General features: G+C 48.7%; 5 protein-coding genes and 1 long non-coding RNA gene across 11 annotated transcripts; 3 read left to right on the top strand and 3 right to left on the bottom strand.

Annotated features, from left to right (window-relative positions):
- Positions 1-5,848: 5,848 nt before the first annotated feature.
- Positions 5,849-11,027, bottom strand: NRIP2 (nuclear receptor interacting protein 2). The gene is made up of 6 exons (XM_063930627.1): positions 10,622-11,027; positions 8,829-9,077; positions 8,186-8,268; positions 7,439-7,527; positions 6,468-6,520; positions 5,849-6,242 (listed from the first exon to the last, which is right to left on the bottom strand). Exons 1-6 carry the CDS (start codon positions 10,820-10,822, stop codon positions 6,117-6,119), a joined length of 801 nt encoding a protein of 266 aa, XP_063786697.1. The 5' UTR covers positions 10,823-11,027; the 3' UTR covers positions 5,849-6,116.
- Positions 11,028-32,295: 21,268 nt separating this feature from the next.
- TEX52 (testis expressed 52) lies at positions 32,296-43,085 on the bottom strand. Of its 2 annotated transcripts, none has more exons than XM_063929188.1 (3): positions 42,997-43,085; positions 33,296-33,807; positions 32,296-32,580 (listed from the first exon to the last, which is right to left on the bottom strand). In XM_063929188.1, exons 1-3 carry the CDS (start codon positions 43,060-43,062, stop codon positions 32,331-32,333), a joined length of 828 nt encoding a protein of 275 aa, XP_063785258.1. In that variant the 5' UTR covers positions 43,063-43,085; the 3' UTR covers positions 32,296-32,330. The 2 variants fall into 2 exon arrangements, with proteins under 2 accessions (XP_063785258.1, XP_063785259.1); XM_063929189.1 differs by lacking the exon at positions 42,997-43,085 and adding an exon at positions 40,088-40,224.
- Positions 43,066-90,098, top strand: LOC134933761 (uncharacterized). The gene is made up of 3 exons (XR_010179761.1): positions 43,066-43,165; positions 82,146-82,233; positions 90,018-90,098. It is a non-coding gene; the product is annotated as an uncharacterized LOC134933761 (long non-coding RNA).
- Positions 82,333-109,329, bottom strand: FOXM1 (forkhead box M1). 2 transcript variants are annotated; one of them, XM_063929186.1, is made up of 9 exons: positions 109,230-109,329; positions 106,537-107,253; positions 104,493-104,641; positions 103,771-103,965; positions 103,488-103,616; positions 102,785-102,820; positions 90,334-90,397; positions 90,059-90,225; positions 82,333-83,621 (listed from the first exon to the last, which is right to left on the bottom strand). In XM_063929186.1, the coding sequence occupies exons 2-9, from the start codon at positions 107,186-107,188 to the stop codon at positions 82,815-82,817; spliced, it is 2,199 nt and encodes a 732-aa protein (XP_063785256.1). In that variant the 5' UTR covers positions 107,189-107,253; positions 109,230-109,329; the 3' UTR covers positions 82,333-82,814. The 2 variants fall into 2 exon arrangements, with proteins under 2 accessions (XP_063785256.1, XP_063785257.1); XM_063929187.1 differs by having other exon boundaries at positions 90,334-90,394.
- Positions 109,330-109,440: 111 nt separating this feature from the next.
- RHNO1 (RAD9-HUS1-RAD1 interacting nuclear orphan 1) lies at positions 109,441-112,942 on the top strand. Of its 4 annotated transcripts, none has more exons than XM_063929193.1 (3): positions 109,441-109,557; positions 111,549-111,871; positions 112,233-112,942. In XM_063929193.1, the coding sequence occupies exons 2-3, from the start codon at positions 111,707-111,709 to the stop codon at positions 112,809-112,811; spliced, it is 744 nt and encodes a 247-aa protein (XP_063785263.1). In that variant the 5' UTR covers positions 109,441-109,557; positions 111,549-111,706; the 3' UTR covers positions 112,812-112,942. The 4 variants fall into 4 exon arrangements, with proteins under 4 accessions (XP_063785263.1, XP_063785260.1, XP_063785261.1 ...); XM_063929190.1 differs by having other exon boundaries at positions 109,441-109,579; XM_063929191.1 differs by having other exon boundaries at positions 109,441-109,619.
- Positions 112,943-135,880: 22,938 nt separating this feature from the next.
- Positions 135,881-137,693, top strand: LOC134933756 (E3 ubiquitin/ISG15 ligase TRIM25-like). The gene has a single exon (XM_063929185.1). It carries the CDS (start codon positions 135,898-135,900, stop codon positions 137,674-137,676), a length of 1,779 nt encoding a protein of 592 aa, XP_063785255.1. The 5' UTR covers positions 135,881-135,897; the 3' UTR covers positions 137,677-137,693.
- Positions 137,694-143,627: the final 5,934 nt, after the last annotated feature.

Raw genomic sequence — 143,627 nt, 5'->3', positions numbered from 1 at the left:
AGAGCATCGGGCCTCTAACACACTAGCAGAGCATTGGGCCTCTACTCTAACAACTAGCAGAGCATCGGGCCTCTACTCTAATAACTAGCAGAGCAACGGGCCTCTACTCTAACACACTAGCAGAGCATCGGGCCTCTACTCTAACACACTAGCAGACAATTGAACCCTAGCGGCACATTAACCAGGATACTTAGGGGGAATAGAAGTTACCGTGCTGTAGGTAAAGTTAAGTCACACAGTTTAGTATTTATTCCAGTCATATTCTCGGAATGAATCTATCCCATCACTGCGAGTATAAAATCCAGGGAATCGGTGTCAGCAATACTCAGCTGCCTCTCTGAGACAATAGCCTCCAGCCTCTTCTCTGTGGGATTACGGTTACGCTTCTGTGGGCAGACACCCCAGTGCAGCACATTGGGTTTATATATAGCCTGCCACCTACAGTAGGTAAACCCATACCCTTTACTCATTACAGCAGCACCAACTAGATAGAAACCACACCCTAGGTTCCCGGTAAAGGAGGACATGGGGTTTTCTATATTACTGGGTTTCACTTAGTGTTTAATGACCCCTATGTGTATTACTGTAGCGGTTCCAATGCTCTGGGATATGAAGCTTTAGAAATCACGGCTCCGCCCACTGTTTCCACTTCAAGTTTTTGAATAAGGTTTTTGGGGTAACTGTTGGTCGCTGTAACCTTCTCCCAAATGACCCATGGGGGTAATTCCAAGTTGATCGCAGCAGGATTTTTGATAGCGATTAGGCAAAACCATGTGCACTGCAGGGGGGGCAGATGTAACATGTGCAGAGAGAGTTAGATTTGGGTGGGTTATTTTGTTTCTGTGCAGGGTAAATACTGGCTGCTTTATTTTTACACTGCAAATTAGATTGCAGATTGAACACACCCCACCCAAATCTAACTCTCTCTGCACATGTTACATCAGCCCCCCCATGCAGTGCACATGGTTTTGCCTAATTGCTAACAAAAATCCTGCTGCGATCAACTTGGAATTACCCCCCATCTCCGCCCACACGGCCCAGCTCCCGGATATCTCTCCGTTATGTTAATAAAAGAAAAACGAAATAAAGATTTTAAGAACCGATATTTCCCTCCTGAAACCTACGGAGAAAATGCAGCTGTAACATTATCATATTGGCGATGGTTTCCCACTTATATTCATGGCGCTGCCGCTTTCTTAGTAATAGAGTCATTGGTAGGTTTGTATCACAGCGCTGTGGTGAGGCGCGGCCCCTGTAGCGCAGGACGGATTATTGGAACATTCATTAGACTTTTCATAACGCTCCAAACAATGAGACTCTTATTATACATCACAGACTTCAGAGCGTGATTTCCCGTTAGTCTCATTTGTATTGTTTCATTTCGTCTTTCTAATCTCTTGTTATAATTGCAAAGCGGAGAATGAAAAGGCCTCAGTTCCATCCTCCTGCTACTTTATCTCACTCGTAGCGTTATAAATGTCGCTCCCATACAAGGCGCTGCCTGTGGGTTGTCTGCAGGATAAATGTCAAATCCTGGCTCTCGCTCAAAGGACTTTAACCCTGCGTCACCCAGTAACTCTTTAGTAGTCCACTCCTCAGGAACAGCCAGGAGGCCCCCGAAAATCTGGCGGTTCTTGTGTTGTCACCATGAGGTGGTATGTCATGAGTAAATCTGGGTACACACCTGACAGATATGTCGGTGGCCCTGACCGAGCAGCCGATCCAGGTAAGTACAGTATACAGACTTAACGATCGGCCGCTTGATATTTAGATCCCGGTCATGTAATCGGGCAGGCATTCAATTGCCCGCCCAGATGTGACGTCAGCTTCCCGCAGCAAGTGTACAGGCAGTTGGCGGACCGCCCATGCACACACCCAGAAGGGCCCAATACATCTGTAGATATATCGGCCAACGGCTGCAGAAACTCTCTGTAAGTGACATCACTGAGAGGTGGGAGGGGTCAGAGTTCAGACCAACTGTCATTACATTCCAATGTGATGATGTCATTTTTATCATTATTCTACTTTATATATTTTTTTTAATTGATTGATTGACAAAATAACACTATTTAAACTACTAATCCTGGATTCTCTTACAAGTCGGAGGAGATAGACTGGTGGGTTTGCGTTTCCTCTGATCTGAAGCACAGATATCCTGCAGAGGTCCGAGATGACGTTATTATTGATACCGCCTCAGGCATTACCTTTCTATAAGACGGTTAATGCCTCCTCTTAGCCCTGTGACTAGTATTCATTATTGTGTAAATGTTTTCGCTGTTGGCTGGGTGATGGAGGGGCCGGCTGTTTATCTTTGTGTGATTTATGGTGTATCTTTGTGTTGGTCTAATTACATCCCTGCCTGGGTGATTGTGTATAGTCACTGGGGTGTGTCAGTGTAAAAAGAACAATGGCCCTCATTCCGAGTTGTTCGCTCGCTAGCTTCTTTTAGCAGCATTGCACACGCTAAGCCGCCGCCTACTGGGAGTGAATCTTAGCTTATCAAAATTGCGAACGAAAGATTAGCAGAATTGCGATTACACACCTCTTAGCAGTTTCTGAGTAGCTTCAGACTTACTCGGCATCTGCGATCAGTTCAGTGCTTGTCGTTCCTGGTTTGACGTCACAAACACACCCAGCGTTCGCCCAGACCCTCCCCCGTTTCTCCAGCCACTCCCGCGTTTTTCCCAGAAACGGTAGCGTTTTTTCACACACACCCATAAAACGGCCAGTTTCCGCCCAGAAACACCCACTTCCTGTCAATCACACTACGATCACCAGAACGAAGAAAAAACCTCGTAATGCCGTGAGTAAAATACCTAACTGCATAGCAAATTTACTTGTCGCACTGCGGACATTGCGCTCGCGCATTAGCGACTAATCGCTCCGTTGCGAGAAAAAAATACAGAGCGATCAACTCGGAATGACCCCCAATATCATGCAATGTGTAGGCCTCCTCCTCTCCAGCCAGCAAAGACACTGCACGGCTGGTTCTCAGGAACCAGTACCTGCCGGCACCGGGGGGGGAGGGTGTGAAAATTAAAGAAGAGGAGAGACGGATCAGCACACAGGTCCTGCCCCACCATCAGTAATAGAGACACACCTGTATACTGACTGCCAAGCGCCAGATATATCACGCATCCCCCAATAATATACACAGTATGTATAATCACCGGGGGCGTAATATCACACTGCCTTACTTCTCTCTACTGAGCAGTCACAGCCTGCACCTCTCTGCAGATCATTACACCATCTGCTGATCATTACACCCTCTACACCTCTCTGCAGATCATTACACCCTCTGCTGATCATTACACCCTCTACACCTCACTGCAGATCATGACACCCCCTGCAGATCATTACACCCTCTACACCTCTGCTGATCATTACACCCTCTGCTGATCATTACACCCTCTACACCTCTGCTGATCATTACACCCTCTACACCTCTCTGCAGATCATTACACCCGCTGCACCTCTTTGCAGATCATTACATCCTCTGCACCTCTTTGCAGATCATTACACCCTCTACACCTCTGCTGATCATTACACCCTCTGCACCTCTCTGCAGATCATTACACCCTCTGCACATCATTACACCCTCTGCAGATCATTACACCCGCTGCACCTCTTTGCAGATCATTACACCCTCTGCACTTCTGCTGATCATTACACCCTCTGCACCCCTCTGCAGATCATTACACCCTCTGCTGATCACTAAACCCTCTGCTGATCATTACACCCTCTGCATCTCTCTGCAGATCATTACACCCTCTGCACCTCTCTGCAGATCATTACACCCTCTGCTGATCACTAAACCCTCTGCTGATCATTACACCCTCTGCATCTCTCTGCAGATCATTACACCCTCTGCTGATCATTACACCCTCTGCGCCTCTGCTGATCATTACACCCTCTGCATCTCTCTACAGATCTTTACACCCTCTGCTGATCATTACACCCTCTACACCTCTCTGCAGATCATTACACCCTCTACACCTCTCTGCAGATCTTTACACCCTCTGCTGATCATTACACCCTCTACACCTCTCTGCAGATCATTACACCCTCTGCAGATCATTACACCCTCTGCTGATCATTACACCCTCTGCTGATCATTACACCCTCTACACTCCTGCAGATCATTACACCCTCTGCTGATCATTACACCCTCTGCACCTCTGCTGATCATTACACCTTCTGCACCTCTCTGCAGATCATTACACCCTCTGCATCTCTCTGCTGAGCAGTCACACCCTCTGCGCCTCTCTGCTGATCAGTCACACCCTCTGCGCCTCTCTGCTGAGCAGTAACACCCTCTGCACCTCTCTGCTGATCAGTCACACCCTCTGCGCCTCTCTGCTGAGCAGTAACACCCTCTGCACCTCTCTGCTGATCAGTCACACCCTCTGCGCCTCTCTGCTGAGCAGTAACACCCTCTGCACCTCTCTGCTGATCAGTCACACCCTCTGCGCCTCTCTGATGAGCAGTAACACCCTCTGCACCTCTCTGCTGAGCAGTCACACCTTCTGCGCCTCTCTGCTGAGCAGTCACACCTTCTGCGCCTCTCTGCTGAGCAGTCACACCCTCTGCACCTCTCTGCTGAGCAGTCACACCCTCTGCGCCTCTCTGCTGAGCAGTCACACCCTCTGCACCTCTCTGCTGAGCAGTCACACCCTCTGCGCCTCTCTGCTGAGCAGTCACACCCTCTGCGCCTCTGCTGAGCAGTCACACCCTCTGCGCCTCTCTGCTGATCAGTCACACCCTCTGCACCTCTCTGCTGATCAGTTACACCCTCTGTGCCTCTGCTGCTCAGTCACACCCTCTGCGCCTCTCTGCTGATCTGTCACACCCTCTGTGCCTCTGCTGCTCAGTCACACACTCTGCGCCTCTCTGCTGAGCAGTCACACCCTCAGCTCCTCTCCATAGGCAAACACAGGGGTGGTTTCTGGTTGCCCAGAAAACCCCCTCCCCTTGGCAAGTGGCAAATTATGACAATAGCAATGGTATAGAATACGATTACTAGAGCTGCCGCCGCATCATGTAGAGATGCTGCACATACCCAGTAGCAGCTTTTTCTACAAAGTGTGCTGTCTGTGTGGTTCTGAGTCCTCATTCAGTGCACTGTACCAAAGAGTAGCTACCAGAAAGAAGAGACAGGAGCCTTACCATGAGGTGGGAGAATGTGTGCTTAGAAAGTGCAGTACTAGTTCCATAATGTTTGTGCCTTTATTATAGTTTGTTTAACCTTTTCCTGACCACTTATATTATTTATATAATTTACATATATTTATTACAGCCTATACTATAGACCATCTATAATGTTCTGCAGAGTGGGATATTTGGAGAAACCCCCCTCTAGAAATCCTGCGTTTGCCACTGCTCTCTGCTGTTCAGTCACACCCTCTGCATCCCTCTGCTACTCAGTCACACACTCTGTGCCCCTCTGCTGCTCAGTCACACCCTCTGCGCCTCTCTGCTGCTCAGTCACACCCTCTGCGCCTCTCTGCTGCTCAGTCACACCCTCTGTGCCTCTGCTGCTCAGTCACACCCTTTGCTTCTCAGTCACACCCTCTGCAATTCCCTGCTGGTCAGTCACACCCTCTCCGCCTCTATACTAAGCAGTCATATTTACTGTGAGATGTCTGTACTGTATATTAGTCACTGCCTCTTGTTATGTACATTACACTTTATATGGTGCAGTCACGTGCTTTCCTCACGGTAATACTCCCTGGTAACACTTCCTCGGGGGCCTTGGTGCTGTTGATGTGTGTATGACTGTGGAGGAAATAGTCCCCTCTTCTGGTCTCTCTTGCTCGTACCTATGCACATAAAACACATATCGCCATCGTACGTGAAAAATTATTTTCTTTATAAAGAGCGGTAATGGATGGGTATATATGGGTCACTTATGTCTGGTCCATGGTGTCTTGCAGTGAATAAAAGCAACATCGAGGTCTTGTGCCCCATTCCAAAGTATTTCCACCCCAGTTTTTCCTCTCGGCACACCGCTCTTTGTTGGCAGTGGTGACGCTGAACGTGTCCATGAAGTAGATGTATTAAGCATGGTACTTGTGCTTTGGATTTGCAGTGTTGCCCCTTGACCAGTAGGCGGCGCCTCACTGCTCGCTGGAATTGAGCTCAGCTTCAGTCTTTGATGCCATTGGGTGGCTGTGTAGAGAGGTCAGAAACGAGATCTCTTGCGATGGAGTTTTCAGGACACCGTGCTCCAGATCAATGCAACTCTGAGGGAAAAAAGCAAGTCGTCGGTGGAGAGTTTCAGACCTTCTAAAGAGGGCAAGTGGAGGCGTTGCCCATAGCAACCAATCAGAATCTAGCTCTCATTTATCTAGTGCATTCTGCAATGATAGCTGGAATGTGATTGGTTGCTATAGGCAACATCTCCACCCTTTCCTTTTAGCAGGTTTGATAAATCTCCCCCATAGCGTGCAGAGCTTAGCGAAACGTACCTTGAGTGTTACAAGCGTGTCTAAGCCGATGCAGAAGTCGGCACTGTTGTCATCTGGGGGGATAAGACCACAGTCAATGCACTCTACACGCACAGCACACTAAGGACACTCCTAATGCCAGTGATTGCCTGGGCTCTAATAGGCAGAACAGCGGCCATTTTGTCAGTTAGGGCTAGATGACACTACAATGGTATATGGTAAATATCTATTAGGGTTAGGGGGTAGATAAAGTGAGTATCCGGTCTTTAGGTCGACCACACTTAGGTCGACATGGTCAGTAGGTCAACGTGGCAAAGGTCGACACATGAAAAGGTCAACATGAGTTTTTCACAATTTTTTTTTTTTAAACTTTTGCATACTTTTACGATCCACGTGGACTCCGACTGGGAATAGAAAACTTGCGAGGGTACACGGTGCACTAATTGGGGTTCCTGGTCACTTTACGGTGAAAACAACACCCCAAAAAATAAAAAATAATAATGTTGGCCTTTTCCCATGTTGACCTAGTAACCGTGTCGACATATTTCAGGTGTTGACCTAGTCTGTGTCGATCAATAGTGGTTGACCTAATGATTGTCGACCTAGTTAGGGTGGACCCAATGAACCACACCTGATAAAGTGGGAGATGTACACTATTTTTTGTTACTACAGTATGTACAAGTTTTTATGCCATCTACATAATATAATGTATATATATGCATCTTATGCCCACATAGGTTTATACTGGCCTATTCTTCTGGTGACCATAGGTTTACTATCTGCGAGCCATATGTAGTTATACGGCGTCACCCTGTGATGTTACTGGCTACGTATGAGGAATGCACAATAATATACGAGGCGTCAGCGGTGACACTAGCCAGACCTGGTGCATCCTCTTATACGAGCCAGTAATACTGTAATATTCCCTAATGTTATGCTCTAGTGTTCTGTATCCTGGGTGGTCGGAACGTGCTGTTTAGTGTCCGTCTTACCCACTATTACCGCCAGGATTGTCAGACTCTCACACCCCAGACCAATGTCCACAGTCAGCCGCTCTGGGGAACCATTCGTGACTTCCAACCTGCAAATGAAAAGTTCTAGATATAAGTAACATCCAATAAAATAACCATAGAATGAACATGTGACCGGGCCTCCAACATGTACTACCTTCAGCTGCTGGAATATACAACATGTAGTAGGCCTGCCCAAGAATCCATTCCAGTCAAGAGATACTAAAGGCCGCTTACAAAAGCCCAATAACCGGGCAAATGAGCACTTCCGGCATTATGAACCAGTGTTTCCATGAACGCGCCCACTTGCACAGGAAGTGCAGAAACTTGGTGGCACCAGTAGGTTTAGGGTTACCGGTAGGGTTAGGGACAGAGGGGTCTATTCATGAAGCAGTGAAAAGAGTGGAGAAGTGAGCCAGTGGAGAAGTTGCCCATGGCAACCAATCAGTGTTGAGGTAACATTTATATAGTGCATTCTATAAAATTATACGTAGCAGCTGATTGGTTGCCATTGGCAACGTCTCCTCTGGCTCACCCACACTTATCATGGCTTCATGAATAGCCCGCCCGATGACTAAAAAAAGTATGTCGACATAGCATCAGCGTAGACATACTAAATGTTGACGCTGCTAATATGGCGCCCAGATGGCATTGAGTATGGATTATTGATGAATAGACACCTCAGTGCCTTAGCAGTAGCTACACTTGGTTTATTGGGCCCCCACTTACCCCAGTCCTGTCACACATGCTTTGGAGATGAAGTTCTCTTGTCGCTCAATGCACAACTTAGCGATGACGTCCTGAGTACGCACCTGGGGGTAAGTCGGAGGGAAAGGCATTGAGGTAAGTGACATGACATAGAGGAGATAAGAAACTGCACCCGTATAGTAGATTGTTCAATTTATTGACGTAATGTGTTAGATACTTTTATATAGCACCAGCCTATTCCATAGCGCTTTGCACTAAGTCAGTTTAGTAAATAATGATATAAATGATGTATACACATATAGTCTCCTGGAATGACATCACTGGGGTGGGACCACTTACACCGCTGATCTTGAATTATTTCTGGAGGAACTTTTTGACCTCAGTCAGATATGACCGCAGGGAACACGGCCCTGTGGGTTCTGCATCTGTCAGATGTCAGCAGCAAGCCCTTGGAGCCTGGCTCGTGCTATTACATGATGGAATTATCCCTGTGTTAATGAGGTAACTGTGTCTAGCTAATGACATTACCCGGCTAATGCTGACAGTAACTGGATGATGACTTGTGTGCTGAATAGATGATGCCTGAGTGATATTTGTGTGGCTCGGTGCTGGCTGGGACATGTAGTGCACTTGTGGAATAGGCACCTAGCATTGTGTGTCTCACCTGACAGGGGATGAGCAAGGGGCGTCCTTTCCAGCCTGCCGCTGTCTCCTCAGGTGGGTCAGGGAGCAGCTGCTGGTCATCCCTCTGCTGGGCTGGATTGGTGTCTGGTTCACAGAACCTGGCTGCTGTAACTCCTTCCTCTGGAGGCTGCGTCCCCGGATCACACAGGGGGAATGGTGGGATCAAGCTGCTTGTTTCCTTCACAGGGCTTCCCCCCAGGAGACGTCTCTGGATCACACTGTGAGGCTGCTGCATCCACAACACAAAGACCCCTCATCAGTGATGTGACCATGACATTGCACAACCTGCATTGGGGTGTTAGGGTAGTAGGATCAGGGGCAGGGTCCGGATTAAGGGTTGAGGTCTTAGTTTTAGAGTATAAGGATCAGGGTCAGGTTCCGGATTAAGGATAAGGGTTGGGGTGTCAGTGTTAGGGTAGTAGGATCAGGGCTCGGATTAAGGGTAAGGGTTGGGGTGTTAGTGTTAAGAGTATTAGGATCAGGGCAGGTTCCAGATTAAGGGTTAGCGTTGGGGTGTTAGTGTTAAAGTATTAGGGTCAGGGTCTGGATTAAGGGTAAGGGTTGGGGTGTCAGTGTTAGGGTAGTAGGCTCAGGGTCCGGATTAAGGGTAAGGGATGGGGTGTTAGACTAAAAGGGTCAGGGTCTGGATTAAGGGTTAGGATTGGGGTGTTAGTGTTATGGTAGCAGGATCAGGGTCATGGTCCAGATTAAGGGTAAGGGTTGGGTGTTAGTGTTAGAGTATTAGGATCAGGGTCAGGTTCCGGATTAAGGGTTAGCGTTGGGGTGTTAGTGTTAAAGTATTAGGGTCAGGGTCTGGATTAAGGGTTAGGGTTGGGGTGTTAGTGTTAGGGTAGTAGGATCAGGGTCAGGGTCCGGATTAAGGGTCAGGGTTGGGGTGTTAGTGTTAGAGTTTTAGAAAAAGGGGCAGGGTCTGGATTAAGGGTTAGGATTGGGGTGTTAGTGTTAGAGTATTAGGATCAGGGTCAGGGTTCAGATTAAGGGTAAGGGTTGGGGTATTGGTGTTAGGGTAGTAGGATCAGGGTCAGGGTTTCGGATTAAGGGTTGGGTGTTAGTGTTAGGGTATTAGGATCAGGGTCAGGGTCCGGATTAAGGGTTAGGGTTGGGGTGTTAGTGTTAGGGTATTAGGATCAGGTTCATATTAAGGGTAAGGGTGTTAGTGATAGGGTAGTAGGATCAGGGTCAGGGTTCAGATTAAGGGTAAGGGTTGGGGTGTTAGGGTATTAGGATCAGGGTCAGGGTTTGGATTAAGGGTAAGGGTTGGGGTGTTAGTGTTAGGGTATTAGGATCAGGGTCCGGATTAAGGGTAAGGGTTGGGGTGTTAGTGTATTAGGGTCAGGGTTTGGATTAAGGGTAAGTGTTGGGGTGTTAGTGTATTAGGGTCAGGGTTCGGATTAAGGGTAAGGGTTGGGGTGTTAATGTTAGGGTAGTAGGATTAATTAGAATTTGACACTGTTACCACCACCTCTGATAAATCCCCTCTCTCTCTCTGCATATATCTGGGTGACTGTGCCCCTCCCCCCTCCCATCACAGAATCATCCTCCTTCTCCTATAGCCCCATGGGTGCACACTGAAGAAATCTGTCCTATATATTTCCACACTTTGGCTCTCACATTTTATGAAGTAACATCTGAGGCACCACATCACCTCTTTCCTCACAGCCTAGTCCTACCTGCTGTCTGAAGCCGAAGTGCCACTCTTACCCCCCATCCGCCTGTGCCTCCCCCTGCGCCCTCCCCGTCACCTGTGCTCACCAGGTCTTTAGAGGTTCCCAGTCTCCGGAGCTGGTCCAGCGGCAGCAGATCAGCAGAGTCTTTGTGCACAAACTGAGTGGCTTGCTTGAGACGCCTTTGCTGGTGCAGGATTGCCGTGCTCCTCAGGTCCTGCTCCTTTCTCGGGGACCCCCTGAGCTTTGCTTCTTCTCCGAGCCCCCCGGGGGGCCTTGGACAGCTCATGGCGCAAGACAGGACCTGGGGAAGCGAACAGGACCCTCTGCGACACCTGCTTTTGCTCCACGACTTAGTTGTCCCCCCTGTTCTGGCGTTCTTCTGCTCGTCCTTCTGTCACAATCTTCTCAGTCTCTTTTCCACTAAATGATCTGTCTCTGTCTGTCTCTCGCTCTCTCTCTGGTATTCTGGGGATTCCTCTAATAAGCCTCCTCCTCCTACTCTGCAGTGATTCCCCCTCTCTGTGTCTCCTCCCTTACAACCTCTCATTTCCCAGCCACAGTGTACCCCCCCTCCTCTCCCCCTCCTCCCCTTCCCTTTTCCATTCTCTCTCCCCATCACCCTGTTTGATGTATACTCCTTGTAGTCAGTTTAATACTGTTGGTCCCTGTGTCAGCTGGAGCTGCTCCTGTAATAGCGTCACGTCCCGGCAGCTACATCTGCGCAGGGCTGGGAGGCTGGCGGGCTGGATCAGGGATGCAGCACAACCATTCATGAGATCCTGGGTGATTGTCAGGGTTACACAGCACTAGGAAAACGATTTTACTGACAATTTTCCGCTCAAAAATAAAAGTAAATTCAGAATTAGTGTTTATACTGACACATTACTAATATGTTAGAGCAACATTCGCCCACAATGCTGGAGGGAGCAATGCAGAATTGACATTGCAACTGTTTGCGGAGCGCATCTTGCTTACGTTTGTACTGTGCATGCTCCAAAAATGGGCGCGAGCAATATAGTATGATTGCATCAACACTAAAGTGGTGGAACTGGGTTGTTGTAACGGGGCGTTCTCGCATTTGCAGAGTTCAGCGAGAGCGTCCTGACACAAATGCGTTCTCGGTAGAGCTGGACGTAAGTAAAATGATGTAACTGAGATCTCTGCATTACTATTATCAGGTAGGATGTAAATCTCTTTACTGGCCTATTTGCAGAGTGCTGGGGGAATTTTGGCTGTTTTCTTGTCTAGATTAACCCTTCCTTTACAAGGATCTGTAATGGGCTTATAAATTGATTTGTGTATCACTGTTCTGAGAGGCATGTATGGGATGAGAATTTGGAGGGTATTCTGATCCTTGTAGCGCCATATTGGAGGATCGTGTGGGGCCTCCAGGTGAGTTAGCTCTCAATTTAGAATGACAAAAACATATTACTTAAAGTGGGTGCTATTATTATATAGCGTAGCCACTAAAAGCAGAGATGCCTTGCCATGGCTGGTGGCTTACCATATGTTTGCAAATGTATGTAAACAAGATCTCTGCATTACTATTATCATGTAGGATGCAAACCTCTTTAATGTCCTATTTGCAGAGTGCTGGGGGGAATTCTGTTTCCTTGTATAGATTAACCCTTTCCCTGACAAGCTCCTGTGATGGGCTTATAAATTGATTCCAGCCGTTACCTTTTTGTGTATCACGCGCACAGATGAATACGCACATTTTTTTCCATGCACGCATCTTTGGAGCAACGTGCATCCGGTTAACTTCACACGGTGTATCAGGCTTAGGAGCACCCTCTACCAAAGAAGGTTCAAATAAGCAATACATAGCAAGCCTACCAGTTTCAAAAACATAGGAGCGTTCCAAAAAGTTTACCGACCTCTACTACCGTTTCTTCCACATGGCTGCCAATAAGTAAATCAGAGAATGCACCCCGCCTATCTGCTTTAAAATGATTGAATAAAAAACAGCCAGTTGGTTCGAAAACACGTTTCGTTTCTGTTTGCTTAGAAAATAATGTATTCTACGTTTCACAATATTCTGGCCACTGGGGGGTAGATTTACTAAAGTGGGAGTTTTTTTGGAACTGGTGATGTTGCCCATAGCAACCAATCAGATTCTACTTAACATTTGTCTAGCTGCTTCTAGAAGATAATAGATACAAACTGATTGGTTGCTATGGGCAACATCACCAGTTCTAAAAATCTCCCACCTTAGTAAATTTACCCCTAGGTGTCAGCGGTCTATTGGTCTTTGGGCGGTGGGACATGGCTCCTTCCTACAGCAAACTGGGCCGTATGACAGCTGAATAAATGTAGATATGGGGAGATAATTGGTTTCTGCACAGAACAGTTTATGTTCTTGGGTTTAATCACCATACAGTGCAATAGCAATAAAACAATAGGAAACTATATATCTGTTAACACAAAGCAGTTCTTCTGCTGCTGCCGCTGATCTCCGCAGAGACGTTGCCGCATGCAGTGCTCTGTATTGTTATCACCGGTTGAGAAGCAGTCGTGTAAACGCCTTCTAGATAATTACACCATGGGTAATGGCATACAGCAATGTGCAGATGTACAAGGCTCTTGGGGGGTGATTCAGAGTTGATCATAGATGTGCTAAATTAGGCACAACTACGATCAGTCACACAGACATGCGGGGGGACGCCCAGCACAGGGCTAGTCCACCCCGCGTGTCAGGTCCGACCCCCCCCCGCACAAGTACTGTAGGAGTAACTCCCTGCCAGCGCAGCTCCTGCGCAGGAAGCTGCTCGTCGCTGCTCGGGTTGCAGCGGCTGCATGTGACGTCACGCAGCCGCCGCGGCCCTCCCCCTGTACGGTCCAGGCACGCCCCCTAAACGGCGGCAAAACGCCGCCGGCCCGCCCCCTCCTGCCCAGCAACCGCCTCTGCCTGTCAATCAGGCAGAGGCGATCGCAATGCTAAGACAGCTGTCGGCAGTTTGGCATGCGCGGTGCATGCGTAGTTCAGACCCGATCACTGCTGTGCGTTTCATCGGGTCTGAATGACCCCCTCTATTGGGTATGGGACTCAGGGTCAACAGTGTCTAGGTCGTCAGACATTAGGTCGACGCCTGTTGGTCGACAGTGACTAGTTTGACACCAGAAATAGGTCGACACGGCCATTAGGTTGACATGAACAATATTGACATTGAAAAAGGTCGACATGAGTTTTTTAATGTTTTTTTGGTGTCATTTTCTGCGTGAAGTGACCGGGAACCCCAATTAGTGCACCGTGTCCCCTCGCTGCACTCACCATGCTTCGGCACAGGTCACTATTCCCAATCGTAGTCCACGTGGATCATAAAGTATGAAAAAGTTCAAATTTTTTTTTTTAAAGTGAAAAACTCATGTCAACCTTTTTCCATGTCGACCCTATTCATGTCGATCTAATGGCCGTGTTGACCTATTTCTGGCGTCGACCTAGTCACTGTCGACCTGGAGTCCGGATACCGCTCTATTCCTAGGTACGGAAATATATTATAACCCTTGTCTGCATGTGCTGGTGGGGCCGGCTGGTCCTCCGAGACACCTACATGGGGATGCCGTCAGGTCAGTCACCCGGCTGTGTCTCAGTCATGCCCGTTAGCGTGGACAGACCAGAGTGTGCAGGTGTGATATAGAGGAACAAGTGTGATATATTCTATGGGCTCTATTCATGAAGCAGTGAAAACTGTGGAGAAGTGAGCCAGTGGAGAAGAACCAATCAGCATTGCAGTAACATCTATAATTTGCATACTACAAAATCATACAGAGCAGCTGATTGGTTGCCATAGGCAACTTCTCCACTGGCTCACTTCTCCACTCTTTTCACTGCTTCATGAATAGACCCCTATATGAGGCAGGTGGGGGCGGTGCAGGAACACAGCTGGGGAATATAAGGGCGACGGGGTCCTCTACTGTGTGCAGTTATTTACATGGGGCAATGTCACTGGTGCCCACCCTCCGTCACATCTTCATCTCTCCCCATCATCCCACCCTCAGCGTGATAGTAGGGAAAGCATGCTCCTCTTATTACGTGTCATCTCCCCTCACCCAGTCACCCCCCCGTGAGGGGCCCATTTATCATATCCTGCATTTTAATGGATGGCACATGATAATAATGACTAGATTTGCAGCGTCCACACAAATCTAGTATAGGTTTCTTCTCAGGGACACGGACTCCGATAAGAGCCGTCCCGGCCAAGAGCTGGAAGCAGAGCGACAGCTTACTCTATCACTCCACCTCTGGAGTGGCGTTGGCGCTCGTATGGCGCACGCACAGCCATCACCCTGTGCATACATCAGCGGGGGCAGATAAAAAGGGACAGGCTACTATGGGCTAACAAAGATGGCGATATCAGCCCGGGGTCAAGAAACGTATGAGGGCCACTTTTGCGGTCAGAAATGGAGGGACTGCGGCAGATATATCGGAGAGAGTCCCTCGTTTCTATATGCCGAGTCTTTGGGGCATACCCCGGGAGGGTATCCGTGTGGATGGTCGACCATGTTACAGTCGACAGTCATTAGGTCGACCACTATTGGTCGACATGGACACACGGTCGACACATGAAAATGGTCGCCACATGAAAAGGTCGACATGAGTTTTAAAAAAATATATATTTTGTGGAACTTTTCCATACTTTCCGATCCACGTGGACTACGATTGGAACGGTAACCTTCGCGAGCCATGCGAGGGGACGCAGTGCACTAATTGGGGTTCGCCGTCACTATACGGAGAAAACGACACCCAAAAAAGGTTGAACTCATGTCGACCTTTTCATGTGTCGACCATGTTCATGTGTCAACCATTCGTCCACGTCGACCATGCCAATGTCGGCCAATAGTGATCGACCTAATGACTGTCGACCATAACATGGATGGCCCCCGGAGTGATGAAACCGGGACCAGGCCGTGAGGCCACGCCCCTTCCCACGAGGCCATGCCCCATTTTGGATCACGCATGCCTATAGCGTGCATTGGTGGAGGGAGGTTTGTCAGCGCACCAGGCGTCACTGATCCCAGTGACACCCCTGCCGCCTGGGTATGGGGTGGGTCAACGTAATGGGAGTGGGACAGAGTGGGGGGTGGGGTTAGGGACTGGACAGTGTCTGTTTGGGGAGGTGGGGATATACAGGGGCGGATTTAGGGGTGAGGGCGCCCCTAGGCACAACAGTAACGGCCACCCCCCCACCTGCATCATTTTATTATTTTTATTGATTGGTTATTGGCCCTCATTTGATTTGTCAAAGTCGAAAAATATCATAATGCATATGTCTTGTACTAACCCCATGCACATGCCCGCTGCTCGTGCACTCAGTCCGCCGTACGTGCACATATCCGCAAGTTGCGTAAGATCGCTCCGGCGATCGTGCGCATGATATGGGTATTTACGGCGGAGTTTGTGAGCATGTAGCGTGTTATTAGCACATAGCATATTTAACCCATATAGCGTATTTTGTAGATATAGTTTCCCTAGACCATGACAGCGAGTATTATTAGTTTAAACAGTTCCTGGACAGAGAGATTCGTCTTTGCATGATAGGAAGGATCAGACAAAGGTTGGTAGGTGATGTCTGGTATCCAGCTGTAGGGTATTTTTAGGGTAACATTCCGGTGTTAGTTAGGAAAAGATTGCATGTTCCTGCGTATAGTTATGTACAAAAATAGATTATGAACAGTAACTTTATTGCTGTAAATTACACATGCGGCGGGAATCCTGAGGATACCTCCCACCAGAGCAGTTGGGAAAGGACATCGCCTACCTGTTCAAATCCACCTATGACCTTTGCTGTAATGTAGAGACACATCCCTGTGTCCAATGAACAATGAGATTACAGTGACCATTGTATTGTGAATGTATGTTGTGTATAAAAAGACCACTGTTGCCTGGCCGGACGGAAGACTCTGAAGGCTTTCTTCCTGATAGCTGAGGACTGGTCCAGGACGCGCTTGCGAACGATTCCCCACGTATGTATATTCTCTGTAGCCATTATTCTCTGTTATTCTGTTAGATTTCCTTGTTAGCCTGTAGTGTATAACTTGTATGTTTACCCCTTTCCTCTGAATAATCCGCTGCGGTGTTAGAGCCCAGTGGTTTACCACAAACCGGTGTTGTGTTTTCACTTTCCTGCAAAGGGCTTTCTTAGCGTCTCAATCGCTATAAGGTGTATATGCATTGTTAAGGTTTTAAGGTATTACATCGTTGCAGTACTAGACTGCTAAGGTTTAAAGTATAAGCACACCCTTACACTGTTTCATTACTTAAGGTTTACTGTATATCACTGTGTGCGTCCGCGCCGCGTGTACGTTGTACCCACGGCACGGCGTCTGATACGCTAATAGCGTATCAGTACGGTACTCGGTACGCTAACAGCGTACTTAGTCCGTAGCGTGTGTAATAAGTCTAGCGGCCATAGCGGCTCCACGGTAATAGTGTATAGCTTTATGTTTTAAGGTAATATTTGACATTATCAGATTGTAGCCAATTTAATAGAATAATTAGAAAAGCCACTAACTATGATTTTCTTCTATTTTTATATTATATATACATATTAACTAAATAGGACAGCTTACAGGGGCAGTGTGTGCATGTCCAACCCATTTACGCTCCATTCAAGTACAGTGCCTCCCCCAAACAAGTGCTGCCCCAAGGCACGTGCCTAATGGGAAATCTGCTCCTTGGGACATAGCAGCAGAGATTGGGTGAGCCCAGACATAGCGCAGCCAGCGGCAGACTGTGGTCCCTTTACTAGTTAGATATATTTACAATAACCTGATTACATACAGCAGGGCAATAGGGTGCTTCAAACCAGTCTGATTCTAATTCAACCTTTCATGAATTCTAGAGAAAGGCAGAAGAATCCTTCTTGGTCCAGCGCGTGTGTAAAACACTAGTAAAGACGAATGGCAGTCACAAACCCATTTGTTACCAGTATTTGCACCATCACGTCACACTTACTGAAGAATTCTCCCACGCGTTTTGCCACGGTAAGTGCAAAACCACAGATCTGGATTCATTCCGCAAACCGGAAGGGAAATGTTCCAGCGCTTGTAGACACGGCAGCAGGCCTGGTATCGGTGAGTTCTAGTGTCAGACCCATTAACACGTGTAATACTAACATTAAAACCACAAGTAAAATGCAATTAATAGATGCCAGCCACTGGGAGCCCAAAGACTGAGAGCCTGCGGCCCGGTCTCCCACAGCCCCCTCCCTAATTCCCTGGGCTAGAACTTGGCAGACGCTACTGCGATCTGGTTATATTGTTAGAATACGGTTCTCCCCCCGGCAGTTACAGTAACTCTTTAGTACTGAAGTTTCCATCACGAGGGAACAGAAAATGATAATAATGTTACACATCTTGTTTTATGATCGGGTACAGAATATAGGATGTGCCCCCAGGTGGGCGCTAATCCCGACGCAACTGCGCCTTTGTGCGCAGCGGCACTGAGAGTATATGCTAATGTCACAGCCGATGGGATTTGTACAGAGTGATGGCCACTATTCCGCCGCTTGCCTACAAAGACGCACCATCACTCGCACGTCACTCGCACCATCAAACATCTCAGCAAGCGTGCGGCTGCTCAGAATGTCTGCCGAAACAAAACTGTCGCGACCACTGTAACTGCTTGTGAAGTTGCGACACGCCCGCGTTTGACTAAACGCCCCTCCGTTACCTTCCATACATACTCACTGACTGTCAATTTCTTTAATTAGAATAAGACTCTAAAAGGCTCAGTTAGAGTTGAACCCTTTTAACACAGTTCTACATAGCAAAAGACTCCGGCAAAAAAAAAAATTGCATTACCCTATTCGTAGACAATATGTAAATGTGACAAAGTGTCAAACACAACAAAATAGATTCATAGGTGCCGGAAAACAGGGGTGTGGGGGCAGCTCACCTCCCCCAAACAGTGCGGACGCCATGTATGGTTACCACGGGCACTGTCAAGACGAAATACGTCGCCTTTCCAGCTGCTCCACCTCCTCCCTCCCCAAAGTACTTCTCCGCCCACCTCCTTCCCGTAGGCAGATTAAGGGGGGGATGCAGGGCATACTGTACCCCGGGCCCCCCTTTGTCAGAAGCCCCCCCCCCCCAGCCAGAGCACCTGACATCACTAGCTTTCCCTCTTAAGCAGCAGCAGAACCAGCAGCCAGAATGCCAGCAGGACAGTATGCAGTGCAGGCAGAGACATAGGAATATCATGTTTCATGAGCTACCGAAAGAGCTTTCTGACCAGAGGAGAGATAGCAGGGTGGAGAGATGTAAGTGACACAGAGATCCCATCTTCTCCTCCTCCCCGCCTGGGTGTCTGAGTACTGTGTAACCTGTTATGCAACTAAACCATTTGGGTCTAGCGATAGAGACACACACAGAGTCCTCCTGAGTCCTGTCCCAGTGTGTAAGTAGTACAGAGGCTGCTGCTATTCTATCATGTGACAATATCAATTCTTTTATTTTTCTATGTGTATTTTAAAGTTAAGTTGTCTTTGTTCCACTACAAGAATAGTTTATAAAATAGTTCTCTTTCAATTAGGTGGAGCTATAAACAGTACCCAGCCATTATTAAACTACTAGTTAAAAAACTAATATACACCATCGGTTTAAATTTAATATACACAATTTATACCTCCCACCATGACCCATTCCAGGAGGGACAAAATGCTCTCTATCTGGACTTCCTTCTTTATGATTGCAATCAACTGTGTGAAATACCTTTCTTATCAATTAAATAGTTCAACACAGGTGACGCTAATCATATATGTTGGGAGGTATGCACAATTTAATATACAGCCCCCACTTTCCATCGGGCCCCCTGTCTTAAGTACTTTCTCTCTCCCCACACCTTGGACCCAAACTTATCTGATGTTCCCGGCCTTCAGCGGAGGTGCTCTGTTTATTGGGGCTGTCGCACCTCCCCTCGTCCACTGGTGGTTGCACTGTCGGGCAGGCTGCGGCCAGCTGTAGGTGCACTTTGCACGGTACCTGGAGCTTACTGTTGCTTTTCACCTTTATGAACGTTAGAAATATTTAATCTGCAGATTTATACCAACCGGTGTGATTGGTTTCCATAGCAGCCAAGTGTCACTACTTTCCAGGGACTGTGCCAGGTTTTACAGTTTTGTCCCTTACGTTTTATTGTCCCTATACGGGCCATAGTTACCAATGCTGGCCAACAAATAAAACTATACGCCCCTCCAATGCCGTTCTTACCATTATTCTTTATTCTTAGGATTTCAAATATTGAAGAGAAGCATTTCAATTGCAAAAAAAGTGTATTATTTATTACCAGTTATTTATATAGCGCACACATATTCCGCAGCGCTTTACAGAGAATATTTGCCCATTCACATCGGTCCCTGCCCCAGTGGAGCTTACACTCTATAGTCCCTATCACATGTACACACACACATACACACTAGGGTTAATTTTTGTTGGGATCCAATTAACCTACCAGTATATTTTTGGATTGTGGGAGGAAACCGGAGTACCCGGAGGAAACCCACGCAGGCACAGGGAGAATATATAAACTCCACACAGTTAGGGCCATGGTGGGAATCGAACCCATGACCTCAGTGCTGTGAGGCAGTAATGCTAACCATTACACCCACCGTACTGCCATCTAATCAGTCTCAGGGCACAGTGGTAATTGTAGTTCTCCAAGGCCCTCTGAGACAACGTAATGTGTGATGCACTTAGATCCACCAGCAAGGCAGCAATTTGTCCTGGGAAACTACTTTGTTACCAATAATTGGTAAAAGCAGAGTAGACACTTAAGTGACGCCTGCCAGTTCCAAGCAATGACGTGGAGGGGTAGGGGGCAGGTGTTACTTATTTCAGCCTTGGTTAAGTCAACTGGAAAATAAGTTGGAAAACCAGGAGTAAAGTAAAGTGTCTGGAAGGAAATGGTTCATGCCAGGGGGTCATGCTCACGCATCCTCTGCTTTTCCAATGAATGTCCTGCTAGCAGGGCCGCACTGGCCGTCTGGCACTTCTGACAAATGCCAGAAGGGCTGATGGGCCGGTCCGGTCATTTAGAGAGATGGGTTGGCCAAGCAGCGCAGTCTCACACCGCTGTGCTCGGCATAGAGAAACACAGGAGCGTGCCATGAGTGCAGCACTCTCTACCTGCCTCCCAGCCTGCAGCCAGACAGTGAATGGTTGTCAGCATGCTGATTGGTGGATGGCAGGTGCTATCCACCAATCAGAGTGCAGCATTCTCTACCTGCCTCCCAGCCTGCAGCCAGACAGTGAATGGTTGTCAGCATGCTATCCACCAATCAGAGTGCTGACAGCCAGACACTGTATGGAAGCATGTGGAGAGACGGTGCAGGACTGCAGGAGGGGCAAGTTAGGATTTTTTTCTAAATTGGTTTCCAGAAATGGGTGCAAACTGGGGGTAATTCCAAGTTGATCGTAGCAGGAATTTTTTTAGCAGTTGGGCAAAACCATGGCCCTCATTCCGAGTTGTTCGCTCGTAAGAATTTTTCGCAACGGAGCGATTAGTCGCAAACTGCGCATGCGCAACGTTCGCAGTGCGTCTGCGCCAAGTAAATTTGCAAAAGAGTTTGGTATTTTACTCCCGGCCTAACGAAGAAATTTCATTGTTCTGGTGATCGGAGTGTGTTTGACAGGAAGTGGGTGTTTCTGGGCGGAAACTGGCCGTTTTATGGGAGTGTGCGGAAAAACGCTGCCGTTTCTGTGAAAAACGCGGGAGTGTCTGAAGAAACGGGGGAGTGTCTGGGCGAACGCTGGGTGTGTTTGTGACGTCAAACCAGGAACGAAACTGACTGAACTGATCGCAGTGTAGGAGTAAGTCTCGAGCTACTCAGAAACTGCAAAGAAATTTATATTCGCAATTCTGCTAATCTTGCGTTCGCAATTCTGCTATGCTAAGATTCACTCCCAGTAGGCGGCGGCTTAGCGTGTGCAATGCTGCTAAAAGCAGCTAACGAGCGAACAACTCGGAATGAGGGCCCATGTGCACTGCAGGGGAGGCAGATTTAACATGTGCAGAGAGAGTTAGATTTGGGTGGGGTGTGTTCATACTTACCTACTCTCCCGGATTCTGCGGGAGACACCCGGTTTTTCGAGTAGTACCCCCGCAGCCCCGGAAGAGTGGGCACACCTCCCGCATTCTGCCCACTTCCTAGTGAAGTGGCCAGAATGTGGAGAAAGACAGAGCAAAATCGCGGTGGAGGGGGCGGAGCCTAATGACGCGATAATATGCTAATCACGTCATTTAGCTCCGCCCCCTATGCAAATATTAACCTACTGTGGGCTTTTCCTGGCGAGTAGGCGGGGCTTAATGATGTAATTATCTCAGCCCCGCCCTCGTCACCGCCCACCTGCTTCTCCTCTCCTGGCATCTCCCGGAGAGGAGATTTCAGATGTCGGTAAGTCATACTTGCCTACTTTTTGGCAGCTCTCTCCGGGAGAGAGCTGCCAGGATGGCTCAATGGAGGGGCTGGGCAGTAAAAAGACGAAAGGAGTGGGCGGGGAGGAGGCGGAATGGGGCGGGGTGGAGGAGGGACAGAGGCGGGATGAGGGCGGGGTTACACCATTGCGCCACGCCCCCGCTCAGTAATGCCGCTATAACCGGCATTTTATAGCAGGGGGCGTGACTATGATGACGCGATTCAACAAGAATCGCGTCATCTACTGTCCGGACCGCCCACTTTACTCTCAAAGTGGGCGGCCGGGCAGGGGGTAAGTTAAAAACCGGGAGACTTGTCTGCTCTTCCGTGGGGCCGGGAGGGTCACCCGAGTTTCGGGAGCCTCCCGGCCATTCCGGGAGAGTATGCAAGTATGCGGTAAGTATGGGTGTGTTCAATCTGCAATCTAATTTGCAGTGTAAAAATAAAGTAGCCAGTATTTACCCTGCACAGAAACAAAATAACTCACCCAAATCTAACTCTCTCTGCACATGTTATATCTGCCTCCCCTGCAGTGCACATGGTTTTGCCCAACTGCTAACATAATTCCTGCTGCGATCAACTTGGAATTACCCCCACAGACCCCAGTGCACTGCTATGCCCAGTGCCTACACTGCTGTCTGACGGCCCTGCATACAGGGTTAATATATATCACTGCAGGATAAGCTCAGCCAGGAGCCCACAGAGTCCTTCCAAATATTTACATCCACAGGCAGAATATTTGCTGGAGAGGTTATTCCCACGCTCCGTGCCTGACAGGAACAGATGTCTCTCATAATAAATATAGTCTGTCTCTGTATATACTGTACTCTGGCCGTGTTTACATGCAGGCGCTGTCTACTGTGCGCTGGCGCTGCGTATTCCATCCTGCGGCCTGGAGGAGAACCAGAGCTCCAGAATCATAGCCAGTCCGTCAGTGCAGAGCCCAGAGTTACTTAAGGCTCAGAGGAGATGGCACACATTGGGCAGTATCTCCAGTCTGGTGAGTCACGTACCTGAAGGCAGAGCAGGTAACTGCTAGGGGTGAGTGCAGGGAGTGCCATCGCTGTGGGGACCACCTCTGGGGCCTGACTCAGCTGCACCCAGGTCATACTACCAGGATCCCGGAAATGCCCGCTAAGCACTGTGTGGCATGTGTACTGGCAGCAGGACAATGGGGCATATTGCTAACATGAGGCACTACAATACATACCCCCCAACTGTCCCGATTTTCATAGGACAGTCCTGTTTTTTTGGGACTGTCCCACCTGCAGGCCGCAGTGTCCCATGGTGGATGGGCAGTTGTGAGGTCACTTGAATAGACGCAGTGAATAGATGCTAGGCGCCGGGAGAGAGGGACTGGGGGCAGTGTGAGCGCTGGTCATGCCCCCACAGTAATAAAAACAGGAGGTGTGGCTCGCAAATACAGAATTCAGTCCCCTTTTGTCAAGGCCACGCCCCTTTCCGGGTGCTCATGATAGTCCCTTCTTGCCAGGGCACAATGTTGGGAGGTATGCGTTGTGACATATGAACTGGGGACACTGCGTGGTATAATGTGACCTAGGGCAGTAGTATGGGGCATAACATAAGCAGCTGCTGTGGAAAGAGGTGGAGCCACCTCCCAGTCACCGCCCCAGCACTTTCCAAGACATTTCTGATACCGCTTGTCTCCATAGCAACAGGGCTTTTGTACATACACCCTGCGTAACGCATGCGTCATAGGAGATTTTAGTGCAGAACCAGGCTCTCAGTGAGGGTGGTATATACTCAGTACGGGTAACTATTCCGGATTGGTAAATATGTATATATGTGTGCGGCGGACAGGCAGACGTTGGGTGGGTGTGACACAGGCCACAGACAGGACAATCCTACGGTATCTGTTAGAGATGAGCGGGTTCGGTTCGTTGAGATCCGAACCCCCCCGAACTTCACCCATTTTATACGGTTCCGAGGCAGCCTCGGATCTTCCCGCCTTGCTCGGTTAACCCGAGCGCGCCCGAACGTCATCATCCCGCTGTCGGATTCTCGCGAGATTCGGATTCTATATAAGGAGCCGCGCGTCGCCGCCATTTTCACTCGTGCATTGGAGATGATAGCGAGAGGACGTGGCTGCGTTCTCTCAGTTTCTGTGTTCAGTGTGCTGCAAATATCTGTGCTCAGTGTGCTGCAAATATCTGTGCTCAGTGTGCTGCAAATATCTGTGCTCAGTGTGCTGCAAATATCTATGCTCAGTGTGCTGAAAATATCTACGTTCTCTGCCTGAAAAACGCTCCATATCTGTGCTGCATTGTAGTATATAGTAGGAGGACAGTGCAGAATTTTGCTGATCACCAGTATATATTATATATAGCAGTACAGTACAGTAGTCCATTGCTCTACCTCTGTGTCGTCAAGTATACTAGCCATCCATACCTGTGCTGCATTTTAGTTATGTGCAGTATATAGTAGGAAGACAGTGCAGAATTTTGCTGACCACAAGTATATATTATATATAGCAGTACAGTACAGTAGTCCATTGCTCTACCTCTGTGTCGTCAAGTATACTATCCATCCATACCTGTCCTGCATTTTAGTTGTGCGCTGTATATAGTAGGAGGACAGTGCAGAATTTTGCTGACCACCAGTATATATATAGCAGTACGGTACAGTAGTCCATTGCTCTACCTCTGTGTCGTCAAGTATACTATCCATCCATACCTGTGCTGCATTTTAGTTGTGTGCAGTATATAGTAGGAGGACAGTGTAGAATTTTGCTAACCACCAGTATATATATAGCAGTACGGTACAGTAGTCCATTGCTCTACCTCTGTGTCGTCAAGTATACTATCCATCCATACCTGTGCTGCATTTTAGTTGTGTGCAGTATATAGTAGGAGGACAGTACAGAATTTTACTGACCCCCAGTATATATATAGCAGTACGGTACAGTAGGCCATTGCTATTGATATATTACTGGCATATAATTCCACACATTAAAAAATGGAGAACAAAAATAGGGAAAGATCAAGATCCACTTCCACCTCATGCTGAAGCTGCTGCCACTAGTCATGGCCGAGACGATGAAATGCCATCAACGTCGTCTGCCAAGGCCGATGCCCAATGTCATAGTAGAGAGCATGTAAAATCCCAATATCAAAAGTTCAGTAAAATGACCCAAAAATCAAAATTAAAAGCGTCTGCTGAGAAGCGTAAACTTGCCAATATGCCAGTTCCTGATAGTCAAATTGAAGATGTCACCGTTGAAGTACACCAGGATGAGGATATGGGTGTTGCTGGCGCTGAGGAGGAAATTGACAAGGAGGATTCTGATGGTGAGGTGGTTTGTTTAAGTTAAGCACCCGGGGAGACACCTGTTGTCCGTGGGACGAATATGGCCATTGACATGCCTGGTCAAATAAAATAAAAAAATCACCTCGTCGGTGTGGAATTATTTTTACAGAAATGCGGACAACATTTGTCAAGCCGTGTGTTGCCTTTGTCAAGCTGTAATAAGTAGGGGTAAGGACGTTAACCACCTATGAACCATCCTCACTTATACGTCACCTGGAGCGCATTCATCAGAAGTCATTGACAAGTTCAAAAACTTTGGGTGACAGCGGAAGCAGTCTACTGACAACTAAATCCCTTCCTCTTGTAACCAAGCTCCTGCAAACCACACCACCAACTCCCTCAGTGTCAATTTCCTCCTTAGACAGGAAAGCCAATAGTCCTGCATTCCATGTCAGTGGCAATTCTGACGAGTCCTCTCCTGACTGGGATTCCTCCGATGTATCCTTGAGTGTAACGCCTACTGCTGCTGGCGCTGCTGTTGTTGCTGCTGGGAGTCGATCGTCATCCCAGAGGGGAAGTCGGAAGACCACTTGTACTACTTCCAGTAAGCAATTGACTGTCCAACAGTCCTTTGCGAGGAAGATGAAATATCACAGCAGTCATCCTGCTGCAAAGCGGATAACTCAGGCCTTGGCAGCTGCGGTGGTGTTAAACGTGTGTCCGGTATCCACCGTTAATTCACAGGGAATTAGAGAATTGATTGAGGTACTGTGTCCCTGGTACCAAATACTATCTAGGTTCCATTTCTCTAGGCAGGCGATACCGAGAATGTACACAGACCTCAGAAAAAGAGGCACCAGTGTCCTAAAAAATGCAGTTGTACCCAATGTCCACTTAACCACGGACATGTGGACAAGTGGAGCAGGGCAGACTCAGGACTATATGACTGTGACAGCCCACTGGGTAGATGTATTGCCTCCCGCAGCAAGAACAGCAGCGGCGGCACCAGTAGCAGCATATCGCAAACGCCAACTCGTTACTAGGCAGGCTACGCTTTGTATCACCGCTTTCCATAAGAGGCACACAGCTGACAACCTCTTACGGAAACTGAGGAACATCATCGCAGAATGGCTTACCCCAATTGGACTCTCCTGGGGATTTGTGAATCGGACAACGCCACCAATATTGTGCGTGCATTACATGTGGGCAAATTCCAGCACGTCCCATGTTTTGCACATAAATTTAATTTGGTGGTGCAGAATTTTTTTTAAAAACGACAGGGGCGTGCAAGAGATGCTGTCGGTGGCCCGAAGAATTGCGGGCCACTTTCGGCATTCAGCCACCGCGTGCCGAAGACTGGAGCACCAGCAAACACTCCGGAACCTGCCCCGCCATGATCTGAAGCAAGAGGTGGTAACGAGGTGGAATTCAACCCTCTATATGCTTCAGGGGATGGAGGAGCAGCAAAAGGCCATTCAAGCCAATACATCTGCCTACGATATAGGCAAAGGAGGGGGAATGCACCTGACTCAAGCGCAGTGGAGAATGATTTCAACATTGTGCAAGGTTCTGCAACCCTTTGAACTTGCCACACGTGAAGTCAGTTCAGACACTGCCAGCCTGAGTCAGGTCATCCCCCTCATCAGGCTTTTGCAGAAGCAGCTGGAGAGATTGAAGGAGGAGCTAAAGCAGAGCGATTCCGCTAGGCATGTGGGACTTGTGGATGGAGCCCTTCATTCGCTTAACCAGGATTCACGGGTGGTCAATTTGTTGAAATCAGAGCACTATATTTTGGCCACCGTGCTCGATCCTAGGTTTAAAGCATACGTTGTATCTCTCTTTCCGGCAGACACAAGTCTGCAGAGGTTGAAAGACCTGCTGGTGAGACACTTGTCAAGTCAAGCGGAACGTGACCCATCAACAGCTCCTCCTTCACATTCTCCCGCAACTGGGGCTGCGAGGAAAAGGCTAAGAATTCCGAGCCCACCCGCTAGCGGTGATGCAGGGCAGTCTGGAGTGAGTGCTGACATCTGGTCCGGACTGAAGGACCTGCCAACGATTACTGACATGTCGTCTACTGTCACTGCATATGATTCTGTCACCATTGAAAGAATGGTGGAGGATCATATGAGTGACCGCATCCAAGTAGGCACGTCAGACAGTCCGTACGTATACTGGCAGGAAAAAGAGGCAATTTGGAGGCCCTTGCAGAAAGAACTGGCTTTATTTTACCTAAGTTGCCCCCCCTCCAGTGTGTACTCCGAAAGAGTGTTTAGTGCAGCCGCTCACCTTGTCAGCAATCGGCGTACGAGGTTACTTCCAGAAAATGAATTATAATCAATTCCTCAGTGGAGACATTCACCAGCAATTGCCTCCAGAAAGTATACAGGGACCTGAGATGGTGGATTCCAGTGGGGATGAATTAATAATCTGTGAGGAGGGGGATGTACACAGTGAAAGGGGTGAGGAATCAGACGATGAGGAGGAGGTGGACATCTTGCCTCTGTAGAGCCAGTTTGTGCAAGGAGAGATTGATTGCTTCTTTTTTGGTGGGGGCCCAAACCAAGCAGTCATTTCAGTCACAGTCGTGTGGCAGACCCTGTCGCTGAAATGATGGGTGTGTTAAAGTGTGCATGTCCTGTTTATACAACATAAGAGTAGCTGGGAGGGCCGAAGGACAATTCCATCTTGCACCACTTTTTTTTTAATTTATCATGTGCTGTTTGGGGACTATTTTTTGAAGTGCCATCCTGTCTGACACTGCAGTGCCACTCCTTGATGGGCCAGGTGTTTGTGTCGGCCACTTGGGTCGCTTAGCCATCCAGCGACCTCGGTGCACCTCTTTTTTTCTTTGCATCATGTGCTGTTTGGGGACTATTTTTTGAGGTACCATCCTGTCTAACACTGCAATGCCACTCCTAGATGGGCCAGGTGTTTGTGTCGGCCACTTGGGTCGCTTAGCTTAGCCATCCAGCGACCTTAGTGCACCTCTTTTTTTCTTTGCATTATGTGCTGTTTGGGGACTATTTTTTGAAGTGCCATCCTGTCTGACACTGCAGTGCCACTCCTAGATGGGCCAGGTGTTTGTGTCGGCCACTTGGGTCGCTTAGCTTAGCCATCCAGCGACCTTGGTGCACCTCTTTTTTTCTTTGCCTTATGTGCTGTTTGGGGACTATTTTTTGAAGTGCCATCCTGTCTGACACTGCAGCGCCACTCCTAGATGGGCCAGGTGTTTGTGTCGGCCACTTGGGTCGCTTAGCTTAGCCATCCAGCGACCTTGGTGCACCTCTTTTTTTCTTTGCATCATGTGCTGTTTGGGGACTATTTTTTGAAGTGCCATCCTGTCTGACACTGCAGTGCCACTCCTAGATGAACCAGGTGTTTGTGTCGGCCACTTGGGTCGCTTAGCTTAGCCATCCAGCGACCTTGGTGCACCTCTTTTTTTCTTTGCATCATGTGCTGTTTGGGGACTATTTTTTGAAGTGCCATCCTGTCTGACACTGCAGTGCCACTCCTAGATGGGCCAGGTGTTTGTGTCGGCCACTTGGGTCGCTTAGCTTAGCCATCCAGCGACCTTGGTGCACCTCTTTTTTTCTTTGCATCATGTGCTGTTTGGGGACTATTTTTTGAAGTGCCATCCTGTCTGACACTGCAGTGCCACTCCTAGATGGGCCAGGTGTTTGTGTCAGCCACTTGGGTCGCTTAGCTTAGTCATCCAGCGACCTTGGTGCAAATTTTAGGACTAAAAATAGTATTGTGAGGTGTGAGGTGTTCAGAATAGACTGGAAATGAGTGGAAATTGTGGTTATTGAGGTTAATAATACTATAGGAGCAAAATTACCCCCAAATTCTATGATTTAAGCTGTGTCACGATCCGGGTACTGAGACACCACTTTCCCTTCTGGATGCACGTCCTAGGCCCGGTTCCCAGCTGTGTTGCTAGCATTCATATGTCGTGTCTCACCTTTGCTGATCCGTGGATGTTGTCCTTCCATGCCCGGGTGACTGGCATGGCGTCGCCTGTCGGCGGGGCCTCGGGCATCGTCTTCTGTTCTCTAGGCACTACAGGGTATGTGGCACTCTTCACCTACTGCGGCCGCGGCCATCCATGCTGGAAGGTTGAGACGCAAGTCGGCGTTCTCTATGTTCACCGCCGCCATTACAGAGGAATCTCCATGTGGTGAATACAAACAGCTTTCCCTCCACAGGCCGGTATGGGTGCAGCCATCTTAGTTCCAGTCACATGATCCTGACCTCCAATCCATAGCCCTGCTGAAGTCTGCATAATTTAGTCATCCAATCCCTTTACACCTAAGGGTATAAAGGGACTGAGCCTGCACTAGGAAATCGTCAGTGCTTTCATTGTCATCTGTGATTCCAGCCTACAAGCTTAACTACAGACTTTCTCCTGCAATTCCATTCTGCAGTTCAGCCTGACTTCCCTGGTGATTACACTCTGCAGTGTAACCCGACTCTCCAGTGATTAACCCTCTACAGTCTACTTTTGATTCCTGTGTTTGAACTTTTGCTTTTCAGTAGCCATCCTTCATTCCTCAGTTACCAGCGCACTCCAGCTTCTTTTCTCATTTACCTACGAACCCCAGCTTCATTACTCATCTTCCAGCGAACCCCAGCTTCATTTATTGTTTACAGAACTTTCCTCCATATTCCAGGTTACTGGTCTTTACCAATTGTGCATCTAATTATCGCTTGTGACCTTCTATTATTCTTTTGCACGTTATTTGACTTTTTATTTAATAAAAGCACTTAAGGCATTTCCAGTTGTCGTGGTCATGCCCTCGGGCATTCATTGCTGCTGTCATTACGCATGTCCAGGAGTCACATAGCTCCTCCCAAGTTCAAATACCCGTCAGCCCCTACAACTGAGGCTCCCAGTCACGGTCACCAGTCCTCAGTTGTGACAAGCTGTTTTTGAGGTTTTTTTTTTAAAAAAAAAACCCACCCGGATCCAAAACACACCCGAATCCGACAAAACATTTTCAGGGAGGTTTTGCCAAAACGAGTCCGAATCCAAAACACGGCCGCGGAACCGAATCCAAAACCCGAAAAATTTCCGGTGCACATCACTAGTATCTGTGAGCATCATAGTTGTACATGGTGCTGCACGCGGTACACAGGCCGCTCCATTTGGTCAGAATCTTCTTGTGGATGGTTCAGAAACAACTGGGGACGACTTACACCCGGCTGCACGCGCTGCAAATCCGGGCAACAGGATATTTCCTATGTGGCCCAGCCATCCCTCCCCGCCTCACCGGGTTATAGGGGTGATTCAGATCTGATCGCAGCAGCAAGTTTGTTAGCAATTGGGCAAAATCATGTGCAGTGCAGGGGGGGCAGATGTAACATGTGCAGAGAGAGTTAGATTTGGGTGCGTTATATTGTTTCTGTGCAGGGTAAATACTGGCTGCTTTATTTTTACACTGCAATTTAGATTTCAGTTTGAATACACCCCACCCAAATCTAACTCTCTCTGCACATGTTATATCTGCCTCCCCTGCAGTGCACATGGTTTTGCCCAACTGCTAACAAATTTGCTGCTGCGATCAACTCAGAATTAGGGCCCTCATTCCGAGTTGCTCGCTAGCTGCTTTTAGCAGCAATGCAAATGCTAGGCCGCCGCCCTCTGGGAGTGTATCTTAGCTTAGCAGAATTGCTACTAAATAATTTGCTGCAGTTTCTGAGTAGCTCCGGATCTACTCCTAGATTGCGATCAGCTCGGTCCGTTTAGTTCCTGGTTTGACGTCACAAACACGCCCTGCGTTCGGCCAGCCACTCCCCCGTTTCTCCCGGCACGCCTGCGTTTTTACCTGGCACGCCTGCGTTTTTTAGCACACTCCCTGAAAACGGCCAGTTACCACCCAGAAACGCCCCTTTCCTGTCAATCACTCTACGATCACTCGAGCGATGAAAAAACGTCGCTCGACCTTGTGTATATCTACAAAGTTTTGTGTGAAAGTACTTAGCGCATGCGCGCTGCGTACCATGCACATTTTTGCCATTTTGTTACTTAATCGCCGCACTGCGAAAATCGGCAGCGAGCGATCAACTCGGAATGACCACCTAGGCCCTATGTTCTTGTGGTCTGATAGTGATCGCACACACTGTGCCTGACTGACAGATAGGAGTATAAAGCAAATTTGCATCTGGGTAAAACCATGCAGCACTGCAGGTGCGCCAGATGTACCATGTGCAGATAGAGTAGGATTAGGTGGGGTGTGTCCGAGCTAAAATCTAAATTGCAGTGTAATAATAAAGCTGTCCAGCGTCTGTGGGCTAAATGCAGAAGCAGCCAGTATTTACTCTGCATGCAAACATAATACATGTACTCCCCCCTTGTATTGCAGCATGGTTTGTTCCAGGAGCAACTGCTCCCATATTTGATTTACTGATAACGCCGAATCAGGCCGACTGGCCATTAGGGGTCATGCTCTGACCTCGTTTACCAAAATGACCAAAAACGATCCTATGAAATTTTGCGGGAGGTGTGGTGTGGCATAGGTGGGCGGAGCAGGGGTGTGACGGTGAAAATGCATCATTGTGATTCCGCCACCTTCTGTATAATGCTTAGATTACTGGCATTGTAATGCAGGGGGTGTGGTTATGCTGACGCGATTCAGCGCAAACTGCGCTATCGTCTGCCCACTTTACTTGGGAAGTGGGCAGTACATATATATATTTGTTTTTATTCACAAACGGAGTCCGTCACCGCCACCTCCCCAACATCAAATGGAATCAGACTGTGCAAACTACCAATAATCAGTCTTAACAGCGCAACTCCTACCGAACCTGAATGACGCCCATCATGCAAACCACACAGACATAATATATGGAAAACACAAACGTCATTCACTAACATTAATTGGGGAGCTACGGTTGCACTGAGCCGAAGCAACCAATCACTATGCTGCTTTTACTGTCTAACCTGCACTACACATATAACAACTGATTGCGGATTGGCTGCTGTGTAAATACAATGTTCGTGAATGACAGTCTCTTCCATATACAGCTGTTCTGCATTATTCTTGTACATTGTGGTGTAATAGGAAAGGAGAATGCATTGCCACTGACTCCATGTGCGTTTATTGTACTCAGTCATCTGCGGCTCACTTGGGCCGCTACCCTGGGGGTGGTAATCCGGCTGTTATAAGGGACCACGCTCCGCGCTCCTCCCTGTAGCTCCCGGTACCTCTGTAGGATCAGGGTATAATTGGGGGTGTTTTCCTGTTGGGTCTGTTTATGGGATTTATACTGATGTTTCGGCACAGGGAAAACATCCGATTCCACAGGTACAGAGACTGGCAGCTCAGAACCAGCAACAGCCCCTATCCTCAGCGCCGGGTACCTGTCCGAATACAGAAGACACAAGTCACATATAAACCTCTTCTTCGCCATCACTAAAGGGAAATAATCCCACAAGTACACCATTATTCAGAATACATACACAGCAGCAACAAAGATACCGACAGTACAAGTGTATAGTGCTCTTACTGCAGAGAATCCTTCCGGTGATGGAATTACCTCCTTTCTCTAACTATTTGATTCTGTAATACTGTAAATTAAAGGATGGTACCTAAGGGCCCTTGTCTAAGTTCAATCATCGTCTGATGCGCATGAAAGGCCAGGGCCAGATTACCAATGGGACAGATGGAGCTACAAGTCCAGGCCTTCGCATAAAATAGGCCCATCATAATAACAGCATGATAATGACCAGCCACTAGCAGGCCTCATGGTCGTGATTGGCCATAAATGATTAGTATTTCCATTTGCCTCCAATTTTTAGACTTTTACAGATTTAGGTAGACATTGGAGCTGATAGTGTAGGGGTATACACGCCCACACGGCACTGGCCACACCCAATCAACACTAGCCACTCCTACACTGCCCTGGCCACACCCACACTGCACTGGTGTCCATACACAGGGACTGAGTAGAGCCTTAGCTTACCCGCGGGCCCCCATGAAACTTACTGTGGCCCTGCTCCCACATCAGCCACGCTGGCAATAACATTGTGCATTTTATCATTGGAACCCAGTGACTAAAGGATCCATCCCTCTCACCTTTTGAATCCTTCAGGGGGAATGATGTTCCCATGAGAGTCTGTAGGGGGCGCTCTCCCGTGACTACGTATACGTAACGACCGTGACTCCCTCTCATCCCTCCGGATTCCGCTACAGCGAACAAACCTGTCCCATGTATTAGCCTCCATGCGTGATGGGGGAGGGATGGGGCTACGTGGTCCCCTGCCTTCTGGAGCAGCGGTCAACCGTCTCCACACCGCGCTGTCATACGGCTTGTCTGGGCGCAGTGGGAGGAGCGGGGGCAGCCGGCTGACCTCTAGCCACGTCAGGTAGCCCAGGGTGGGAGCAGGGGGCAGTTGTGTGTCCAGGGGGTTCCGCAGTTTCCGCAGCAGTTCCAGCTTTGCTTCTGTGTGAGGTGGCTCCCTGAGCAATATGCTGTGGATGCCACGTGGGGTGAAGGCCAGGGATTGGACTGGGGGATCGGAGAGCAAGGGAGCAGGCCGTTGTGAGCACAGCATGGCTGGGGGGTTGTGCAGGAGACGTCCCTCCACCTGAAAGGAGACAATGTGCGGTGACATATTAATTTACAGCCAAGGCAATGTCGCTCATACACGTGGAAAATACATCCCAAAGCAGTGGCTCTCAAACGCAGCCCTCAAGACACCTTAACGGTCCAGCTTTCAAGTATTGCCATGCTTGGCCACAGGTGACTTAATTAGCGCCTCAGTCAATTTGATTTAACCATCTGTGCTGAATCTGGGATGTACTTAAAACCTGGACTGTTGGGGTGTCTTGAGAACTGCGTTTGAGAACCTCTGTCCCAAATACAGAGCTCTCTTTTCTGTAGTCCACTAGGTTCTAAGAAAAGTGAGTCCTATTGGGAGAATAGCGCTATATAAATCCAATATTATTATTATTATTATCATACAGTGTAATATAGGACTTACTGCTCGAAGCTTTACTGTCACATTACTATTTGACTGCAGATATTGAATTATTGTATAGTAAATATTAAGGCCCAAATTTATCAAGCCTTGCAGAGTGGTACATTTCACGGTGATAAATTACCAATCAGCTCCTACCTGTCATGTTACAGGCGGAAGTTTAAAAAATGACAGCTAGGAGCTTATTGGCTGGTACTTTATCACCATGCTATTTATCACTCTCCAAGGCGTGATAAATCTTGGCCTAAATATTCTATATGATCAGACTTTTTGTTCCCCTACACTTGTTGCATAGAATAACCAGTAACACAATCAGGCAGTCAGATAATGCAAACGGCAAAACCTGCGCACAATAACGGAATGAGAAACGTGACCATAAGACAGGAGATGGGGAAGGATGACGTTGGTCCAAACAGGACTAGGGTCCGGATACAGGGGTGTATGTGATGGATCTCCGAGCGACACTTATACGCCCAGAAAACAACTGACACGCCTGCGTTTTTCTGGCCACTGTCCTCATTAAAACTCTTGCAACCTGTCAATCACTTTTACGAATAAATTCTCGGCCGATCTCTATCGCAAGACCATTGCGGCAATTACGCAGTGGGACTGACACATGCACAGCGTCAAAAAATTGCTCCACTGCGTCTGACATAGACAATGCGTGCACTGAATCAGGTCCTATTCAGAGAGTTTACTGGCGACTGAGATTTACTAATGTCTTATAATTATTATTATGGTTCTTTATTTGTTTCTCATACACACAAAGCTTCCTTTCCAGATGAGCCATTCTGTGCTATTAGTATTGCAGCGCCACCATATGGCAAAGTTAGGTTACTGCAAGCTGTAACTGAGAATGAAAATGTAATTGCTATTGATTTCTTAGAAGGCTGCAGGATATTCTAGCAACATAATGCAATCTGTATATGTGACAGTGGTCATGTGATCAGTCTCCTGTTACAGAGAGCTGGGCCTGTCACACTGTGCAGGGAGATTAGTGAATGACAGTGGTGCAGTGTATTACTCGGCTCTGTGTGGAAGTAGCACTGCACCCTGCTACAGGGTATTACAGACAGTATATACCACATATACAGTGCTGGCTCTGCAGCTGAGGTGCTGGACTGTACAGCTGAGCATTGGGAGGACTGCTCTGGGTGCATAATGCAATTGTTACTAGTGTCATGCAGGAATGCAGCATGCCATAGCCAGATTAAGGGGGGATGCAGGGCAGTCTGTACCCCGGGTCCCCCCCTGTCAGGGGCCCCCCCGGCCAGAGCACACTGACATCACTAGCTTTCCCTCTTTTGCAACAGCAGAATCAGACAGAGGGGGTCATTCCGAGTTGTTCGCTCGCAAGGCGATTTTAGCAGAGTTACACACGCTAAGCCGCCGCCTACTGGGAGTGAATCTTAGCATCTTAAAATTGCGAACGATGTATTCGCAATATTGCGATTACACACCTCGTAGCAGTTTCTGAGTAGCTTCAGACTTACTCGGCATCTGCGATCAGTTCAGTGCTTGTCGTTCCTGGTTTGACGTCACAAACACACCCAGCGTTCGCCCAGACACTCCCCCGTTTCTCCGGCCACTCCTGCGTTTTTTCCGGAAACGGTAGCGTTTTTTCCCACACGCCCATAAAACGGCCTGTTTCCGCCCAGTAACACCCATTTCCTGTCAATCACATTACGATCGCCAGAACGATGAAAAAGCCGTGAGTAAAATTCCTAACTGCATAGTAAATTTACTTGGCGCAGTCGCAGTGCGGACATTGCGCATGCGCATTAAGCGGAAAATCGCTGCGATGCGAAGATTTTTACAGAGCGAACAACTCGGAATGACCCCCAGAATGCAGTGCAGGCAGAGACACAGGAGTATCAGATTTCATCAACTATCGACCGGCAGGGGCGGATCCAGAAGAAAATGACGGGGGGGGCACCATGGAAGGGGCAAGTACATTTGCGTGTGGCTTATGTCTCCACTACATGGGGTATGTCTCCACTACAAGGGGCGTGGCTTCACAGGACAGGGAGAGAGTGACTTGCAGTAGGTGACAGGTAGAGTGACAGTCAGTGCGTGTCAGCTAGTGGTTGATGGAGAGTGACATGCAGTGGGTGACACACAGTGGGAGAGAGGGTAACTGGGTGAGTGACTGACAGTGGGTGATAGAGAGTGGGTGGTGGAGAGAGTGACTGGCAGTGGGTGACAAGGAGAGTGTGACATGCAGTGGGGGGATAGGGTGACGGAGAGGGTGATTGGCAGTGGGTGACAGGGAGAGTGGCAGTGGGTGACAGCGAGAGGATGACTGGCAATGGGTGTCAGGGAGACTGGCAGAAGGCAACAGGGAGAGGGTGACATATGAGTAAGTGTAATGTGGGCCCCTATGACACACATACAGTATAAGTGGGGAGGGAAAGGAGCACACTTAAAAAAAAAGTTTACATTTTTTAATACAAAAAAAGTCTGTCATCATCATGCATGATATAACACATTCACATAAGCAACACACACACCTCACTGACTCACTCACCTTCCCTGGGATAGGTCTCCCACAGCACAGAGCCCACTCCCGCGGACTCCAGTAATGCTCCCCAGCAGTACCCAGCATGATAGTCAGCGGGTCCAGGCACATAACAGCACCCCGCTGTATTGTGGCAGCAGGCAGCCGCCGATCCTCCTGGGACTACCGCGGGTCCGGGAGAGAGTTTGAGCACTCAGCAGGCTAGGTGCACTCCGCTGCACCCAGCCTGCTACATTAACAGAATGGCGGCGGCACGCAGCCGCCGGGCCTCCTGGGACTACCGCGGCTCCGGGATTGAGTTTGCGCACACAGCAGGCTAGGTGCACTCCGCTGCACCCAGCCTGCTACATTAACAGCACGCAGCCGCCGAGCCTCCGAGGACAACTTCCCTAGTGCCCGCCGGCTCTGTCAGGTGGAGATTGCAGCAGAGCTGTGGCTGCTACTCTCCAATAAAAAAAAAGTGCCCCCCCCCCCCCCCCCCCTGGATCCGCCACTGTCGACCAGGCTTCCCAACCAGAGAAGAGATAGGAGGTGGAAGAGAGCTGAGACACAGGGTGGGATCCCTGTGTCACTCACAGCTCTCTCCACACCTGGGTGTCTGAGGGTGTGTACACACGGTGAGATCTTTTCTTCCGATTCTGACTATATAGTCAGAATCGAAAGAAAAGATAGTGCAGATCGCAAGGTGACAGTCATCTTGCGATCCCGATTCGATGCCGATGCGCGGCCCCGCACGGTCGGCATCGGCAGAAAAAATAGACTGTGCAGGCAAGTCAATCTTGACTATCTCTATAGTCAAAACCGCACAGAACCAGGATCGCAAGCACACTCATTATGTGCTTGCGATACTGGCTAAGTGCCGACCCGGCCCGTCGCACAGTGAGAATCGGTTAAGTCCGAATCTCACCGTGTGTACACACCCTAAGTCCTGTGTAACTTATCTAATGAGACACACACACAGTCCTCCTGAGTCCTGTCCCAGTGTGTAAGCCGTGCAGAGGTTGCTGCTATTCTTGCATGTGATAAGATAAATTATAGATTTTATTTTTCTATGTATATTTTAAGGTTGTTTAAGTTGTCTTTGTTCCACTACAAGAAAACTTTATAAAATAGATGTCTTTCAATTAGGTGGAGCTATAAACAGTACCCAGGCATTATTACACTATTAGTTTAGATCTAATATACACCATTAGGCTAAATTTAAAATACACAATCCATACATCCCAACATGACCCATTCCAGGAGGGACAAAATTCTTAATTTATGATTGCAATCGCCTGTGTTGAAATACCTTACTTATCAATTAAATAGTTCAACCCAGGTGACTACAATCATATATTAAGAGTAAAGTCCATGTAGAGAGCATTTTTTCACTCCTGGAATGGGTCATGTTGGTAGGCATACACAGTCTTATACACAGACCCCCCCCCCTCCTTCCACGGCACATCCAAGGCTTAATCAGGCTCTGCAGCATGCATCTGTACTGAGTATGTTGCATTATGGCTCTCATTCCGAGTTGTTCGCTCGTTCTTTTCCTTTGCATCGGTGCGATTTTCCGCTAACTGCGCATGCGCAATGTTCGCACTGCGGCTGCGCCAAGTAAATTTGCTAAGAAGTTTGGTATTTTACTCACGGCATTACGAGGTTTTTTCTTCGTTCTGGTGATCGTAGTGTGATTGCCAGGAAGTGGGTGTTTCTGGGCGGAAACAGGCCGTTTTATGGGAGTGTGTGAAAAAACGCTGCCGTTTCTGGGAGAAACGGGGGAGTGTCTGGGCGAATGCTGGGTGTGTTTGTGACGTCAAACCAGGAACGACAAGCACTGAACTGATCACACTGGAAGAGTAAGTCTGGAGCTACTCAGAAACTGCACAGAAAAATCTTTTGGCAATATTGCGAAAACTTCGTTCGCAATTCTGCTAAGCTAAGATTCACTCCCAGAGGGCTGCGGCTTAGCGTGTGCACTGTTGCGAAAAGCGGCTAGCGAGCGAACAACTTGGAATGAGGGCCTATGTGCAGTTCCCAAAGTCACGGCCCCCTCTTATATCCAGGTGCCAGGTTCTTAGGATTTTTTTCCTTTGAGACACAAGTGCACAGTGCCACTTCCTATTCTGCATGGGGCTTCCCTGTCTGGATGTGGGGGTGGTGGAGGTACACACTCCCTGGAGACCCTCTAACTTGCCCATGCTTCCAGATCATCCCCCAGGCTCACAAAAATCGTGTGGCTCTCCTCGGACGCAGCAGCGGATCACAGAAGCTATCAGTGTGCGTCTTTTTACTTGCATATGACTCAGAATCAGGCCCCGTGTCCAGTTATGAGAGCTACAATACAAGAATCGTGGGGCTCTGGGAGACCTACCTCGCTCCAGTAGACTCTCGTCCAGCCTACCAGCCATCTGGCGTGCCATCCCCCAACTCTGCAGCGTCTACCTCCTCTCTCCATTGTGCCCATCACCCATACCTCCTATAGACTGTCAGCTCATAAGAGCAGGGCCATTCTCCTCTACATAATTATTTCTATACTGTCTGCATTAGTCCATTGTCTATGTACGGTAATACTGGAACACTTGTGGCACCTTATATAAAAGATAATAAGAATAAAATGTTCCCTGGCCCCAAGGTGCGGTGCCATCGTACATAATATGTATAGCCCAACCACTAGGTCAGAGTGACCTCACAGAGGCACAGATCTCAGCCTTTATATGATGGGGAGAACCTAACTTAAACGCTATCAGTTCCACCCTAAAGTTTGAAGAATATGGTAAAAGCACTTTGAGCCAGATGTGCTCCTAAACTGCGCATCATGTGACGCACCCGCGTCCTATCTGTACACACTGTTAGCTACACGTCATCATCTACAGGTGCACGTGGCGCCAATGAGAGGCCAGGATGTATTTACGCTTATATTCATAAGCCGCAATTCTTTCAGCGTGCCTGACTATTTGCCTGCAGCTCAGTTGCGCCTTTACCGTCGCCTTTGTAGATGCAACTGAAATGCGTATGACTCTGCATCGCCTCTACTCACGAGTGCGCTATTTCAGAGCTTGTGCAGTGCAAAAACGTACGCTGTGCAAATGTGCTTACATTAAACAGCATCAGAACCTGCTGGATCAATTCAATTAGCAGCGAGGGCGGGTGAGTGTAGAAACACCAGAAAATCTCGCCCTGGGCTCACTTTTTTTTGTACTGCAAATTTTTTTTGGGGCTGCAAATAAAAAAGCCACAACTTTAAAGCTACAGTAATAGCAGCCTGTAGCCACACTTAGTCGCAGGACAGGCCACTTCACGGGTAATTGAATTGAGCCCTATGTGCACAATATATGAAGTCCATCACTGCATGAATGTAACTTTTCCCTAAGTAAAAGCACTCACCGGATTAGCAGAGGGTGGCCTAGGACATAGTGTCCTGCACAGGAGACCAGGCTCTCTCCTTGTATCCGCAGTCTGTGTATACCCTATCCATGGTGACGGCCTGGCCGGCTCCCACTGGTGAGCAGGGGGTGTGGTGCCTGCTGAGCGCAGGACTTAATGTGTGCTCAGGGAGACAATAGGGGATGACGGACACTGGGCTCAAACAGGAAATGCCAGTTCAAGGAATTCACTAAGACAACTTGTTATCCTACATTATGAGGCAGACTTAATGGTAAAGTCCCATTCTATGGGGGTCATTTCGAGTTGATCGCTCGCTAGCAGTTTTTAGCAGCCGTGCAAACGCTATGCTGCCTCCCACTGGGAGTGTATTTTAGCTTAGCAGAAGTGCGAACGAAAGGTTCGCAGAGCGGCTACAACATTTTTTTGTGCAGTGTCAGAGTAGCTTCAGACCTACTCAGCGCTTGCGATCACTTCAGACTATTCAGTTCCTGTTTTGACGTCACGAACACACCCTGCATTCGCCCAGCCACGCCTGCGTTTTTCCTGGCACACCTGCGTTTTTTTAAACACTCCCTGAAAACGGGCAGTTGACACCCAGTAACGCCCTCTTCCTGTCAATCACTCTGCAGCCAGCAGTGCGACTGAAAAGCTTCACTAGACCTTGTGTGAAAGTACACTGTTCGTTGTAATAGTACGATGCGCGCGCGCATTGCGCTGCATACGCATGCGCAGAAGTGCCGTTTTTTTGCCTGATCGCTGCGTAGCGAATGAAAGCAGCTAGCGAACAACTCGGAATGACCACCTATGGGGGTCATTCCGAGTTGATTGCTCGCTGCCGATTTTCGCAGCAGAGCGTTCAGGTAAAAAAATGGCAAAACTGCGCATGCGTACGGGCCGCAGGGCGCACGCGCGACGTTCTTTCACACAAAAGTATGCCGTTTTACACAAGGTCTAGCGACTCTTTTTCGTCGCTCTGTTGTTCGGTGAGTGATTGACAGGAAGTGGGTGTTTCTGGGTGGTAACTGGCCGTTTACGGGGAGTGTGCTAAAAAATGCAGGCGTGACAGGTAAAAACGCAGGCGTGCCTGGGGAAACGGGGGAGGGGCTGGCCAAACGCAGGGCGTGTTTGTGACATCAAAGCAGGAACTAAACGGACTGAGCTGATCGCAAGGTAGGAGTAGGTCTGGAGCTGCTCAGAAACTGCATGGAAATTTTTACACGCAGTTCTGCTAATCTTTCGGTCGCACTTCTGCTAAGCTAAGATACACTCCCAGAGGGCGGCGGCCTAGTGTTTGCACTGCTGCTAAAAGCAGCTAGCGAGCGATCAACTCGGAATGAGGGCCTATGTTCGTAGAGGTACACAATAAAACAATAGAAAGCAGCGCTCAAGATAAATAAATACTCAGATATCTAAATTCATTTATCAATGTATATTTAATAGTTTAAAAAAAAATATATAATCCTAAATTACTGAATTCCTAAAATAGCAATTTCACCCACTAGGATATATTTTGTATCACACAGTCCAGTAAATGTTACAACCTGTTCCCTTTGGTGCTGCCGGTTTCAAGAAGTCCTTGTATCACATACGGTGCTGTTGGATGTCCAAGGGTGATTACCCAGTAATGAGAGTGCAGTGCCTGGTGCAGGACTTTATACACGCAGGTTTGTGCTCACCACTCCAGGAAAAACTTCCCAAAAGGGCTGTCAGTGGTATTAATCCGGGATCCTCATATCACTTGTGGTCTTTGGGGGTCATTCCGACCCGATCGCTCGCTGCAGTTTCTCGCAGCGCAGCGATCGGGTCGGTACTACGCATGAGCCGGGGCTGCAGTGCACCGGCGTATGGCAGACATCGTTGCCTAGCGATCGCCTCTGAGGCAGAGGCTGTCGCTGGGTGGGAGGGGGTTGGACGGTAGCATTAAGCGCTGTTTAGGGGGCGCGGTCCGGCCAACACAGACGTGGCTGGACCGTTGGGGGGGCGGGCCGTGGCGGCTGCATGACGTCACACGCAGCCGCTGCGGGCCAGGGAGCGACGAGTAGCTCCCGGCCAGCACGATAAAGCTGCGCTGGTCGGGAGCTACTCTTGAAGTGCAAAGACATCGCCACTATGCGACGCCTTTGCACTTCTGCGGGGGGGGGGGGGGGGGGGGGCGGCACTGACATGCGGGGCTGGGCAGGTCAGTGTGAATGATCAACTCGGAATGACCCCCTTTGTCCTTTCTGGCATTGATTTCTCATTGATTTCAGCTGGTTCTTATTTAACCACTCGGTGCACCTTCACATAGGACTGTTCCGGAGCTGGTTCAGGTTGTGTGATACCCTGTGGGTGAGTGGGGTATACAGACAACGCGTTTCGCTGCTCTCTAGTGCAGCTTTTTCAAGGTCGTTCAAGGTATGTTAGTAGAGGTGGCTGCTAAATGTGCATAACTTCTATATATAATACCCTGCCAGACCAGAGCAGGTAGACCGCAGCTTCCCCTCGCGGCCATTACACTGCGCCTTAGCTGTAAGATGGCGGAAACATGGACACACATTGAGGTGCGCAGTGTGATCAGATTTCTGCATCTAAAGGGCACATCAGCAGCTGAGAGTCATCGCCATCTTGCCAAGGCGTACGATGATAACGCTGTGTCACAGAAACAGGTTTGGGGTCTGTGCGCGGCAGGACAGATGTTGAAGATGAGCAGCAATTCGGCCAGCCAAGCACGTCCACCACAGGCAGCGCGCCAAACCTGTTTCTGTGACATGACATCATCACCGGACAATGCGACAAGTTGGCGATGACCCTCAGCTGCTACTGTAAACTTTACACGCAGAAATCTGATCACACTGCACACCTCAGTGTGTGACCGTGTTTCCGCCATCTTACACCTGATGTTAGGGTATATACATTACGGGTATACATACAGAGGTGCTAGTCGCCGGGTGCCCAATGCTCCGTTTCAGCTGTTGGTAGCTTTCTTCAGGAGCCATGAGGAAACTGGCATCAGTTGAAACAGACCGTTGGCACTCGGTGACTACCACCTCTGTATATATACCCGTGATGTATATATGTAACGCTTCTTCATGGATTCAAGTGAGTGCCGGCTCTGCCTCATTTATCTGGATTGGGTTAGTGTCTCTCTCTCCATATATACAGTATATACCCTACTATCAGTGTGCAAACTTGTTTCCTCTCCAGTGCACACAGGACAGGGATGCTGCAGAGGAAATGCTGGGAGTTGTAGTTCTTGAAAAACCTAACTTATTTAAAACACCACAGGGATATTGTGACGTAATGAAACAGCGCTGGCAGTACGCCGGAGAGGGGCCTGTTCTCTGGAGATAAACCCACCACTAAGACGCACAGACGCCGTTTTATAGGGTCACGTGACTGGAACTAGGCTGAGGGGCTTATTTACTAAATTGTGGCTTTTACCAGCTGCCGCTTCTCAGCGAGTTTAAGCCCAATGTGTAAAATGGCAATGCATGCAAAACACCCCGTGCTTTACTATTAGAAGCATCGCCCATTAAAATGTTGGCCTTAAACACGCCGGGAAGCAGCGGCTCTTACAAGCTGCCATTTTTAAAACCATGATTGATATTTTAATATTTTCAATTTTATATTTAACTTAAAGTGAACTCTAATAGAAAATAGGATTTTAATTACCTACCGGTAAATCCTTTTCTCGTAGTCCATAGAGGATGCTGGGGTCCACATTAGTACCATGGGGTATAGACGGGTCCATCGGGAGCCATGGGCACTTTAAGAGTTTAATAGTGTGGGCTGACTCCTCCCTCTATGCCCCTCCTACCAGACTCAGTCTAGAAACTGTGCCCGAAGAGACGGACATTCTTCAAGAGAAGGAAATACACAGATAGTGGTGAGATTCACACCAGCTCACACATAACAACAGAAAGCCAAGCTAACCAGCTTGACAAGTCAGCGACAGCTAAACAACAGTACTTAACCAAGTAACAATGCAGTACTTCGGGCGGGCGCCCAAGCATCCTCTACGGCAGTTTTTCAACCACTGTGCCGTGACACACTAGTGTGCCCTGAGCAGCCTCCAGGTGTGCCGCCATAGAAGCAGCGCCAGGCCTGTCAGTGTTTTGCCGCTACTGAGGCCCTGGAACGATCAATACTGGTGGGTTTAGTGGTTGCAGAGCCAGTTCTAATTTTGGGGCCGGACAGTGTTGGGCTCTTCTGACTTTCTCAGATGTGGCTCAGGCGTTACCTATGGAGAAGCTGTGACATTACATCCTAGGATACGCAACTGCACCATGCATCACCATTATATTTCAGTGTGCCTTGGCAATATTTAAATTTTGTTAAGTGTGCTGCGAGTTGTAAAAGGTTGAAAATCTCTGCTCTACGGACAACGAGAAAAGGATTTACCGGTAGGTAATTAAAATCCTATTTTCCCTAACATCCTAGAGGATGCTGGGGTCCACATTAGAACCATGGGGATGTACCAAAGCTCCCAGTATGGGAGGGAGAGCGCGGAGGCTCCTGCAGAACCGATTGTCCAAACTTTAGGTCCTCAGAGGCCAAAGTATCGAACTTGTAGAACTTAGCAAATGTGTTCGATCCTGACCAAGTAGCCGCTCGGCAAAGCTGCAAAGCCGAGACATCCCGGGCAGCCTCCCAGGAAGAACCCACTTTACGAGCAGAGTGGGACTTAACAGATTTTGGACACGGAAAGCCTGCCGTAGAATAAGCATGCTGGATAATAAACCTGATCCAGCGAGAAATCGTCTGCTTAGAAGCAGGACACCCAACCTTATTGGGATCATAAAGGACAAACAGAGCGTCCGACTTTCTGTGACGAGAAGTTCTCTTCACATAAATCTTCAAAGCCCTTACAACATCCAAGGATTTTGAAGTAATGGAGGAGTCAGTAGCCACTGACACCACAATAGGTTGGTAGATATGAAAATCTGACACAACCTTCGGAAGAAATTGCCGACGCATCCTGAGCTCAGCTCTATCTTCATGGAAAATCAAGTAGGGGCTCTTGCAGCACAATGCCCCCAATTCCGACACGTCTCGCAGATGCCAATGCCAATAGTGTGACCGCCTTCCAAGTAAGAAATTTGACATCAATCTCCTCTAAAGGTTCAAACCAATCCGACTGCAGGAACTGCAGCACCACATTAAGATCCCAAGGTGCCGTAGGAGGCACAAAGGGAGGTTGTATGTGCAGAACCCCTTTCAAGAAAGTCTGAACCTCAGGGAGGACAGCCAATTGTTTCTGGAAGAAAATGGACAAGGCCGAAATCTGGACTTTTATGGAGCCCAAACGCAGTCCCACATCCACACTTGCTTGCAGAAAGAGGAGAAACCGCCCTAGTTAAAACTCCACCGTAGGAAACTTCTTGGATTCACACCAAGACACGTACTTTTTCCAAATTCGATAGTAATGTCTTGACATTACTCCTTTCCTAGCCTGTATCAGGGTAGGAATGCCCTTCCGAGCTAAGATCTGGTGTTCAACCTCCATGCCGTCAAACGTAGCCGCAGTAAGTCTTGATAAGCGAACGGCCCCTGTTGCAGAAGGTCCTCGCGAAGAGGCCTCGGATCTTCCACCAGTAATTCCAGAAGATCTGCGTACCAAGCCCTTCTTGCCCAGTCCGGAGCAATGAGGATCGCCTGAACTCTTGTTCTTTTTATTAGCTTGAGAATCCTTGGGATGAGTGGAAGTGGAGGGAACACATACACTGACTTTAACATCCATGGAGTTACCAGGGCGTTTCTCGACCTGGAACAGTACCTCCGAAGCTTCTTGTTGAGGCGGGAGGCCATCATATCTATTTGAGGTACGCCCCAAAGACTTGTCACCTCCACGATGGAGATCATGTCTTTTGAGGAAGTCCGCTTCCCAGTTGTCCACTCCCGGAATGAAGATTGCTGACAGCGCCACCGCGTGCTTTTCCACCCAAAGGATGATTCAGGTTACCTCTGACATTGCAGCTCTGCTCTTTGTTCCGCCTTGTCGGTTTATGTAGGCCACTGTCGTTACATTGTGCGGCTGAACCTGAATGGCTTGATCTTTCAGAAGATGTGCCGCTTGTAGAAGACCGTTGTACACGACCCTTAGTTCCAGAATGTTTATCGGAAGGATGGATTTCAGACTTGACCACCTTTCTTGGAAGATTTCCCCTTGGGTGACTGCACCCCAACCTCTGAGACTTGCATCCGTGGTTAGGAGGATCCAATTCTGAATCCCGAACCTGCGGCCCTCTAGTAGGTGAGAAGTTTGCAGCCACCAGAGGAGCGAGGTTCTGGCTTTCGGTGACAGATGTATCCTCTGGTGCATGTGAAGATGAGATCCCGACCATTTGTCCAGGAGATCCAGTTGGAAAGACTGTGCGTGAAATCTTCTATACTGTAGAGCCTCGTAGGAGGCAACCATCTTCCCCAGAAGACGAATGCACTGATGAACCGATACCAGGCTGGCTTCAGGACATCCCGGACCATTGTTTGTATCACCAACGCTTTCTCCACCGGCAGAAACATCCTCTGTACTTCCGTGTCGAGGATCATCCCAAGGAAGGACAGTCTCCTTGTCGGCTCCAAATGCGACTTTGGAAGATTCAGGATCCATCCATGATCCTGGAGTAGTTGAGAGAGCAATGCGCTGTAACAGCTTCTCCCTGGAAGACGCTTTTATCAGCAGATCGTCCAGATAAGGAATTATGTTCACACCCTGCTTGCGGAGGAGTAGCATCATCTCCACCATGACCTTCGTGAACACCCTCGGTGCCATGGAGAGGCCAACTGGCAGTGCCTGGAACTGATAGTGACAATCCAGCAGCGCAAATCTGAGATAAACCTGGTGAGGCGGCCAGATCGGAAAGTGAAGGTACGCATCCTTGATATCTAAGGATACCAGAACTTCCCCCTCCTCCAGACCTGAGATCACCGCTCTCAGAGACTCCATCTTGAATTTAAATTCCCTCAAATAAGGGTTCAATGACTTTAGGTTCAATATTGGCCTGACCGAACCATTCGGTTTTGGTACCACAAACAGGTTTGCGTAACAACCCTTGTTTGTTAGGTGAGGTGGAACTGGAACAATGACGTTGGACTTTAGCAATTTTTGAATGGCTTCCTGTAGGATAGCACTTTCTGTCAGCAAAGCTGGTAATCCTGATTTGTAGAATCTGTGAGGTGGGAGTTCTTTAAACTCCAGTCTGTACCCCTGGGTAACAATATCCTGTACCCAGGGATCCAGGCATGATGACGCCCAGACATGACTGAAATTTTTGAGTCTTGCTCCCACCTGCCCGATCTCCAGTCTGGGAGGTCCACCGTCATGCCGAGGATTTTGAGGAAGCAGAACCAGGTTTCTGTTCTTGGGAACCTGTTGGAGCAGGTTTTCTGAATTTCCCCCGACCTCCTCTAAAGAAAGTGGAAGGAGGTTTGGACTTTTTAACTTTCGCCGTCTGAAAGGACTTTATAGTAGACGTAGGATAAGATTTCCTAGTCGGCGGTGTTGCTGAGGGAAGAAAGGTTGCCGTGGAGATCTACGCATCCAATGCTTCCCCAAACAGAGCCTGACCTGTGAAGGGTAGGTTCTCCACACTTTTCTTAGATTCCGCATCCGCAGACCATTGGCGTAGCCAGAGTCCCCTGCGTGCCGAGACAGCCATGGAAGAAGCCCTCGCACTAAAATGGCCAAGGTCCTTCATGGCCTCCACCAAGAAACCTGCAGAATCCTGAATGTGACGTAAAAACAATTCAATGTCACTTCTATCCATAGAATCCACTTCCTCTAATAACGTGCCTGACCACTTTACTATGGCTTTAGAAATCCACGCACAGGCAATAGTGGGTCTTAAAGCTACGCCAGTAGCTGTGTATAGTGATTTGAGCGTAGTCTCAATCTTGCGGTCTGCCGGCTCTTTTAAAGCGGTGGACCCAGGGACAGGTAAAACCACCTTCTTTTACAACCTACATACAGAAGCGTCTACTACAGGTGGGGTTTCATACTTTTTCCTGTTCTCCTCAGGGAAAGGAAAAGCAATGAGAACCCTTTTTGGGATCAGGAATTTTTTCTCCGGGTTTTCCCAGGATTTTTAAAACAATGCGTTTAGTTCCTTAGACGCAGGGAATGTGTGGGAGGATTTCTTATGGTCCTCTGCAGGCTCAGGTACCTTATCAGTAATGTGTAAAATGTCCCTAATGGCCTCAATCATGAGTTGCACCCCCTTAGCAAGGGATGCATCTCCCCCCTGCATATCCCCATCACTGTCTCCTGTATCAGAGTCGGTATCCGTGTCAGCTTGCATTATCTGGGCATGAGCACGCTTTTTATGGTATACAATTGGGGACTTAGATGAGGTAGTGGGAGCTGAATACGACAAAACTTCAACAGACTTTTTCAAAACTTGTGTTTCAGTCTCATTTTGAGCTATCCGAGATTAAATCTGGGATCTCATTCCCCTAATAGAATCCACCCATGGAGGTTTGGATTCAGAAGGTTGAGACAGTATATTACAGTCCTGAGTACATGGAATAGACTCTTCAGGAGAGATACACACTCTGCAGCACAAGATACAGAGTTCCTAGACATGTTTATGTGAGCTATACAAACATACACACGAAAATGCAGTTTCCCCCAGAGTACCTTCAGAGTCACAGAGTATATGGAGCCAGCCACACAGCGCCCCAGTAGGCAGTTAATACACTAAAGTGTCCGCGCTGACTGAATAACCTTAATAGATTAAACAGTGATTATAACACTCTCCCCCTGTCTATAACACCCTGGTACCGCAGAGGTATGCTGGAGTTATGTGGAGGGCAGCGCTCCCTGTCAGCGTCTCGTCAGTGTGATCTGCAGGGAGAAAATGGCGCTGGTGAGTGCTGGATCCGCTCTGAGGAGGAGCCCCGCCCCCTGTAATGGCGCATCTTTCCGCTTTCACAGATTATACTGGCCTGAGGTGATTTAGCTGCTAACAGTGGGATTAGCCCGTTAGCATATGTGACCAGTGTAGGATTTTTGCGCTGGCCCAGGGTGCCCCTCACAGCGCCGCACATCAAGTACCGCAGAGCTCTCTGGTGCGCAGCCTGTCAGAGCTGCGCTCCCACCCTTGTGCCGCCATTCCCGCCGGCGACCCGCTTACCGTGACGCCGGTGTCATACTCACCACTCTTCTATCTTCTGGCTCTGTTAGGGGGTGGCGGGCGTGCTGCGGGAGTGAGTGGTTGCCTCGTGGGTTTGCGATCAGCACCCTCAGGAGCGCAGTGTCCTGTCAGCGGAGACAGATAACCATTAACTTCTAGAGTTGGTTCCAACTCCCCCCCCTAAGTCCCACGAAGCAGGGAGGCTGTTGCCAGCAGCCTTCCTGTAACCTAACAGCTCTTAGACCGGCTCCATCGGGCACATTTTCTAAACTGAGTCTGGTAGGAAGGGCATGGAGGGAGGAGCCAGCACACACTATTAAACTCTTAAAAGTGCCCATGGCTCCCAAGGGACCCGTCTATACCTCATGGTACTAATGTGGACCCCAGCATCCTCCAGGACGTAAGAGAAATGTAAAAAATAAGATTTTACTTACCGATAAATCTATTTCTCGTAGTCCGTAGTGGATGCTGGGACTCCGTAAGGACCATGGGGAATAGCGGCTCCGCAGGAGACAGGGCACAAAATAAAAGCTTGAGATATCAGGTGGTGTGCACTGGCTCCTCCCCCTATGACCCTCCTCCAAGCCAGTTAGGATACTGTGCCCGGACGAGCGTACATAATAAGGAAGGATATTGAATCCCGGGTAAGACTCATACCAGCCACACCAATCACACCGTACAACTCGTGATCTGAACCCAGTTAACAGTATGATAAATTTAAAGGAGCCTCTGAAAAGATGGCTCAACAATAATAACCCGAATTTTTTGTAACAATAACTATATACAAGTATTGCAGACAATCCGCACTAGGGATGGGCGCCCAGCATCCACTACGGACTACGAGAAATAGATTTATCGGTAAGTAAAATCTTATTTTCTCTAACGTCCTAAGTGGATGCTGGGACTCCGTAAGGACCATGGGGATTATACCAAAGCTCCCAAACGGGCGGGAGAGTGCGGATGACTCTGCAGCACCGAATGAGAGAACTCCAGGTCCTCCTCAGCCAGGGTATCAAATTTGTAGAATTTAGCAAACGTGTTTGCCCCTGACCAAGTAGCTGCTCGGCAAAGTTGTAAAGCCGAGACCCCTCGGGCAGCCGCCCAAGATGAGCCCACTTTCCTTGTGGAATGGGCTTTTACAGATTTTTGGCTGTGGCAATCCTGCCACGGAATGTGCAAGCTGAATTGTACTACAAATCCAACGAGCAATCGTCTGCTTTGAAGCAGGAGCACCCAGCTTGTTGGGTGCATACAGGATAAACAGCGAGTCAGTTTTCCTGACTCCAGCCGTCCTGGAAACATACATTTTCAAGGCCCTGACAACGTCCAGCAACTTAGAGTCCTCTAAGTCCCTAGTAGCCGCAGGTACCACAATAGGTTGGTTCATGTGAAATGCAGAAACCACCTTAGGTAGAAATTGAAGACGAGTCCTCAATTCCGCCCTGTCAGAATGAAAATTTAGGTAAGGGCTTTTACATGATAAAGCCGCCAATTCTGACACACGCCTAGCTGAAGCCAAGGCCAACAGCATCGACACCTTCCACGTGAGATATTTTAAATCTACCGTAGACAATGGTTCAAACCAGTGTGATTTTAGAAATCTCAACACAACATTGAGATCCCAAGGTGCCACTGGAGGCACAAAAGGAGGCTGTATGTGCAGCACCCCTTTCACAAATGTCTGAACTTCAGGTACTGAAGCCAGTTCTTTCTGGAAGAATATCGACAGGGCCGAAATTTGAACCTTAATGGACCCTAATTTTAGGCCCATAGACAGTCCTGTTTGCAGGAAATGCAAGAAACGACCCAGTTGAAATTCCTGTGTAGGGGCCTTCTTGGCCTCACACCACGCAACATATTTACGCCAAATGCGGTGATAATGTTTTGCGGTTACTTCCTTTCTGGCTTTTACCAGAGTAGGGATGACTTCTTCTGGAATGCCCTTGTCCTTCAGGATCCGGCGTTCAACCGCCATGCCGTCAAACGCAGCCGCGGTAAGTCTTGGAACAGACAAGGCCCCTGCAGTAGCAGGTCCTGTCTTAGAGGTAGAGGCCACGGTTCGTCCGTGAGCATCTCTTGAAGTTCCGGGTACCAAGACCTTCTTGGCCAATCCGGAACCACGAGTATAGTTCTTACTCCTCTCCTTCTTATGATTCTCAATACTTTCGGTATGAGGGGCAGAGGAGGGAATACATACACTGACTGGTACACCCACGGCGTTACCAGAGCGTCCACTGCTATTGCCTGAGGGTCCCTTGACCTGGCGCAATATCTGTCCAGTTTTTTGTTTAGACGTGACGCCATCATGTCCACCTTTGGTCTTTCCCAACGGTTTACAATTTGGTGGAAGACTTCTGGGTGAAGTCCCCACTCTCCCGGGTGAAGGTCGTGTCTGCTGAGGAAGTCTGCTTCCCAGTTGTCCACTCCCGGAATGAACACTGCTGACAGTGCTATCACATGATTTTCCGCCCAGCGAAGAATCCTTGCAGTTTCTGCCATTGCCCTCCTGCTTCTCGTGCCGCCCTGTCTGTTTATGTGGGCGACTGACGTGATGTTGTCCGACTGGATCAACACCGCCTGACCCTGAAGCAGAGGTTTTGCTTGAATTAAGGCATTGTAAATGGCCCTTAGTTCTAGAATGTTTATATGAAGAGATGTTTCCATGCTTGACCACAAGCCCTGGAAATTCCTTCCCTGTGTGACTGCTCCCCAGCCTCTCAGGCTGGCATCCGTGGTTACCAGGATCCAATCCTGAATGCCAAATCTGCGGCCCTCTAGTAGATGAGCCCTCTGAAGCCACCACAGGAGAGACACCCTTGTCCTTGGCGACAGGGTTATCCGTTGATGCATCTGAAGATGCGATCCGGACCATTTTCCCAGTAGATCCCACTGAAAAGTTCTTGCATGGAATCTTCCGAATGGAATCGCTTCGTAAGAAGCCACCATTTTTCCCAGGACCCTTGTGCACTGATGCACTGAGACCTGTCCTGGTTTTAGGAGGTTCCTGACTAGCTCGGATAACTCCCTGGCCTTCTCCTCCGGGAGAAACACCTTCTTCTGGACTGTGTCCAGAATCATTCCTAAGAACAGTAGACGTGTCGTTGGAATCAGCTGCGATTTTGGAATATTTAGAATCCATCCGTGCTGACTTAGCACTACCTGAGATAGTGCCACTCCGACTTCTAACTGTTCCTTGGTTCTTGCCCTTATCAGGAGATCGTCCAAGTAAGGGATAATTAAGATGCCTTTTCTTCGTAGAAGAATCATCATTTCGGCCATTACCTTGGTAAAGACCCGAGGCGCCGTGGACAATCCAAACGGCAGCGTCTGAAACTGATAATGACAGTTTTGTACTACAAACCTGAGGTACCCTTGGTGAGAAGGATATATTGGGACGTGGAGATAAGCATCCTTGATGTCCAGCGACACCATATAGTCCCCCTCTTCCAGGTTCGCTATCACCGCTCTGAGTGACTCCATCTTGAATTTGAACCTTTTTATGTAAGTGTTCAAAGATTTTAGATTTAATATTGGTCTCACCGAGCCGTCCGGCTTCGGTACCACAAATAGTGTGGAATAATACCCCTTCCCCTGTTGTAAGAGGGGTACCTTGATTATCACCTGCTGGGAGTACAGCTTGTGAATGGCTTCCAGAACTGCCTCCCTGTCGGAGGGAGACTTTGGTAAAGCAGACTTCAGGAACCGATGAGGAGGAAACGCCTCGAATTCCAGTTTGTACCCCTGTGATACTACCTGTAGAATCCAGGGATCCACTTGCGAGTGAGCCCACTGCGCGTTGAAATACTTGAGACGGGCCCCCACCGTGTCTGAGTCTGCTTGTAAAGCCCCAGCGTCATGCTGAAGACTTGGCAGAAGCAGGGGAGGGCTTCTGCTCCTGGGAAGCGGCTGCATGGTGCTGCCTTTTTCCTCTTCCTCTGCCCTTGGGCAGAAAAGAGTGACCTTTTGCTCGCTTGTACTTATGGGAACGAAAGGACTGAGTTTGAAAAGACTGTGTCTTTTTCTGTTGATGTGAAGTAACCTGGGGTAAAAAGGTGGATTTTCCAGCCGTTGCCGTGGCCACCAGGTCTGTTAGACCAGCCCCAAATAACTCCTCCCCCTTATACGGCAATACTTCCATGTGCCGTTTGGAATCTGCGTCCCCTGACCACTGTCTGGTCCATAATGCTCTTCTGGCAGAGATGGACATTGCGCTTACTCTTGATGCCAGGGTACAAATATCCCTCTGCGCATCACGCATATATAGCAATGCATCCTTTAAATGTTCTATAGTTAACAGAATATTGTCCCTATCCAGGGTATCAATATTCTCAGTCAGGGAATCCGCCCATGCGACTCCAGCACTGCACATCCAGGCTGATGCGATTGCTGGTCGCAGTATAACACCAGTATGTGTGTATATACTTTTCAGGATATTTTCCAGCCTCCTATCAGCTGGTTCTTTGAGGGTGGCCGTATCAGGGGACGGTAACGCTACTTGTTTAGATAAACGTGTGAGCGCCTTATCTACCCTAGGGGGTGTTTCCCACCGTGCCCTAACCTCTGGCGGGAAAGGGTATAGTGCTAATAACTTATTAGAAATTAGCTGTTTTTTATCGGGGGAAACCCACGCTTTATCACACACCTCATTTATTTCCTCAGACTCAGGAAAAACTATTGGCAGTTTTTTCACACCCCACATAATACCCGCCTATGAGGTATTTGTAGTGTCAGAGAGGTTCAATGCCTCTTTCATTGCCGTGATCATGTAACGTGTGGCCCTACTGGACATTACGTTTGTCTCGTCACCGTCGACACTAGATTCAGTATCTGTATCTGGATCCGTGTCGACCCACTGAGGTAGCGGCCGTTTTAGGGCCCCTGAGGGTGTCTGAGACGCCTGAACAGGCACTAATTGATTTGCCGGCTTTCTCATGTCGTCAACAGTTTTTTGTAAATTGCTGACATTATCACTTAGTTGCTTAAACACAATCATCCAGTCAGGTGTCGACTCCCTAGGGGGTGACATCACTAACACAGGCAACTGCTCCGCCTCCACCTCATTTTCCTCCTCATACATGTCGACACACGCGTACCGACACACAGCACACACACCGGGAATGCTCTGATAGAGGACAGGACCTCACTTAGCCCTTTGGAGAGACAGAGGGAGAGTCTGCCAGCACACACCCAGCGCTATATATATACAGGGATAACCTTATATAAGTGTTAATCCCTTATAGCTGCTGTTAATCTAGTTATTTGCTGCCAAAATGCCCCCCCTTCTCTTTTTTACCCTGAATCAGATGCAGTACTGCAGGGGAGAATCAGGGAGCCGTCCTTCCAGCGGAGCTGTGAGGGAATAATGGCGCCAGTGTGCTGAGGAGATAGGCCCCGCCCCTTCACGACGTCCTTAACTCCCGCTTTTTTGTGTAAAATGGCAGGGGGAAAAATACATCCATATAGCCCTGGAGCTATATGTGATGTATTCCTTTTGCCAGCTAAGGTATATGTGTGTTATATTGCGTCTCAGGGCGCTCCCCCCCAGCGCCCTGCACCCTCAGTGACCGGAGTGTGAAGTGTGCTGAGAGCAATGGCGCACAGCTGCGGTGCTGTGCGCTACCTTAGTCTTGAAGACAGGATGTCTTCTGCCGCCGCTTTCACCGGACCTTCGTCTCTTCTGGCTCTGTAAGGGGGACGGCGGCGCGGCTCCGGTGACCCATCCAGGCTGAACCTGTGATCGTCCCTCTGGAGCTAACGTCCAGTAGCCTAAGAAGCCCAATCCACTCTGCACTCAGGTGAGTTCGCTTCTTCTCCCCTTAGTCCCACGATGCAGTGAGCCTGTTGCCAGCAGGACTCACTGAAAATAAAAAAACCTAACTAAACTTTTATTCTAAGCAGCTCTGGAGAGCTACCTAGTTTGCACCCTTCTCGGCCGGGCACAAAAATCTAACTGGCTTGGAGGAGGGTCATAGGGGGAGGAGCCAGTGCACACCACCTGATATCTCAAGCTTTTATTTTGTGCCCTGTCTCCTGCGGAGCCGCTATTCCCCATGGTCCTTACGGAGTCCCAGCATCCACTTAGGACGTTAGAGAAATAAGAATTTACTTACCGATAATTCTATTTCTCGTAGTCCGTAGTGGATGCTGGGGACTCCGTAAGGACCATGGGGAATAGCGGCTCCGCAGGAGTCTGGGCACAAAAGTAAAGCTTTAGGACTACCTGGTGTGCACTGGCTCCTCCCCCTATGACCCTCCTCCAAGCCTCAGTTAGGATACTGTGCCTGGACGAGCGTACACAATAAGGAAGGATTTTGAATCCCGGGTAAGACTCATACCAGCCACACCAATCACACCGTATAACTTGTGATCTAAACCCAGTTAACAGCATGATAACAGAGGAGCCTCTAGAAAAGATGGCTCACTACAGCAATAACCCGATTTTTGGTAACAATAACTATGTACCAGTATTGCAGACAATCCGCACTTGGGATGGGCGCCCAGCATCCACTACGGACTACGAGAAATAGAATTATCGGTAAGTAAATTCTTATTTTCTCTGACGTCCTAGTGGATGCTGGGGACTCCGTAAGGACCATGGGGATTATACCAAAGCTCCCAAACGGGCGGGAGAGTGCGGATGACTCTGCAGCACCAAATGAGAGAACTCCAGGTCCTCCTCAGCCAGGGTATCAAATTTGTAGAATTTTACAAACGTATTTGCTCCTGACCAAGTAGCTGCTCGGCAAAGTTGTAAAGCCGAGACCCCTCTGGCAGCCGCCCAAGATGAGCCCATCTCCCTTGTGGAGTGGGCATTTACAGATTTTTGGCTGTGGCAGGCCTGCCACAGAATGTGCAAGCTGAATTGTACTACAAATCCAACGAGCAATAGTCTGCTTAGAAGCAGGAGCACCCAGCTTGTTGGGTTCATACAGGATAAACAGCGAGTCAGATTTTCTGACTCCAGCCGTCCTGGAAACATATATTTTCAGGGCCCTGACAACGTCTAGCAACTTGGAGTCCTCCAAGTCCCTAGTAGCCGCAGGCACCACCATAGGTTGGTTCAGGTGAAACGCTGAAACCACCTTAGGGAGAAACTGAGGACGAGTCCTCAATTCCGCCCTGTCCGAATGGAAAATCAGATAAGGGCTTTTACAGGATAAAGCCGCCAATTCTGACACGCGCCTGGCCCAGGCCAGGGCCAACAGCATGACCACCTTCCATGTGAGATATTTTAACTCCACAGATTTAAGTGGTTCAAACCAATGTGACTTTTGGAACCCAAAAACTACATTGAGATCCCAAGGTGTCACTGGAGGCACCAAAGGAGGCTGTATATACAGTACACCTTTTACAAACGTCTGAACTTCAGGGACTGAAGCTAGTTCTTTTTGGAAGAAAATTGACAGGGCCGAAATTTGAACCTTAATGGACCCCAATTTCAGGCCCATAGACACTCCTGTTTGCAGGAAATGTAGCAATCGACCCAGTTGAAATTCCTCCGTCGGGCCTTACTGGCCTCGCACCACGCAACATATTTTCGCCAAATGCGGTGATAATGTTTTGCGGTTACATCCTTCCTGGCTTTGATCAGGATAGGGATGACTTCATCTGGAATGCCTTTTTCCTTCAGGATCCGGCGTTCAACCGCCATGCCGTCAAACGCAGCCGCGGTAAGTCTTGGAACAGACAGGGTCCTTGCTGGAGCAGGTCCCTTCTTAGAGGTAGAGGCCACGGATCCTCCGTGAGCATCTCTTGAAGTTCCGGTTACCAAGTCCTTCTTGGCCAATCCGGAGCCACGAATATAGTGCTTACTCCTCTCCATCTTATAATTCTCAGTACCTTGTGTATGAGAGGCAGAGGATGGAACACATACACTGACCGGTACACCCACGGTGTTACCAGAGCGTCTGCTGAGGAAGTCTGCTTCCCAGTTGTCCATTCCCGGAATGAACACTGCTGACAGTGCTATCACATGATTTTCCGCCCAGCGAAGAATCCTTGCAGCTTCTGCCATTGCCCTCCTGCTTCTTGTGCCACCCTGTCTGTTTACGTGGGTGACTGCCGTGATGTTGTCCGACTGGATCAACACCGGCTGACCTTGAAGCAGAGGTCTTGCTAAGCTTAGAGCATTGTAAATGGCCCTTAGCTTCAGGATATTTATGTGAAGTGATGTCTCCAGGCTTGACCATAAGCCCTGGAAATTCCTTCCCTGTGTGACTGCTCCCCAGCCTCGCAGGCTGGCATCCGTGGTCACCAGGACCCAGTCCTGAATGCCGAATCTGCGGCCCTCTAGAAGATGAGCACTCTGCAACCACCACAGGAGGGACACCCTTGTCCTTGGTGACAGGGTTATCCGCTGATGCATCTGAAGATGCGACCCGGACCATTTGTCCAGCAGGTCCCACTGGAAAGTTCTTGCGTGGAATCTGCCGAATGGGATTGCTTCGTAGGAAGCCACCATTTTTCCCAGAACCCTTGTGCATTGATGCACTGAGACTTGGCTCGGTTATAGGAGGTTCCTGACTAGCTCGGATAACTCCCTGGCTTTCTCCTCCGGGGGAAACACCTTTTTCTGGACTGTGTCCAGGATCATCCCTAGGAACAGAAGACGAGTCGTCGGAACCAGCAGCGATTTTGGAATATTGAGAATCCAACCGTGCTGCCGCAACACTACCTGAGATAGTGCTACACCGACCTCCAACTGTTCTCTGGATCTTACCCTTATCAGGAGATCGTCCAAGTAAGGGATAACTAAAAACTCCCTTCCTTCGAAGGAGTATCATCATTTCGGCCATTACCTTGGTAAAGACCCGGGGTGCCGTGGACCATCCATACGGCAGCGTCTGAAACTGATAGTGACAGTTCTGTACCACAAACCTGAGGTACCCTTGGTGAGAAGGATAAATTGGGACATGTAGGTAAGCATCCTTGATGTCCCGAGACATCATGTAGTCCCCTTCTTCCAGGTTCGCAATCACTGCTCTGAGTGACTCAATCTTGAATTTGAACCTCCGTATGTAAGTGTTCAAGATTTTAGATTTAGAATCGGTCTCACCGAGCCGTCCGGCTTCGGTACCACAACAGTGTGGAATAATACCCCGTTCCCTGTTGCAGGAGGGGTACCTTGATTATCACCTGCTGGGAATACAGCTTGTGAATGGCTTCCAAAACTGCCTCCCTGTCAGAGGGAGACATCGGTAAGCCGACTTTAGGAAACGGCGAGGGGGAGACGTCTCGAATTCCAATTTGTACCCCTGAGATATCACCTGAAGGATCCAGGGGTCTACTTGCGACTGAGCCCACTGCGCGCTGAAATTCATTGAGACGGGCCCCCACCGTGCCTGATTCTGCTTGTAAAGCCCCAGCGTCATACTGAGGGCTTGGCAGAGGCGGGAGAGGGCTTCTGTTCCTGGGAACTGGCTGATTTCTGCAGCCTTTTGCCTCTCCCTCTGTCACAGGGCAGAAATGAGGAACCTTTTGTCCGCTTGCCCACGAAAGGACTGCGCCTGATAATACGGCGTCTTCTTATGTTGAGAGGCGACCTGGGGTACAAACGTGGATTTCCCAGCTGTTGCCGTGGCCACCAGGTCTGAAAGACCGACCCCCAAATAACTCCTCCCCTTAATAAGGTAATACTTCCAAATGCCGTTTGGAATCCGCATCACCTGACCACTGTCGTGTCCATAACCCTCTACTGGCAGAAAAGGACAACGCACTTAGACTTGATGCCAGTCGGCAAATATTCCGCTGTGCATCACGCATATATAGAAATGCATCTCTTAAATGCTCTATAGGCAATAATATAATGTCCCTATCTAGGGTTTCAATATTTTCAGTCAGGGAATCCGACCACGCCAACCCAGCACTGCACATCCAGGCTGAGGCGATTGCTGGTCGCAGTATAACACCAGTATGTGTGTAAATACATTTTAGGATACCCTCCTGCTTTCTATCAGCAGGATCCTTAAGGGCGGCCATCTCAGGAGAGGGTAGAGCCCTTTGTTCTTACAAGCGTGTGAGCGCTTTATCCACCCTAGGGGGTGTTTCCCAACGCACCCTAACCTCTGGCGGGAAAGGATATAATGCCAATAACATTTCTCTGACGTCCTAGTGGATGCTGGGGACTCCGTCAGGACCATGGGGAATAGCGGCTCCGCAGGAGACAGGGCACAAAATTTAAAAGTTTGACCACTAGGTGGTGTGTACTGGCTCCTCCCCCTATGACCCTCCTCCAAGCCTCAGTTAGGTTTTTGTGCCCGTCCGAGCAGGGTGCAATCTAGGTGGCTCTCATAAAGAGCTGCTTAGAGTAAAAGTTTTGATAGTTTTATTATTTTCAGTGAGTCCTGCTGGCAACAGGCTCACTGCAACGAGGGACCTAGGGGAGAAGAAGTAAACTCACCTGCGTGCAGGATGGATTTGCTTCTTAGGCTACTGGACACTAGCTCCAGAGGGACGATCACAGGTACAGCCTGGATGGGTCACCGGAGCCGCGCCGCCGACCCCCTTGCAGATGCCGAAGTAAGAAGAGGTCCAGAAACCGGCGGCTGAAGGCTTTTCAGTCTTCATGAGGTAGGGCACAGCACTGCAGCTGTGCGCCATTGCGCTCAGGCACACTTCACACCGGCGGTCACTGAGGGTGCAGGGCGCTGGGGGGGGCGCCCTGGGAAGCAATGTTAATACCTTTCTGGCTAAAAAGAATACATCACATATAGTCCATGAGGCTATATGGATGTATTTCACCCCTGCCAGGTCTCAGAAAAACCGGGAGAAGAGCCCGCCGGAATAGGGGGCGGGGCCTATCTCCTCAGCACACAGCGCCATTTTCCTACACAGCTCCGCTGCTAGGAAGGCTCCCAGGCTCTCCCCTGCACTGCACTACAGAAACAGGGTAAAAAACAGAGAGGGGGGGCATTTTTTGGCGATATTATATATATTTAAGCAGCTATAAGGAAACAACACTTATATAAGGTTGTTCCTATATAATTATAGCGCTTTGGTGTGTGCTGGCAAACTCTCCCTCTGTCTCCCCAAAGGGCTAGTGGGGTCCTGTCTTCTATCAGAGCATTCCCTGTGTGTCTGCTGTGTGTCGGTACGTGTGTGTCGACATGTATGAGGACGATGTTGGTGTGGAGGCGGAGCAATTGCCGGTAATGGTGATGTCACCCCCTAGGGAGTCGACACCGGAATGGATGGCTTTGTTTATGGAATTACGTGATAATGTCAGCACGCTGCAAAAGCCGGTTGACGACATGAGACGACCGGCAAACCAGTTAGTACCTGTACAGGCGTCTCAAACACCGTCAGGGGCTGTAAAACGCCCTTTGCCTCAGTCGGTCGACACAGACCCAGACACGGACACCGAATCTAGTGTCGACGGTGAAGAAACGAACGTATTTTCCAGTAGGGCCACACGTTATATGATCACGGCAATGAAGGAGGCTTTGCATATCTCTGATACTGCAAGTACCACAAAAAGGGGTATTATGTGGGGTCTGAAAAAACTACCTGTAGTTTTTCCTGAATCAGAGGAATTGAATGACGTGTGTGATGAAGCGTGGGTTACCCCTGATAAAAAACTGCTAATTTCAAAGAAGTTATTGGCGTTATACCCTTTCCCGCCAGAGGTTAGGGCGCGCTGGGAAACACCCCCTAGGGTGGACAAGGCGCTCACACGTTTATCCAAACAAGTGTCGTTACCGTCTCCTGATACGGCCGCCCTCAAGGATCCAGCTGATAGGAGGCTGGAAAATACTCTAAAAAGTATTTACACACATACTGGTGTTATACTGCGACCAGCAATCGCCTCAGCCTGGATGTGCAGTGCTGGGGTGGCTTGGTCGGATTCCCTGACTGAAAATATTGATACCCTGGATAGGGACAGTATTTTATTGACTATAGAGCAATTAAAGGATGCATTCCTTTATATGCGAGATGCACAGAGGGATATCTGCACTCTGGCATCAAGAGTAAGTGCGATGTCCATATCTGCCAGAAGAAGTCTATGGACACGACAGTGGTCAGGCGATGCGGATTCCAAACGGCATATGGAAGTATTGCCGTATAAAGGGGAGGAATTATTTGGGGTCGGTCTATCGGATTTGGTAGCCACGGCAACAGCCGGGAAGTCCACCTTTTTACCTCAAGTCCCCTCCCAGCAGAAAAAGACGCAGTCTTTTCAGCCGCAGTCCTTTCGTTCCTATAAGAACAAGCGAGCAAAAGGACATTCATATTTGCCCCGAGGCAAAGGAAAGGGTAAGAGACTGCAGCAAGCAGCCCCTTCCCAGGAGCAGAAGTCCTCCCCGGCTTCTGCAAAGGCCTCAGCATGACGCTGGGACCTTACAAGCGGACTCAGGGGCGGTGGGGGGTCGCCTCAAGAATTTCAGCGCACAGTGGGCTCACTCGCAGGTGGACCCCTGGATCCTGCAGGTAGTATCTCAGGGTTACAGGTTGGAATTCGAGAAGTCTCCCCCTCGCCGGTTCCTAAAATCTGCTTTGCCAACGTCTCCCTCAGACAGGGCGACGGTATTGGAAGCCATTCACAAGCTGTATTCTCAGCAGGTGATAATCAAGGTACCCCTTCTACAACAGGGAAAGGGGTATTACTCCACGCTATTTGTGGTACCGAAGCCGGACGGCTCGGTAAGACCTATTCTAAATCTGAAATCTCTGAACCTGTACATACAAAAATTCAAGTTCAAGATGGAGTCACTCAGAGCAGTGATAGCGAATCTGGAAGAAGGGGATTTTATGGTGTCCTTGGACATCAAGGATGCTTACCTTCATGTCCCAATTTGCCCTTCACACCAAGGGTACCTCAGGTTCGTGGTACAAAACTGTCATTATCAGTTTCAGACGCTGCCGTTTGGATTGTCCACGGCACCCAGGGTCTTTACCAAGGTAATGGCCGAAATGATGATCCTTCTTCGAAGAGAAGGCGTATTAATTATCCCTTACTTGGACGATCTCCTGATAAGGGCAAGATCCAGAGAACAGCTGGAGGTCGGAGTAGCACTAACTCAAGTAGTGCTCCAACAGCACGGGTGGATTCTGAATTTTCCAAAATCCCAACTGATCCCGACGACACGTCTGCTGTTCCTAGGGATGATTCTGGACACGGTTCAGAAAAAGGTATTTCTTCCGGAGGAGAAAGCCAGGGAGTTATCCGAACTCGTCAGGAACCTCCTAAAACCAGGGACAGTGTCTGTGCATCAATGCACAAGAGTCCTGGGAAAAATGGTGGCTTCTTACGAAGCGATTCCATTCGGCAGATTCCATGCACGAATTTTTCAGTGGGATCTGCTAGACAAATGGTCCGGATCGCATCTGCAGATGCATCAGCGGATAAAATTGTCGACAAGGACAAGGGTCTCTCTGCTATGGTGGTTGCAGAGTGCTCATCTGTTAGAGGGCCGCAGATTCGGCATACAGAACTGGGTCCTAGAGACCACGGATGCTAGCCTGAGAGGCTGGGGAGCGGTCACACAAGGAAGAAACTTCCAGGGCGTGTGGTCAAGCCTGGAAACGTCTCTTCACATAAATATACTGGAACTAAGAGCAATCTACAATGCTCTAAGCCTGGCAAAACCTCTGCTTCAGGGTCAGCCGGTGTTGATCCAGTCGGACAACATCACGGCAGTCGCCCACGTAAACAGACAGGGCGGCACAAGAAGCAGGAGGGCAATGGCAAAAGCTGCAAGGATTCTTCGCTGGGCGGAAAATCATGTGATAGCACTGTCAGCAGTGTTCATCCCGGGAGTGGACAACTGGGAAGCAGACTTCCTCAGCAGACACGATCTTCACCCGGGAGAGTGGGGACTTCATCCAGAAGTCTTCCACATGATTGTAGTCCATTGGGAAAGACCAATGGTGGACATGATGGCGTCCCGCCTCAACAAAAAACTGGACAGGTATTGCGCCAGGTCAAGAGACCCTCAGGCAATAGCTGTGGACGCTCTGGTAACACCATGGGTGTACCAGTCAGTGTATGTGTTCCCTCCTCTGCCTCTCATACCCAAGGTACTGTGAATTATACGGCAAAGGGGAGTAAGAACGATACTAGTGGCTCCGGACTGGCCAAGAAGGACTTGGTACCCGGAACTTCAGGAGATGCTCACGGAAGATCCGTGGCCTCTACCTCTAAGAAGGGATCTGCTTCAGCAGGGACCGTGTCTATTCCAAGACTTACCGCGGCTGCGTTTGACGGCATGGCGGTTGAACGCCGGATCCTAAGGGAAAAAGGCATTCCGGAAGAGGTCATCCCTACCCTGGTCAAAGCCAGGAAGGAGGTGACTGCACAACATTATCACCGCATTTGGAGAAAATATGTTGCGTGGTGTGAGGCCAGGAAGGCCCCCACGGAGGAATTTCAATTGGGTCGATTCCTACATTTCCTGCAAACAGGATTGTCTATGGGCCTCAAGTTGGGGTCCATTAAGGTTCAAATTTCGGCCCTGTCGATTTTCTTCCAGAAAGAATTGGCTTCAGTTCCTGAAGTCCAGACTTTTGTAAAAGGAGTACTACATATACAGCCCCCGGTTGTGCCCCCAGTGGCACCGTGGGATCTCAATGTAGTTTTGGATTTTCTCAAATCCCATTGGTTTGAGCCACTCAAATCGGTAGATTTGAAATATCTTACATGGAAAGTAACCATGCTACTGGCCCTGGCTTCAGCCAGGAGAGTGTCGGAATTGGCGGCTTTATCGTATAAAAGCCCATATCTGATTTTCCATTCGGACAGGGCAGAATTGAGGACGCGTCCTCATTTTCTGCCTAAGGTGGTATCAGCGTTTCACCTGAACCAGCCTATTGTGGTGCCTGCGGCTACTAGCGATTTGGAGGATTCCAAGTTGCTGGACGTTGTCAGAGCATTGAAAATATATATTTCAAGGACGGCTGGAGTCAGAAAATCTGACTCGCTGTTTATACTGTATGCACCCAACAAGCTGGGTGCTCCTGCTTCTAAGCAGACGATTGCTCGTTGGATTTGTAGCACAATTCAACTGACACATTCTGTGGCAGGCCTGCCACAGCCTAAATCTGTCAATGCCCACTCCACAAGGAAGGTGGACTCATCTTGGGCGGCTGCCCGAGGGGTCTCGGCATTACAACTCTGCCGAGCAGCTACGTGGTCAGGGGAGAACACGTTTGCTAAATTCTACAAATTTGATAGCCTGGCTAAGGAGGACCTGGAGTTCTCTCATTCGGTGCTGCAGAGTCATCCGCACTCTCCCGCCCGTTTGGGAGCTTTGGTATAATCCCCATGGTCCTGACGGAGTCCCCAGCATCCACTAGGACGTCAGAGAAAATAATAAGATTTTACTTACCGATAAATCTATTTCTCGGAGTCCGTAGTGGATGCTGGGGTTCCTGAAAGGACCATGGGGAATAGCGGCTCCGCAGGAGACAGGGCACAAAAAGTAAAGCTTTTCCGATCAGGTGGTGTGCACTGGCTCCTCCCCCTATGACCCTCCTCCAGACTCCAGTTAGGTACTGTGCCCGGACGAGCGTACACAATAAGGGAGGATTTTGAATCCCGGGTAAGACTCATACCAGCCACACCAATCACACCGTACAACTTGTGATCTAAACCCAGTTAACAGTATGATAACAGCGGAGCCTCTGAAAGATGGCTTCCTTTAACAATAACCCGAATTAGTTAACAATAACTATGTACAACTTATGCAGATAATCCGCACTTGGGATGGGCGCCCAGCATCCACTACGGACTCCGAGAAATAGATTTATCGGTAAGTAAAATCTTATTTTCTCTATCGTCCTAGTGGATGCTGGGGTTCCTGAAAGGACCATGGGGATTATACCAAAGCTCCCAAACGGGCGGGAGAGTGCGGATGACTCTGCAGCACCGAATGAGAGAACTCCAGGTCCTCCTTAGCCAGAGTATCAAATTTGTAAAATTTTACAAACGTGTTCTCCCCTGACCACGTAGCTGCTCGGCAAAGTTGTAATGCCGAGACCCCTCGGGCAGCCGCCCAAGATGAGCCCACCTTCCTTGTGGAGTGGGCCTTTACAGATTTAGGCTGTGGCAAGCCTGCCACAGAATGTGCAAGTTGGATTGTGCTACAGATCCAACGAGCAATCGTCTGCTTAGACGCAGGAGCACCCATCTTGTTGGGTGCATACAATATAAACAACGAGTCAGATTTTCTGACTCCAGCTGTCCTTGCAATATATATTTTTAATGCTCTGACAACGTCCAGTAACTTGGAGTCCTCCAAGTCACTTGTAGCCGCAGGCACTACAATAGGCTGGTTCAGATGAAATGCTGACACCACCTTAGGGAGAAAATGCGGACGAGTTCGCAGTTCTGCCCTGTCCGAATGGAAAATCAGATATGGGCTTTTGTAAGATAAAGCTGCCAATTCTGACACTCTCCTGGCAGAAGCCAGGGCTAGAAGCATGGTCACTTTCCATGTGAGATATTTCAAATCCACCTTTTTTAGTGGTTCAAACCAATGAGATTTTAGGAAGTCCAAAACCACATTTAGATCCCACGGTGCCACTGGAGGCACCACAGGAGGCTGTATATGCAGCACTCCCTTAACAAAGGTCTGGACTTCAGGGACTGAAGCCAATTCTTTTTGAAAGAAAATCGACAGGGCCGAAATTTGAACCTTAATAGATCCCAATTTGAGACCCATTGACAATCCTGATTGCAGGAAATGTAGGAATCGACCCAGTTGAAATTCCTCCGTCGGAGCACTCCGATCTTCGCACCACGCAACATATTTTCGCCAAATTCGGTGATAATGTTGCACGGTTACTTCCTTCCTTGCTTTAATCAAAGTAGGAATGACTTCTTCCGGCATGCCTCTTTCCTTTAGGATCCGGCGTTCAACCGCCATGCCGTCAAACGCAGCCGCGGTAAGTCTTGAAACAGACAGGGACCCTGCTGAAGCAAGTCCCTCCTTAGAGGTAGAGGCCACGGATCTTCCGTGATCATCTCTTGAAGTTCCGGGTACCAAGTCCTCCTTGGCCAATCCGGAACCACTAGTATCGTTCTTACGCCTCTTTGCCGTATAATTCTCAATACTTTTGGTATGAGAGGCAGAGGAGGAAACACATACACCGACTGGTACACCCAAGGCGTTACCAGCGCGTCCACAGCTATTGCCTGCGGATCTCTTGACCTGGCGCAATACCTGTCCAGTTTTTTGTTGAGGCGAGACGCCATCATGTCCACCATTGGTCTTTCCCAACGGGTTACCAGCATGTGGAAGACTTCTGGATGAAGTCCCCACTCTCCCGGGTGAAGATCGTGTCTGCTGAGGAAGTCTGCTTCCCAGTTGTCCACTCCCGGGATGAACACTGCTGACAGTGCTATCACATGATTCTCTGCCCAGCGAAGAATCCTTGCAGCTTCTGCCATTGCCCTCCTGCTTCTTGTGCCGCCCTGTCTGTTCACATGGGCGACTGCCGTGATGTTGTCCGACTGGATCAATACCGGTTTTCCCTGAAGCAGAGGTTCTGCCTGGTTTAGAGCATTGTATATTGCTCTTAGTTCCAGAATGTTTATGTGAAGAGACGTTTCCAGGCTCGTCCATACTCCCTGGAAGTTTCTTCCTTGTGTGACTGCTCCCCAGCCTCTCAGGCTGGCGTCCGTGGTCACCAGGATCCAATCCTGTATGCCGAATCTGCGGCCCTCCAATAGATGAGCACTCTGCAACCACCACAGAAGAGACACCCTTGTCCTTGGAGACAGGGTTATCCGTAGGTGCATCTGAAGATGCGACCCTGACCATTTGTCCAACAGATCCCTTTGGAAAATTCTTGCGTGGAATCTGCCGAATGGAATCGCTTCGTAAGAAGCCACCATTTTTCCCAGGACTCTTGTGCATTGATGTACAGACACCTTTCCTGGTTTTAGGAGGTTCCTGACAAGCTCGGATAACTCCTTGGCTTTTTCCTCCGGGAGAAAAACCTTTTTCTGAACCGTGTCCAGAATCATCCCTAGGAACAGCAGACGAGTTGTCGGCATTAACTGGGATTTTGGAATATTCAGAATCCACCCGTGCTGTTTTAGCACTTCTTGAGACAGTGCTAATCCCATCTCTAGCTGTTCTCTGGACCTCGCCCTTATTAGGAGATCGTCCAAGTATGGGATAATTAATACGCCTTTTCTTCGAAGAAGAATCATCATCTCGGCCATTACCTTTGTAAAGATCCGAGGTGCCGTGGACAATCCGAACGGCAGCGTCTGAAACTGATAGTGACAGTTTTGTACAACGAACCTGAGGTACCCCTGGTGTGAGGGGTAAATTGGAACGTGGAGATACGCATCCTTGATGTCCAAGGATACCATAAAGTTCCCCTCTTCCAGGTTCGCTATCACTGCTCTGAGTGACTCCATTTTGAACTTGAACTTCTTTATGTACAGGTTCAAGGACTTCAGATTTAGAATAGGCCTTACCGAGCCATCCGGCTTCGGTACCACAAAAAGAGTGGAATAATACCCCTTCCCTTGTTGCAGAAGAGGTACCTTGACTATCACCTGCTGAGAGTACAGCTTGTGAATGGCTTCCAACACCGTCTCCCTTTCGGAGGGGGACGTTGGTAAAGCAGACCTCAGGAAACGGCGAGGTGGATCTGTCTCTAATTCCAACCTGTATCCCTGAGATATTATCTGCAGGATCCAGGGATCTACTTGCGAGTGAGCCCACTGCGCGCTGTAATTTTTGAGACGACCGCCCACCGTCCCCGAGTCCGCTTGAGAAGCCCCAGCGTCATGCTGAGGCTTTTGTAGAAGCCGGGGAGGGCTTCTGATCCTGGGAAGGAGCTGCGTGTTGCTGTCTCTTCCCTCGACCTTTGCCTCGTGGCAAATATGAATAGCCCTTTGCTCTCTTATTTTTAAAGGAACGAAAGGGCTGCGGTTGAAAAGTCGGTGCCTTTTTCTGTTGGGGAGTGACTTGAGGTAGAAAGGTGGATTTCCCGGCTGTAGCCGTGGCCACCAAATCTGATAGACCGACTCCAAATAACTCCTCCCCCTTATACGGCAAAACTTCCATATGCCGTTTTGAATCCGCATCGCCTGTCCACTGTCGCGTCCATAAAGCTCTTCTGGCCGAAATGGACATAGCACTTACCCGTGATGCCAGTGTGCATATATCCCTCTGTGCATCACGCATATAAAGAAATGCATCCTTTATTTGTTCTAACGACAGTAGAATATTGTCCCTGTCCAGGGTATCAATATTTTCAATCAGGGATTCTGACCAAACTACCCCCGCACTGCCCATCCAGGCAGTTGCTACAGCTGGTCGTAGTATAACACCTGCATGTGTGTATATACTTTTTTGGATATTTTCCATCCTCCTATCTGATGGATCTTTAAGTGCGGCCGTCTCAGGAGAGGGTAACGCCACTTGTTTAGATAAGCGTGTTAGCGCCTTGTCCACCCTAGGAGGTGTTTCCCAGCGCTCCCTAACCTCTGGCGGGAAAGGGTATAATGCCAATAATTTCTTTGAAATTATCAGCTTTTTATCAGGGGCAACCCACGCTTCATTACACACGTCATTTAGTTCTTCTGATTCAGGAAAAACTATAGGTAGTTTTTTCATACCCCACATAATACCCTGTTTAGTGGTACCTGTAGTATCAGCTAAATGTAACGCCTCCTTCATTGCCAAAATCATATAACGTGTGGCCCTACTGGAAAATACGGTTGATTCGTCACCGTCACCACTGGAGTCATCGCCTGTGTCTGGGTCTGTGTCGACCGACTGAGGCAAAGGGCGTTTCACAGCCCCTGACGGTGTTTGAGTCGCCTGGACAGGCACTAATTGATTGTCCGGCCGTCTCATGTCGTCAAACGACTGCTTTAGCGTGTTGACACTATCCCGTAGTTCCATAAATAAAGGCATCCATTCTGGTGTCGACCCCCTAGGAGGTGACATCCCCATATTTGGCAATTGCTCCGCCTCCACACCAATATCGTCCTCATACATGTCGACACACACGTACCGACACACAGCAGACACACAGGGAATGCTCCTAATGAAGACAGGACCCACTAGCCCTTTGGGGAGACAGAGGGAGAGTTTGCCAGCACACACCAAAAGCGCTATATATATATCAGGGATAGCCTTATAATAAGTGCTCCCCTATAGCTGCTTTGTTATATAAAAATATCGCCATAAATTTGCCCCCCCTCTCTGTTTTACCCTGTTTCTGTAGTGCAGTGCAGGGGAGAGACCTGGGAGCCGTCCTGACCAGCGGAGCTGTGAGAGGAAATGGCGCCGTGTGCTGAGGAGATAGGCCCCGCCCCTTTTCCGGCGGGCTCGTCTCCCGCTATTTTGAGAAATCAGGCAGGGGTTAAATATCTCCATATAGCCTCTAGGGCTATATGTGAGGTATTTTTAGCCTTTATAGGTACTCATTTTGCCTCCCAGGGCGCCCCCCTCCCAGCGCCCTGCACCCTCAGTGACTGCCGTGTGAAGTGTGCTGAGAGGAAAATGGCGCACAGCTGCAGTGCTGTGCGCTACCTTTAGAAGACTGCAGGAGTCTTCAGCCGCCGATTCTGGACCTCTTCTGTCTTCAGCATCTGCAAGGGGGCCGGCGGCGCGGCTCCGGTGACCATCCAGGCTGTACCTGTGATCGTCCCTCTGGAGCTTGATGTCCAGTAGCCAAGAAGCCAATCCATCCTGCACGCAGGTGAGTTGACTCCTTCTCCCCTCAGTCCCTCGCTGCAGTGATCCTGTTGCCAGCAGGAATCACTGTAACATAAAAAACCTAGCTAAACTTTCTCTAAGCAGCTCTTTAGGAGAGCCACCTAGATTGCACCCTTCTCGGCCGGGCACAAAAATCTAACTGGAGTCTGGAGGAGGGTCATAGGGGGAGGAGCCAGTGCACACCACCTGATCGGAAAAGCTTTACTTTTTGTGCCCTGTCTCCTGCGGAGCCGCTATTCCCCATGGTCCTTTCAGGAACCCCAGCATCCACTAGGACGATAGAGAAAAGAATTTACTCACCGGTAATTCTATTTCTCGTAGTCCGTAGTGGATGCTGGGCGCCCATCCCAAGTGCGGATTGTCTGCAATACTTGTACATAGTTATTGTTACAAAAAAATTGGGTTGTTTATTGTTGTGAGCCATCTTTTCAGAGGCTCCTACGTTATCATACTGTTAACTGGGTTCAGATCACAAGTTGTACGGTGTGATTGGTGTGGCTGGTATGAGTCTTACCCGGGATTCAAAATCCTTCCTTATTGTGTACGCTCGTCCGGGCACAGTATCCTAACTGAGGCTTGGAGGAGGGTCATAGGGGGAGGAGCCAGTACACACCACCTAGTGGTCAAACTTTTAAATTTTGTGCCCTGTCTCCTGCGGAGCCGCTATTCCCCATGGTCCTGACGGAGTCCCCAGCATCCACTACGGACTACGAGAAATAGAATTACCGGTGAGTAAATTCTTATTTTTAGAAATTATCAGTTGTTATCGGGGGAAACCCACGCATCATCACACACCTCATTTAATTTCTCAGATTCAGGAAAACTACAGGTAGTTTTTCCTCACCGAACATAATACCCCTTTTTGGTGGTACTCGTATTATCAGAAATGTGTAAAACATTTTTAATTGCCTCAATCATGTAACGTGTGGCCCTACTGGAAGTCACATTTGTCTCTTCACCGTCGACACTGGAGTCAGTATCCGTGTCGGCGTCTATATCTGCCATCTGAGGTAACGGGCGCTTTAGAGCCCCTGACGGCCTATGAGACGTCTGGACAGGCACAAGCTGAGTAGCCGGCTGTCTCATGTCAACCACTGTCTTTTATACAGAGCTGACACTGTCACGTAATTCCTTCCAACAGTTCATCCACTCAGGTGTCGACCCCCTAGGGGGTGACATCACTATTACAGGCAATCTGCTCCGTCTCCACATCATTTTTCTCCTCATACATGTCGACACAAACGTACCGACACACAGCACACACACAGGGAATGCTCTGATAGAGGACAGGACCCCACTAGCCCTTTGGGGAGACAGAGGGAGAGGGAGAGTTTGCCAGCACACACCAGAGCGCTATATATATACAGGGATAACCTTATATAAGTGTTTTTCCCCTTATAGCTGCTGTATTATTTAATACTGCGCCTAATTAGTGCCCCCCTCTCTTTTTTAACCCTTTCTGTAGTGTAGTGACTGCAGGGGAGAGCCAGGGAGCTTCCCTCCAACGGAGCTGTGAGGGAAAATGGCGCCAGTGTGCTGAGGAGATAGGCTCCGCCCCCTTCGCGGCGGCCTTATCTCCCGTTTTTCTGTGTATTCTGGCAGGGGTTAAATTCATCCATATAGCCCAGGAGCTATATGTGATGCATTTTTTGCCATCCAAGGTGTTTTTATTGCGTCTCAGGGCGCCAGCGCCCTGCACCCTCAATGACCGGAGTGTGAAGTGTGCTGAGAGCAATGGCGCACAGCTGCAGTGCTGTGCGCTACCTTGTTGAAGACAGGACGTCTTCTGCCGCCGATTTTCCGGACCTCTTCTGTCTTCTGGCTCTGTAAGGGGGCCGGCGGCGCGGCTCTGGGACCTATCCATGGCTGGGCCTGTGATCGGTCCCTCTGGAGCTAATGTCCAGTAGCCTAAGAAGCCCAATCCACTCTGCACGCAGGTGAGTTCGCTTCTTCTCCCCTTAGTCCCTCGATGCAGTGAGCCTGTTGCCAGCAGGTCTCACTGAAAATAAAAAACCTAAAACTAAACTTTTCACTAAGCAGCTCAGGAGAGCCACCTAGTGTGCACCCTTCTCGTTCGGGCACAAAAATCTAACTGAGGCTTGGAGGAGGGTCATAGGGGGAGGAGCCAGTGCACACCAGGTAGTTCTAAAGCTTTACTTTTGTGCCCAGTCTCCTGCGGAGCCGCTATTCCCCATGGTCCTTACGGAGTCCCCAGCATCCACTAGGACGTCAGAGAAACTAACCTTAACCCCCCCTCCCCGCAGCCCATCCCTAAGGGCTGACAGTCTGAGTGCACTGGATGGTATATCGGTGGTAGCTAGTGGCGGGCAGTCTGATGCCTTTGTTTCATTCTCATAACTAGTATCAGAAACATGAAGAAATCAATGAAAACATTTCAGAAGAATACAGTAAGCATCTGAGCACTTATGCATTGTACGGGGGCTGCTATAGGTCACTTTGTACAAACTCATTCAATACCCGATAAGAGCCTATCTTTATTGCTATTGGTTAAGAAGATACACAGCTAGCATGTCATTGGACAAATGGTGCCAGACCTTTTGCATCATACTGGGAAACAGCCGCTCCCGGCCACAAGTGCTGATTGGATAACTGGCACACAATGGAGCATTGTGATAGGATTTCCAAGTAATAAGGCATCGAGCCAGGTTAATTGGGTCAATATTAACAACTATGTATCATCTATGCACTCACATATTGTTATGCTGTGGGCGTGAATGACCAGACTAAGGGGGTCATTCTGACCCGTTCGTTCGCTGCTGTTTATTGCAGCCGAGCGAACGGGTCTCTACTGCGTGTGCCAGACGGCCGAAGGCCGTAGCAGGACAGCGATCGCCTCTGCCTGATTGAAAGGCAGAGGCGGTCGCTGGGCGGGAGGGGGCGAAACAGCGGCATTTGGCCGGCGTTGCATAGGCGCTGTCCGGCCAACGCAGGCGTGGCCGGACCGAACGGTAAAGCTGCACTGGTTGACTGGTTGGGAGCTACTGTTGAAGTGCAAAGGCATCGCCTCTGTACGAAGCCTTTGCACTTCTGCGGGGGGGGGGGGGGCGGGGGCAGCACTGACATGTGGCACGGGCTAGCTCTGTGCAGGGCGTCAGTGTGAATGATCGTAGCTGTGCTAAATTTAGCATAGCTACAATCAACTCGGAATGACCCCCTAAGAGCAGTTAGATTGTGGGTACATGCAAGTAGGATGGCTAGGACATTGGTGGTAATTCAGATCTGATCGCTACTGTGCGTTTTCGGACAGGCTGCGATCAGATCCGAGCTGCGCATGCACCGCGCCGGCGCCTCGCACAGTTGCAACGAGGATCGCCGGTCAGTGATGGGATTGTGCAAAGGATCCATTCGCACGGGCGTTCGCAAGAAGATGGACAGGAAGAGGCTGTTTGTGTGGGTGGCAACTGACCGTTTTCAGGGAGTGTCCGGAAAAACGCAGGCGGGAACAGGCGTTTTCATGTAGGGTGTCTGACGTCAGCTCCGGCCCCGATCAGCAAGACTCCATCGCACAGGATAAGTCAGTCCTGGGCTGTGCACAAACTAATTTTTGTGCAGCTCTGCAACAGAATCGGTCGCACACTTGCACAGCATTTTCCCCTCCCCCTGTAGGCGGCGACTGGTCGCAGGGCAGCAAAAAACGCAGCCCAGCGATCAGATCTGAATTAGGTCCATTATCCGAGTATCCTAACACTACAATACCAGTGTTAACGTAAGTCTCTGATACGGATCACAAGTATGCCAAACTATTTTGCTGCAATACAGAATCTGTCTGAAAAACAAGTTGTATATGAATGGATGCGTAATGACGGCAGAAGCTCATTATAGTGCTGATTTCCAAAGGCCAAGCTGTAGAAGACAAATCAATGAAACACCTCTACCAATAGAATGACTCTAACCTACTATATAACGTAACAGCGACCGGTTACTGCAATAAAGTCTCCTACATGGATGTGATACAATTTGCTGACGGTCACATGTCTGACACCGGCATGCCGACAGGGTAATTATTTTACCCCTCCCCTAAGCTGCCTGGGGTGCCGGCTAGGGCTAACCCCACTAAGTATCTAACCCTAACACCTACCCTCCGTTACGGGCGCTAACAGTCACCCCGATACTTACCTTTGGGATGTCGACGGTTGGTGTTCCGGCACCGGGATTCCGACATCGGTGACATGACTGCCGGCAAGACTGCCGGGATGCTAACCACAACTCCTCCTGCACCACGGACTAGGAAGTCTATTGCGGCTTGTCTGAGAACGCAAGAGAACGCCGAAATAATTGCAGTGACCCAGACATGGCAGTCTCTACCCGCATACTTACAGGCCACATCATCCATGTATACCACTACTGCATGGCCTACATATGGGAACAACGCCGGCCGCACTCAGCAAATGGAGATTTAGGGGCCCACTCATCATCTCTAAGTGGCCCCTTTCACATATGGGAATGCTAGTTTCTGCATGGTTTATGTAATGGTCATTCAATATTAGGGGTCCAATAGGACCACCTGATATCCAGGAAACTCTGAAAACACCACCATCTTCACATTAAGCTTGTTGTCTGAGCCCCACTCCTTCCTATGGGAAGAAGATCCGGGTATGTGAAGATGGCTCCAAGCAGATCCCTCCGCTGCCTCTTCACTGCGTGACCAGTGGCACTGTCCATGCATGACCTCAGGTCTCACATGCACAGAAGCCGGCAATGGGAAAGGTAAGTAACGCTGCTACTAGAGTCGCTGTGTTACTGATCATAGGGACAGCTGCTTTTTGGATGCCGAATTGCTCCAGTGATAAGTATCCCCCTGCCGCGAGTTGGTAGAAAAAAAGATTCTCATATAATAATAAATAAGATTTTACGCACCGGTAAATCTATTTCTCGTAGTCCGTAGTGGATGCTGGGGACTCCGTAAGGACCATGGGGAATAGACGGCTCCGCAGGAGACTGGGCACATCTAAAGAAAGCTTTAGGACTATCTGGTGTGCACTGGCTCCTCCCCCTATGACCCTCCTCCAAGCCTCAGTTAGGACACTGTGCCCGGAAGAGCTGACACAATAAGGAAGGATTTTGAATCCCGGGTAAGACTCATACCAGCCACACCAATCACACCATATAACTCGTGATAGGAACCCCGGTTTACAGTATGATAACAATGGAACCTCTGAATAGATGGTTCGCAATAACAACCCGATTTGTGTAACAATAACTATTTACAAGTATTGCAGACAATCCGCACTTGTGATGGGCGCCCAGCATCCACTACGGACTACGAGAAATAGATTTACCGGTGAGTAAAATCTTATTTTCTCTGACGTCCTAGTGGATGCTGGGGACTCCGTAAGGACCAAGGGGATTATACCAAAGCTCCCAAACAGGCGGGAGAGAGAGGATGACTCTGCAGCACCGAATGAGAGAACTCAAGGTCCTTCTCAGCCAGGGTATCAAATTTGTAGAATTTTGCAACGTGTTTGCCCCTGACCAAGTAGCAGCTCGGCCAAGTTGTAAAGCCGAGACCCCACGGGCAGCCGCCCAAGATGAGCCCCCTTCCATGTGGAATGGGCTTTTACAGATTTAGGCTGCGGTAGTCCCACTGCAGAATGCGCAAGCTGAATAGTGCTACAAATCCAGCGCGCTATAGTCTGCTTAGAAGCAGGAGCACCCAGCATGTTGGGTGCATCTAGGCTAAACAGCGAGTCAGTTTTCCTGACTCCAGCCGTCCTGGAAATATAATTTTTCAGGGCCCTGACTACGTCCAGCAACTTGGAATCCTCCAAGTCCCGAGTAGCCGCAGGCACCACAATAGGTTGGTTCAAATGAAACGCTGATACCACCTTTGGGAGAAATTGGGGACAAGTCCTCAATTCTGCCCTGTCCATATGGAAGATCAGATATGGGCTTTTACATGACAAAGCCGCCAATTCTGACACACGCCTAGCCGAAGCTAAGGCCAACACCTTCCACGTGAGATACTTTAGCTCCACGGTCTTAAGTGGCTCAAACCAGTGTGATTTCAGGAAATCCAACACAACGTTAAGATCCCAAGGTGCCACTGGAGGCACAAAAGGGGGCTGAATATGCAGCACTCCCTTAACAAACGTCTGAACTTCAGGCAGTGAAGCCAGTTCTTTTTGAAAGAAAATAGATAGGGCCGAAATCTGGACCTTTATGAACCCCAATTTTAGGCCCATAGACACCCCTGACTGTAGGAAGTGCAGAAATCGACCCAGCTGGAATTCCTTTGTTGGGGCCTTCCTGGCCTCACACCAAGCGACATATTTCCGCCATATGCGGTGATAATGCTTTACTGTCACATCCTTCCTAGCTTTTATCAGCGTAGGAATCACTTCATCTGGAATGCCCTTTTCCGTTAGGATCCGGCGTTCAACCGCCATGCCGTCAAACGCAGCCGCGGTATGTCTTGGAACAGACAGGGCCCCTGCTGTAACAGGTCCTGTCTGAGAGGCAGAGGCCATGGGTCCTCTGAGATCATTTCTTGTAGTTCTGGGTACCAAGTTCTTCTTGGCCAATCCGGAACGATGAGTATAGTTTTTACTCCTCTCTTTCTTACTATCCTCAGTACCTTGGGTATGAGAGGAAGAGGAGGGAACACATAAACCGACTGGTACACCCACGGTGTCACTAGTGCGTCCACAGCTATCGCCTGAGGGTCCCTTGACCTGGCGCAATATTTTTTTAGCTTTTTGTTGAGGCGGGACGCCATCATGTCCACCTGTGGCAGTTCCCAGCAACTTACAATCTGTGTGAAGACTTCTTAATGAAGTCCCCACTCTCCCGGGTGGAGGTCGTGCCTGCTGAGGAAAGTCTGCTTCCCAGTTGTCCACTCCCGGAATGAACACTGCTGACAGTGCTAGCACGTGATTCTCCGCCCATCGAAGAATCCTTGTGGCTTCTGCCATTGCCATCCTGCTTCTCGTGCCGCCCTGGCAGTTTACATGGGCGACCGCCGTGATGTTGTCTGACTGAATCAGTACTGGGTGGTTTTGAAGCAGGGGCTCTGCTTGACTCAGGGCGTTGTAAATGGCCCTTAGTTCCAGTATATTTATGTGTAGTGAAGTCTCCAGACTTGACCACTGTCCTTGGAAGTTTCTTCCCTGAGTGACTGCCCCCCATCCTCGGAGGCTTGCATCCGTGGTCACCAGGACCCAGTCCTGTATGCCGAACCTGCGGCCCTCGAGAAGATGAGCACTCTGCAGCCACCACAGCAGAGACACCCTGGCCCTTGGGGACAGGGTGATCAACCGATGCATCTGAAGATGCGATCCGGACCATTTGTCCAACAGATCCCACTGAAAGATCCTTGCATGGAACCTGCCGAAGGGAATTGCTTCGTAAGAAGCCACCATCTTTCCCAGGACTCGCGTGCAGTGATGCACCGATACCTGTTTTGGTTTCAGGAGGTCCCTGACCAGAGATGACAATTCCTGGGCCTTCTCCACCGGGAGAAACACCTTCTTCTGTTCTGTGTCCAGAATCATGCCCAGGAAAAGCAGACGCGTCGCAGGAATCAGCTGCGACTTTGGGATATTCAGAATCCAGCCGTGCTGTTGCAACACTTCCTGAGAGAGTGCTACGCTGACCAACAACTGCTCTCTGGACCTCGCCTTTATGAGGAGATCGTCCAAGTACGGGATAATTATAACTCTCTTCTTCCGAAGGAGTATCATCATTTCGGCCATTACCTTGGTAAATATTCTCGGTGCCGTGGAGAGACCAAACGGCAACGTCTGGAATTGGTAATGACAGTCCTGTACCACAAACCTGAGGTATTCCTGGTGAGGTGGGTAAATGGGGACATGCAAGTAAGCATCCTTGATGTCCAGCGACACCATAAAATCCCCCTCTTCCAGGCTTGCAATAACCGCCCTGAGCGATTCCATTTTGAACTTCTTTATATAAGTGTTCAAGGATTTTAAATTCAGAATGGGTCTCACCGAACCGTCCGGTTTCGGTACCACAAACATTATGGAATAGTAACCCCTGCCCTGTTGAAGGAGGGGGACCTTGATTATCACCTGCTGGAGGTACAGCTTGTTAATTGCCGCCAGTACTACCTCCCTTTCCCTGGGAGCAGCTGGCAAGGCTGATTTGAGGTAACGGCGAGGGGGAGTCGCCTCGAACTCCAGCTTGTATCCCTGAGATACAATTTGTACAGCCCAGAGATCCACTTGTGAGCGAACCCACTGGTTGCTGAAGTTTCGGAGACGCGCCCCCACCGCACCTGGCTCCGCCTGTGGAGCCCCAACGTCATGCGGTGGACTTAGTGGAAGCAGGGGAGGATTTTTGTTCCTGGGAACTGGCTGCCTGGTGCAGTTTCTTTCCTCTACCCTTGCCTCTGGCCAGAAAGGATGCTCCTCTGACCCGCTTGCCTTTCTGAGGCCGAAAGGACTGCATTTGATAATACGGTGCTTTCTTAGGCTGTGAGGGAACCTGAGGTAAAAAAGTCGACTTCCCAGCAGTTGCTGTGGATACGAGGTCCGAGAGACCGTCCCCAAACAATTCCTCACCCTTATAAGGCAAAACCCTTCATGTGTTTTTTAGAATCAGCATCACCTGTCCACTGCCGAGTCCATAATACTCTCCTGGCAAAAATGGACATTGCATTAATTCTAGATGCCAGCAGGCAAATGTCCCTCTGGGCATCCCGCATATATAAGACGACGTCTTTTATATGTTCGATGGTTAGCAAAACAGTATCCCTGTCGAGGGAATCAATGTTGTCTGACAGGCTATCAGTCCATGCTGCTGCAGCACTACACATCCAGGCTGAAGCAATAGCAGGTCTCAGTAGAGTACCAGAGTGTGTATACACAGACTTCAGGATAGCTTCCTTCTTTCTATCTGCAGGATCCTTTAGGGCGGCCGTATCCTGAGACGGCAGTGCCACCCTTTTAGATAAGCGTGTTAGCGCCTTGTCCACCCTAGGGGTGGTTTCCCAACATAACCTGTCTGTTGGCGGGAAAGGGTACATCAGTAACCTCTTAGAAATCACTAGTTTCTTATCAGGGGAACTCCACGCTTCTTCACACAAATCATTTAATTCATCAGATGGGGGAAAAGTCACTGGCTGCTTTTTCTCCCCAAACATAATACCCCTTTTGGTGGTAACCGGGTTAATATCAGAAATGTGCAATACATCTTGCATTGCAGTAATCATGCATCGGATGGCTTTTGTAGACTGTACATTTGTCTCATCCTCATCTACACTGGAGTCAGACTCTGTGTCGACATCTGTGTCTACCATCAGAGCTAGCGGGCGTTTATGAGCCCCTGACGACTTCTGAGTCGCCTGGGCAGGCGCGGGCTGAGACCCCGGCTGTCCCAAGGCTGCTGCGTCATCGAACCTTTTATGTAAGGAGTTGACACTGTCGGTTAAGACCTTCCACATATCCATCCAATCAGGTGTCAGCCCCGTCGGGGGCGACACCACACTTATCTGCCCCTGCTCCGCCTCCACGTAACCCTCCTCATCAAACATGTCGACACAGCCGTACCAACACACCGCACAAACACAGGGAATGCTCAGACTGAGGACAGGACCCCACAAAGTCCTTTGGGGAGACAGAGAGAGAGTATGCCAGCACACACCACAGCGCTATATAACACAGGGATTTACACTGCTAATAAGTGATTTTCACAATAGCTGCTTGTCTGTATCGATTTTGCGCCTAAATTTATGTGCCCCCCCTCTCTTTTTAACCCGTCTTGTACCTGGATACTGCAGGGGAGAGCCTGGGGAGCGTGCTTCCAGCGGAGCTGTGAAGGGAAAATGGCGCTGGTGTGCTGAGGAAGAAGGCGCCGCCCCCTCAGCGGCGGGCTTCTGTCCCGCGTTTTCTGTAACTTAATGGCGGGGGTTTTTACACATATACAGTTAACTGACTGTATTATGTGTATTCTTTTGCCAAAAGGTATTAAAATTGCTGCCCAGGGCGCCGCCCCCCCCAGCGCCCTGCACCCTGCAGTGACCGGAGTGTGTGGTGTGCTGTGGGAGCAATGGCGCACAGCTGCAGTGCTGTGCGCTACCTTAATGAAGACAGGAGTCTTCTGCCGCCGATTTCATCGCTTCTTCTGTCTTCTGGCTCTGCAAGGGGGACGGCTGCACGGCTCCGGGAACGGACGATCGAGGTCAGGCCCTGTGTTCGAACCCTCTGAAGCTAATGGTGTCCAGTAGCCTAAGAAGCACAAGCTAGCTGCACGCAGGTAGGTTTGCTTCTCTCCCCTCAGTCCCACGTAGCAGTGAGTCTGTTGCCAGCAGATCTCACTGAAAATAAAAAACCTAACAAATACTTTCTTTTCTAGCAAGCTCAGGAGAGCCCACTAGGAGCACCCAGCTCTGGCCGGGCACAGATTCTAACTGAGGTCTGGAGGAGGGGCATAGAGGGAGGAGCCAGTGCACACCAGATAGTACCTAATCTTTCTTTTAGAGTGCCCAGTCTCCTGCGGAGCCCGTCTATTCCCCATGGTCCTTACGGAGTTCCCAGTATCCACTAGGACGTCAGAGAAAACAACAATAGTAAAATAAGGAAGAGTATATATATATATATATATATATATATATATATATAATTCCAAAAAACAAGGTGTGTAACACACCTTGACAAAGGGGCAAGTCGGCTATATATAATTGTTTTTGAATACAACTTTTTCTATTTTCAAATCCCTCGAGTGCCGCTGTTGTTTTTTGGAATTCTGCATCATCATTTCAGAAGGCACCGAGGTCAGTGATATTAGTTAGGAGAGTGCCAGTCCATTTGGGAAATATAAATATATATATATATATATATGCGCGCTGTGCTTCCCAAACTTTCTTGAATCACGACGCACTAGAACACTAGTATATTTTTCTCGGCAGGCACGGGCCAAAATCTTCTTAATGAGATACAGAAAAAGAATATTACATTACGTAAACTGTGTCCCTGTAACCCTTAGGGTCAGTCATATGAGGATCAGGACGGTGCACTGGTTTTGCTTATCTCATTGACCATAAATTAGTCTGGACCACCAACCCACAGCACCCCTGCAATTGCCCCATGACCAATAGCTGCATGGATTTCCCCATCCAGGTTGGGAAGCACTGTATTAAGGCATTATAAGGGGCCTCTTGCTTTACTATTCATAATCAATTGTTCTTTACTTTTCAGCACACTGTGTAGTGGCAGCAAGGCTGCAACTCCTGGCGCATTTACTCCTGTTACATGTGCGGGGAGGGAGACCATTTTCACCAAAAGGGCCATCAAAACAACACATAATCTGGAAACATTTGTATGTAGTCATCCCTTACATTGGGAAAATAACAAATCTGCAAGTTGTTTAAATGGGGTGGTGTCAACGAGGCCGTATGTTGGATATTGACACGACATCTGCACAATTATTATTATTACTACCAGTTATGTATATAGCGCACACATATTCCGCAGCGCTTTACAGAGAATATTTTTGCCCATTCACATCAGTCCCTGCCCCAGTGGAGCTTACAATTTATGTTCCCTATCACATGTACACGCAAACACAGTCATACTAGGGTTAATTTTGTCAGGAGCCAATTAACCTACCAGTATATTTTTGGATTGTGGGAGGAAACGGGAGTACCCGGAGGAAACCCACGCAAGTACGGGGAGAATATACAAACTCCACACAGTTAGGGCCATGGTGGGAATGGAACCCATGACCTTAGTGCTGTGAGGCAGAAGTGCTAACCATTACACCATCCGTACTGCCCACAATGCACCACTTCAGCGTTTTCCACGTCTAGGGGAAACATCTAGTTTTAGGGAGTAGCTGGTTCCTATCAGTAAGCCGGATGGAACATCCCCTCTAGGTGGAGCCACCAGTGGACATAGTCGACATGCTGACCACCGCCCCCCCCCCCCCCCCCTTCAACAAGCAGAAATTGCGACTGCTCAGCTGCACCCGCAGGAGGCCCGCCTTATTCCCTATCAAGACGGCTGCTTGAGACTCCCCCCCCCCCCTCCCGTTTGGCCGCCTCCGCAACGCTCCGTCTCCATCCTGGAAACAGAGCTTTGCCGCCCCGCGACTGCCTGATTGACAGGCAGAGGCGATCGCATTTTCTGTGCCCCCCCCCCCTACACGGACGGGCACTGCGCATGCACCCGCATCCTTGTCTCAGTTTTTGCGGTTGGTTCGGTCTGAATTAGGCCCATAATTAATTGATTTAGAATTAAGACTTTGGTATAAACACATTTACCATATACTGACGCTTTCCTTTTCTAGCGAGAGAACATTGACCAGTAGCTGTAAGGATTTTCCTATCCAGGACATATAACTTTATGATAAAATCATCACTGCACAAATACAAAAGGTAAGAGAATACAACTGAGGGACCGGGGGTACATAGAACACTAAATGCAGTCATTTACAATAAAGTGACTTGCAATGAGGGGGAGGGGGGGGGGGGGGGGGGGGGGGGGGCGCTACACCTGAATAATGTACAGTATTTACAGAAGTATCTATATAAATATATGTGGCGGAGATAGTCAGTTCCAAAGCAAATGCACATAGCGGGTCGGGGGGGGGGGGATGCAGGTTCTGCAGTCACTGAAGTTTTGCGATTATACGTCAGATCCGTGATTCCGTGCGCTGTGAAAAGAAATTAAGTCGTGTATTGATTTAACCCCGCCGTTACTTCAGCCAGCCAGCAACAGTTAACTATGAAATGAGTTCAGAAAGCAGATGAAAAACTAAGAAACACCCAACTCACTAGACAACCTAGGAGCACTTACAGGCCAAATAACATGGGTTCCCCATCAACTATATGATTATACTGTAGGAGGCGGCTATGAACCTCGCCCGCTGGGGACAGAACAGTGTCCGTCTTGCCCCTTCCTTATCACACAGCGTAATAAGGAGGCATACGTGGCATTATAAAGGAGGTGGCGTGAATTAAAGTAACTCCTGTCTCAACTCCGCGAGCAGTTGCCCCCAGTATGAATTGTCCACTCCCAGACCATTGTCTTCCTCCAGGCCACTGAAGCTGATGTCCAAGAGGATCTTACTCAGGCTCTCATCTGTAGTGTCCAGCACCAGTCCCTCCAGCAGCGAGCGGTTAGTGGAGCCCCCTACTTGCAGTTCCTTGGAACAACGCTTATGACTCTGTGGATCTAATGGCGTGTCCAGCATCTCTGGCTGAGGGGAAGCAGGAGACTGATTTACCATTAGGTCTATGGGGGAACCAAAGTACGGTAGGTCTTTGAAAGAGGTCTCTCCAAAGCAGAGGGCACCAAAGCTGTCCTTGAAGGGGGTGAGAGCGGAGCCTAGGGGAAATCGGACAGGACTAAATTCTGGCAGAGGATCTCTGGGCTGGGGTGTCTCAGCTTCCCCTGGCGGGAGGGAACCCCCGTCAGCTGGCTTGCTGGGAGTGGAAGATGACGGGGGTTGCAAAAGTTTCGCCTTGATGGGGGTCTTGAAGGAATAGGTCTCATCCTGAGTGAGCTGGAAGGTCCTCTCTTGTGCTTGTGTATCCTGCAGGAAGGAAAAATCGGTGTCGAGGCCAGAATCAGAGCTGCTGCTGTCTGGCAAGACGAGCTCCGGCTCCTGAGACCTGGGGGTGACCAGTCGCTGCTTTCTCCGCGATCCACTCGTTTGCTTACACTGAGCAGCGGGTGACGTCCTCACATTCGGGGAGATGGGGTCCACTTTAACAGGCAGTGATGGGAGCACCGAAGGCGGCTCCTTTGTCTCCACGGGGACCTGACAGAGACATAAAGATATCAGACTTCACACCACCAAACACTTTCCACTCTCTCCCTAAACTCTGCAGAAAACGTAGAGATTAATCCAACCTTCAAAAGAGGCAGTGTTGCCCACGGCAACCAATCAGGTCCTAGCTATCATTGCCTAGTACATTCTATAAAATTATAGCTAGTATCTAACTGGTTGCTATGGGCAACACTTCCAACAGCCTCTAGAGGTTTGATAAGCGTTCTACAGTTTGCAATGCTTGCATCAAACACAGACGTGGCTAAAAATAAGAATTTACTTACCGATAATTCTATTTCTCGTAGTCCGTAGTGGATGCTGGGAACTCCGTAAGGACCATGGGGAATAGCGGCTCCGCAGGAGACTGGGCACAAAAAGTAAAAGCTTTAGACTAGCTGGTGTGCACTGGCTCCTCCCCCCATGACCCTCCTCCAAGCCTCAGTTAGGATACTGTGCCCGGACGAGCGTACATAATAAGGAAGGATCTTGAATCCCGGGTAAGACTCATACCAGCCACACCAATCACACCGTACAACTCGTGATCTGAACCCAGTTAACAGTATGATAACCGTATGGAGCCTCTGAAAAGATGGCTTCCAACAATAAACAACCCGATTTGTTTGTAACAATAACTATGTACAAGTATTGCAGACAATCCGCACTTGGGATGGGCGCCCAGCATCCACTACGGACTACGAGAAATAGAATTATCGGTAAGTAAATTCTTATTTTCTCTGACGTCCTAGTGGATGCTGGGAACTCCGTAAGGACCATGGGGATTATACCAAAGCTCCCAAACGGGCGGGAGAGTGCGGATGACTCTGCAGCACCGAATGAGAGAACTCCAGGTCCTCCTCAACCAGGGTATCAAATTTGTAGAATTTAGCAACCCTGACCAAGTAGCTGCTCGGCAAAGTTGTAAAGCCGAAACCCCTCGGGCAGCCGCCCAAGATGAGCCCACCTTCCTTGTGGAATGGGCTTTTACAGATTTTGGCTGTGGCAGGCCTGCCACAGAATGTGCAAGTTGAATTGTACTACAAATCCAACGAGCAATCGTCTGCTTAGAAGCAGGAGCACCCAGCTTGTTGGGTGCATACAGGATAAACAGCGAGTCAGATTTCGTGACTCCAGCCGTCCTGGAAACATATATTTTCAGGGCCCTGACTACGTCCAGCAACTTGGAGTCCTCCAAGTCCCTAGTAGCCACAGGTACCACAATAGGTTGATTCATGTGAAACGCTGAAACCACCTTAGGGAGAAATTGAGGACGAGTCCTCAATTCCGCCCTATCCGAATGAAATATCAGGTAAGGGCTTTTATAGGATAAAGCCGCCAATTCTGATACGCGCCTGGCTGAAGCCAGGGCCAACAGCATTACCACTTTCCATGTGAGATATTTCAAATCCACTGTGGCAAGTGGTTCAAACCAATGTGATTTTAGGAACCCTAAAACTACATTGAGATCCCAAGGTGCCACTGGAGGCACAAAAGGAGGCTGTATATGCAGTACCCCTTTGACAAACGTCTGAACTTCAGGCACTGAAGCCAGTTCTTTCTGGAAGAAGATCGACAGGGCCGAAATTTGAACCTTAATGGATCCTAATTTTAGGCCCATAGACAATCCTGCTTGCAGGAAATGTAGGAAACGACCCAGTTGAAATTCCTCCGTAGGGGCCTTCTTGGCCTCACACCACGCAACATATTTTCGCCAAATGCGATGATAATGTTTTGCAGTTACATCCTTCCTGGCCTTGATCAGGGTAGGGATGACTTCATCTGGAATGCCTTTTTCCTTCAGGATCCGGCGTTCAACCGCCATGCCGTCAAACGCAGCCGCGGTAAGTCTTGGAACAGACAAGGTCCCTGCTGGAGCAGGTCCTTCCTTAGAGGTAGAGGCCACGGGTCCTCCGTGAGCATCTCTTGCAGCTCCGGGTACCAAGTTCTTCTTGGCCAATCCGGAGCCACGAGTATCGTTCTTACTCCTCTCCTTCTTATGATTCTCAGTACTTTTGGTATGAGAGGAAGAGGAGGGAACACATATACCGACTGGAACACCCACGGAGTTACCAGAGCGTCCACCGCTATTGCCTGAGGGTCCCTTGACCTGGCGCAATATCTGTCCAGTTTCTTGTTGAGACGGGACGCCATCATGTCCACCTTTGGTTTTTCCCAACGGTTTACAATCACTTGGAAGACTTCTGGATGAAGTCCCCACTCCCCCGGGTGGAGGTCGTGTCTGCTGAGGAAGTATGCTTCCCAGTTGTCCACTCCCGGAATGAACACTGCTGACAGTGCTATCACATGATTTTCCGCCCAGCGGAGAATCCTTGCAGCTTCTGCCATTGCCCTCCTGCTTCTTGTGCCGCCCTGTCTGTTTACGTGGGCGACAGCCGTGATGTTGTCCGACTGGATCAATACCGGTTGACCCTGAAGCAGAGGCCTTGCTTGACTTAGGGCATTGTAAATGGCCCTTAGCTCTAGGATATTTATGTGAAGAGACGTTTCCATGCTTGACCATAAGCCCTGGAAATTTCTTCCCTGTGTGACTGCTCCTGAATGCCGAATCTGCGGCCCTCTAGAAGATGAGCCTTCTGTAACCACCACAGGAGAGATACCCTTGTCCTTGGAGATAGGGTTATCCGCTGATGCATCTGAAGATGCGATCCGGACCATTTGTCCAGCAGATCCCACTGAAAAGTTCTTGCATGGAATCTTCCGAATGGAATCGCTTCGTAAGAAGCCACCATTTTTCCCAGGACTCTCGTGCACTGATGCACTGACACTTGTCCTGGTTTTAGGAGGTTCCTGACTAGCTCGGATAACTCCCTGGCCTTCTCCTCCGGGAGAAACACCTTTTTCTGGACTGTGTCCAGAATCATCCCTAGGAACAGTAGACGTGTTGTTGGAATCAGCTGTGATTTTGGGATATTTAGAATCCACCCGTGCTGACGTAGCACTACCTGAGATAGTGCTACTCCGACCTCTAACTGTTCCCTGGACCTTGAGGTTCCTTGGACCCAGGAGATCGTCCAAGTAAGGGATAATTAATACGCCTTTTCTTCGAAGAAGAATCATCATTTCGGCCATTACCTTGGTAAAGACCCGTGGTGCCGTGGACAATCCAAACGGCAGCGTCTGAAACTGATGATGACAGTTTTGTATCACAAACCTGAGGTACCCTTGGTGAGAAGGGTAGATTGGGACATGGAGATAAGCATCCTTGATGTCTAGAGATACCATATAGTCCCCTTCTTCCAGGTTCGCGATCACTGCTCTGAGTGACTCCATCTTGAATTTGAACCTTTTTATGTAAGTGTTCAAAGATTTTAGATTTAAAATTGGTCTCACCGTCCGGCTTCGGTACCACAAACAGCGTAGAATAATACCCCTTTCCCTGTTGTAGGAGGGGTACCTTGATTATCACCTGCTGGGAATACAGCTTGTGAATAGCTTCCAATACTGCCTCCCTGTCGGAGGGAGACGTTGGTAGAGCAGACTTCAGGAACCGGCGAGGGGGAGACGTCTCGAATTCCAATTTGTACCCCTGTGATACTACCTGCAGGATCCAGGGGTCCACTTGCGAGTGAGCCCACTGCGCGCTGAAATTCTTGAGACGGCCCCCCACCGTGCCCGAGACTGCTTGCAGAGCCCCAGCGTCATGCTGAGGACTTGGCAGAAGCGGGGGAGGGCTTCTGCTCCTGGGAAGAGGCTGCATGGTGCAGTCTTTTTCCCCTTCCTCTGCCCCGGGGCAGGAACGAGCGGCCTTTTTCCCTCTTGCCCTTATAGGGACGAAAGGACTGGGTTTGAAAAGACGGTGTCTTTTTCTGCTGAGAGGTGACCTGGGGTAAAAAGGTGGATTTTCCAGCCGTTGCCATGGCCACCAGGTCCGATAGACCGACCCCAAATAACTCCTCCCCTTTATACGGCAATACTTCCATATGTCGTTTGGAATCCGCATCACCTGACCACTGTCGCGTCCATAACGTTCTTCTGGCAGAAATGGACATCGCACTTACTCTAGATGCCAGGGTGCAAATATCCCTCTGTGCATCTCGCATATATAGTAATGCATCCTTTAAATGCTCTATAGTTAATAATATACTGTCCCTATCCAGGGTATCAATATTTTCAGTCAGGGAATCCGACCAAGCCACTCCAGCGCTGCACATCCAGGCTGAGGCGATCGCTGGTCGCAGTATAACACCAGTATGTGTGTATATACCTTTTAGGATATGTTCCAGCCTTCAATCAGCTGGTTCCTTGAGGGCGGCCGTATCAGGAGACGGTAACGCCACTTGTTTTGATAAGCGTGTGAGCGCCTTATCTACCCTAGGGGGTGTTTCCCAACGTGCCCTAACCTCTGGCGGGAAAGGGTATAGTGCCAATAATTTATTAGAAATCAGCAGTTTTTTATCGGGGGAAACCCACGCTTTATCACACACCTCATTTAATTCATCTGACTCAGGAAAAACCACTGGTAGTTTTTTCACACCCCACATAATACCCTTTTTTGTGGTACTTGTAGTGTCAGAAATGTTCAATGCCTCCTTCATTGCCGTGATCATGTAACATGTGGCCCTACTGGACATTACGTTTGTCTCGTCACCGTCGACACTGGATTCAGTATCCGTGTCGATCATCTGAGGTAACGGGCGTTTTAGCGCCCCTGACGGTGTCTGAGACGCCTGAACAGGCACTAATTGATTTGTCGGCTGTCTCATGTCGTCAACAGTTTTTTGCAAAGTGCTGACATTGTCACGTAATTCTTTAATTACTACCATCCAGTCAGGTGTCGACTCCCTAGGGGGTGACATCACTAACACAGGCAATTGCTCTGCTTCCACATCATTTTCCTCCTCATACATGTCGACACAATCGTACCGACACCCAGCACACACACAGGGAATGCTCTGATAGAGGACAGGACCCCACTAGCCCTTTGGGGAGACAGAGGGAGAGTTTGCCAGCACACACCAGAGCGCTATATATATACAGGGATAACCTTATAGAAGTGTTACTCCCTGTTATAGCTGCTGTATTTATATATTAGCTGCCAATAGTGCCCCCCTCTCTATTTTACCCTGTTTCTGTAGTGCAGGACTGCAGGGGAGAGTCAGGGAGCCGTCCTTCCAGCGGAGCTGTGAAAGAAAATGGCGCTTGTGTGCTGAGGAGAAAGGCTCCGCCCCCTTCACGGCGGCCTTTTCTCCCGCTTTTTTCAGGAAACTGGCAGGGGATAAATGCATCCATATAGCCCAGGAGCTATATGTGATGCATTTTTTTTTTTAGCCATATAAGGTTTTTATATCGTTTTTATTGCGTCTCAGGGCGCTCCCCCCCAGCGCCCTGCACCCTCAGTGACCGGAGTGTGAAGTGTGCTGAGAGCAATGGCGCACAGCTGCAGTGCTGTGCGCTACCTTATTTGAAGACAGGAACGTCTTCTGCCGCCGCTTTCTCCGGACCTCTTCGCTCTTCTGGCTCTGTAAGGGGGCCGGCGGCGCGGCTCCGGGACCCATCCAGGCTGAACCTGTGATCGTCCCTCTGGAGCTAATGTCCAGTAGCCAAGAAGCCCAATCCACTCTGCAGTCAGGTGAGTTCGCTTCTTCTCCCCTTAGTCCCACGATGCAGTGAGCCTGTTGCCAGCAGGACTCACTGAAAATAAAAAACCTATTTAAACTTTTACTTCTAAGCAGCTCAGGAGAGCCACCTAGCTTGCACCCTTCTCGTTCGGGCACAAAAATCTAACTGAGGCTTGGAGGAGGGTCATAGGGGGAGGAGCCAGTGCACACCAGCTAGTCTAAAGCTTTTACTTTTTGTGCCCAGTCTCCTGCGGAGCCGCTATTCCCCATGGTCCTTACGGAGTTCTCAGCATCCACTAGGACGTCAGAGAAATAGATTTTATTTGCTGTTTATTTATAATGCTAAAGTACAGTCTAGCCTGGAGCATGCCTGCGGAGTATATCCTGTCGCGTTCCCGCATTCCGAGAGCCAGGAGCTAGTTTCACAAAGATTCCTCATTTATTTAATAAAACTCTGCAATGGGCACCAATATGCTGTAACCAGGTGAGCTAGAATGAGTGCTGCAGCTGGATTTGTTGCCGTGGGTTACAGTTCACTTATACCCAATGCACTATTGTATATTTCAAGGTACATTTATACTGACCACTGTGCTGCTGGGTAGAGACTGAACTGACTGATGCCTGTTCTACTTTACTGTACTGTCCCATAGAAAGGAGTTTGATGTGACACAAAAGTATGAACTTGTGTGGCGAATATGTGGTTAGGTCTAGAACGCCCTTTATTTGGTTTAAAAAACAGATTCAAATAAAAAATAATCCGTGGAAAGATTAACAGTAGAACATTGGAAAAATATAGATTTTTTTTTTACAGCTGTGAGTAGCCTGCCAGGTGAATGTGCGTCTGTAGCTGACCTTAGGTGCGATCTTGATGCGCTTGCTGCATCGCGGCCCTTCGGACGGCCCAGGGTCACTGCAGAACTCCAGCGGAGAGAATATAACCTGCTGAGCAATAGGAAACTGGACCGGGATGAGATAGGAGTCGATCCGCGGCAGTAGGGGTTTCATCCTCCGTTCTGGAGCTTGAAGAGGAAGAAGCAGGTGCGTGAGTCGTTTTACAGGCGAGGTCTACGCCAATCAGCTGACGCGTACAACATCCCGCTATAGACAGCAGAGAAGAGCGCACACACCTTTAGTTCCGGTAGCTGCACACTGCGTGTTCCTGACTAGCTCCGGGATCAATCTCTTCTGCTGCTGTAATAGAGAAGGTCATTAACTCATCGTACACGCCAGGGGTTTATACAGAGCAACGCTATTATTGTGCGTGTGTGTGTGTGTGTGTACCGTGACTGTATAATTCTCATGTCGGTAGTCACGGCACCTAATAACACATAAAGAAATGCAACAACCCGCAACTGTGATCCTTATCATGATTAAAAGAAATGGAGGAAAAGTTTTATATTAGACCAGCAATAGTCACCCAGGTGTGGCCGGGTGAAAATATAAAAGGTCAAAAAGATAAAAATAAGATTTTACTTACCGATAAATCTATTTCTCGTAGTCCGTAGTGGATGCTGGGGACTCCGTCAGGACCATGGGGATTAGCGGCTCCGCAGGAGACAGGGCACAAAAATAAAGCTTTAGGATCAGGTGGTGTGCACTGGCTCCTCCCCCTATGACCCTCCTCCAAGCCACAGTTAGGATACTGTGCCCGGACGAGCGTACACAATAAGGAAGGATTTTGAATCCCGGGTAAGACTCATACCAGCCACACCAATCACACCGTACAACTTGTGATCTGAACCCAGTTAACAGTATGACAACACGTAGGAGCCTCTGAACAGACGGCTCACAACAAGAACAACCCGATTTTTTTGTAACAATAACTATGTACAAGTATTGCAGACAATCCGCACTTGGGATGGGCGCCCAGCATCCACTACGGACTACGAGAAATAGATTTATCGGTAAGTAAAATCTTATTTTCTCTAACGTCCTAGTGGATGCTGGGGACTCCGTCAGGACCATGGGGATTATACCAAAGCTCCCAAACGGGCGGGAGAGTGCGGATGACTCTGCAGCACCGAATGAGAGAACTCCAGGTCCTCTTTAGCCAGGGTATCAAATTTGTAAAATTTTACAAACGTGTTCTCCCCCGACCACGTAGCTGCTCGGCAGAGTTGTAATGCCGAGACCCCTCGGGCAGCCGCCCAGGATGAGCCCACCTTCCTTGTGGAATGGGCCTTGACAGATTTAGGCTGTGGCAGGCCTGCCACAGAATGTGCAAGTTGAATTGTGCTACAAATCCAACGAGCAATCGTCTGCTTAGAAGCAGGAGCACCCAGCTTGTTGGGTGCATACAGTATAAACAGCGAGTCAGATTTTCTGACTCCAGCCGTCCTTGAAATATATATTTTCAATGCCCTGACAACGTCCAGCAACTTGGAATCCTCCAAATCGCTAGTAGCCGCAGGCACCACAATAGGCTGGTTCAGGTGAAACGCTGACACCACCTTAGGCAGAAAATGAGGACGCGTCCTCAGTTCTGCCCTGTCCGAATGGAAAATCAGATATGGGCTTTTATACGATAAAGCCGCCAATTCTGACACTCTCCTGGCTGAAGCCAGGGCCAGTAGCATGGTTACTTGCCATGTAAGATATTTCAAATCCGCCGATTTGAGTGGCTCAAACCAATGGGATTTGAGAAAATCCAAAACTACATTAAGGTCCCACGGAGCCACTGGGGGCACAATCGGGGGCTGTATATGTAGTACTCCTTTTACAAAAGTCTGGACTTCAGGAACTGAAGCCAATTCTTTCTGGAAGAAAATCGACAGGGCCGAAATTTGAACCTTAATGGACCCCAACTTGAGGCCCATAGACAATCCTGTTTGCAGGAAATGTAGGAATCGACCCAATTGAAATTCCTCCGTGGGGGCCTTCCTGGCCTCGCACCACGCAACATATTTTCTCCAAATGCGGTGATAATGTTGTGCAGTCACCTCCTTCCTGGCTTTAACCAGTGTAGGGATGACCTCTTCCGGAATGCCTTTTTCCTTTAGAATTCGGCGTTCAACCGCCACGCCGTCAAACGCAGCCGCGGTAAGTCTTGGAAAAGACACGGTCCCTGCTGAATCAGGTCCCGTCTTAGAGGTAGAGGCCACGGATTTTCCGTGAGCATCTCCTGAAGTTCCGGGTACCAAGTTCTTGGCCAATCCGGAGCCACGAGTATCGTTCTTACTCCCCTTCGCCGTAAAATTCTCAGTACTTTGGGTATGAGAGGCAGAGGAGGAAACACATACACTGACTGGAACACCCACAGCTATTGCCTGAGGGTCTCTTGACCTGGCGCAATACCTGTCCAGTTTTTTGTTGAGGCGAGACGCCATCATATCCACCTTTGGTTTTTCCCAACGGTTCACAATCATGTGAAAGACTTCTGGATGAAGTCCCCACTCTCCCGGGTGTAGATCGTGTCTGCTGAGGAAGTCTGCTTCCCAGTTGTCCACTCCCGGAATGAACACTGCTGACAGTGCTATCACATGATCTTCCGCCCAGCGAAGAATCCTTGCAGCTTCTGCCATTGCTCTCCTGCTTCTTGTGCCGCCCTGTCTGTTTACGTGGGCGACTGCCGTGATGTTGTCCGACTGGATCAACACCGGCCGACCCTGAAGCAGGGGTTTTGCCAGGCTTAGAGCATTGTAAATCGCTCTTAGCTCCAGTATATTTATGTGAAGAGACATCTCCAGGCTTGACCATACTCCCTGGAAGTTTCTTCCCTGTGTGACCGCTCCCCAGCCTCTCAGACTGGCATCCGTGGTCACCAGGACCCAGTCCTGTATGCCGAATCTGCGTCCTTCTAATAGATGAGCACTCTGTAACCACCACAGAAGAGACACCCTTGTCCGTGGCGATAAGGTTATCCGCTGATGCATCTGCAGATGCGATCCGGACCATTTGTCCAGCAGATCCCACTGAAAAGTTTGTGCGTGGAATCTGCCGAATGGGATTGCTTCGTAAGAAGCCACCATCTTTCCCAGGACTCTTGTGCATTGATGCACAGACACTTTTCCTGGTTTTAGGAGGTTCCTGACAAGTTCGGATAACTCCCTGGCTTTCTCCTCCGGAAGAAACACCTTTTTCTGAACCGTGTCCAGAATCATTCCCAGGAACAGCAGACGTGTTGTCGGGGTCAACTGAGATTTTGGGAAATTCAGAATCCACCCGTGTTGTTGCAGCACTACTTGGGTTAGTGCTACTCCGTCCTCCAGCTGTTCTCTGGACCTTGCCCTTATCAGGAGATCGTCCAAGTAAGGGATAATTAATACGCCTTTTTTTCGTAGAAGAAACATCATTTCGGCCATTACCTTGGTAAAGACCCGAGGTGCCGTGGACAATCCAAACGGCAGCGTCTGAAACTGATAATGACAGTTTTGCACCACGAACCTGAGGTACCCTTGATGTGAAGGGCAAATTGGGACATGCAGGTAAGCATCCTTGATGTCCAGGGACACCATAAAGTCCCCTTCTTCCAGATTCGCTATCACTGCTCTGAGTGACTCCATCTTGAACTTGAATTTTTGTATGTACAGGTTCAAAGATTTCAGATTTAGAATAGGTCTTACCGAGCCGTCCGGCTTCGGTACCACAAATAGTGTGGAATAATACCCCTTTCCCTGTTGTAGGAGGGGTACCTTGACTATCACCTGCTGAGAATACAGCTTGTGAATGGCTTCCAATACCGTCGCCCTGTCTGAGGGAGACGTTGGCAGAGCAGACTTTAGGAACCGGCGAGGGGGAGACTTCTCGAATTCCAACCTGTAACCCTGAGATATTATCTGCAGGATCCAGGGGTCCACCTGTGAGCAAGCCCACTGCGCGCTGAAATTCTTGAGTCGACCCCCCACCGTTTCTGAGTCCGCTTGTAAAGCCCCAGCGTCATGCTGAGGGCTTTGCAGAACCCGCGGAGGGCTTCTGTTCCTGGGAAGGAGCTGCTTGCTGCCCTCTCTTACCCTTTCCTCTGCCTCGGGGCAGATATGACTGTCCTTTTGCCCGCTTGTTCTTATAGGACCGAAAGGACTGCGGCTGAAAAGACGGTGTCTTTTTCTGTTGGGAGGGGGTCTGAGGTAAAAAGGTGGATTTCCCGGCCGTTGCCGTGGCCACCAGATCCGATAGACCGACGCCAAATAATTCCACCCCTTTATACGGCAATACTTCCATATGCCGTTTGGAATCCGCATCACCTGACCACTGTCGTGTCCATAAACTTCTTCTGGCAGATATGGACATCGCACTTACTCTCGATGCCAGAGTGCAAATATCCCTCTGAGCATCTCGCATATAAAGAAAAGCATCCTTTAATTGCTCTAAAGTCTGTAAAATACTGTCCCTATCCAGGGTATCAATATTTTCAGTCAGGGAATCCGACCAGACCACCCCAGCACTGCACATCCAGGCTGAGGCGATGGCTGGTCGCAGTACAACACCAGTATGTGTGTATATACTTTTTAGGGTAGTTTCCAGCCTCCTATCAGCTGGATCCTTGAGGGCGGCCGTACCAGGGGACGGTAACGCCACTTGTTTTGATAAGCGTGTGAGCGCCTTATCCACCCTAGGGGGTGTTTCCCAGCGCGCCCTAACCTCTGGCGGGAAAGGGTATAATGCCAATAACTTTTTTGAAATTAGCCCTTTTCTATCTGGGTTAACCCACGCTTCATCACATACATCATTCAATTCCTCTGATTCAGGAAAAATAAGAATTTACTTACCGATAATTCTATTTCTCGTAGTCCGTAGTGGATGCTGGGGACTCCGTCAGGACCATGGGGTTTAGCGGCTCCGCAGGAGACAGGGCACAATAATAAAAGCTTTAGGATCAGGTGGTGTGCACTGGCTCCTCCCCCTATGACCCTCCTCCAAGCATCAGTTAGGATACTGTGCCCGGACGAGCGTTCATAATAAGGAAGGATATTGAATCCCGGGTAAGACTCATACCAGCCACACCAATCACACCGTACAACCTGTGATTTGAACCCAGTTAACAGTATGATAACAACGAAGGAGCCTCTGAAAAGATGGCTCACAACAAGAATAACCCGATTTTTGTAACAATAACTATGTACAAGTATTGCAGACAATCCGCACTTGGGATGGGCGCCCAGCATCCACTACGGACTACGAGAAATAGAATTATCGGTAAGTAAATTCTTATTTTCTCTAACGTCCTAAGTGGATGCTGGGGACTCCGTCAGGACCATGGGGATTATACCAAAGCTCCCAAACGGGCGGGAGAGTGCGGATGACTCTGCAGCACCGAATGAGAGAACTCCAGGTCTTCCTCAGTCAGGGTGTGCCCCTGACCAAGAAGCAGCTCGGCAAAGTTGTAAAGCCGAGACCCCTCGGGCAGCCGCCCAAGATGAGCCCACTTCCTTGTGGAATGGGCTTTTACTGATTTTGGCTGTGGCAAGCCTGCCACAGAATGTGCAAGCTGAATTGTACTACAAATCCAGCGAGCAATCGTCTGCTTAGAAGCAGGAACACCCATCATGTTGGGTGCATACAGGCTAAACAGCGAGTCAGATTTTCTGACTCCAGTCGTCCTGGAAACATATATTTTCAGGGCCCTGACAACGTCAAGTAACTTGGAGTCCTCCAAGTCCCTAGTAGCCGCAGGTACCACAATAGGTTGGTTCATGTGAAAAACAGAAAACACCTTAAGGAGAAATTGAGGACGAGTCCTCAATTCTGCCCTGTCAGAATGAAAAATTAAGTAAGGGCTTTTATATGATAAAGCCGCCCATTCTGACACACGCCTGGCTGAAGCCAGGGCTAATAGAATCTTCACCTTCCATGTGAAATATTTTAATTCCACAGTGGTGAGTGGATCACCAATGTGACTTTAGGAAACTCAAAACAACATTGAGATCCCAAGGTGCCACTGGGGGCACAAAAGGAGGCTGTATATGCAGTACCCCTTTTACAAACGTCTGAACTTCAGGCACTGAAGCCAGTTCTTTCTGGAAGAAATTTGACAGGGTCGAAATTTGAACCTTAATGGACCCTAATTTTAGGCCCATAAACAGTCCTGTTTTCAGGAAATGTAGGAAACGACCCAGTTGGAATTCCTCTGTAGGGACCTTCTTGGCCTCACACCACGCAACATATTTTCGCCAAATGCGGTGAAAATGTTTTGCGGTTACATCCTTCCTGGCTTCGACCAGGGTAGGGATGACTTCATCTGGAATGCCCTTTCAGGATCCGGCGTTCAACTGCCATGCCGTCAAACGCAGCCGCAGTAAGTCTTGGAACAGACAAGGCCCCTGCTGGAGCAGGTCCTTTCTTAAAGGTAGAGGCCACGGTTCTTCCGTGAGCATCTCTTGAAGTTCCGGGTACCAAGTCCTTCTTGACCCATCCGGAACCACGAGTATCGTTCTTACTCCTCTCCTTCTTATGATTCTCAGTACTTTTGGTATGAGATGCATAGGAGGGAACACATACCCTGACTGGTACACGCACAGTGTTACCAGAGCGTCCACCGCTATTGCCTGAGGGTCCCTTGACCTGGCGCAATATTTGTCTAGTTTTTTGTTCAGGCGGGACGCCATCATGTCCACCTTTGGTTTTTCCCAACGGTTTACAATCATGTGGAAGACTTCCAGCTGAAGTCCCCACTCTCCCGGGTGGAGGTTATGCCTGCTGAGGAAGTTTGCTTCCCAGTTTTCCACTCCCGGAATTAACACTGCTGAGAGTGTTATCACATGATTTTTCGCCCATCGAAGAATCCTTGCAGTTTCTGCCATTTCCCTCCTGCTTCATGTGCCGCCCTGTCTGTTTACGTGGGCGACTGCCGTGATGTTGTCCCACTGGATCAATACCGGCTGACCTTGAAGCAGAGGTCTTGCTAAGCTTAGAGCCTTGTAAATTGCCCTTAGCGCCAGTATATTTATGTGGAGAGAAGTCTCCAGACTTGATCACACTCCCTGGAAATTTTTTCCTTGTGTGACTGCTCCCCAGCCACTCAGGCTGGCATCCGTGGTCACCAGGACCCAGTCCTGAATGTCGAATCTGCGGCCCTTTCATAGATGAGCACTCTGCAGCCACCGCAGAAGAAAACACCCTTGTCCTTGGAGACAGGGTTGTCCGCTGATGCATCTGAAGATGCGATCCGGACCATTTTCCCAGCAGATTCCACTGAAAGGTTCTTGCGTGAAATCTACCGAATGGGATCGCTTTGTAAGAAACCACCATTTTTCACAGGACCCTTGTGCAATGATGCACTGATACTTTTCCTGGTTTTAGGAGGTTCCTGACTAGCTCGGATAACTCCCTGGTCTTCTTCTCCGGGAGAAAACATCCTTTTCTGGACTGTGTCCAGAATCATTCCTAGGAACATTAGACGCGTCGTCGGAAAAAGCTGCGATTTTGGAATATTTAGAATCCACTCGTGCTGTCGTAGAACTACTTGAGATAGTGCTACTCCGACCGCCAACTGTTCTCTGGACCTTGCCCTTATCAGGAAAGCGTCCATATTTCTTTTAGGAAGAATCATCATTTCGGCCATTACCATGGTAAAGACCCGGGGTGCCGTGGACAATCCAAACGGCAGCGTCTGAACTGATAGTGACAGTTCTGTACCACGAACCTGAGATACCCTTGGTGAGAAGGGCAAAATTTGGACATGTAGGTAAGCGTCCCTGATATCCAGTGACACCATATCGTCCTGGTTCGCTATCACTGCGCTGAGTGACTCCATCTTGATTTGAACCCTTGTATGTAATTGTTCAAATCTTTTAGATCTCACCGAGCCGTTTGGCTTCAGTACCACAATATAGTGTGGAATAATACCCCTTCCCTTGTTGTAGGAGGGGTACTTTGATTATCACCTGCTGGGAATACAGCCTGTGAATTTTTTTCCAATACTGCCTCCCTGTCGGAGGGAGACGTTGGTAAAGCAGACTTCAGGAACTTGTGAGGGGAAGACGTCTCGAATTTCCAATGTACACCTGGGATACTACATGTAGGATCCAGGAGTCCACTTGCGAGTGAGCCCACTGCGTGCTGAAACTCTTGAGATGACCCCCCACCGCACCTGAGTCCGCTTGTATGGCCCCAGCGTCATGCTGCGGACTTGGCAGAAGCTGTGGAGGACTTCTGTTCCTGGGAATGGGCTGCCTGCTGCAGTCTTCTTCCCTTTCCTCTAGCCCTGGGCAGATATGACTGGCCTTTTGCCCGCCTGCCTTTATGGGTACGAAAGGACTGAGACTGAAAAGACTGTGTCCTTTTCTGCTGAGATGTGACTTGGGGTAACAAAAGTGGATTTTCCAGCTGTTGCCATGGCCACCAGGTCCGATGGACCGCCCCTTTATACGGCAATACTTCCATGTGCCGTCTGGAATCTGCATCACCTGACCACTGTCGTGTCTATAAACATCGTCTGGCAGATATGGACATCACATCTACTCTTGATGCCAGAATGCAAATATCCCTCTGCGCATCTCGCATATATAGAAATGCATCCTTAAAATGCTCTATAGTCAATAAAATATTGTTCCTGTCAAGGGTATCAATATTTTCAGTCAGGAAATCCGACCAAGCCCCCCCAGCACTGCACATCCAGGCTGAGGCGATTGCTGGTCGTAGTATAACACCAGTATGTGTGTATATACTTTTTAGGATATTTTTCAGCTTCCTATCAGCTGGCTCTTTGAGGGCGGCCGTATCTGGAGACGGTAACGCCACTTGTTTTTATAAGCGTGTGAGCGCCTTATCCACCCTAAGGTGTGTTTCCCAACTCGCCCTCACTTCTGGCGGGAAAAGGTATACCTCCCATAATTTTCTATCGGAGGAAACCCACGTATCATCACACACTTTAATTTATCCGATTCAGGAAAAACTACAAGTAGATTATTCCCACTCTACATAATACCCTTATTTGTGGTACTTGTAGTATCAGAAATATGTAACACCTCCTTCATTGCCCTTAACATGTAACGTGTGGCCCTAAAGGAAAATACGTTTGTTTCTTCACCGTCGACACTGAAGTCAGTGTCCGTGTCTGTGTCGACCAACTGAGGTAAATGGGCGTTTTTACAAGCCCCTGACGGTGTCTGAGACGCCTGGACAGGTACTAATTTGTTTGCCGGCCGTCTCATGTCGTCAACCGACCTTGCATCGTGTTGACATTATCACGTAATTCCTAAATAAGCCATCCATTCCGGTGTCGACTCCCTAGAGAGTGACATCACCAATACAGGCAATTTGCTCCGCCTCCTCACCAACATCGTCCTCCTACATGTCGACACACACGTACCGACACACAGCACACACACAGGGAATGCTCTGATAGAGGACAGGACCCCACTAGCCCTTTGGGGAGACAGAGGGAGAGTTTGCCAGCACACACCAAAAACGCTATAATTATACAGGGACAACCCCTTATACAAGTGTTTTCCCTTATAGCATTTTCACATATGTAATCATATCGCCAAATAAGTGCCCCCCCTCTCTGTTTTAACCCTGTTTCTGTAGTGCAGTGCAGGGGAGAGCCTGGGAGCCTTCCTCACAGCAGAGCTGAGCAGGAAAATGGCGCCGTGTGCTGAGGAGAATAGGCCCCGCCCCCTAAAACGGCGGGCTCTTCTCCCGGAGTTTGTGAGATCTGGCAGGGGTTAAATACATCCATATAGCCTCAAGGGCTATATGTGATGTATTTTAGCCATAAAAAAGGTATAATACATTGCTGCCCAGGGCGCCCCCCCCAGCGCCCTGCACCCTCAGTGACCGCTGGTATGAAGTGTGCTGACAACAATGGCGCACAGCTGCAGTGCTGTGCGCTACCTTATGAAGACTGAAAGTCTTCTGCCGCCTGTTTCTGGACCTCTGGACCTCTTCAACTTCGGCATCTGCAAGGGGGGTCGGCGGCACGGCTCCGGGACGAACCCCAGGGTGAGACCTGTGTTCCGACTCCCTCTGGAGCTAATGGTGTCCAGTAGCCTAAGAAGCAAATCCATCCTGCACGCAGGTGAGTTTACTTCTCTCCCCTAAGTCCCTCGTAGCAGTGAGCCTGTTGCCAGCAGGACTCACTGAAAATAAAAAACCTAACTTAAACTTTTATTCTAAGCAGCTCAGGAGAGCCACCTAGATTGCACCCTTCTCGGCCGGGCACAAAGATCTAACTGAGGCTTGGAGGAGGGTCATAGGGGGAGGAGCCAGTGCACACCACCTGATCCTAAAGCTTTTATTATTGTGCCCTGTCTCCTGCGGAGCCACTAAACCCCATGGTCCTGACGGAGTCCCCAGCATCCACTTAGGACGTTAGAGAAAACTACAGGTAGTTTTTTCACCCCCCACATAATACCCCTTTTTGTGGTACTTGTAGTATCAGAGATATGCAAAGTCTCCTTCATTGCCGTGATCATATAACGTGTGGCCCTACTGGAAAATACGTTTGTTTCTTCACCGTCGACACTAGATTCAGTGTCCGTGTCTGTATCGACCGACTGAGGTAAAGGGCGTTTTACAGCCCCTGACGGTGTCTGAGACGCCTGGGCAGGTACCAACTGGTTTGACGGCCGTCTCATGTCGTCAACTGATTTTTGTAATGTGCTGACATTATCACGTAATTCCATAAACAAAGCCATCCATTCCGGTGTCGACTCCCTAGGGGGTGACATCACCATTACCGGCAATTGCTCCGCCTCCACACCAATATCGTCCTCATACATGTCGACACACACGTACCGGCACACAGCAGACACACCGGGAATGCTCTATTGAAGACAGGACCCCACTAGCCCTTTGGGGAGACAGAGGGAGAGTTTGCCAGCACACACCCAAGCGCTATAATATATATGGGAACAACCCTATATAAGTGTTGTATCCTTATAGCAGCTTAAATATATTTATATCGCCAAAAAAGTGCCCCCCCTCTCTGTTTTACCCTGTTTCTGTAGTGCAGTGCAGGGGAGAGTCCTGGGAGCCTTCCTCACAGCGGAGCTGAGCAGGAAAATGGCGCTGTGTGCTGAGGAGAATAAGCCCCGCCCCCTATTTCGGCGGGCTCTTCTCCGGAATCTGTGAGATCTGGCAGGGGTTAAATACATCCATATAGCCTCAAAGGGCTATATGTGATGTATTTTTAGCCATAAAAAGGTATAATACATTGCTGCCCAGGGCGCCCCCCCAACGCCCTGCACCCTCCGTGACCGCTGTGTGAAGTGTGCTGACAACAATGGCGCACAGCTGCAGTGCTGTGCGCTACCTCAGGAAGACTGAAAAGTCTTCTGCCGCCTGCTTCTGGACCTCTTCCATCTTCGGCATCTGTAAGGGGGGTCGGCGGCGCGGCTCCGGGACGAACCCCAGGGTGAGACCTGTGTTCCGACTCCCTCTGGAGCTAATGGTGTCCAGTAGCCTAAGAAGCCAATCCATCCTGCACGCAGGTGAGTTCACTTCTCTCCCCTAAGTCCCTCGATGCAGTGAGCCTGTTGCCAGCAGGACTCACTGAAAATAAAAAACCTAAAAAACTTTTTCTAAGCAGCTCTTTAGGAGAGCCACCTAGATTGCACCCTGCTCGGACGGGCACAAAAACCTAACTGAGGCTTGGAGGAGGGTCATAGGGGGAGGAGCCAGTGCACACCACCTGATCCTAAAGCTTTATTTTTGTGCCCTGTCTCCTGCGGAGCCGCTAATCCCCATGGTCCTGACGGAGTCCCCAGCATCCACTAGGACGTTAGAGAAATGTATAAAGTATACAAGTTCCAGAAATATGACTCTACAGAACGGGGCTCTTGCAGATATTTCTATATTTCTGGGCAATGCTGTGTACAGTAGACTGAAGTTGTGCTGGGCTGTAGCATCGTGTGGGTCAGTATTGTGTAATGTGCAGAGCACGGTGTTTAGCAGAATGTGGGAGTCAGTGCCCTGAGGGGTGGAGGTAGTGGGGCAGAGTACAAGCGGCAGCACAATACACACACCCTTATCTTCCTCCCCACCTAGCCGCCAGCTGTAAGAATAGAAAATAGGGGAGCAGCGATTATGGTGGGACATATAGCATTGACCGCAGGAAGAAGGGATAAACTAGTTTATCATTACTTTAGGTTTAAAGTGCAGCCTAATAGCGAGAACTGGTGGACGGTAGGAGAGATGAGGAGACATTGCAGAGATTTGGGGGTAGAGATCAGTGATATTACCTGCCCAGGAGGGTCTGAGGAATAGTGGCAAGTTAGTGTGTATATGAGATGTCTGCTGTGATTGCTGAAGGTCAGTTCACACGACCAAGAACCTGTCAGACTTTCTGCTCTTTTCACTATTTGGAATACAAACCCATCACCACTAGCAACGGTCATATTTTCTACTTGTTTACTGAGGTTGGTAGCTAACGGAGGAATTCAGATCTGGGTAACAATGCCCGGCTTCGCACGTAATGGGCGATTACAGTAACACGGACATTACAAGTTTTCCCTTGCACGTCTATGGTGTGCTCCCTCCCAGATAGTCAATGAAAACAGAGATAGTGGAAGCTGCCACCTTGGAGAGGTGACATGTTGGATAGTGTTAGATTGTCTACAGAAAGAAATAGACTGGAAACACAAGTAGCTCAGAGAGACCTTACAGGAAGCACCTCGTACAGTTTCCAGTATAAGATCTTACCGATTCGTTGCAGACAGAGGACGCAGAGTCGGTGGACTACAGGAGTTGCAGCAGACAGAAGCCCATCGTGAAAAGAAATAAACAATACAAAAAATAAATAAAAATAACATTAAAATGACATCCCGTACCCTGGACCTGACAGCTGTGTGTCTGGTCTGTGCACACATATGGATTCTAAAAGGCTTAAAATGAACCCCACATACATTTCTTTCTATTTTGATCACCCCAGATAAATGAGATCTGCTAACTAAAGCTATTGTTTAATATTAATATGCAGGAAAGGCAGTATAACAATACGTCCACCACGCTCCCTCACTCCTCTGCAGCAGGCTGTCATGTTAGGAACGGGGGGGGCCTCTCTACCTAATGAGGCAGAGTTTCAGTGACAGCTTGACAGACTTGCACTGTATGGATTGGTGGACAGCGCCAGTGATGTCACAGCAGCTCAATTAACTGCTGCATTAGCACTTAGGCCTGTACGACATACCGTATGCAACTATAATAAGGGGTCAATGTTCTCCCTCAGTGAGAGAGGATTTTTGTTTGTTGTGTACGACATACTACCAGATCTGCATTCAAGAACAGGTAGTTGTGCCCACAACAAAAGTACCTTAAATGGAACATTGTAATGGGCCACAAAACAGACTCCCAGACTATATCCAGAGCTGAAAAATGGGAACCAGAGATTTGACGCTGAACTCACCTTGAAGACCTGATCGAGCGTCAGGCAGCGATTGGCCTGGGGGTGGATGGTCCAGTAGGAAATCTTGTTGTTGCCAGGGCTCTCCCGCACAAACATGTCATGCAATGAGAGGTTGTGTCGGATGGAATTCTGAGGGAGCACAAAGAACAGTGCACTCAGGAACAGTAGAGACAGCAGTGGAAAGTAATGACTGCATGAGGGAAAACCCGGGGCTTGCAGCTGCCCCGCAGGGTCTATGCCCGTTATAACCATATACGTTCACATTGGGCTGCTGACACAATACCTTCCAACCAGGCTTAGACACATGCTTGAAATAGGGGAAGTGGTCCTCAATCCAGGTGTAGATGTCCTTCAGGGTCATGCGTTTGGTGGGGGTGCTGTTGATGGCAAACTGGATCAAGGCCATGTAAGAGTACGGGGGGCGCTCGGAGATGGAGAGCTGCCACTTCTGGGGGGGCACTGCCAGGTCTTCCTCCACCTGAGGGCGCGAGAGACTCAAACATTCAGAAGTCAGGTTTTTTTTTTTGAACATCATTGGTCGTCCTGGGTGCAAATACAGACATCGGGAGAGCAAAGCCGGAAGCTGAAGACATAGGGGCAGATTCAATTCTCATGAAGCGCCGCTGGACACCACGTTACACAGTCCGTTACTATAGGCAACGGTCACTGGGTTTCCTGCCCACCTCTATTGGGTGCAAAGGAAAATCAGCAAAGACATGGTTGTGTAGTATACAACACGACGCTGCCTGAGATCTGTATCTCCCCTATGTGTTAAACAGGTATCCAGGTGACAGGTCGACATGCATTAGATGGACAGGTACAAAAGTTTTTTTCTTTTCCATGTTTTCCAAACTTTGGCTTGATCTACAATGCGCATGAACTACGATTGGAGATAGTAACTTGCCAAAAGTAAGCCCGCGGGGATAAACATTACCACTAATTGGGGTCACATACTGCAGGAAACCATCTACATAGGCACACGACTACTCCCAGTTAGAAGCTCACCTTAACATTGACAATCTCAGAGGTGTGGTTCTCCTTCTCGTCACCTTCAATCTTTATGCTGGGCGGCTCCTGCCTCACAGGGCTCATCTTCCCCAGTGGACTTATGCTGGTCGAGCTAACGTCCGCTTCCTTTGGCGCCTGAGGTAGTACTGGGAAGACCAAAGAACATAATGAAATGTTCTCTTCATCTCACGGAGATTGAGAAGAACTGGAAAGAGGAATTATGAACCATCCCCGCTATGAAACATGGAGGACAGAGCAGATGCTCCCAGACACTGTATAAATTGTGTCACAAAGTTGTTTATGTGCCAGATATCCTTTGTAGGCTCAATAAACTGAGTGCGGTACAGCGGCACCAGAAACTTGCCAACATAGAGCTTTATAAATCCCGGTTTCTGGACAGCATCGTCATTATTATAACTAATGAAGGGCCTTTGCTGGACCACTCTCTGCTTTCTCCTTCCCTCTCCTCTACCCAAACTTTCATTGGTGGGAAATCAATTCCCAACACAGCGATGTAGCACCAGAGTTAAGTGCCCGGAACTTATGTCAGGAGCTGCCATTTACCGCGATTAAAGCTCGGCCACAGTAGAGGTCATTTCCTTACTAAAGTGCCAGGTGCGATGCTGTTATCACATGCGGTAACACCGCAACTAGCCACGAGGCACCAGTGCAAGCTGAAACCACTAGTCGCAGCTTTACCACGCAACCAATAGATAAACTGAAGGCACTTTATCCAGGAGCTACATTGTCAGGCTGGGAATTGAATTCCCCCCAAAGAATTTCCTGTATATCACTATTTGACATACATGTATATGGTCAATATCTAGAATGGCTATTTTAAACCTTAAAAATGACTATATACAGACTGTGCATATACGTAGCTTGCTGATCAGTACAGAAACAGGTACTCAAACTGGCAATAAAACCAACTGTTGAGCCGGACTGATAAAATAATAAACGGAAAATTAATCAAAACATCGAGTCCCAAACATTTATAATTAAAAAAGCAAAATTCCCTGGATAAACGTGTCTAGTTACAACAAAATCAGTGTTCTGAAAGTCATCAAACCATACTTATCAATGTAGTCTCCATGGGATGCACTGATTAAACAATCAAACATCGGAACAAACCCACGTTTTTGGTTTTAGATGTGTAGCGGTGATGTTTTCTCTTATTCTGTTCTTTAAATCAACACTTTTTTATTTTATTTTTTAAACACAAATCCCTGTGGTATGCTATAAACTATTTTCCTCAGTTTGTTTCTTCAGGCTCTTATTACGGATTAACAAATCTGCACCGTCTCATGTGACTACTATGAGCCTATCCAGACACATTTTAGAAAGTGGATACCTGTGCCGATTTTGCGACTGGCCGAAAAATCTGGCACTGGTGAAAACCACATGGATCGGCACATTTTCCGCTGATACACGCATTTTGTTGAATTTGCAGGTGTTTTTGCCCATGCCGATTCGACAGAAAAAAAGGGGGTCAAGTCAATGTGCCGACAGTCGAACAGCGTCGGGAATTAGCTCCCGGCGCTATTCAATACAGCGCCACATGACACTTAATTGTTGGGAATTCCTCTAGCACACCCGGTGCTGGTGTGCGTCTGATTCTGTTGGGAATCAGCATCGCGCCGGGCAGTTAAGTCGGATAGTGCCCATTCTCCCGACAAATCAATCTGTTAAATCTGGGAGAACGGACCTTCGCCGACTTAACATGAGCAGAATTGAATAGCGACCGGAGCTAATTCCCGGCGCTATGCAACTGTCGGCAAATTGAATGGACTCCAAAAAGTGAAAATGGATTCGAAAACAGGCCTGCTACTGAATACACATGGTAAAATGAGTGCTGTTTTTTCGACCAGTTGAAAAAACGGCACTTATTTGAATACCCCCCACTGACTTGTAGAAGGTCATCTCATAAGTAAAGCAAGGGCATTCTTCAATGTGTTTAACTTGCTATTGAAAGGAAAATAAAACCCTTTCTGCGCGAGTCCAGAGAAGAACATTTGTCTTATTTGTTGATTCACGCATTTACCTTTCTTGCCGTCAGCTGGTGTCTGATGGTGGGGAGAGGGCGAGGCGTCGATCTGTAAAGTCTGCATCTCATCTCCCTTGCTTTGAAACCCAAGTTTTTCAGCCTGCGCGTGAAAGGAGGCGCTCCCAGTGATGAGAATGAATTTGTTGGGACCACTCTCCTTACCCCTGACGGTTAATGCCTGTATGATGCTTTCCACATCAGAGTGAAGGGGGATAACCACAAGCTGAGTATTTGGAATGGTCGGGTGACCCATGATTCTTATTCCGGCCGGTACACCAGGAGTTTCTGCTCTGACCGCAGGAGAACTTGGTGTAAAAGATGCAGAGATTCCTAAGCTGGCGTTGTGGCTTTGGTTGGGACTTGCAACGGTCTCAGAACGCTGAGTCTGTTCTGGGGTCCGCAATATTGACCACCTGCGGACCAGGCTTGGCTCTGGTGTTCTTCTCACTTCCGGCTCTACAAGCAGGCTTGAATCAGGGGTTCCCGTTTGCTCTCCCCTATGAGCCGAGTCCTGTCCCTGTTGCTCCGCAACTGCGGTCATGGGGGTCTGCCTCTGATCCGGAGCCTCCGCTCCGCAGACGACATCTTCATAGGGAAGGTTCAATCTGCGTCTCCTGAGTATCAGTGGCCTACGGGGGCTTGATCTCATGGTGTGACGGCAAAGCTGGCAGCCATGGCAAAAACAGATCCTGAGGAAGAGGAGGGATAACGCAGCTGCATGGAATAGGAGAAACGGACATTTGTTTGTAAAGAAATATGTAGGTTGTTTCAGGTAAAAAAAGAGAACGAACAACATAAATAAAGGACATTTATTATTCAGAAAGACCATGACATGTGAATATATGGTGGACTTAGTTTAGCCATCTATTTGTATGTCCCAATTAACCAATGGAATACATTACATTCACAGAGTAACACTCCTGCGTACATTACTGATCTAAGCTGTGTCCTAGAATGCAGTACTGGATCATCTCCCATGGGGTCACGCAAGCCGGCTGCTGCAGCTCCGAACAAGAGGCCGGGAAATCTCTGTCCTCTGACAGCGATCCTGGCCTGGTCTCTCCCCCACAATAGCGGCGACGCCTCCATTTTGAGAAACGGAGGCCGTCACTGCACCTCAATTATTGACAGTCTGACGCCATCCTGCGTCCGATGTTGCAGACCCGTACTGCACGCAAACTACTGAACATCAGTACATTGCTGCATGCACCGCGGGTCCTCCCGGATCTGAATTCGCACCCGCTACGTGGACAGTCCAATGAGCTGCGAGCAGCCGCCGGAAGCTGCTCCAGTAAAACAGGTAAGTGCCCTGCATCAGATGGTTTTGTAGCTTAATGACCATATGCAATACTTCCACTCAGTGTTGGGGGGAACACTAACATATGGCTTAGGCCAGGCATGTTCAAACTGCGGCTCTCCAGCTGTTGTGAAACTACAAATCCCAGAATGCCCTGACACAGTTTTGCTGTCAGAGAATGCTAAAGCTGTGCCAGGGTATGCTGGGATGTGTAGTTTCTCAACAGCTGGAGGGCCACAATTTGGACATGCCTGGCTTAGGCTTTCACAAACCTGATCAGTAATACCCCTTTCACATCGCACAAATAACCTGGTATCGACACGGCATATTGCCGTGTAGACTCGGGTCAGTGTGCGATGTGAAAGCACACTAGATGAATTAGCGGGTCGCCTGACCCGGTAATTCAACCCGGTAAAAAAGAAGGGTTTTACCCGGGTCAGGTGCGGTGTGAATGGGAGCCGTGTCGATGCGACACGGTTCCCATTCACAAGATAGGGAGAGGCAGCGCAGGAGATGAGCTCATCTCCCGGCGCTGCCTCCACCCCCGCCACTGCTGCTCCCTCAGTTGTCATGGCAACCGACCCGGTATATTGCCGGGTCGGGAAGCCTGCAACGGAGCGCAAATGCCAGATCCCACCCGGTAAGTACACTTTGTCTTACCGGGTAGGATCCGGCATTTGCTGTGTGAATGCGGCATAAATGGTAGCGGCCAATCCCATTACCGGAATACATATGTATTAGCGGCGGGCTGGATGCCGGATGTCAGTATCCCAACAGCGGCATCCCACCCGTTAGGATAACGGCAGCGGGTCGAGCGCAACTAAGCCCCTTTGCAGGCTCGGTGGCCCACCACAGGTTCTATTCCCACGCTATGGGTGAGAATAGCCCATAGCACCGGTATCCTGACCGCCGGCAAACTGATTGCCACCGCCATTACCAATAAAGATGTTTTGAACTATTTGCGGCGACTAACGATCATCTGCAGTCTCTGTACAGCGCTGTGGCGTATGTGTGCGCTACATAAATAACTGGTAGGAGTAATTATACCCCTAGCGGCCCTATGACACACACACGCCTGTCTGCTGTCTGTAATACTGCACATGTGGGTCAGGCCAGGGGTGTCTCCAGCTGCTGTGGAACTATAAGCACCAGCAGGCCTGGGGCATACTGAGACTTGCAGTGCCATGACATCACAGCACTAGCAGTGGGGCCTGGCAGACCGAGGCCTGAGCACAATGGCTGCCCTCAGGCCTCCCTCCTCCCCGGCCACACACTGAGCCTGTGCCCCCGGCCAGTCTGTGCGTGGTGGCAATGCCGGCGTCTCCCCCCGCCCTGTGCCCCCGCCACCGGCTGCCCCCCGGGTACAGACACTCATATACAGGCGTCTCCTCACCTCTCCCTCACTCGGCTCCGGCCGCCGCTGCTGCTGCAGTTTGAATCTTCGCGCTCTGGCGTCATCGTCCGGTCAGGCGGTGGAACCAACCAATCGCAGCGGCTGGTGGCCGGTCGCCAGCCAATCGGGGAGGAGGTCCCTGCGTCCCCCCTGCGGCGGCCAATCACAGCGTAGCCGTTAATAATGAGAACCAGAGTTGTAGAACCAATCGCAGCACGCGAAGCGAACGTCCCCGAAGGCTAGCAACCAATCGCAGCGCTTCCTTAGCAGAGCCCGGCGGCCAATCACGGAGCGCGTTTTATATCAGGACGGCAACAGCTTAGACTCGGTGAGAGAGGATTGTACCGGAGGTGAGGAGAGCGGAGCCGGCGGGCGGGCGGCACCGGGACGGTGGGAACGGGCTCTAGTTGTTTTGTGCTTGTGGTCACAAGGGTTTATCTCTCTCTCCCATCCCAGGCCCCCCTCCCACCCTGTGTCCCCATGACTTCTATCCGTCTCGTTTTGGTCTCAACCCTGTATAGCTTTAGTTGGACAGACTGGATGGCGTAGTGGTTAGTATTGCTGTATCACAGCGCAGAGGTCCTGGGTTTGATTCCCACCATGTGTGGAGTTTGTATGTACTCTCTGGTTTCCTCCCACGCCCCAAAAATACAGACTGTGGCTTCCAATAAAATGTAGCTTGTAATGTGAGTAGCCAGACAAAGCGCTACGGAGTATGTGTGCACATTATAAATGGTAATAAATTAGGAACAGTGCAGTGCGCACATCAGATGCCTATAGGTTACCCGTGGCATAGGGTCCGTAGGTTAGCCATAGCATGGGGCCCTAGGTGAGCCGAGGCATAGGGTCCGTAGGTGAGCCGTGGCATGGGGCCCGTAGCTGAGCTGAGGCATGGAGCCCGTAGGTGAGCCGTAGCATGGGACCCGTCGCTGAGCCGTGGCATGGGGCCCGTCGGTGAGCCGTGGCATGGGGCCTGTAGCTGAGCCGAGGCATGGAGCCCGTAGGTTAGCCGTGGCATGGAGCCGTAGGTTAGCCGAGGAATGGGGCCCGTAGGTTAGCCGGGGGGGTGTTGGGGTTGGTTAGCAGCACAATGTGACTGAGGTAGAGTGACCATAATATCCCTTTAATCTGGGACACCTATGATTTACACAGGTTCTGTGGCTGGCTAAAACCAGGTGAAATTCAGGCTAGTGTTTAGCCAGCCACAGAACCTGTGTAAATCATAGGTGTCCCAGATTAAAGGGATATTATGGTCACCATAACTAAGGCAGTGTATGGGTCGTTGGGTCGACCACTATTGGTCGACCTGGTCACTAGGTCGACAGGTGTTTTTGTTTTACCTTTTTTGGTGTTGTTTTCTTCGTAAAGTGATGGGGAACCCAAATAGTGCACCGTGTCCCCTCGCCAAGCTTCGGGCAAGGTGCCTCGCTCCAGATTACCATCCACAATTGTAGTCCACGTGGATCGTAAAGTATGAAAATGTTAAAAAATGGAACAAAAATTTGAAAAACTCACGTCGACCTTTTGAACTGTCGACCTAGTGACACTGTCGACCAATGCATGTTGACCAATAGTGGTCGACCTAATGACCATATCCCCAACAGAGTGTAGACTGGTCAGGGACCGGAGAAGTTCGGAACTGTAAGAACCCGGTGACAGTAGAATTCCAGTGTCTTTGGGTGAAGATCCTGAGGAATAAGCAGCTGCAGGCAGGGATAGGGGCTTGGAACAGCTTCTCCATTATCAGACACCCATGTACCGCTCCTGCTGCAATGGAAGATGTCTCCGCCAGGAACACCGGAGAGTTGGTTACTGAAAGACGTATTACTTGGGTGGAGGATACAGTCCTGTCCTAGGGGGAATGCTGGAGTAGACAGGTCTGTGTTGTCCAGGTAGCTTGCTGGACTGGTCCCCGAAGGGGACCAGGACACGTCTTCGGTTGGTGTCACAAATTGGGCAACTGTGTACATTCCATTTTTGGGCCATGAGACTGTCTTGTTTTGAAGCCGGAGCTGTGACATGTAGGAGTTTATGTAATAGCTTCCGATTTTACGGAAGCAGCGGGACGTCGGTGAGATTGCAGCTAAATATAAAGCTACAGCCAGTTATAATGTTTATTCAGCTTTAGAACTGATTCCACTTTAACGTTAGCTGCAATCTTGGCGACGTTCCGCTGCTTTGTGAAATCGGAAGCCATTACATGAACCCCATAGAGTTCTTCTGTTTCCCGGTCAGCTGTAGGTTATTACTAGCACCCGCCTCACTTTGCTGTGTAGTAGTGTTAATGTCTCGTGTCTCATATACATGATTCTTTCCTAGGTTTGGATTTGCACCGGCCTGTCCTGCGGTCTGCCGCCTGCAGTTGCTGAATGTTCTAGAACGTGCCGTGAAATCTCCTGAATACGTCCTGTTGTCCCCGGCAACTCCAAGTCGCCTTTTCACCATGTGGTTCCCACAATACCGGCCATTAAGTGCTGATGCCTCCAAAGAAACGAGCCGCTTGTAATCCACGGAAAACACGTCTGGCTTTCCTGGAAAGCCCACGTCAGGGTTCTGTTCATGAGTATGGGACTGCTCCACCAAAGGCTGACCCTAAATGTGTGCCCACCAAACCAGTGGACCAGGACACATCCACTTCTTGGGTAAATGTGTGATTGCTGAGCATTGGTCTCTGCTGACTGGTTGGTGGTCCTTCCACATTACGTGTCTTTCTGGTGCATTACACCCTTTCCTCCTGGGTTAGAAGCAGGGAGGTAATGTCTAGTACACATTGAACTCTCCGACAACACTTTATGGAGCATTTGGCTTTCTTGTATTGAGCAAAGCAGACATTACACAGAAAACTTTAATTGGGGGGCTTATGTAAATGTTGGGGTACTGTTAATTTTTCAGCAGGCACAACATTCATTGTAGAAGCTCTGGGTTCCTCAAGTTCTTTGTTAGTTGTTTATTCCAACTGGTGGTTGCTGGCGCTAACCAACAACCCTTCTATCTGTCTTGCAGGTGTCCCCGCAGTTCAGTCAAACGGTAGAGCTGAATTTCCCGGCACGTCGGCGCCTCCGGCACACCTCTAACAACAGCACCGTGCAGAGCCGCGCAAGGGATGCCAGCCAGAGCCGTCCGAGGGCACCAGGGAGGAAGCAGAGCGTCTGTAAATTCCCATCCTTATCGTTCACTAGCCAAGCGCCTGCTGAGCTAGTACAAACTCAATCGTTCTGCGCCAGGAGGCCGAAGCCAAGCGTACTTCCGCGCGCACCTGCGCCAAGGTCTCCTCTGCAGGATCTGCCTTGTAGTAAGACTCTTAGCCCCCCAGATATACAGACCCCAGAGACTAGTCGGCTACAAAGCAAGCTGCTCTCGCCTGGCGCAGGCGAGGTTCTGACGCCGGTTTCCAGGAGGCATGGAGAGCTGTGCGATGTAACAGACCTATCGGTTGAAAACAGCCCAGGGCCGGTGCTGGCAGAAGACACCCCGGAACATGAATACGGGGTCCGTATCACGTGGCGGAGACGGCAGGAACTCATGAAATACCTGAAATCGCGGGGAAGGCTAGAGAGCAGCCAGATACAGGTGAAGCCGTGACAGCGTCATGTAAACGGACTGAGATGAAGCTTCATATTGATCACCCTGTGTGCTGATTATGGACACTGAGTGATAATCTACAGAAATGATGCATAATGCATTAAAGCTCATAGTGCACTTACTTATCATCATTCCCTTTGTTGTATGGTTGTGTTAATGTGCATGCTTTTAATTGTAGCCAGTCCTGGTGATGGCTATACATTTCCCACTACGCGTGCATAAGTGATTGGGGTGTACACGATGATTAAAGAGCCTGTCGCTTGTGTGTTCGGCCGTAAGTGTCCCCAGATCTGGATGTTCTAATGTGTGTACATTTTATAATATCGGACTACTAAAATGTGACATTGACATTCCTGGCTCCCTTGGGTCCTCCTGGCTGGATGACTAGAAAAGAGAGCTACGTCTTTGCTTGACATTAAGATCGGCTCCTTTCACTGCGGGTCAGTCTCCACCTTTTGAGAATGTTCCTCACATCCGTTATCACCGTGTTTAGCCTCTATGTGGTTTTATTTAGTGAAATGAAGCGCCACAAGCATACATTAGAAAGTACGCTACCAAACGATACCCACCTACCTCATGAAATGTCCTTGGCTAAAGTAAAGGGATAAGTGAAATAACACAGAACTTAAATATGAACACTTTGTGCTGCTGGCCCAGATGTAAATTTAGTGTGTTTTGGGCAGCACTTGGGAAGAACGTTGCTCTTTGCAGTCTGCAAATCGCGTGCCTTCCATATAAATATAACAACATGTAGGAGATTCTTTATACATATGAGATTTCCAGAAGATTTGCTGCTGTTTGAACAACTTCTGCACTCGCCAACTGTTTCTTCCTACACTTGTTACTACTGGGATCTTGGCCAATATGGTTATATGTGAGGAAAGACGTGGGGCCCTGCTTAGAAGGTGTCCGTAGAGTTAGACAAGGTGCCCTGCAGGACTGAAACACCCATTATATGGAAAACACCAAATATTCAGCAAACTCCGTACCCTACCTGCAGATGCCAAACCCCCGCATCCTGGTAATGGGATACTACGTTAGTAGAAGGATCATAAGGGGTGTAACTAGGCACTGTATGGTGCATTAGTAATAAAGCTCCGGATTAGATGTGGGAGCAGCAGCCATAGCACTATGGTAATGCAGCAGGAGGCGTGACTCCTCCTTCAACCAGTGATCCGAGCTGCGTTCTAGGATTCGGCATCGGTACTTTGCACCATGCGCCACTAATCCGTCAGGTCCTGAATCAGGCCAAAAATGCAGACAATCTGTAGCAATGAAAATGTAAGATCTGGGTAGGTTATAGACAACTGAAACTGTATGTTATGGGTTGCAGAACTGACGTTACCTCTCTGCCGGGTCTGCCTCTAGCACATGTATAATCTGTTATAGAGTGTTATAATTATATAGCACTCTAATAATTTAGCATAATGAAGACAAATGATGTAAAATATTCTTAAACAGAAGGAAGTACCGTCTGCATTTTAGAAGAAATAAATCCTGTACTGTGACACCGTCACTTTGGTCCTTTCCAAATGATCAGGGTAGTGACAGACAGGCACTGTGTGCCCCTGTGTGTTGAAGTTGGGGCTCATACTTCATTTCTCTTCACATAGCAAGCACCAGGATCCTGACACACTTCTGCAGGCAGAAGACAGTGCTATGTACATCAAATGCCTAGCACATATATGTATTGCAAACCCGATGGTTTGTGCACAAACTCAATGTTTAGGGATCTCACACTATCGCGCTCAAGCCTCTGTCAGCCACAAAACGATTGACATGCTGCGACGTGTGTGGAGGGGGGGGGGGGGGGGGTATTGTGCCATTCTTTAAAACAAGATGCTCTGTGTGCCCCCGCAGCGGTGCCCTTGATCTTAAATTAGATCTATGCAAATTCTCGTATGAGTGCATCATATTGGCCCCTCTTTGGAGAGAGAGACAGTGGCTGGTATTTTATCTCCACCCAATCAGCTCGTAACTGCCATGTAGCAGCCTGGGCTTGAAAAATGACAGGAGCTGATTGATTGGTACTTTATTTCTCTCCAAGGCTTAGCACAGGCATTCCCAACCGCGGCCCTCAAGGCACACCAACAGTGCAGGTTTTAGTGATATCCAGGCTTCAGCACAGATGGTTAAATCTTAAGTCACCTGTGTTCAAGCCTGGAGATCACTAAAACCAGGACTGTTAGTGTGCCTTGAGGACCGAGGTTGGGAATGCCTGGCTTAGCCCATAGGGGGTCATTCCGAGTTGATCGCTCGCTAGCAGTTTTTAGTAGCTGTGCAAACGCTATGCCGCCGCCCTCTGGGAGTGTATCTTTGCTTAGCAGAAGTACGACCGAATGCATCGCAGAACGGCTACAAAAAAATATTGTGCAGTTTCTGAGTAGCTCAAAACCTACGCAGCGCTTGCGATCACTTCAGACCATTCAGTTCCGGATTTGACGGCACAAACACGCCCTGCGTTCACCCAGCCACACCTGCGTTTTTTCGAGCACTCCCTGAAAACAGTCAGTTGACACCTAGAAACGCCCACTTCATGTCAATCACTCTGCGGCGGCCATTGCGACTGAAAAGCTTCGCTAGACCTTGTGTGAAAATACATCGGCCGTTGTGAAAGTACGTAGCGTGTGCGCATTGCGCCGGATGCGCAGAAAACCGTTTTCTCTGACGTCCTAGTGGATGCTGGGTACTCCGTAAGGACCATGGGGAATAGCGGGCTCCGCAGAAGACTGGGCACTCTAAAAGAAAGATTAGGTACTATCTGGTGTGCACTGGCTCCTCCCTCTATGCCTCTCCTCCAGACCTCAGTTAGAATCTGTGCCCGGCCCGAGCTGGTTGCACACTAGGGGCTCTCCTGAGCTCCTAGTAAAGAAAGTATTTGTTAGGTTTTTTATTTTCAGTGAGATCTGCTGGCAACAGACTCACTGCTACGAGGGACTAAGGGGAGAAGAAGCGAACCTACCTGCTTGCAGCTAGCTTGGGCTTCTTAGGCTACTGGACACCATTAGCTCCAGAGGGATCGAACACAGGCCCTGCCTCGGTCGTCTGGTCCCGGAGCTGCGCCGCCGTCCCCCTTACAGAGCCAGAAGCAAGAAGACATCCTGCAAATCGGCGGCTGAAGACTTCGGTCATTGCCATTGCTCCCTATGCACACCACATACTCCGGTCACTGATGGGCGCAGGGGGGGGGGGGGGGGGGCGCCCTGGGCAGCAATTAGAGTACCTTACATTGGCAAATGGCACATAATATAGTCTAATAAGCTATATATTTGCAAAAATTCCCTGCCATAATATAATTATAAGAGCGGGAGAAGTCCGCCGAAAAAGGGGCGGGGCTATCTCCCTCAGCACACTGGCGCCATTTTCTCTTCACAGCTCCGCTGGAAGACAGCTCCCCAGGCTCTCCCTTGTAGTTTTCAGGCTCAAAGGGTTAAAAAGAGAGGGGGGGGCACTAAATTTAGGCGTTAAACTGTAATGTAAAGCAGCTATAGGGAAAATAACTTGTCTTAGTGTAAATCCCTGATTAAATAGCGCTGTGGTGTGTGCTGGCATACTCTCTCTCTCTCTGTCTCCCCAAAGGACTTCTGTGGGGTCCTGTCCTCAGTCAGAGCATTCCCTGTGTGTGTGCGGTGTGTCGGTACGGCTATGTCGACATGTTTGATGAGGAGGCTTATGTGGAGGCGGAGCAGGTGCCGATAAATGTGATGTCACCCCCTGCGGGGCCGACACCAGAGTGGGTGGATATGTGGAAGGTATTAACCGACAGTGTGAACTCCTTACATGAAAGGCTGGATGACGTAACAGCCGTGGGACAGCCGGCTTCTCAGCCGTCTGTCCCACGGCTCAGGCGTCTCAAAGGCCTGCCCAGGCGTCTCAAAGGCCATCAGGGGCTCAAAAACGCCTGCTACCTCAGATGGCAGACACAGATGTCGACACGGAGTCTGACTCCAGTGTCGACGAGGATGAGACATATACACAATCCACTAGGGGCATCCGTTGCATGATTACGGCAATGAAAAATGTGTTACACATTTCTGAAATTAACCCAAGTACCACTAAAAAGGGTATTATGTTTGGGGAGAAAAAGCAGTCAGTGTTTTTTCCCCCATCAGATGAGTTGAATGAAGTGTGTAAAGAAGCGTGGGCTTCCCCCGATAAGAAACTGGTAATTTCTAAAAAGTTACTGATGGCGTACCCTTTCCCGCCAGAGGATAGGTCACGTTGGAAGATATCCCCTAGGGTGGATAAGGCGCTCACACGTTTGTCAAAAAAGGTGGCACTGCCGTCTCAGGATACGGCCGCCTTGAAGGAGCCTGCTGATAGAAAGCAGGAGGCAATCCTGAAGTCTGTATATACACACTCAGGTACTATACTGAGACCTGCAATTGCCTCAGCATGGAGGTGTAGTGCTGCTGCAGCGTGGTCTGATACCCTGTCAGATAATATTGATGCCTCGACAGGGATACTATTTTGCTAACCATAGAGCATATTAAAGACGTTGTCTTATATATGAGGGATGCACAGAGGGATATTTGCCGGCTGGCATCCAGAATTAATGCAATGTCCATTTCTGCCAGGAGGGTATTATGGACCCGGCAGTGGACAGGTGATGCTGATTCTAAAAGGCACATGGAGGTTCTGCCTTATAAGGGTGAGGAATTGTTTGGGGAGGGTCTCTCGGACCTCGTATCCACAGCAACAGCTGGGAAGTCGACATTTTTACCTCAGGTTCCCTCACAGCCTAAGAAAGCACCGTATTATCAGGTACAGTCCTTTCGGCCTCAGAAAAGCAAGCGGGTCAAAGGCCCTTCCTTTCTCCCAGAGGCAAGGGAAGAGGGAAAAGGCTGCACCAGACAGCCAGTTCCCAGGGTCAAAAATCTTCCCCCGCTTCCTCTAAGTCCACCGCATGACGCTGGGGCTCCACAGGCGGAGCCAGGTGCGGTGGGGGGGCGTCTCCGGAACTTCAGTGACCAGTGGGCTCGCTCACAGGTGGATCCCTGGGTTCTGCAAGTAGTATCACAGGGATACAAGCTGGAGTTCGAGGCGTCTCCCCCTCGCCGTTACCTCAAATCAGCCTTGCCTGCTGCCCTCAGAGAAAGGGAGGTAGTACTGGCGGCAATTCACAAGCTGTATCTTCAGCAGGTGATAATCAAGGTACCCCTCCTTCAACAGGGACGGGGTTACTATTCCACAATGTTTGTGGTACCGAAACCAGACGGTTCGGTGAGACCCATTCTAAATTTAAAATCCTTGAACATTTATATAAAAAAGTTCAAGTTCAAAGTACCTCAGGCATTACCAATTCCAGACGTTGCCATTTGGTCTGTCCACGGCACCGCGGGTATTTACCAAGGTAATGGCCGAAATGATGATGCTCCTCCGAAAGAAGGGAGTCATGATTATTCCGTACTTGGACGATCTCCTTATAAAGGTGAGGTCCAAAAAGCAGTTACTAGTCAGCGTAGCACTATCTCAGGAAGTGCTGCATCAGCACGGCTGGATTTTGAATATCCCAAAGTCGCAGCTGATTCCTGCGACGCGTCTGCTGTTCTTGGGCATGATTCTGGACACAGAACAGAAGAAAATCTTTCTCCCGGAGGAGAAGGCCCAGGAATTATCATCTCTGGTCAGGGACCTCCTGAAACCAAAGCAGGTGTCGGTGCATCACTGCACGCGAGTCCTGGGAAAGATGGTAGCTTCTTACGAAGCAATTCCCTTCGACAGGTTCCATGCAAGGACCTTCCAGTGGGATCTGTTGGACAAGTGGTCCGGATCGCATCTCCAGATGCATCTGTTAACCACCCTGTCCCAGAGGGACAGGGTGTCTCTGCTGTGGTGGCTGCAGAGTGCTCATCTGCTCGAAGGCCGCAGATTCGGCATACAGGACTGGGTCCTGGTGACCAAGGATGCAAGCCTCCGAGGTTGGTGGGGCAGTCACCCAGGGAAGAAACTTCCAGGGACAATGGTCGAGTCAGGAAACTTCCCTACACATAAATATTCTGGAACTAAGGGCCATTTACAACGCCCTGAGTCAGGCAGAACCCCTGCTTCAAAACCAACAGGTTCTGATTCAGTCAGACAACATCACAGCGGTCGCCCATGTAAACCGCCAGGGCGGCACAAGAAGCAGGGTGGCAATGGCAGAAGCCACAAGGATTCTTCGATGGGCGGAGAATCACGTGATAGCACTGTCAGCAGTGTTCATTCCGGGAGTGGACAACTGGGAAGCAGACTTTCTCAGCAGGCACGACCTCCACCCGGGAGAGTGTGGACTTCGCCAGAAGTCTTCCAGCTGATTGTAAACCGTTGGGAACGGCCACAGGTGGACATGATGGCGTCCCGCCTCAACAAAGAGCTAAAAAGATATTGCGCCAGGTCAAGGGACCCTCAGGCGATAGCTGTGGACGCTCTAGTGACACCGTGGGTGTACCAGTCGGTTATGTGTTCCCTCCTCTTCCTCTCATACCCAAGGTACTGAGGATAATAAGAAGGAGAGGAGTAAGAACAATACTCATTGTTCCGGATTGGCCAAGAAGAGCTTGGTACCCAGAACTTCAAGAAATGATCTCAGAGGACCCATGGCCTCAGCCGCTCAGACAGGACCTGCTGCAGCAGGGGCCCTGTCTGTTCCAAGACTTACCGCGGCTGCGTTTGACGGCATGGCGGTTGAACACCGGATCCTAAAGGGAAAGGGCATTCTGGAGGAAGTAATTCCTACGCTGATTAAAGCTAGGAAGGATGTGACCGCAAAACATTATCACCGCATATGGCGGAAATATGTTGCTTGGTGTGAGTCCAGGAAGGCCCCAACGGAGGAATTTCAGCTGGGTCGATTTCTGCACTTCCTAGTCAGGGGTGACTATGGGTCTAAAATTGGGTTCCATTAAGGTCCAGATTTCGGCTCTGTCGTTTTCTTCCAAAAAGATCTGGCTTCACTGCCTGAAGTTCAGACATTTGTTAAAGGAGTGCTGCATATTCAGCCCCTTTTGTGCCTCCAGTGGCACCTTGGGATCTCAATGTGGTGTTGGATTTCCTAAAGTCGCATTGGTTTGAGCCACTTAAAACCGTGGAGCTAAAATATCTCACGTGGAAAGTGGTCATGCTGTTGGCCTTGGCTTCAGCCAGGCGTGTGTCAGAATTGGCGGCTTTGTCATGTAAAAGCCCTTATCTGATTTTCCATATGGATAGGGTGGAATTGAGGACTCGTCCCCAATTTCTTCCTAAGGTGGTATCAGCGTTTCATTTGAACCAACCTATTGCGGTGCCTGCGGCTACTCGGGACTTGGAGGATTCCAAGTTGCTGGACGTAGTCAGGGCCCTGAAAATCTATGTTTCCAGGACGGCTAGAGTCAGGAAAAATGACTCGCTATTTATCCTGTATGTACCCAACAAGCTGGGTGCTCCTGCTTCAAAGCAGACTATTGCTCGCTGGATCTGTAGCACGATTCAGCTTGCACATTCTGCGGCTGGACTGCCGCATCCTAAATCTGTAAAAGCCCATTCCACGAGGAAGGTGGGCTCTTCTTGGGCGGCTGCCCGAGGGGTCTCGGCTTTACAACTTTGCCGAGCTGCTACTTGGTTGGGTTCAAACACATTTGCTAAATTCTACAAGTTTGATACCCTGGCTGAGGAGGACCTTGAGTTTGCTCATTCGGTGCTGCAGAGTCATCCGCACTCTCCCGCCCGTTTGGGAGCTTTGGTATAATCCCCATGGTCCTAACGGAGTACCCAGCATCCACTAGGACGTCAGAGAAAATAAGAATTTACTCACCGGTAATTCTATTTCTCGTAGTCCGTAGTGGATGCTGGGAGCCCGTCCCAAGTGCGGACTCTCTGCAATACATGTATATAGTTATTGCATAACTAAAGGATTTTGTTATGAGCCATCTGTTCATGAGGCTCATTATTGTTTTCATACTGTTAACTGGATATAGTGATCACAAGTTGTACGGTGTGATTGGTGTGGCTGGTATGAGTCTTACCCTGGATTCCAAAACCTTTCCTTGTTGTGTCAGCTCTTCCGGGCACAGTTTCCCTAACTGAGGTCTGGAGGAGGGGCATAGAGGGAGGAGCCAGTGCACACCAGATAGTACCTAATCTTTCTTTTAGAGTGCCCAGTCTCCTGTGGAGCCCGCTATTCCCCATGGTCCTTACGGAGTACCCAGCATCCACTACGGACTACGAGAAATAGAATTACCGGTGAGTAAATTCTTATTTTTTTACTTAATCGCAGCGCAGCGAACATTTTCAGCTAGTGATCACCTCGGAATGACCCCCATAGACCCATGTGTCTCCAATGTTGAGGAAGGCAGTAGCAGCACAGGTGGGTGGTGGCTCGTTCACCTCAAGTTCCCTACGGCAGGTCCTTGTAGACAGAGAGAGGGGAAGTGTACTGTACCTCGGACAGAAAGGGTATATAGAAGAGCACAGATTAAATGAGAGGGGATACCATACTTGCCTATTATCCTGGAAGATCTGAGGCACTCTTGGATTTGGGGGGAGTTTCCTAAACCCCCCAGATGAGTGGATGTCCCTAAGAATAACACGGAGGGGACAATACCATGCAGTTATATGAGAATTTGCATAGATCTGCCATACAAGAGTCCCTTGGCCCTGCCCCATAAGTGATGGCTGCATCTCCCCTCCAGGCACGCAGCCATGTGTCACTTCTGGCAAAGGCCAGAAGGGCTGTTGGCCAGATGGGCCAGTCCAGCCGTGTGAATGCCTGGCCACACAGTTCCACCTCCCGGCTCTCTGCTCGGCCAGCATGCTTAGATGGGAGGGCGACTCGCAGCATGCTACTGTCCTGTGCGCACACACAAAGGGCACGCAGAGTCTGATGCCTCAGCCCACCCCTGTCCAGCCATCTCCCAAAGGGGAGAAAATTACAGTAGGTAAGTATTGGGGACACCTGTTCCCAGAGGGGTGCTGGGCTTCACAACAAGCATACAAGGGAAGGAAGATTCAGCTGCAGAAATGTGTAGAACTACAAGACCCAGCCTGACTTGGTGTACAACCTGTGTTAAGAGTAAGTGGAGAGCTGAAAGTATACCAATGGGCCTGCCTGTCGAACTACAAAATCCAGCAAGCCACTTAGCAATAATAACGCATCGGTGGCCCAATCCCAAATTGAATGCCTAGGCTATCAGACTGCTGAGGTCTGCCACGCCTTCTCTGCTCTTTATTCATTTTAAGGGTATATTAATAAAGTATGATAATGTCGATTTGATTACCTTATAATATTCACTATATATGGGTAAGAGACTAAGTACGCAATTGGCGTATGAGATACCGTAAGGGTACGCATTTAGCGTAGCAGACGCTTATCCGTGGTCGAGACGCACGAGCGGCACGTTCGCTCACGGCTTAATGCGTAGAGTCAAGCACGCTATAGGCTGCCGACTACCGTAATGATACGCTACCAGCGTAGCGGACGCTCGAGACCACGAGGAGATCACGAGCGGCGCAGACGCTCACAATATGACAATCAGTAAACCTTGAATGTAACACCCAGAAAGGATACTCTTATGCTGTAAACCTTGTTCTGAAACACTGTAGCGATATAACGCTGCTTAACCTTGTTAATACTAAAGCTGTTTGAGCGATCGAGACGCTCTTAATACCCACTGCAATGTAATGAACACACAATACCATGCTAAGGTTCCAACACCTTTACTAACAAGCTTTTAAGTTATATCGAAAAAGGTAAACAGTTCACAAGTCATACACTACATACTAACATATAATTCTAACAGAATATCTAGACAGAAATATACAATAACGTTACAATCTTATACAAAAACAGAGAGAGAGAATATGGCCAATACAATCAAAGAGCGAGAAGATTACAGAGAATTACTTACACACACTGGGAACGATCGCTGCGCTATTCCTGGTACCAGCTCCGAGTTAGTCAATATGATAACCGTTTGTGGAGTGAGAGAGAGAGCTGTCCAGGCTGGCTGACCTTATATACACTGCATACAGTATACTACAAAGGGACCTATAATCTCATTGTTCATTGGACACAGGAATGTCTCCTCGCATCATAACAAAAGGTCATAGGTTAGTTTGAACAGGTGGGCTGTGACTATTACAACCAGCTCAGGTGGGAGGGAATCTCCGGATTCCCGCCGCATGGATGATGAACTGCAAATATAGGAAATGTCCAGAAACTACTAATGGCCATAACTATACGCAGGAGCGTTTAATCTATACCTAACCAACACCGGATTATTGCTATTAAAATACTCTTCGGTTAGGTACCAGACACAACTGTTCTACCTTAATCAGACCCTTTGTACCACGTAAAGAGGGATTCCTAAGTCCGTGAACAAGTCACATTAAACAAACTTACTGTTATCACTAAAGGGAACATTACCTATAAAACCTGCTATATGGATTTATTAAGGAGCGATTGAGTCGCTCGCTAGACGCACACAAACTCTACCGTAAGTGCACATACCATACGCTCGAGCGCACGCCCGTAGGGGCGCCGTCACGCAACTGCGAGTATGTGCACGCACGCCAAAGAAAGTGCATGTGCAGCGGGCAAGCGCATGAGGTGAATATATGGCAACGTGTAGCGTGATATTTTTCTGACTTTGACAGTCCACCCTTTGGCAGTCACAAATAACTGCCACTTCCTAAAACAGTTCAAAAAGAGAAAAATATATGTCATATGTAAATACATTTCTATGATTGGGTAAGGGAGGAGAGAAGAAGGTGGGAAAAAGGTATGACCTGGTGAGATAGTAGAAGCATGTGTGTATGAGTCCATGTTTGAGGGGTCATGTATCATCGTGCCGTACGTGTTTTAGATCAAGCTTCGAGGTATTGCGAAGTATACATTTGAATTCCTTCTTATCCCGTATTAAGGGTCTGTGGATGGGCTGTCAAACTTTACCAAGCTCTCTTCGGCTTTTGGTTGTAACAAAATGGGGGAGCACATTTTAGTTGATGATACATGAATGGGGGGATATGTGATTGCTGATATCTGTGCCTATATTCCCTATCGACTATGTGTGTCATTACCTAAAGGCTGTAGAAATGAAGATAAGAAGCAATTATGGTAAATGCAGTCATAAACTATGTGAGTTTAATATACATTTGCTGATTGAGGTCTTGTCTTGTGTCTTGTCTCGATGTACATGTTGACTGTAGTCTCCCGATGCTTTTGCTATAATTGCTTGAGCAAAAAGCTTTCTCAATGTCCATAGACTTACAATCTTTAAAGTGTTGGGCTATCGTAAAATTTTAAGTCACTAGGGATATTGGGGGGTCTATGGCATTGTCCATCAGTGGTCTGTATAAAAAGGTTGTCAAATTCTTCTTCCAAGCGGATGTCTTTGTACCTTGGAGGAAAACAAAGGAGAAATGGGTGAAAGAAACGAACCGTGGAATCACATTTTCATCACAACATTGTCTCTATCGTTGGGTCATAAATCAAATTAGTCGTTGTTATTACAGTATCTTCACTTCTTAAACTCATCACTCGGGCACTACGTTTACACTTCGTTAAAACCCGAACGCATCTAAATGTCAGACCGACCAATATGATGACACCCAGAATACACAAAAGAAATTTCCCTACATCCATGATGATACCTTGGGCCCATTCTCCTAAACCAGAGAACCAATTTTGTGGGTTCAACCATGACACCCAACTGGTCAGCTCATTACCCACAGCGGCGAGAGTGAGATTATGTCTCCTTCGGAACTCCCACTTTAATTGCAAAATGTCATCCATCTTTTGGTCTATGACCTCGACCGGGTCCTCAGTGCTGTTTGTAATATACGTGCAACACTTTATTCCATACTGAGTTGCTAGGGTAACACAATACCCACCTGTCACAGCTGTGAGATAATTGAGAATCATCCTATGCTGAACCAGTTCTGTTTTGTAGGCTTGTAACTCTCTCCCAGTATACCTGAATGTGTCGTCATACATTTCGGTGATATTGTCTAATAAATTTGCAAGCGCAGATATATATCTATAATTCATCACTCCTCTGGCGGTACGAGTGATATCTAATGCGAGTAGGACTTGAATCCCGGCAGATTCATGGATCAGGTCAGAGGCCGGATGCTCTGTTCTTTCTATCAGGTGCCGTTTAACGATGTGCTCGTAATGAGTGTGAGTATAAGGAGCTTGGGCACCACGGTGAATATCTTTCATTTTTGTGTGGGATACAGTCATTACCTCAGGCAGTACTTTTCCAATATAACACAACCCTTCTGAGTTTGGGGCAAGCCACTTATACGCCTTCCTCCCGCATATGAAATATGCATCATCGGGGAGAACATATGGGACGGAGTGTGACATAACCATATTACAAATTTTCCATATGAAATCTCCTAACCCTAATTCTCCCATCTGTTTAGTACACGTATCTGTTTGTACGACATGTGCACAGTATCCTGGTGATACTTCTCCAACTCGCATGGTCCTACTTCCTAAAGTGTACCTATACCGGAAGAATCTTCCATGGTCGGCTATCTGGCGTATAAGTTCTGTGCCTATGGGCAATCTGTCGGCTCTATGTGAGAATGTCATGGTCTGATTACTCCATGACACTTCCCAATTTCCCGGCTTTTGGGGATTGGAAATGTTAAAGCACACTAAGGACCTATCCACATGATATTGGTGGAGCTTCAAACTAGGAGGACTAGAGATATTAAACCTCCTGTCCACCGGCCTCCCATCACTTAGCTCAAGTACCTCTCCTACCGTTAAAGGGAATGGTACTAGCCCTGATTTGCTATGGCCTTGAGGTATTTGAGCGCATACCCAACAATCTGTCTGATTTAATACTTTACCCACTAAGGAGTGATAGTCACTCAATGGATGCCGATCCATATGGATATTAAAACTGGATTGACATTTCTTGATGCACCCATCCTCAACTATCACAATGCCTACAGATGCAGTTCTCTTTAGCTAACAATCCTTCACAATGTTTACAAATAACATGGCTGCTAGATCGTTTCCGGTACTCGCCTTTGCTCGGTGATTGTGTTGCTATTGGAAATTTACACCTCCGTCTCAGTCATCAGAAACCCATTCCAGATCCTTTCTCGACCTCACTGGTACTCTCACCGAAAACAGACTGCTCTTGGTCAACATCATGGTTAACAGGAAAACACGGACTGCAGTCTCTTGGGGCGAGTCCATCTTACAGGAGGAGAAAGAAATTTGTAATGGGGGTACTAAGAAAATACTTTGAAGGGAAAGAAAAATGTTACGATGTCTTATGTCCTCTAGTTTTGTTGTTCTTCTTGCTCTGCTGTCATCTCAAAGGTGCTGTCTCTCAGTCCTCCAAACGAACACTCCGGTGATGCAATATTCCTTCCAAATCAGCGATCTCTCTGTAAGGAGCAAAAATCTTGCATTACCATTTGTCTAACTGATGTGTGACATACCATCTTTAAAACATGAAAACATGAGAGAGAGGAGAGAGAGAGAGAGAAAAAAAAAACAAACGAGAGAGAACAATTCATCACATTTTTCATTAAGCAACAAACAAAAAAAACATCAGATCTTCCGTTCACCATCAGGCTGTCACACCAACACATCCATTGGTATCTTTGCGCAGTCCCTCCCACCAGCATTTCCATACTGCTGGTAGGTCATACTGGGGTTTGGTAGACTTCTGCAAAGACCAAGTAGCTATGTGATGTTTGAGTCCTGCCGATGAACGTCAGAGATGGGGAAAAAAAGAACATTTACAGATAAATTACAACGTCTACCCGGCCGTCCTTGTGCCTGCAAGGAACTGACCTCCCATTTCATTAACTGTAACCTCAGGCTTACTATCAGTCCTAATGATCACCTTTCCTGATTGAATGTTACAGGTGCGGCCCAAACTCCTTCCTACTGTATGTGATCCCTGATTACAATTTGGTGTGTCATAACTTTGCTCATATCTTTGTCTAGGGGATTTATATGAATTTGGTCTACTTCTTGATCTACAATCTCTTGCAAAATGACCTTCCTTCTGGCAATTATAACACCTTATCACCTTCGACTTACCCACAGGGATCTGGGGCTTCTTTGTTTCCCTGTGCTTGATGATGTTTTGCTCATGCCCAACAGCGGAGTTCCTTAATGCAGTTACTGAGTTATCTCTCCAGTATGGATTGGTGGTCTGTATCCTTGCTCTCAACACTTCCTTTAAATCATCCATTAACACAAATACTGCTACTTCTCTGTGCGGTGCACTTGTTTCAATGTTTTCTATACCTGTATACCTAGTCATGTCCTGCAATGCCCGGTGGAAATAATTAGAAGTACTTTCCCCTTTGTTTTGTCTTATGGAGAAGATTTTGTTCCACTCGACAATGGCTGGGAAATATACTTCTAACTGTCAGTTGATCTGCTTAATACATTCCTGATTGTACAAGGTACTTAATACATTCCTCCGTACAAGGTACCTCCGTGTCTAATTTACAATCAGCAATAAATTTCGTAGGGTCAACACTGGAGGGCAAACATGCCCTCAGCACTGTCCGCCAATCTTTGTTGGTGGGTTCTGTGGAGTTTCCTAGTTCTTTAATAAATCTCTGACATGCAACTAGATCTTTCCTAGGATCAGGGAATTCAGACATGATTGATCTCAATTCTGTCCGGGACCAGGGACGGCGCATTGCACTGTCCTTGACGGGAATGATTCCCCGATCGTCAGTCTTCCCATTGGGGACTGTGATCACCCTGACAGGACTAAATTCAATTACATCATCTTGTGTTGGTTCTTCAATATGAGGTACATTTGTTTGTGCGTGATATATAACCGTACGGACCTGTGGACACGACCTCACCTGACCCTCCGTTAGGGGGTTTGATTACTGCCTTTACCGATTTGGTCGCGTCCACCTGGATGTCTTGTGTGATGGCTGCTGGAAGAGGTGCCAACATCGTGCTGGGCTCACTTTCTTGCTGGTAATCCTGAGGGAAGTTTAACATGGGGGGCAACTTGCATGGGTTAATAGTTGTACATTTAACAGTATTACAATTATCATTGTTACATTTATTACAATTATTCTTATCTATAATACAGTTGCTAAGTGCATTTTTTATCATACACCAGTGTGCCATTCTCTGTAACCACCTTCTCTCTTGCTGCCATATTTTTCTTATCACAGTGAGAGTCAGCTGTGTAAGCTAATTCTCCTTGTATTTCACCTTCCTGTTGCCATAACTGTAAACAATCATAATATTTGATCCGTCTCTTTGTAGATTTAATGAGACATATCCTTCTCCTTAGACTTTGTAACACATCTGGGCTAAAACTGCCTACCCGTGGGAACTTCTTCCCGTCATGCATAGTCATTCTTTCCCGTTCATCGCACAAAACCTCTGTGTGTGCGTATTTCTCACACATTACATACCTTGCCGACCCGATTGGTCGGTTTACTAAGTCAACCCGAACCGAGGTTGATCGCCCCCTACCTGAACAACTGGCCCCCATCTTTGCAGGTGTTGCTTTCACTACCTCTGACCTTAATCAGGGTCTTAAGCGAACCCTTACAAAAACCAAGATGTCCGGGGTAGGCCGGCGGCGAAGTTTACCGAGTACTCCACTCACTCGCCCACGTCGACCAATACGCCCACACACTGCCTTAGCGCTGGCGTACTCGACCTAGGGCCCCTGCGACCTGAACCTCTATTTACTGGAACATGTGGGTGTGATCCGAAGAGCACTTAACCCTTTCCAGTAACTATTGGTTGTTGGATAGTTCCCGAGTGACACGCGAACCTCCCTTAAAATAAAAAAAATTACACAAATCACGTTAGAATGTACAAATAGCGTTTATGACCCCTTTCGTACGCAAATGGTACTGGGTCAAATTACTAACTAATGCACACAATTACTTGCAGTACAATCGGTCTGCACATAAGCAACTAATCTTATGTGCGGAGCGACCAGTGGAATCGAAGATTGTGGCTGCGAATTCCTTCAGCCAGAGCTTTAATGGCCTATATGGGTTCCGCACCAACCCTTTCTGGTGTTGTGCTCCTTTTATCTATAGCGGACTTCTTAGTCTGCTGTACCTAGACCTCCTGGTCTGTCTGGACCTCCTGGTCTGTGCTACAGTAGACCTCCTGGTCTGCTATACTCTAATGCTCTTTTTTTAAATGTTTAACAAGGGATGCCTCCCAAGCCACCATGCAGTCACTTACACGTATGTACCTCACGAAAACTCGATGATTTCCTGTGGTTCAACCCAAAAATTTTAGAAACTTATATATATGTATACACACTCTTTCACCTCATATACTCTTTACTTTCGTTTCTGCGCAGAAATCCCTTTCATTCAGTAACACAGTCTAGTCCAGATGAGTCGCAAATTAGAGAAGGATCTATTAGCTTAAAATTTTGGACACTAAAATTGACTTGCGCTATTATAGCGTTGCCTCCTTTTCGCCTATTTAAAATAATACTATTGTGTGATTTGTATTATGTGGGCGTACCCAGACGCTCCGTTGCGTAATATACGCTCCGTGCGTCGGCCCTTGTGTTGCGTACACTAGTCTCACCCTTTTGTTAGAGACACGTGTATGCCAGCCAGATATGTCCACAGAAATACAATTAACACGTATATATCAATATAGATGATCTTTAAATGTAATCATCTACCGAGCACCACACAGGTCTTTCCTTATGTCTTTAGGCAAGGCTGTGTGCGTGTTTTACAAATTACCCCTTAATGTATTATTTTTACTCTTTAACTACCAATAGCAACAAATCTTTCTTAGCACGTTATCAATTATGAAATGGCAAACAGGAAAGTGAGATGTGAAAATACACGAATGAAAAGAAATGCAGATGTATGCGTGCGTGCGTACGTAAGACAGAAATAAACAGTTTTAAAAAGACAATAGCGTATTGTTCTTACCTCCGGGTCCGGATTCCACCAGCACTCCTACAACGTAGCGAAACAGATGCTTATCTAGCCAGCACTACTGCCTACTGCCTTCCCGCCCTTGCTGGCAGATCACGTCTGCTTTCGTCAGTGTGGATATGTGGAGGACGGACGAGCTCCCAATTGATAATGTCGATTTGATTACCTTATAATATTCACTATATATGGGTAAGAGACTAAGTACGCAATTGGCGTATGAGATACCGTAAGGGTACGCACTTAGCGTAGCAGACGCTTATCCGTGGTCGAGACGCACGAGCGGCACGTTCGCTCACGGCTTAATGCGTAGAGTCAAGCACGCTATAGGCTGCCGACTACCGTAATGATACGCTACCAGCGTAGCGGACGCTCGAGATCACGAGCGGCGCAGACGCTCACAATATGACAATCAGTAAACCTTGAATGTAACACCCAGAAAGGATACTCTTATGCTGTAAACCTTGTTCTGAAACACTGTAGCGATATAACGCTGCTTAACCTTGTTAATACTAAAGCTGTTTGAGCAAACGAGACGCTCTTAATACCCACTGCAATGTAATGAACACACAATACCGTGCTAAGGTTCCAACACCTTTACTAAAAAGCTTTTAAGTTATATCGAAAAAGGTAAACAGTTCACAAGTCATACACTACATACTAACATATAATTCTAACAGATTATCTAGACAGAAATATACAATAACGTTACAATCTTATACTAAAACAGAGAGAGAGAATATGGCCAATACAATCAAAGAGCGAGAAGATTACAGAGAATTACTTACACACACTGGGAACGATCGCTGCGCTATTCCTGGTACCAGCTCCGAGTTAGTCAATATGATAACCGTTTGTGGAGTGAGAGAGAGAGCTGTCCAGGCTGGCTGACCTTATATACACTGCATACAGTATACTACAAAGGGACCTATAATCTCATTGTTCATTGGACACAGGAATGTCTCCTCGCATCATGACAAAAGGTCATAGGTTAGTTTGAACAGGTGGGCTGTGACTATTACAACCAGCTCAGGTGGGAGGGAATCTCCGGATTCCCGCCGCATGGATAATGAACTGCAAATATAGGAAATGTCGAGAAACTACTAATGGCCATAACTATACGCAGGAGCGTTTAATCTATACCTAACCAACACCGGATTATTGCTATTAAAATACTCTTCGGTTAGGTACCAGACACAACTGTTCTACCTTAATCAGACCCTTTGTACCACGTAAAGAGGGATTCCTAAGTCCGTGAACAAGTCACATTAAACAAACTTACTGTTATCACTAAAGGGAACATTACCTATAAAACCTGCTATATGGATTTATTAAGGAGCGATTGAGTCGCTCGCTAGATGCACACAAACTCTACCGTAAGTGCACATACCATGCGCTCGAGCGCACGCAGTAGGGGCGCCGTCACGCAACTGCGAGTATGTGCACGCACGCCAAAGAAAGTGCATGTGCAGCGGGCAAGCGCATGAGGTGAATATATGGCAACGTGTAGCGTGATATTTTTCTGACTTTGACAAGTATAACATTTTAAACTTACAATCCTGTCATTACATTGGTGTAAGTGCCCCGCACACGAGTTTACTTCTTATGCAGTTGCAGGAAATCCTTTGTACAAACTGACAACTGACCTCTTTAGTTTCCTGGACGCAGCAACACTTCATATTGTGAGGGATCTATGGACCCGATTCCGATATTGCACAGCCTCGGCACTTCGAGAAAACGGGGGACAACACACCCCTGTTCTGCACAATGTCTCGGTCACCACCTCCGAAATGCAGCAACACGTGGCGACTGAGAAGGCACTGCATTCTATCACGCAGGACTAGTCATGCACATGTGCGGACCCACAATCGTTGGACATGTGTGAGACGCCGGCCAATCTCGGTCGTTTTTTAAATGAGCAATGACAAGGCAACACCATGCCTTGCAAGTGATTGCTCCTTTAAAAAAAACATCAGAAATCGGTCAGCATCTCGCAACTCCGGCGATCTCAGATGCCATTGCATCCCGCTGATGAAGTCTTACGCATACCATCAGCAATATTTTTTTACATTACAAGCTAGTTTTATAATGGTAATGCTGGCATACATTAGGACGACACTTTGTTTTTCCCTATCACATTGTATATATTTTTGTATTATTTTAATCACTCTTCTCACTTACATAGCACTTATGTGCTTCTTATTAACCCTTAATAAATTTTCACCTGTGTGCTGCCCTGGGGTAGCCGGCCTGTGCCGACATGATGGGGTCCCGCACCCCGGACCCACACCTAGTATTAGGGACCCCCAGTGACAGACGCCTTGACGTTCGGCCTGGGGGCTTAGCCCTGTATCTGCAGATGTACGCAACAAAGATCTCTGTATTATCTGATTATTATGTAGTTTTATTTCTCACTCAGTGCTCATTAGGGATAGAAAAATATTTTTCTCTTACCCAGAATTACCCCTCCCTTTTAGCACCTGAGTGACATCACAATCTGATTGAGCAGCTTGCCAATAAATGTCCTTGAATCCTTACCTGAAGGTTTTCAAAATCAAGATGGAGTCTTTGAGAGCGGTGATCACAGGCCTGGAACAACAGGAATTCTTAGTGTCCCTGGATATCCCAATTTTGCCTCCTCGTCAGGCCTATCTGAGGATTGCCCTGCTGATCAATCACTGCCAGTTTCAGGCGTTACCCTTCGGCCTGTCTACAGCTCCAGGGGTGTTCACGAAGTTGATGGCAGAAATGATGTTTCAGCTCAGGGTCCAGGGGGTCAATGTAATTCCATACCTGGATGATCTTCTGAAAATCGAGTTCCAGGGAGCTTCTATTGCTCCATATAGATCGCACTATCCAACTTCTGTCTCACCACGGGTGGATCCTCAATCTGCAGTAGTCCCACCTGGAACCGTCTCAGAGACTCCTGTTTCTGGGAATGCTACTGGATACTGTAGCACAGAGAGTGTTCCTCCCAGTGGAAAAAGCGAGAACACTCCAGGAAATGGTTCGCATGGTACTCAGACCTGCTCGAGTCTCCATTCATCTTTGCATAAGATTATTGGGAAAGATGGTGGCCTCCTAGGAGGCGATACAGTATGGAAGGTTCCATGCCAGACCCTTCCAATTGGACATCCTGAACAAGTGGTCCGGTTCCCATCTTCAGATGCACCGGATGATTCAACTGTCACCCCAGGCCAGGATTTCACTCCTGTGGTGGCTACAGTCTTCCAACCTCCTGGAAGGCCGAAGCTTCGGGATTCAGGATTGGATCCTACTCCCGACGGATGCGAGTCTAAGAGGATGGGGAGCTGTCACCCAAGAGGCGCAGTTCCAGGGCAGGTGGTCTGCCCAAGAGGCCCTACTTTCAATCAACATTCTGGAACTTAGGGCTATCCACAATGCTCTGCTTCAGGCGTCTCATCTATTATGGGATCGGGCGATCCAGGTGCAGTCGGACAACGCCACGGCGGTGGCGTACATCAATCGACAAGGAGGGACAAGAAGCTGGGCCTGCATGCCAGAAGTGTCAAGAATACTCCTAAGGGCAGAAAGAAATGCAAGAGCGCTGTCCGCAATCTTCATTCCGGGAGTGGACAACTGGGAGGTGGACTTCCTAAGTCGCCACGACTTCCACTCGGGGGAGTGGGGTCTACACCCTCAGGTGTTCCAATTGATCATCGACAGGTGGGGTTGCTCACAGATCGACTTGATGGCCTCTCATCTCAACAAGAAGCTTCGCTGCTATTGCTCACGAACCAGGGACCCTCAGGCGAGCTCAGTGGATGCGCTGACTTCGCCTTACCAGCTGGTCTACCTGTTTCCTTCGATTCCTCTGATCTCAAGGGAGCTCAAGCGGATCAGACATCAAAGGATGGAAGTAATCTTGAATGCCCCCCGAAGAGCGTGGTACACGGCTCTCCTGGACTTGTCCATAGAGGACCCTTGGCCTCTACCACTAAGAAGGGATCTTCTTCAACAAGGACCGTTCATCTACCCGGACTTACGGCGGCTTCCTTTGACGGCATGGAAGTTGAGCGGAACATCCTAGCTCACAAAGGGCTTTCCAAAAAGGTCACTGCCACTATGGTAAAGTCAGAAAACCTGTGACGTCAAAACATGTCTCATGGTGCGAGGAACGCAAATATCCCTCTGCAGAATTCCACTTGCGAAGGTTCCTCTGTTTTCTGCAGGCTAAAGTGGATAAAGGCTTGCGTCTGGGATACATTAAGGATTTCAGCTCTTTCCATCTTCTTTCAGAAGAAGTTGGCTCTCTTGCCTGAAGTTCAGACCTTCTTGCAAGGGGTGCTTCACATATAACCTCCTTTCATGCCGCCTACGGCACCTTGGGATCTGGATGTAGTGTTACGCTTTCTACAGTCCTCCTGGTTTGAACCTCTGATGACGGTAAAAGATAAGTACCTCACGTGGAAATTGGTGAAGTTACTGTCTCTGGCTTCTGCTAGGCGTGTCTTGGAATTGGGGTCCTTGTCGTGGAAAAGTCCGTACTTTGTCTTTTACGAGAACAGAGCGGAGCTCAGAACTAGAAAGCAGTTCCTGCCGAAGGTCGTCTCCTTATTTCACTTGAATCAACCTATTGTGCTTCCGTCCGGTTCTGACACTTCTGCTCTTCCGAAGGCATTGGAGGCAGTACGAGTCTAGAAAATCTACGTCAAGAGGATGGCTCGGATCAGAAAGACAGATTCCTTGTTCATGCTCTCTATGATGCGCGGAAAAAGGGTAGCCCTTTTTCAAAGCAGTCCATTGCTCGTTGGATTAGGCTGACTATCCAACAAGCCTATACGTCGGAAGCCTTACCGGTTCCACAGTCTCTGAAGGCCCTCTCTACTAGATCGGTGGGGTCTTCCTGGGTGGCTGCCCGTGGAGTCTCGACCTTGCAACTATGCTGAGATGCTACCTGGTCGGGGACGAACACCTTTGTGAAGTTCTACAAGTTTGATACCCTGACCAAAGAGGATACCCAGTTTGGGCAGGCGGTGCTGCAGACATCTCCGCACGTTCTGGAAGCTTTGGAACATCCCCATCGTACTAATTCTGTCCACAATATCCCTTACGTGACACGTGATTTTACCCAAAGTTCTGCCTACGTGAGTTATTTTAGATTAGGGTGCCGGCGCTCACGGATGCCGGTAGGTCGACCTCTCCCCCTTAGAAGAACATAGGTGCTGCAAAAGATGGCGCCGGAGCGCCTTAAGGGGGAGGGTCGCCAGGCAGCCCGCGGGCCGACAGCATGGCGAAAGGGGTGGACAGGCAGGTATGCCCATCCCTCCTTTCACACACCGATCAGCAGACTTTGTGGGTTACATGCCAAAGCAGACAATATTTATCCTGCATGCCCAAAAAAATAAAAACAATTGCACTCCTTAAAAATAAAAAGTATTGCAGTATGGTTTGGTGTGGGTGCAAAGTCACTCTATTTTTGTTGCTTTTCTGACCTCCTTACTCAGAATCAGCTCAGTGGTGGATCTAGACCATTCATTTAGGAGGGGTGGCGATTTAAAGATTAATCCTGACTCCTCCCTTTTGTGGTCCCAACTCCGCCCCTTTACAAGTGTTTTTCTATGGGTGATGACATGGATCATTCCAATTAAATATGTTTATTAATTCACTGTGTGACTTGTACAATTCAGTGTGTTCTACAAAGTCATCAGTCTACAGTAGACAGCAGCTATGCCTGGCACTGGATGGCACACTGTAGCAGGGCACACAGCTCTTGGTATCTCCCCTCCATAAACATGTGGGCCGTTGCTCTTGCACAATGCCCAGAACAGACAGCACCCAACCCTGCTGAAAGTAGGTATAGGAAGCCACCATTAGCCATGTGCCAGTCCTGGCCAGGTGCAGTGCTCTGCCCAGATCTACAGCCACTTACCTGGGGGCGGTAGAGCATAGGAGGCACATACTGTCAGGTATGCAGAAAGAGGGTGTATTGTGTACGGGGAGAGAGAGGACTGGGTTATACCTGCTGCTGCTGCTGGGGCATCTACTACAACTCCAGTAACTGCAGATAGTCCCTCCCTGCACTGAATTTTCAGCCCCCACCACACACTGCCTGGCTTGTGTAAGAAATGTGAGCCCTAGTCTAGCCTTTGCCTGGGAGCTGGCTGCAGCGTGCATAGGATTCCTGAATAACCTGTTGATTACTGCACCTATTCAGTACAGAATCATGCTGCCTGCAGAGAGAGATGATTCAATAAGTCAGACGAGCAATGCTGGGGGGGGCGAATGCTCCAATCACCACCCCCTAAATCTGCCTATGAATCAGCCCCACAATCTGAGTGCCAGCTCAGCCTCACCCTGTGTGCAGAATGCAACCCCACTGGTTTCTGAGTCTCAGTTTAATTTCCCTCTTCTGCTTCCAGCGATGGCGTCTGCTGATCTGAGACAACAGCTGGACTGTTCCATCTGCCTGAGCATTTACACAGATCCTGTAACCCTGAGATGTGGGGACAACTTCTGCCGGGTCTGTATTGATCGTGTTCTGGATACACAGGAGGCGTCTGGAGTTTATAACTGTCCTGAATGCAGAGCAGAGTGTCAGGAGCGTCCTGCACTACAGAGGAACATAACACTGTGTAACATAGTGGGGAGTTTCCTGTCTACTCGGCCAGATCAGGAGGAGACTGGGATCTTCTGCACTTACTGTGTGGACTCTCCTGTACCTGCTGCTAAATCCTGTCTGCTGTGTGAGGCTTCTCTGTGTGATAAACACCTGAGAGTACACAGCAAGTCACCAGAACACGTCTTATGTGATCCCACCACTGCCCTGGGGAACAGGAAATGCTCCGTCCATAAGGAGCTTTTCAGGTATTACTGCACTGAGGACGCTGCCTGTATATGTGTGTCTTGCAGTTTGATCGGGGAACACAGAGGACATCAGGTGGAGTCACTGGATGAGGCCTCTGAGAAGAAGAAGGAGAAGCTGAGAGATGTTCTGCAGATACTGACCACAAAGAGAGAGCAGACTGAGAAAAGAGTCCAGAGTCTGCAGGAGCGCAGGAGGGACTATCAAGGAAAAGCAGCTGGTGTAACAGAGACAGTCACTGCCCTGTTTAGAGACATCAGGAGACAGTTGAAAAACTTGGAGAAGAGAGTCCGAAGTGAGATCTCCAGGCAGGAACAGTGCGTTTCACTCCCGGTCTCTGATCTGATCCAACAACTGGAAATAAAGAAGAACGAGCTGTCCGGGAAGATGCGTCACATTGAGGATCTGTGTTACATGTCTGATCCAGTGACTGTCTTACAGGAACCAGACACAGGGGACTTGTGTGATACTGAGGACACAGAGAGACATGATAACCAGGTCCGTGGTGCAGGAGATCTGGATGTGGTTCTCATCTCAAGGACATTACACACTTTATCTGATATTATAAAAGGTATAAATACAGGGGTTTATGTGCAGGAGGCTACAGCCCTATTACTGGATGTAACCACAGCTGGTAATAATATACATATATCAGATAACAGGAAAATTGCAACCAGGTCAACAATCCAGACCTGCCCGGTAACACCAGAGAGATTTGAGGATGATCAGGTAATAAGCATCAGGAGATTCTCCTCAGGGCGACATTACTGGGAGGTGGATGTCAGTAAGTCAGTGTGGTGGAGGGTGGGGATGTGTTATCCCAGTATAGACAGGATAGGAACACAGTCACTCATTGGTAATAATAACAAGTCCTGGTGTGTGCGTAGGTATAATGATCAGTACTCAGTGATACATGACAGTACAGGGATCTGGATACCTGCCATTATCCCCTGTGACAGAGTGAGGGTATATCTGGATTATGAGGCAGGACAGCTGTCCTTTTATTCTGTGTGTGGCCCCATCAGACATTTACACACCTACACTGCCGCCCTCACTGAGCCCCTCCATGCTGCATTATGGGTAGAGTATGGGTATATAACTATATGTGGGGGAGTCAGGCACTGGAAGAAATTACCATAAGAAATCTGCCCAGAGACTGGCGACATCAGAGGGCGGGGAATATAAGGTGGGATGTAATAGCGTCCGAGATTGCAGGAGGTGCGGGATACCGGCCCAACTCAGACTTTTTTAATGCTGCCGCTTTAAAAAAAAAAAAAGCTGAGTACGGCTGGCATCCTGCAATTCCCGCAAACTCGGACGCTATTACAACTCACCGATGATTAGGGGAACATTCAGCCAATAGAATTGTACAGTGGGTGGAGCTACAGCTGAGCCCCTCCCCCTGTGTAACTAATTGACCAGTGTGTCTGGATATGTGATGAAATGTTAGCTGTCAGTATAAATAGTGCTATATGTCAGGAAGAACTCCGCATTTGAGGGTGGAGCTATTGAATATATAGATTTTTGGTTTTGTTGCATAGTAATTGTGATGTTAGTGTATTAGAATGCTTATATTTGTAGACAATCCCTTACTAATCTGTGTAAGCCTGAATCTTCAGTGATGGTCCCTGGGACCAGGGGGATGCTGGGAAGTGGGTAGTCCAGTGTGCAGTGTGTCTGGAGTTGGTGATGGAATAAACAGCACAGCAGTGAACTCACATGTCTCTGTGTCCTGATGACTGGATTTACAAACATATGAACAAAACATGGTGTCAGAAGAAGTTTAACTTGGACTGCTAGTGCTCTCAGACTGTGAAAGAATCCTGCAGAAGTTTGTAAGGCTGTGATAATCAGTGTCTGCAAAGCCTGCCGTGTGCTCCTATCTTCAAACAGTGAGTAACCATGGATAAACTAGCTCCTCCACCCGGCATGCTGATGTCTGGTAACTTGTCTGAAAACTGGAAAAGATTTAAGCAAAGGTTTAATATATATCTTGCTGCATGTGGAGCTGATACAGAGGCTGACAAAACGAAGGCATCCATTTTCCTCCATGTGATAGGAGAGGATGTGCTGGACATTTATAATAGTTTTCAGTTTGCTGAGGGGCAGAATATGGTGCTATCGTCTATAATGCAAAAGTTTGAAAATTGCTTTGTGCCAAGGAAAAATGTGACATATGAAAGATATGAGTTTTTCACATGTGATCAGAAGTCTGTAGATGGAATTGATCAGTATGTTACAGAGCTGCAATCACTCAGTAAAACTTGTGAGTTTGGTGATTTAAAGGATTCACTGATTAGAGATCGTATTGTCTGTGCAATACCTGATAATGGACTCAGAGAGAGATTGCTGAGAGAGCAAGACCTAACACTAGAAAAGGCAGTGACTGTGTGTAGATCTGCAGAAATAACTAGATTTCAAGCCAAAACGTTACACAAGGACGCTGATGCTGCAGTATATGTAGTGCAGAAAACAGAGAAAAACAAACCTCCATTCTCAAGAATGAAGCAGTCTAAGCCACAGTCTAATAAGGAAATGTGTAGTAGATGTGGAAATGCTCACAATTCTAAAATGTGCCCTGCTTATGGTAAAACCTGCATGAAATGTGGTAGACTTAATCACTTTGCCAAATGTTGTAAAATGAAAAGAAAAACGATGCTGTGCAAGATACATGAAGGCCACTTAGGTGAAGAAAAATGTAAGCGGAGAGCGCGTGAAGTTATGTATTGGCCAAGAATGAACCAAGACATAGCACAGACTACAGCTACATGTGAATTATGTCTTGCGTATAGATCGAAACAACATGTCGAGCCACTGAGTCCTCACGCAGTGCCAGAGAGACCGTACCAGAAAGTTGGCGCAGATTTGTTTGATTGTAATGGGAAAACATACATTGTACAAGATCTTATACTATACGTACAGAGCGTGGAACGGAAGTAAGAAGAAATCGGTTGGATTTAAGATCTCAACCTAACCATAATGAAGACAACATGACTGAAGGATACCCTTCATCTGACATGTATGATGATCCTGATAATGGTGAACAAACCACGATTCTAGAAAGGCCCAACATGGTCGATGAAACACAGACTGTGTATGAAAGACCCAAAAGGGAAATACGCAGACCTGAGAGACTCATTGAAACGTGTTAGATGATGTTCTTAATATGACGTTGTTAATTGTTGCATTGAAGCGTACAGGGCTTATCTTTAAAGAAAAGAGGATGTGATGTTAGTGTATTAGAATGCTTATATTTGTAGACACTCCCTTACTAATCTGTGTAAGCCTGGATCTTCAGTGATGGTCCCTGGGACCAGGGGGATGCTGGGAAGTGGGTGGTGTAGTGTGCAGTGTATCTGGAGTTGGTGATGGAATAAACAGCACAGCAGTGAACTCACATGTCTCTGTGTCCTGATGACTGGATTTACAAACATATGAACAAAACAGTAATGACTGTATGAATGAGAGTAATTTCTGTAGGCTTTCCCTACCTCTAACTCACTGAGTACTGTGATTGGCTGCAATATCTGTCTGTCAGCCAGTGTGCACCCTATCACTGTAGTCAGTGCTACGCTTGTTCCTATTGGCTGTGATGTAATAACTTTATATTTGTTAGAATCACAAAGTGTAATATTATTATCAGTCTGTTATAGAGGTGACATTATACAGTGCTCTCTCCATATGTCATCTCCCTCAGCTACCACCGGGCACTGTCTCAGCATAGGAGTGTTATAGAGGTGTCATTATACAGCACTTTCTCCTTATGTCATCTCCCTCAGCTACCACCGGGCACTGTCTCAGCATAGGAGTGTTATAGAGGTGTCATTATACAGCGCTCTCTCCTTATGTCATCTCCCTCAGCTACCACCGGGCACTGTCTCAGCATAGGAGTGTAATAGAGGTGTCATTATACAGCGCTCTCTCCTTATGTCATCTCCCTCAGCTACCACCGGGCACTGTCTCAGCATAGGAGTGTTATAGAGGTGTCATTATACAGCGCTCTCTGCTTATGTCATCTCCCTCAGCTACCACCGGGCAGTGTCTCAGCATAGGAGTGTTATAGAGGTGTCATTATACAGCGCTCTCTCCTTATGTCATCTCTCTCAGCTACCACCGGGCACTGTCTCAGCATAGGAGTGTTATAGAGGTGTCATTATACAGCGCTCTCTCCTTATGTCAGCTCCCTCAGCTACCACCGGGCACTGTTTCAGCATAGGAGTGTTATAGAGGTGTCATTATACAGCGCTCTCTCCTTATGTCATCTCTCTCAGCTACCACCGGGCACTGTCTCAGCATAGGAGTGTTATAGAGGTGTCATTATACAGCGCTCTTTCCTTATGTCAGCTCCCTCAGCTACCACCGGGCACTGTCTCAGCATAGGAGTGTTATAGAGGTGTCATTATACAGCGCTCTCTCCTTATGTCTGCTCTCTCAGCTACCACCGGGCACTGTCTCAGCATAGGAGTGTTATAGAGGTGTCATTATACAGCGCTCTCTCCTTATGTCATCTCCCTCAGCTACCACCGGGCACTGTCTCAGCATAGGAGTGTTATAGAGGTGTCATTATACAGCGCTCTCTCCTTATGTCAGCTCTCTCAGCTACCACCGGGCACTGTCTCAGCATTGGAGTGTTATAGAGGTGTCATTATACAGCGCTCTCTCCTTATGTCAGCTCTCTCAGCTACCACCGGGCACTGTCTCAGCATAGGAGTGTTATAGAGGTGTCATTATACAGCGCTCTCTCCTTATGTCATCTCCCTCAGCTTCCACCGGCACTGTCTCAGCATAGAAGTGTTATAGAGGTGTCATTATACAGCGCTCTCTCCTTATGTCATCTCCCTCAGCTACCACCGGGCAGTGTCACAGCATTGGAGTGTTATAGAGGTGTCATTATACAGCGCTCTCTCCTTATGTCAGCTCTCTCAGCTACCACCGGGCACTGTCTCAGCATTGGAGTGTTATAGAGGTGTCATTATACAGTGCTCTCTCCTTATGTCAGCTCTCTCAGCTACCACCGGGCAGTGTCTCAGCATTGGAGTGTTATAGAGGTGTCATTATACAGCGCTCTCTCATTATGTCAGCTCTCTCAGCTACCACCGGGCACTGTCTCAGCATAGAAGTGTTATAGAGGTGTCATTATACAGCGCTCTCTCCTTATGTCATCTCCCTCAGCTACCACCGGGCAGTGTCTCAGCATTGGAGTGTTATAGAGGTGTCATTATACAGCGCTCTCTCCTTATGTCAGCTCTCTCAGCTACCACCGGGCACTGTCTCAGCATAGGAGTGTTATAGAGGTGTCATTATACAGCGCTCTCTCCTTATGTCAGCTCCCTCAGCTACCACCGGGCACTGTCTCAGCATAGGAGTGTTATAGAGGTGTCATTATACAGCGCTCTCTCCTTATGTCATCTCCCTCAGCTACCACCGGGCACTGTCTCAGCATTGGAGTGTTATAGAGGTGTCATTATACAGCGCTCTCTCCTTATGTCAGCTCTCTCAGCTACCACCGGGCACTGTCTCAGCATAGGAGTGTTATAGAGGTGTCATTATACAGCGCTCTCTCCTTATGTCAGCTCCCTCAGCTACCACCGGGCACTGTCTCAGCATAGGAGTGTTATAGAGGTGTCATTATACAGCGCTCTCTCCTTATGTCATCTCCCTCAGCTACCACCGGGCACTGTCTCAGCATAGGAGTGTTATAGAGGGGTCATTATACAGCGCTCTCTCCTTATGTCAGCTCTCTCAGCTACCACCGGGCACTGTCTCAGCATAGGAGCGTTATAGAGGTGTCATTATACAGCGCTCTCTCCATATGTCATCTCCCTCAGCTACCACCGGGCACTGTCTCAGCATAGGAGTGTTATAGAGGTGTCATTATACAGCGCTCTCTCCTTATGTCAGCTCCCTCAGCTACCACCGGGCACTGTCTCAGCATAGGAGTGTTATAGAGGTGTCATTATACAGCGCTCTCCCCTTATGTCATCTCCCTCAGCTACCACCGGGCACTGTCTCAGCATAGGAGCGTTATAGAGGGGTCATTATACAGCGCTCTCTCCTTATGTCAGCTCTCTCAGCTACCACCGGGCACTGTCTCAGCATAGGAGCGTTATAGAGGTGTCATTATACAGCGCTCTCTCCATATGTCATCTCCCTCAGCTACCACCGGGCACTGTCTCAGCATAGGAGTGTTATAGAGGGGTCATTATACAGCGCTCTCTCCTTATGTCAGCTCTCTCAGCTACCACCGGGCACTGTCTCAGCATAGGAGTGTTATAGAGGTGTCATTATACAGCGCTCTCTCCTTATGTCAGCTCTCTCAGCTACCACCGGGCACTGTCTCAACATTGGAATGTTATAGAGGTGTCATTATACAGCTCTCTCTCCTTATGTCAGCTCTCTCAGCTACCACCGGGCACTGTCTCAGCATAGGAGTGTTATAGAGGTGTCATTATACAGCGCTCTCTCCTTATGTCAGCTCTCTCAGCTACCACCGGGCACTGTCTCAGCATAGGAGTGTTATAGAGGTGTCATTATACAGCGCTCTCTCATTATGTCAGCTCTCTCAGCTACCACCGGGCACTGTCTCAGCATAGGAGTGTTATAGAGGTGTCATTATACAGCGCTCTCTTATGTCATCTCCCTCAGCTACCACCGGGCACTGTCTCAGCATAGGAGTGCTACAGAGGCAGTGGCGTAACTACTGCACCCGCAGCCACTGCGGAGGCGCAGGGCTGCGGGGGCAACGCCACTTTTAGAGCAGATGTCCCCGTGCCGCCAGCATTGCGCCCGTCACAAGTGCCCCAGTGGGTTTCTGTGCAATAACACTGCCGTGCCCGGAAAACATAGTCTCAGTGTCTCAGCCAGTGTTCACCGTTCGGGTCCCGGCTGGAACGGGAGGAGGAGCCGCTCTCCACTCTCCACCCCTCTCATCTCAGCCCCTCCCCCAAGTCTTATCAGCGCTGCCTCCTGCCTGTTACTGATTTCAACTTCCAACTTTCCACATTGCTGACAGGAACGGCACGCAGAAGTGGGAGAGGGGCCGCTCTTTCAGCTACTATGTTCTGCAGTACCTTCTTGTGCCGCCTGTCAGT

Source organism: Pseudophryne corroboree, chromosome 6, assembly GCF_028390025.1.
Source record: "Pseudophryne corroboree isolate aPseCor3 chromosome 6, aPseCor3.hap2, whole genome shotgun sequence".
NCBI lineage: Eukaryota > Metazoa > Chordata > Amphibia > Anura > Myobatrachidae > Pseudophryne > Pseudophryne corroboree.
The sequence above is the reverse complement of the archived record's forward strand: the minus strand, read 5'-3'. Positions and strand labels throughout refer to the sequence as shown.

Bases quoted from the DNA above. Each gene is read 5' to 3' on its own strand.
- LOC134933756 (XM_063929185.1), top strand. From the start codon at position 135,898: ATGCTGCCTGCAGAGAGAGATGATTCAATAAGTCAGACGAGCAATGCT.
- TEX52 (XM_063929188.1), bottom strand. From the start codon at position 43,062: ATGGCTCCTGAAGAAAGCTACCAACAGCTGAAACGGAGCATTGGGCAC. The intron at 33,808-42,996 runs GTATGTATACCC...GTCTCCTTTCAG, and splicing joins ACCCGGCGACTAGCACCTCT to GTGGAGGGACGTCTCCTGCA. The intron at 32,581-33,295 runs GTGAGAGGGATG...GTATTCGGACAG, and splicing joins CCCCCTGAAGGATTCAAAAG to GTACCCGGCGCTGAGGATAG.
- RHNO1 (XM_063929193.1), top strand. From the start codon at position 111,707: ATGCCTCCAAAGAAACGAGCCGCTTGTAATCCACGGAAAACACGTCTG. The intron at 111,872-112,232 runs GTAAATGTGTGA...TCTGTCTTGCAG, and splicing joins AGGACACATCCACTTCTTGG to GTGTCCCCGCAGTTCAGTCA.
- FOXM1 (XM_063929186.1), bottom strand. From the start codon at position 107,188: ATGAGATCAAGCCCCCGTAGGCCACTGATACTCAGGAGACGCAGATTG. The intron at 90,398-102,784 runs GTAAGATCTTAT...TCTCTATTACAG, and splicing joins CCTCTGTCTGCAACGAATCG to CAGCAGAAGAGATTGATCCC. The intron at 83,622-90,058 runs GTCAGCTACAGA...TGTCTCTGTCAG, and splicing joins GCATCAAGATCGCACCTAAG to GTCCCCGTGGAGACAAAGGA.
- NRIP2 (XM_063930627.1), bottom strand. From the start codon at position 10,822: ATGAGCTGTCCAAGGCCCCCCGGGGGGCTCGGAGAAGAAGCAAAGCTC. The intron at 8,269-8,828 runs GTGAGACACACA...ACTTACCCCCAG, and splicing joins CCTTGCTCATCCCCTGTCAG to GTGCGTACTCAGGACGTCAT. The intron at 7,528-8,185 runs GTAAGTGGGGGC...TTTCATTTGCAG, and splicing joins GCATGTGTGACAGGACTGGG to GTTGGAAGTCACGAATGGTT.